This window comes from Triturus cristatus, chromosome 9, assembly GCF_964204655.1.
Source record: "Triturus cristatus chromosome 9, aTriCri1.1, whole genome shotgun sequence".
In the NCBI taxonomy this organism is placed as follows: Eukaryota; Metazoa; Chordata; class Amphibia; order Caudata; family Salamandridae; genus Triturus; species Triturus cristatus.
In genome coordinates, this window is record NC_140592.1 from 1212230441 (window position 1) to 1212374619 (window position 144179).

Sequence of the window (144179 nt, forward strand, 5' to 3'; positions counted from 1 at the left end):
CCCTCAATAATATTCTTGCTCTGGCTACAAAATCCTTATGAAGAATATAAAACACGGGGTATGGGTATCACTGGCCTACACTTCTGAACTGTTTTGCTCATCCTTTCTCGCCTTCGCATTTTTATTATTTGTGTGCATAACAGCCATCTACATCATTAACCCCAAAAGTTCCATCATCACATCAGGAAACAATACCACTTTCTTGGATGCATTCCTTGTATTCTCCCCTTACTTACACACCAAAGCCTACAAAATTACATTTATGGAGGATTTCAGACCTAGGGCCACACCTACTATCAATATTACCAGCAATAGACAAATCTTCAGCTTCAACCAAACGGTATGTGGCCTTCAACATACAGTTGGGCAGACAAGGGCCTCATGTTCACACAAAATTGAAACTTCTGAAACCTGTCGCCAGCTAGCATAACTACATCTCCCCCACCCACAAGACACTTTAGAAAGATCAGCATAGAAGCTGTTCAAGTAAGCCAATGGTGCCACCAAAAATACCTATTCTACACCAACTGACCAGGAAACACTGATCAGTCTCCACCTCAACATATTATTTGCTCAAGATATTCTGCCTCAAACCAAACCCCAAAACTCATGATTGGCCTCAATTCTACTGACAAATGGCTCACTGGATATCCTATTGCCAAAAGAAATGCGTCAACTTGAACGGCAATACCATAGGTCACAGACTGACGAGGAAAACATCTGTTTCAAGAGAGACAGGAAAGGCTACCACCGAGCCATCAAGAGAGCCAAAAAGGTTCACTGCAAAATGAATTCACGAGTCACCTAATCAGACCACAGAAATATTCATCATCTACCAGGAGTACTTTCATGAAAAGGGAGGTGACAAGACTACATGGAGCTTAATCATTCCCCCTTCTCAACCAACAATCTGGATTCCAGCCAGCACGGGGCACAGAAGCTAGATATGATGCGACAGCTGCTTCTCTCCTTGGATGATGACACCAAAACTGCCCTCATCATGTTTGACCTGTCACTCGCTTACGACAACAGAGACTCCACAATCCTGCATGAGACGCTGTAATAGTCAGGAGGCACATGTGGACTCAAGCTTCAATAGTTTAATTCCTTTCTCACAAATCACAAACTAAAATTAGGATCAGTTTATGTGAAACATCAGCATGCCCTGTGTTTTATGGTGCCTTTCTTGCATCGCCTCTTTCAATCCTGCTCCTCAACATTTACGTACACTCGCTGGCTCAGCACCTCTGACAGTGCCAGGTGAGCTTCTAAAAATATGCTGACAGCACACAAATCCATGTCCACTTGCAAAACAAGCCATGTAACCCACTCACCATCACCTCTAGCCTGGACAGCATGTTGTACAGGATGAAAGAAAGCTTCCCCTTTGTTAATGGAGTTGAGATCCTAGTAAACGAAGACTCCAAAAGCATCGCACTAGCATTTGAATGGCCATCGAACCTTGGAACTCCTCCCACCACTTTGCCAAAGTAAGGTATCTTGGGATTAACTTTGATGTCAATGTCTTGTTCCCTCCCCAAGTCAATGCTGTGGCAAGGGGTGAAAATAATCCGTTCGCTGTCCTTCTGAAAATCTTCTCACTCCTCCACATAAACTGAGACGAGCCACTGTCCTGGCGGGCTGCAATGAGATTGTGGGGAGGCAAGAGGGACAATAACAAACTTTCCCTTAAAGCCCTCCACTGGCTGCCTGTGGACACCAGGATGAAACTCAAGGTCTTGTGCATTGTCCATAGCACAAAATGAGGCAAAGACCCTGCATACCAGCTGGAACTGGCAGCTCACTATGCTCCCGCTGGAGCCCTCTGCTCAACGAATGCTCATTCAAGAGGATGAAACACAGAGGAGGTTGGTTCATCTTTAAAGAGCTAAACTCTGGAATATCCTCAGCCCCAACCCGAGATCTGAACTCAACTAAATGCAGTTCAGGAAACTTTTTTAAACTAGACGATCCAGATGTGCTATTAATTGAACTTGTATCACAGATCAAAGAGAGTGATTGAACAATTTCAGACACAGTTAATCACCCGTCCATCTGGACCCTAACTTTCCTAACTCGCCTTACTGCTGTATGAGTCACTCCTCGCTCAAGTGCACTGAAGTCTCCGAATCAAAACATGCAGTGCTTTTAAAACTCATTAATAAATACACAAATATATAAATAGAAATAGTGTATTAAGCCACATTCAGAGTGATACAAGTGCTTGGGTGTGTGGTATAGTATGGTGTGTGTGTGTGAGTACACATGTGCAAGTGTGAACGCATTGCAGTAAGTTGGTATGCGGGATGACATAGTCAATGAAAGTGCAGTCCAGTAGCTTTATGTGTGGGTGCATATGGAATATTAAGTTAGTGTGCTTCTTCAGAAGACCTCTCAGCACATCGACACCGCCAAGCCTGCTTCAATTCTTACTTCCAAACTTTCCCGTAGAATTTCTTGATGTTCAGTCTTTAAAGCGCTTTCTCTGCCAGATCTCGCTGACGTATTGAACTCCCTCGAAGTCACTTCTTATGAAGATGATGTCTTACCACCATCCTTCGTCAAAGCTCTCTTTGGAGATGATCTCTTACCCCAACTTACTATTGGCAATGCCTCCCTCACTCAAGGCATCTTCCTAGAAGCTCTCAAGACAGTCCAGATCCTCCCGCCCCTAAAAGAAACTACACTAGACCCTGATGACCTCTCCAACTACCGGCCCATCACTCACCTACCATGCACTGAAAACGCAGTCTACGTTCAGCTCCAAGACCCCATCAGTGCCAACCATCTCTCACGTCTGGCTTTGGATCATGCCGTAGCATAGAAAACCGCTCCCTCACACATCAAGGATGATGCCTCTTGATCTCAGATGATAAAGGCCCCTGCCTTCTAATATTGCTGGACCTCTCAGCCACCTTCAACACAGTCGCCCATCCTATCCTCATAAGCACCCTGTAGTTCCGAATGGGATTCGCCAGCAATTTAATTCACTAGTTCTCCTCCTAACTTTCCAAACAACAACAGCATCTTCACAAGAGTACTTCCAGGTCACAAATGATCCCTATCACCTGTGGCGTCCCAGAGTCTCTATTCTGTCTCCAGTCATCTTGAACCCTTACATGGACCACTTAGTGCTCTACTCACAGATAGCAACATCAAGATTGGCCAATATGCTGATGATGCACAACTCTGCTTGAAACTCTCCTCTGATCCAGACATCCAACACATCAAAGACTGTCTGTACCTCAGCCAGACCTAGACCCAACCAAGACGACATTCCTGTGTTTAGCCAAGATCAATAAACAAGATACAGTACAAACCTGGCTCCAAGACATGAAGCCTGACTGCTTCAAACCCCTTTTACCAAACGCCAAGTCACTTGGATACCTCCAGGACACCAACCTAATGTCAGCATGATACTACCTCTCTATTCTAATAAAACTCAAACAATTTCTTCCAGAACATGACTTCAGAACTGTTGTTCGAGCCTCTACACTCTTGCATCTGGATGGTGGTAATGCCCTACTTCATGGCCTCCCAGACGCCATACTGGCAGTCCCTTGGGGCACCCTACATGCTGGAGCACATTTCATCAAGGGCCTGAAGAAATATGACCACATCACCCCCATCCTGATGAAACTCCATTGGCTCCCTGTGCCGGCCCACACCATCTTCAAAACCAGCTGCATCCTTTACAAAGCTATCACAGCCAGCATCCCCGCCTATCTTGCAGACAAACTCACCGTCTTTGGTGGATCTCGGCACACTCACAGCCAGGGCACCCATTAGCCTGGAGTCTAGGAAGTGTAAAAAAGAACAGCAGGCCTTTTACATCTCAGGATCTGCAATAACGTCCCCATATCCAGCTGGACCGCCCCAACGCTGCTCCAAATTAGGAAAGAGTTGAAGACTCACCTATTTATAGAACACTACATCAGAATGCATTAACCACCTTCAACCGAGCTTGATCTCCTCTTACTCAGCAACTATAGACTTGTCTTTGACCATGTATAGTGCTCCACTGCCTTTTGGCTAGGTTCACACTACAGAAATACCACCAGAACTGGCCTTTGCTCTATGAGTGCCCTAGGCAGGAAAAATATGCCGCCTTCTCTATTGCTGGTGAATAAAATTAAAAAGAACAATTGATGGACATAATGCAGAACAATGTCATACATTCACCCCAGTATAGAGATCTGGGCCTAAATCCATCGTTTTTTTTGCTCCTCATGCCATTCCAGTTTGGACCCAGCCACATGCAAATCAGTCTTGACCCTGCGCCCAATGGGAACAGTCCAGCCCAAACTGCCAGGCCAGGTCCTCCCTGGACTGGAACCAAGCATCCTAGGACCGGTTTTGGGGTTTCACCCCTCATCAGCCAGGATAGCTTGACTCCAGTGGCATGGAGAGCACGGGAACAAGGTCTGGGTACACCCGTCCCACCCACCCGGGGGGACAAATGCAAAAAGAACAATTGATGGACAGAATGCAGAACAATGTCATACATTTGCCCCAGTGCAGAGATCTGGGCCTAAATCTATTGTTTGTTTGCTCCCCATGCCATTCCAGTATGAACCCAGCCTCATGCAAATCAGTCTTGACCCTGCACACAATGGGAACAATCCAGCCCAAACTGCCAAGCCAGGTCTTCCCTTGACTGGAAACAAGCATCCTAGGACCAGTTTTGGGGTTTCACCCCCCCTCCTCAGCCAGGATAGTTTGACTCCAGTAGCATGGAGAGCATGGGGCCCACGTCTGGGCATACACGTCCCACTCGGTTTGACAAATACAAAAAGAGCAATTGATAGACAGAATGAAGAACAATGTCATACATTTACCCCAGTACAGAGATCTGGGTCTAAATCCATCGTTTTTCTGAAGAACTGGCTTGGCAGTTCGGGCTGGACTGTTCCCATGAGGCACAGAGTCAAGACTGATTTGCATATAGTTGGGTTTGAACTGGAGTGGCGAAGTGAACTAAAGAACGATGGTGGATTCAACCCAGATCTGTGACTGGGGGTGAGTGTCTGAAAAGTTTCAGCTCTCCGTCCGTCATCTCCTTGTGTTTGCGGTGAATCAAATCAGCCAGAAGCCCCTTTTCACAGGTTAGTCCTTGGACGGCTACATCAAGGCAGCCACTTGCATCTGAACCCACATCTCCAGATTACCCGATTCATCCACAACTCAGCTTAGTCAGGCTGAACCCAAGTTGTTTTTTGGGGTGGGGGGTGTTGATGTGTGGCGGCAGGGGTGAGCAGTCGATGGGAGGCCAAGGTAGGGGGCTGATCGGGTTCTAAAAACAGCAACTGCAGCATGTTAAAAACACTTAGAAGCACTATATGCAGGTCGTTATTTTCGCCCTCCGAAGATTGGCGCCCTGGGCCTGGCCCAGCTCGCCCATGCCAAAAGCTGGTCCTGAATACCACATACAGACACAGTGTTTTAGGGGTTTTGAGACTAGCTAGTCGATAAAGGCTCAGCACAGCTGTAGCTGTACATAGAGTCGTCTGGTTTGCATCCACAAAACTGGATTCTAGGTTTGGGGCACAACAGCACTTATAGCAGATGAGGTTATAGTTCAAAACTTAACATGCACAGGTGAAAATCCAGGGCCATGCCCCAGGCCCGGTCGGATTATAGAATGGCAAACAGGTGCGTAGAATGGTGTTGAGGGGCTATCTCCAACCAGTAGAAGCAGTACGCTACACTGAGGGTGTTTCAAGCCCAGGCCTGACCGCCGCCAGCCGCTGGCTCAGTTTAGCTGGTATTTTTGGAGTGAACCTTTCCACAAACGTTTCCTTTCAGTTTGTTTTTACAAAAATAACAGGCCTGTTTTGCGCGCTATTAAAACCAAGCCAAAGATGTGGCATAGCGGCCAAAGCTCCGACATTGGAACTGGTTAGCCAGGTTTGAGTCTTGATTTCGGCTCAAACGCTGTGATTCTGGGCAAATCTCTTTATCTCCCCGTGCCTTACAAAAAATGTATTTTCCCTTATGTAATGTAACTGGTGCTCATGGAAAGGGGGGGCTTTTGGCCCCCCCGCCTGCATGGCGGTGCGGCGACCTCCCCCCGGACTACTCGGTGGTGGGGCGCGTCACTAGTGGGCGCGCCCTACCGCCGATTGGCTGCCTGGATGACCCGGATGTCGTTAATCGACATCCGGGTCGGAAGGGAGGGGGGCGGGCCACTGGGGGGGGGATAAAGCGGTGGGGAGTGCCCAGGTGACCCCCTTGTTCCCTGGACGCTCCCCCACATAGGACGTGCCCCGGCGCTCGGGGCAGTTATCTTTTCTACCTTGTTCTTCTTTTTCAGGAGGCGTGTGGACCGCGGACGTTTCGCCTGCGAGGAGAAGCGGGAGATCGGGATGGCAGTTTTGATTTTCGCGCCTCCACTGCGTTCGACGCTCCGCTCAAGGCAGAATACGGACGGGCTGACGCATCCAGCCTGCTTGTCTCTCGGCGGAGGACGTGGGCAGTAATCGACGCTCCGCTCAAGGGTCCTTGTTGAGCGAGGTTTGGCGCGCACGCTCGACGGCCAGGTGCGAGGCGGACGCACGCTTTGGTTTTGTGCCATCGATCTAAGAGGTGAGGTGTGGGGGGCCTTGGGCGGTGTCGTGCGGCCATCCCAGGCGGCGGGGTTTATTTGGAGAGCGAAGGAACGTGGCACAGCACTCAGTGCTGCAGATTTAGGAACTGGAGTTCCGTGTTCGAGCCCCAGCCTCGTTTTCAACATCATTCGGGAATTATCTGGCATTTATAAAGGAAAACAGGGGGGTTTTACAGCAATAAAAGTGTATTGAGCTCCATTCAATCTGTTTTTTAGCGTTTGGTAAGACGGGAGCAGGTGTGGTTTGGCTGGCGAACCGAGTGAAGATTGTTTTCTAATTAATTAGGCAATTTTGATACTGAATTTCTGATGGGGATCATGGTATTGACACAATATATAAATTGAATTTCCTTGGCTAAGCCGTGTGTGAACGCTCTTTTTTACGTTTTGAGAGAGCCAAGGGAGGTGAAACAGCCAAGGGCAGTAGGGGGGGGGGGGGCATAAAAGAGGGTACGAGTTTGTACAGAGGTTGTCTCACCTCATGCAGTCTGCTGTCGCCAATTATTTGATATCACACTCCCAGGAATTAATACATTTTCTGTTTTAGGCATGTTAGAACTGCATTCCTGCAATTTCACGTGGTAAACTCGGAGTGGTGGACAGCGGTCGTGGTCGCAGGTCGAATTCCGGCTGGGAGTGCGCAGGATTGGAACGGTAAGAGGAGAGCGGGGGGCTCGCATTACATTGCTTCTGGTAGCCGCCGGGTGGGTCTACGTTAGAGTTTACTCACCCCTGACAAACCGGATAAGCCGGGGCGTTGCGGTTACGGTTGCATGGTGCTTACAGCCCCCTGTAGATCCTCCATCTAGTGAAGGTAATAAGCGTACTGACACCTGTATTAGGGTATTAGTGTAGGGCGGTGCACCCAAGTCATGGCGGGGCCAGTAGGTAGTGAAGGTGGGTCCAGGATGGAGGCCATGTTGCAGGCCATGATGCAGGAGATGAATAGCATCAATAAGAGATTGAGTAAAGTGGATGAATTGGAAGCACGCTTGAACGAAAGGTTTACTGACCCCTCAGCGTCTGCAGGCAGGCCCGCGCGGCAGCGGAAGGCACCCTTGTCCAGGGGGGATTTTGTTAGCGCGCCCACGTCATCCAAGGCTAAGAAGCGAAGGCGCAGTGCCCCAGCCCCAGTGGTACCGGTTTCAATCACACCCGTGGTTTATGATTCAGTACCCTTGGTACCTGTCCCGACACCCGTTACATTGGCTCCTGCCATGCCGCCGCCGCCACCTCCTGGGGGGCTTACCCCCCCGCCCATACTACCGATCCCAGTGCCGGGTCTGCCGGTACCGGTCTCTCCATCGCCTATCAGGCCAGCCCCACCGGCTATGCCTCCCGGGGGGGCCGTAGTCCCACCAGATAGCCCAGACTCGGTCCCGCCTGAATTGGCATCTCAGATAGCGGCTTTATTACCTTGGCTAAAAAAGGGGGGGGTTTTACCAGCGTCGTCAGATCATGCAGCTGAAGCAGCACAGTTGGTTGAAAAGATTAAAGCAGCAGCGGCAGCGGATAGAGCAGCGGTTTCCCCTTCTTCTTCACTTACAGGTTCCAGCCCCGCCCAACCAACGGCAGATGGTGGTCAACCGGTCGCGGCGCAGGAAAAGGGTAAGGAGGTGGCACTGCCCCTCTTGGGCGATGGGTCATTGCCCTCTAGGTCTGAGAATTTGGCACAACATGTGTCCCAGGCAACGAAGGAATGCATTTGGGCGGGGAAATATGTTTACATTTTTTCATTACTACTGGATCACAGGGAGATGGACCAGGCAAAGACACTAAAGGAGTGGATGCTTCCAAGTGAGTGGAGGGCACAGTGTGCTAGGTTTAGGGTTGAAGAATCTTTACTCAACTGGGTTAGGGCTTTTGCAGTGTTCACGACCATCATGGCCGAGCGGCCTCCTAATGTGCAGGCGGCATTGGCTTGCTACCAGAGTAGAATCGTGGGGTGGAGCGAGCAGTACCCGGGGGATGCCTGGAAGGAGTATGATGTCAATTTCAGGAAAGCTAGGGAATTTGACGCGTCATTGGCATGGGATAAGGTGGACTCTGTGTCATGGCATAGGCAGTTCTCTGGGAGCTCTGCCCCACTACAGTCTGCCACTGCGGGCAGGGGGTACTTCACCAGACCTCAGCACCCCTTTCGGGCGGCTCAGGGGAGTGAGGTCCCGGGTAGGGGTAGGGGGGGGGGGTTTGAGAGGAAAGGGGTGTGTTGGGACTTTAATAAGCGTACCTGCACGAGGGCCCCGGGCACCTGTAAATTCAGACATGCATGTTCGATCTGCGGGCATCCCTCCCACCCCGAGTCATCTTGCAGGTCCAAGCAGGGCAACCACAGCCAGAGGGGGAGGGGAAAGCCAGTGTAGGGCCGATATTCGGGATATCGTAACCCCTATAGATGTTTTGGCAATGATCCCTTGGTTGAATAGGTACCCGAATCACACAGCGGCCACTCTACTGCAAGAAGGTTTTTCTCACGGTTTTAGGATCCCGGCAGGGGGCTACACAGGTAGCACGCATTGCAGGAACCAACTGTCGGTGCAACATAACCCCGCAGTGGTGGCTGCTAAGATTAGCAAGGAACTGGCCCTGGGTAGAATAGCTGGCCCTTTCCAGGAGGTGCCTGTCTCCGATTTTGTGTGTTCTCCACTAGGGGTGGTACCCAAAAAAGAGAAGGGTGAGTTCAGATTGATCCACAACCTGTCGGCTCCGAGAGGTGCGTCACTGAATGATGCGATTGATGAGGGAATTTGTAGCGTTAAGTACGCATCATTCGACCAGGCAGTGGATTTATTGCGGGCACTGGGGCCAGGGGCATTGATGGCAAAATCAGACATAGAATCCGCCTTTCGCCTCCTCCCTGTTCATCCTCTGGACCATCATCTTTTAGGTTTCACTTTCGATGGCAAGTTTTATATGGACAAATGTATGCCCATGGGCTGTTCGATCTCATGTGCGTACTTTGAGGCGTTTAGCTCATTTTTGGAATGGGTCATGAGGGAGGTGACGGGGCATCGGCAGGTGATGCATTATCTGGACGATTTCCTTTTCTTGGGTGCGGCGGGATCTCAGGAGTGTGCTTGGGCGTTGCAGGAATTTTGCGCGCTCATGCGGGCTTTTGGTGTCCCGCTAGCCCCGGGGAAGACGGTGGGCCCGTCCACCTGTCTGGAATTCCTCGGTATCGAAATTGATTCCGTGGAGGGATGCTTCAGGTTACCCAGGGCTAAGGTAGGTAGCTTCAGAGCAGCCCTACGGCAATGCCTACGCAAAGACAAGGTTACACTGCAACAGCTACAGGAGGTGGTGGGGCAATTGAATTTTGCGCTTCGGGTTATCCCAATGGCACGCCCTTTTTCACGCTCTATTGCCCAAGCAATGAGAGGACTACGGGAGAAACACCACCACACGAGGTTGTCATCTGAGGTTCGCCAGGATATGCTCATTTGGATGGCATTTCTGGAGGATTTTAATGGCAGAGTAGTGTGGCCGGGTCCTCCCTCCACATCGGCGGAATTGGGCCTATGGACGGACGCTGCTGGGAGTACCGGCTTCGGCGCCATTTTGGGTACCAGGTGGGTCGCCCAGCGGTGGCCAGCGGAATGGAGGACACAGGGTCTGACTACCAACATTGGCTTTCTCGAGCTTTTTCCGATATGGGTAGCGTTGATGGTCTGGCCGGAACACTTGCGCAACCAATCCGTGGTGTTCTGGTCGGATAACATGACGGTGGTGGAATGCATAAATCAGCAGGGGGCACGCTGTCCATTCATACTCCGCTTACTGAAGGAGATTGTGTTGCAATGCTTAAAATGGAATGTAATTTTCAGAGCCAAGCATGTCCCTGGCGTCCTCAATAATGCAGCTGACTCCCTTTCTCGCTTTAAAATGCAGGTTTTCAGGGAACACCTTCCGGCGGCAGATCCCCAGCCGGCGCAATTCCCGGCAGTACTCTGGCAGATTGGTGCCCCAGATTACAGGACCTCGTGGTCGCTAGCTTAGCCCCCAGGACCAAGACAGCTTACGAAGGGGCGTTTTTGTCTTATCGGGCTTTCTTGGGGCGGGAATGGGAGGCTAGGTGGGCGCAGGAGGACAGCTTCGCAGCTTACCTAGAATCAATGCACAAGGAAGGGCGCTCAGTTGCGACCGCGACCAGACATAGGGCGGCAATCTCCTTCTTTGCGCAGAGTAGGGGTATGCGGGATCCCACTAACACATTTCTGGTGCGCAAAGCAGTGAGGGGTTGGCGCCGCGTACAGGGTTACCGGGGCGATAGGAGAAGGCCCATTGGATTGGCACGGCTGACGGCTTTATTGGGGGCACTGCAAACGGTTTGTAGCTCCCAGTGGGAGGTTATCTTGTTCAAGGCGGCATTTTCCCTGGCCTTTTATGGGGCTTTGAGGGTTGGGGAGTTAGTTGCTGGGTCAAGAACTGATAAAGTGGGGGGAATACAGTGGGCCGGGGTTGAGATCAGGGAAGACGTTATGCGAATAACAATTCAGAAATCAAAAACCGATCAGGACTCTCGGGGTCACACCATAGTGCTCCATCGGGCGCGGGCCAACCCCTGCTGCCCGGTTTCCCACGTGGAGGCTTTCTGTAGGCAGCGGGAGTGCACGGCGGGGGACACATTGCTGTGTCACGCCGATGGTACACCATTGACTAGGTACCAGTTTAAGCGAGTTTTGGAGCTAACGGTCAGTCGGGCAGGGTTCGATCCAAAGGAATTTGGCACCCATTCGTTTAGGATTGGGGCAGCAACCGAGGCAGTGGCGAGGGGTCTCTCAGTGGAGAGTGTGAAGACACTGGGAAGATGGTCGTCTGAACGTTACAAGAGTTATGTACGAATTGACATGTTGTGACATGATGGTGCTCACGCCCTGTATGTTTCTTTTGTTTACAGTTTCTCAAACCTGTCACGCAGGGGAGGAACTCGTCACCGGGCGACAACGGTCGACATCGGCACAGCACGGAGGACACAAGAAGCTGGTGACTTGGATTGTGGGCCATTCTTATGTTAGGCGCGCGGAACATGTTTTTCTTTCAGGAGACCGTAGGATGAGCGCAGCGCAAAAGGGGTTGGATATCTCATTCTTCGGGAGGGGGGGTTTATGCCTTAGCCAGTTTCGGAGTTTCTTTCAGGGAATCTTAGCTCAGCAGCGGCCCCCCCCGTCAGTGGTGATACTTCACCTGGGGGAGAATGATTTGGCAAAATTGGGGAGGCGCGTGCTCATTGAGGAGATCATTTCCACTGCGGGGTGGGTGGCCAGGGCTTGCCCGGGTTCCACAGTAGTTTGGTCGCAACTTATTCCTCGGTGGCAGTGGCGAGGGGGGGTCTCGGTCAGGGCATTGAATCACTCGGTACGGAGGGTCAACACACAGTTGGACAAATTATTTCGGACCCCCCAGTTGCAGACGATTCCACATGGGTGTATCTGGGGCGAGCATTTTTACTTGAGGGACGGGGTGCACTTGACCGAGGCAGCTAATGTCCTGTGGTCTAATAATGTCTGGGCCTGGTTGGAGGGGTTTTTAAAAAATAGGCGCGCTCCTGGTTTATGTCTGGGTAGAGGGGGAGGCCAGATCGTCGGTTAACAATGCTGGCCCGTGGCGGTAAGGTCATGACCGGTGAGCAACTATTTGAAGGTCTGAGGGGGCGGGCATCATCCTACGGAGGTGCCCGCCCAGGGGGAGGGGCCATTGGCCCCTCCTAGAACTTCAGGGGCAAGGTAACTGGTGCTTCAAAGGGGCGCGGGTTGGGGAGTCACGCTTTCCTTAGGCTGGTAGCCACCCCGCGCGCGCATACTCATGACGTCACCGGATGGCGCAGAGTAAGGGCCCTCCTTTAGTGGGTAAATGAAGTTCACGGCGTGGACCGGGTAATTACCGGGCCCGGCTGCGCATGCGCACACCTGTAGGGGAGGCGCAGCTAGTAGGACCTGACACCGGTTAGCGACCTTGCCATATGGCCCAGAAATGTTAGTATACAAAATTGCAGGGGAGGATGTTAGATTCGGTTAGGAAACAATTTGTATTAGAGTCTTTGTTAAGGATAGACACTCACACCTGTTGACAATTATGTATCTAATGTCCTGCTGAATTTTGTATAACCGTTTATCATGCAAATTTGAAATTTATTGTTTTTGTACTTAATAAATACGGCCGGGGGGTTTCGCGACCCCCCGCCTTCCAAAGATACCACGTCTGGGTGCTGTGTCCGGGGGTGGTGTGGTCATAGGGGGAGGGCGGTAGCCAGTCACTGACCATGTGGAAAGGGGGGGCTTTTGGCCCCCCCGCCTGCATGGCGGTGCGGCGACCTCCCCCCGGACTACTCGGTGGTGGGGCGCGTCACTAGTGGGCGCGCCCTACCGCCGATTGGCTGCCTGGATGACCCGGATGTCGTTAATCGACATCCGGGTCGGAAGGGAGGGGGGCGGGCCACTGGGGGGGGGATAAAGCGGTGGGGAGCGCCCAGGTGACCCCCTTGTTCCCTGGACGCTCCCCCACATAGGACGTGCCCCGGCGCTCGGGGCAGTTAACTTTTCCCCACCCACCATCCCTGGAGTACGTGGTTGATGTGTTGTTAGCCCAACTAGCGGGCATTTGGGCGCGGGTAATTGTCATGAAATGTTAGTTTCTGATGAGGTTGTTCTGTTAGGACTTTTTCTCCCATTGTAGTGATCAATATGGTATTGTGCAGTTATGTTTTGACTATGCTTTTTGTAGCCCTTTTTCTCCCTAGGTAGCGATTAATTTTGATTATGTGTAAACTGTTGCAGTCGTGTTTAGGCCTTTTCTTTCCCTAGTAGCTTTAAGATGTTGTACATGACCTGTGTTTTTAGTCAGTGTAGTTGTCCTTTAGAATTTTCTCCCTTAGGTCGTCGTATTTATTAGGTATGAGGGGCATGCGGTAAGGTCATGACCGGTGAGCAACTATTTGAAGGTCTGAGGGGGCGGGCATCATCCTACGGAGGTGCCCGCCCAGGGGGAGGGGCCATTGGCCCCTCCTAGAACTTCAGGGGCAAGGTAACTGGTGCTTCAAAGGGGCGCGGGTTGGGGAGTCACGCTTTCCTTAGGCTGGTAGCCACCCCGCGCGCGCATACTCATGACGTCACCGGATGGCGCAGAGTAAGGGCCCTCCTTTAGTGGGTAAATGAAGTTCACGGCGTGGACCGGGTAATTACCGGGCCCGGCTGCGCATGCGCACACCTGTAGGGGAGGCGCAGCTAGTAGGACCTGACACCGGTTAGCGACCTTGCCATATGGCCCAGAAATGTTAGTATACAAAATTGCAGCTGTACATAGAGTCGTCTGGTTTGCATCCACAAAACTGGATTCTAGGTTTGGGGCACAACAGCACTTATAGCAGATGAGGTTATAGTTCAAAACTTAACATGCACAGGTGAAAATCCAGGGCCATGCCCCAGGCCCGGTCGGATTATAGAATGGCAAACAGGTGCGTAGAATGGTGTTGAGGGGCTATCTCCAACCAGTAGAAGCAGTACGCTACACTGAGGGTGTTTCAAGCCCAGGCCTGACCGCCGCCAGCCGCTGGCTCAGTTTAGCTGGTATTTTTGGAGTGAACCTTTCCACAAACGTTTCCTTTCAGTTTGTTTTTACAAAAATAACAGGCCTGTTTTGCGCGCTATTAAAACCAAGCCAAAGATGTGGCATAGCGGCCAAAGCTCCGACATTGGAACTGGTTAGCCAGGTTTGAGTCTTGATTTCGGCTCAAACGCTGTGATTCTGGGCAAATCTCTTTATCTCCCCGTGCCTTACAAAAAATGTATTTTCCCTTATGTAATGTAACTGGTGCTCATGTAAAGCGCTCCAATACCTTCTGGTCGAGTTCGCGCTATATAAAAACTGGGGAAAAAAGTGTGCAGTGTGTTTATAAAACACATGTTGTAAAACTTATAGTCATGCAAAGGGACAGTGGAGGGCTGGACAGCCGCCTCCTCTCACCACATAAATTTAGACCTTCTTAATAATTATGAAATCTGCAAAATCGGGGAGGCGAAAATTGCAAAAAAAAAGTTAATGTAGTTATCTAAGTGAGTTCGCGATCTTTATCACTCCTACTCAGTGGAGCATCCCACAGCTGGCTGCTTGCTTCCCCCTCTGTCCATACCATGTTCTTTACATTTTCACTGCTAAGCCTTCCCAGACACCCTAAGCCTGGAATGCCTGCACGAGCCCCGAGCTCTCTGCTGCTGGTATCCCAGGCTGAAACACTCAGGCCCCAGATAAGCGTGCCAGGCACCGCCCTGCTCCAAGCCCTCCCTGTGAACTTTGACCCCGGCACTGGCTCTGCGCCGCTCCTTCCGGGCCCCGCGTCCCCTCCGAGCTTCGCGTGACTGGGGTTCGATCTGACGTCAGCTGGAGGGGTGAGGGCGCCGACGCTTCTTCCCAATTCCCATGTGCGGCTGCTCGACTCCCTCGGGTTTATGACACTTTAAAAATGCCATGCAGCTGCCCATCCACTCTGGCCTCGCTCTCCTCGAAAAGATGTACGAACACAAGCAGGTATATAATGAATCCAAACAGTTAGCGCACGGTAAACTTAGTTCTTGTGTTTGCATTGCGGTAAACATTGAATGCGGAAGTGATCCGAACACTGCATCAACAGGGGCGTGGCTTGATCAGAAAGATGGGGGAGGGTGGGTGGTGATGACCTTCAGTTTCCCCAAAAATCACGCTGGTTAAAATACATTATACCAGAAACAGGGCGGAAGGACTCATGGAGCAGTAGGAAGGGAGAGGAGTGTGAGGGCGGGGTACTTATAACCAGTGGCGGCTGCACTTTAACGGTGGTGGGAAAGCCGGTCGCAGGGAGCATCGGGGGTAAAACAAACAAGCATTGGCATAGCCAATAGGTCTCGCTTTTGGGACCTTATAAGTATTTAGTTATGCAACTGTTGCATGGCTAAACACTTATAAGGTCCCAAAAGCGAGACCTATTGGCTATGCCAATGCTTGTTTTCTTGTTATAACATAGCCATGTTGCTTTACAACATGGCTAAAAAGACATTGGCAAAGCTAATAGATCTCACATAGGCACGACCAATTGGCTTTTCCAATGCTTGTTTTCAGTTTGGAAACTCATTATGTCCCACCTGGATACCTCTCCTCCATCGGATAAAATAAAAAAAAAATGTTTTATTACCCTGGCATCCTGAAAAATTAGTGAAGGATCTCCACTATTTGTCAACAGCCTGATAAACTGCATGTACGTGCGGAGGTTTCCATGGTAGTCTAATAAATAGCGCAACTGTTCTGCTATTTATCTCTTTGCCTAACGAAATAGTTAAATGATTCGAAAATCAATATGGAGTGCTGTAAAATAACTGAAATTTTATTCTTTTAACAAATTTTTTATCTGTATGCACTTTTATGATATTGTTTTTACATATCGAATAAAGTTCATTATCTATCTATCTAATATGGAGTGTCTCTAGTATCAAAAAAGAGGGCAGCGACAGGAAAGCATAGACATGCTTCTGATTTTCCGAGTTCCCTTTACAAACATATGTAGTGGCCTTGGTCAGAATAAATGCTAAATCCTAATCTCATCCAGTAGTGCAGTAATCAGCCAGTAACACTGCAACCCCCTGGGCGCCTCCATGCCAGCAGACTTTGAAAACAATGTAAAATAATAGAGGATGTTTTCAAACTAAAATATACAGGAGCAAGAAAGGTTTAGGGTAGGTGAAAAACTGTGATGTGATTGCATCGGTGCTGGGAGCCACTCCTGCCGCCTCCCATAGTCGGACAACTGCAAAAATCATCCAAGAAAAATTCCACCACGTCTACCCAATGCTATAAACCCAGGTTCATTTTGGGAGGAAGTAAGGTTGGTAGAAAACGATTTAAAAGAACTCACACAAAGCTATTTGTAATTAAGGTCCGGATACACTTGGACAAACAGGAGTCGGGCCCCCAGATGGGAGCTGCAACTATATAGAGCCGTAACTCCTATGCACTACAACTGCCTAAGAGCTTACAGGCTGATTGGGAAAAGATGAATGCTAAAACCATTGCTTAAACAGATACGCGATGGTTTACTAAGTATGAGATACACTCACAGAGAAAGACCACAACAGGCACCCTTGGCGGGAGCTTTAACCCCTTCTGTGCCACGGCCTTTCCCCTTCCTGTGCCGGGCGTTGTATTAGTGGGTGGGGTTCATGACGAGATAGTCTCGTCATGGGCACAGCGCGACCGTTCTCCATGACGAGACTATCTCGTCATGGGCACTGAAGAGGTTAATTATGGGTGTCTTGGTATTAGACCACAATGATTTTCATTACACCATGTTAGTAAAGCATATTCTACAGAATTGCATCGAACTTCGAGAGACCGGGCTGATATCTATTGCGAGACACTTGCCAGAATGATTATGTAGGGATAAGGGTGCTTACCCGCTTAGAGAACTTAACAGTTAGCTTGACAATCAAAAGCACTTTTATCGCCAACTGATTAGGAGAGGGTATCACTGCCCTGAATATCAAAAATATAGCAGTCACTTCAGAAATAGGAGGTTTAACCATCCAAGAATCGAGCCATAACCATTACAATAAAATACAGATATATGTTCTTTCTTTTTCTCTTGAGTGTGTGACAATAGGATGGCCCCCGCTGCCAGACATGTATGACCCCTGAAATAGGACAAGATAGGGTAAGAGAGATAAGTGTGAAAAGTCACAATAATTTTTATGTTTCTCATGCATGCATTTATTTTGGTGATTATCACACGTGTTTAAAGTATACTTCACATTGAGAATTTGGTACAGATTATGGTGGTAATTCAGTAAATTATAATATAGAGATGTTTTATTCTATTGTAATTGCATTTATACAGTGCTTACTACCCCCGATGAAGCATCAAAGTTTATAAGGAAACAGGGAGATGCCAGTGGCGTAACAAAACGTGAGGGGCCACCCCTGCAAGATATGTTGAAGGAGCCCCTCAAACTCACTTCAGTAGGGGCTGAGGGGGGGCCCTAATATGGGTAAGCCTGGGGCACCCTCCGCACCGCGGGGCCTTTGTTACGCCCCTGGGTGATGCCATTGTCCACTAGATAAAGAACTGCAAAATCATTGGTGGATTCTGGGTCACAGTAGCTATATACACGAGGCCCCACATGAGATTTATGTTGGACACTGCCCTTCTGCCTGGCTTTTTATGAACAAATCAAATTTTGTACATACACAAGAAATACAGAAGGACCCTTGCTGGTCAGGTGAAAGCCATGTGCCTCGTTAAAATTGCATGGAAAGCATGATAAAACAGGCAGGGACATATATACTTAGCCCTGAGGAAGGCCCCACACCCAATTTGGATCTTTGTGAGGGCCGAAACATGTCGGCAATAAATATAGGGCGATTGAGAGATTAATGCTCAATCAAAACCCTGTACTGTTTTTTTAATTAACCCACGGTACCCTACTAATAAAGGTAGTTCTGAAAGGGTATACCTTGAGGTTATTTTAAACTCTTTCTCTTCTTCAACTCGATCTCTGCTTTGTCCACATAGATATTTATATAAGAACTACCATTCATGGTTGAGTCCGCCCTGATGGTATTACTGTATCAGGGTGTGGATAGGCGCCGATGAAGCATGCCACTATTTAGTGGGTGATGTGTCTAAACCAAAATCTTGGGATTTCCCAGTAGGGTCTTTATGTATTTTGAACAGAAAGCAAAAGAAAAGAGACAAGGGAAACAGTTATCTTGGTATGTGTATATATAAATTCGGAAGAATGCAACTAGGTGGGTCATCTCTCGCTTCCCCCATATGAAGTAAGAAAACGAATTAAAGCTAAAATGAAAGCACCATCAATTTGCAGCTTTCTTCCTCACCTTTTATTTCCCTTTTAGTTGGTCTCACCCTTCTCTTCCCCTACTCATATTACTTAAGTAAATTGCTCAGAAATATATATTTTGTACTGCTAGGCATGATTTTTCTTACATCATTTGGAGATACAATGTACACTACTAGAATATTGCAAAGGACTTGGACGGGTTAAAAATTAAACCTTTTTACCAGGACCATTTCACTGCTCCCATCACACCCCCTTGCCCCACACAACAAAGTGAAGCAGCCACTGTCCAAATGGTACGTTTTGAAAGGCACTGAAATCGAAGAGTTAATGCAAATAGACAAATGTGCTTCTTGTTAAACAACACACTTCATGTGAAACAGAGATAGTATTCTCTCTATATAAATACAACTGCTGTTTATGTAGAACCTCCATTGTGTGAGGCTTTCAGTAATAACAGCGCCACAAGTAGCTGGCACTTCTAGGCACAGTATCCATAAATGTTGTGTTCAGTGGGCGATAAAGAGGCTGCCTTTTCCTTTGGGTGTCTGGTGGCTAGGACATCCCAGCAGCTAGATAAATGTCAATTTAATGATACCAAAGTGAAAAAGAGGGTTGATACACAGAAAACACTTCTTTCACTAACAATGTGGTAGCCAAATTAGAATACACTGGTTAATGTGCTTCAAAACGTATGCGATATTGCATATCTACATTACGCTGCGAAGGATCACTGCTATTCCCAGACGGCTGCTGCCTGTTAGATGCTGGATGTGTGTGTGTGAGGGGGGAGAGAGGCAAGACTAAACAACAAATGGGAACAAGCGGATGGGGGAAGAAGAAACGTAGATGAGGTCGGATGAAGGGGGATAAAATAGGGACAGGCATGGGTGGGGGCCTTGAAATAGGGGTGAGGGGATGAAGTAACAGATGGGGGTCAATTGTACTTCCCATGCTGATTATATGTATTTTGTGATATCCGTGCTTTACTTTGTAAAACAAGCTATCTTTATGCATGCTTTGGAAAACCTCTGGTATACTGCTGCCTTCTCCTCCACCTGTTCCCAAGCAATGAGTGTTACTAGTTCAAATTACAAATGCGTGAAACATGCAATCCGAGATAGACGCAGCTCTCCGCCCTAGAAGGATTATCCGAAGTTTTTCACACAAAGATAACTGCCACGAGTCAGTTTGTACTTTACAGGCACTGTAAATACTCCAGGACTGATGAAACAAGACAAGCCCGGCGGAGCGTGGCGCGCGCGCTTGGCGGGGGCGGGGGAGCGCATTCCAGACGGGGGAGCGGACCCTTTGAAGTGCGATGCCACACGGATTGCATGGCGGCATGATGCGCGTGATTGTGCGCGTGCTCGCCATGCAATCCGCTTTTCGGAGCACTTTTGGGAGCCCCTTACAAAAGTCTCGCTTTGCGATCGCTTACGCGATAGCAAGGCGAGACCTAAAAATCACTTACCTGTCTGTCAGCCACTGCCTCTCGGTCCTCTTCGCCCACTTCCAGGACTCCAGGTGCAGGAAGTACCCAGGCTTCCAGACTCCACTAGCCAATCACGATGCTGCTGATAGCAGCGTTGTAATTGGTCTGAGCACAGTTGTTCGGCGCTCAGCGAGGGACTGGGAGCCTATGCATGTTCTCCACCCAGGCTGTGCAACACTGCCCCCGGTGGAAAACATGCAAAGTGCGCATGACGGCCGGCCAAACCGTCATGCGCACTTACAGAGTGCCACCACTCCTCCCCCTGCTCCTCTGACACAGCCCAGCACCGCCCAAAACCAGCTGAGCAACAACGGAAATATAAAATGATAATAAATATGTTATTATCATTTTATCTTTCCTTTTTCACACAGCGGTGAGCCAACACTCCTCTGCCTTAGCGGGGGAGCCGCCCCTGCTTATAACCCAATAATTTGTAGAATAACCATTTCTTAAGACCTTTAAAATCAAGACGAGTGATTGTGTGTGTGTTTTTGTCTGCATGTGTATGTAAAATCCGACAAACACCTCACTCTCCCCACTTAAAGCACCGGTACCCAACTATTTACTGTAGAATACATTTATTAGTAGGGTGTAGCACCCCAAACACCCCCAGAAGCTACCCCCCTGTGCATCGATCTCTAAACGTTTGTACAAAAGTCATAAAGCTAAACTATCTTCTGAAAGTAAGGGCAGGTGGACAGTTTATGTCAGCCGAGGTGTGACTAGGGCTGGGTGACATGTTGTTTTTAGCGCGCTGAAGCGAACCCCAGTGTGAATTCTGTTTTAATCAATCCATTTTGTCTTACAATTTTTTTTATGCAGTTAGTAGAATCATTAGATTCAAAGACCCAAGCAGAATGGGTCCAACAGATAGCCTTATTCTGATTGGCTGAAAGGGTTGTTAGTCAATCAGAATAGGTCCCTGGTTTAGCACCATTCTGGTGGTCAGGCAATCTGAATTACTTTGAGACGCCCACAATGTGGCAGTGTAAACACAGAGGGGCTTATTTACAAGCCCCTTACGCCACCGGTGCGTCACTTTTAATATGGGAAAAAGTGACGTAGCGGCGGCACAAGGGGCTTGTAAGTAAGCCCCAGGCTGTTTAGTAGAACAAACTACGCCAGTTTTTCTTTAGTTCATCTAGATCAGTTATTAGGAGCATTTAAAACTCAATTTGTCTCTGAGAGTGAATTTAAAAAAAGTGATTTCCCTTTCTAGTGAAACATTTCGGCTATCTCTAGATGTAAGTCCTACTAGAGCACGCTGGACCACAGAGATTGAAAAAAAAGCGGCACCAAAGAAAACTAGAAAGAGATGGCAGTTCTACAAAATATGGATTCTTTTAGCCTCATTATTTTGTTCACCCAACAAATGTATTTATTACATTATGAGGCAGCAGCACTTTGGGAACCCACACATTCCTTAGGGTAGAACCTCTCATGCCCAATCAGTGATCCACTTTAGCTCGTTTTATACTTTTAAGTCCAGAATAAGCAAACCATTTTAAAATCATGCGTCAAGAAGTCACCACTTCTGTAGATTTAATTGTTTTCAAAATATGAATTCCAGCTTAGAAGTAGGCGATGCTTTTTAAATTGCTTTACTAACAGTTGGACCTTTGCTATTACCTGCTCTGCCTTCCACTCAGAGCAGAAGAACTAGAGCTTTCCTCCTGGCACCTTCCCTGGCTACTAATCTTCACTTCAGTCCTGGCACCCTCTGATCACACCCAGTCTGGGTATCCTGTTTACATGGCAATGTACAGGCTTCCCTGTCACGGATGGCTCTCAAGACCTGACTGTACGAATAAGTCTCCGTGACCGGCATGCGCCTGGGTGCACTATTGGGTGGTTAGCCGCGCTTTATAAATCCCGGTTGATTGATGCTCTATGCCTGTTGAGTTGCATTTCTGTCCTCTCTGTGCTTTTGTAACTCTACCCCCCACCCCTCCTGCATCTCAGAGGATATAGGTCTACGGAATGCCAGGCAATGACGATGCCCATCAACAAGAACGTGTGCAGGGCGGACTGGCCGTAGCAGGCACCGGGCAATCCCCCGGTACGCCGCACGGGTGGGGGCCAGTTTTGGGCCCCTGAGGGCCGTTTTTGCAACATAGCTGCAAAATCAGTCCTGTAACAAAATCGGCCGAAAACCAGCCATGGCAAAGAGCTCGGCGGCACCCCCAACCTCCATGGGGACGGGGGGGGGAGGCGGCCGAACACTTTGCCAGGGCCGGTTTTGGTTCCCAGTCCAGCCCTGAACTTGTGGCACTAGGTGAGTGGGGCACTGTGGGCCAGGGAAGGGGCATGGCCATATGCTTATATGTGGAGGGGAAGTGCAGGATTATTTGTGCTTGAGTGTTTATGTTCTGTTAAGCGCAGCACTCCCACAGTGCACCTACAGTCAGATGTCTTAAATCCTATGAGGTATCATGTCTCCCCGCACCCTTCCAGTCGCCCACAGCCTGCTTTTTTGCTCTCGCCATATGGAGTACAGAGCTTGTTGCTGTCAGATGTAGACAGGCAAGGAGAGACTATCCAGGTTAGTAACCGGGGATACAGTAGATAAAACACTGTTCTTCTTCGAACAGGCAAGGAACCTTGAAAGCCAACCTCACACCTAGACAAGCTCGGATAACAATGAGAGTCCAAAGCGGGGCCTAAGTCTGTGAGGCTCACCAAGGGGTGTGGTGTGTAATCCCTCCCAATCCAAAATCTCATGGTTGTAGAAACACCAATACTTCACCAAAAAAGATGTAGCCCATCGCTCCCCTGCAATACAAACACAACAGAGTACCCTGTCTGCCAAACCGTCCATCTGGCCCAGTGCTTAATTTGAGCATGTGGTTTCCAGTGCTCGGCACCAGCTCTTATTTGTCAATACCGACACTTATGACAGTCTGACACTTGGTGGCGCTGTTTGTCTAATTTATAGATGAGCACAACAATAGTTTTTTATTTATACAATATACATTAGAAATGACTAATTCTGGGTCCAAGCTATTTCTATAGCTTAGGGTCCCTTGAATATTCTGAATTGTCACACTTGTAGGAAGGTGATCGTAAGTAGTTGTGTTGGTACTGTCATTAGCAGCAATGTCAGCGGCAATTGGTGGTGCATGCTACAATGGCCTCCTGAATAAGGCTCTGGTACTCACTTATTTACATATTAAGCATTGGTCAGGCTACCTCATTTATCGGGCCCTGATTGGGTCGGTCAACAGAAAGCGTACTCTGACTGCCCGAAAAAGGGCGGATGGTGTAGTGTGATTTCTTTCACTGATGGACAGTAATAAACAAATGTGGGCGTTCTTAGTTTTTTGTTTTTCAGAAACAGACTGCCACTTTGGAAGTTTTTTCTGAAAAAAACAAATCTTTTGAAAAGTTTGGTGAAAGGTTGTCAATACCAATGGTGACTGATCATCAGACGTTTTATACATTGCAATGAATTGTGGGGTCAGCGGTTGCTTTCAGTGTACAGAGATGACCACTGGGCTGGCGGTCATCTGTAGGTGTGACGTACGGCACTCTGTCAGGGAGGCAGAAGTAATGATGCTCTCTGCCAATTTCATGGGCAGAATACCGTTTTTCAGTTCTAAATAAAGCTGGGTCTTTGGGTTGAAATGACTGTGGGGTTAGCTAAACAATCGTGCCATAATGTCTCAGGACACTGTTGTATAAACTGCGATTGGTACAACCTATGCTAACCCTGTAACAGAATTGCTAATGTGTTCTTGTATGAAAATAAATAAATCACGTTGAAATTAAAAAAGAAATAACTGCTGGTGGCTGGCAGAGAGCTGCTGTTTCTCAAAACAACATTATTTACACAGTTTAGGAATTGTTTGACAACATGATGAGATGAGGAGAGAGCAGTACCAGCTACATCATGTTAGAATCACAGCTATTTGTTGCAAAATGACTAATTCATATTTTTTCGATTATATGGCCGACAGGTTACAAAAGTGGCAAAAATAGGTCTTAATTAAATTCTTTTTTAAACAAAAAATCAAAACGAAACTTTCGCTCCAGGTCTTTGGAGTAAATGAAAGTTTCCAGTTTTTGTCTCTAAGTCTCACTCTACTTTTCTCAACTCTTGGCATGTGAGAGCAGTAGAGAGAACCCATTATGCTCCTTGTGCACACACACCAGGGTAGGACTGACAGAATAATTAATGGAGTATGTACAGCAGGGCAGGGAGACGGCTAATTTAAACACAAATACAAATGAAAGAATAATTTACTAGCACATGTTTGTTCCTTGACGCCTCAGGGCTGTGAGTGTCAACAATGAAAAAACAAAGCACTGGGAAATTAATGTTTGCGGTGACAGGAGGTGGAGACGCTGGCCAGGCCTACAGGAAGACCAGGAGGCTTCACAAGAGGCAGGAACTTTAGGCTTCAAGACATTAGGGCATGGACGTCATTTAAGGGTTGCCAGGGGTTGCAGCCTCGACCCCTGACTTCCCCTGGCACTGCTTTTGCGACCCCTGGACTCAGAGGTGGCACAATCGGTGCCAGGAACACAGGGGCAGCTCCTCCTAATGGACGCTGGTTGAACCTCTTCTCGTCCCTGTTTTTCTGTCAATTTTTATTTACTATACAAATAGTGATTGATAATATTCACTATTAGTGTAATAAAAAATGGAGTACATTAGCTGGAATATGACCCTATCCGGAAGCAAAGTTAAGTAAAAATTGCTGTTAAATGTATATTGTATGCATGCTTGCCGGTGAGTGTGTGTTTATGTGTGCGAGAGTGTGTGAATGTGTTAGTATGTGTAAGCATGCGTGTGTGAGTTAAAGTAAAGGTCATATGGCGTGCGATGTCACTTCCGCTAGCCCTGGCATTTTGGTGAATTGACGTCCATGCATTAGGCCTGTTTCAATGTCACTGTTGCTTCCAAATGTACAGACCTGAAAAGTCAGCCCAGAAACTAGCAAAACACCCTGGGCCTGTTATTTTGCAAGGCAGCTGCAGTCCTCATATCTGAGGTAAGCGCATGCGTAGAGGTGTATAGAGACAGTCAGTCAGGGCTGTGGTTAGGCTCTAAGCGTCACTGCTGGACCCGAGCCATTGAAAGACCCTTCTTCTAAATCACACATTAGATGACGTAAAAAAGTTGCAGTCGTTCTGCGGGCTACTGCTGTGATGTGTATAGACATATAGTTACAGCCTGAGGGGTGGGTACGCAATTGGCAAGGCTTTAAGTCAGATGGGTCCAGCCAGGACTCAGCACTGGAAGTAAAACATATAGACATTGAAGCAGGTTCCTGCTGGGGCCTGCATCCTTCACCCACCAGCCAATAAAACTCATGGAAAAGAACACGCAACTCTTATGTTCACCGGGTTTTCTCTTCAAAGAGCTGGTGTAGCAGCTGAGCCAGTGATTGGACGACGAAGAACTTGAGGATCAATGCATCCTCGGCCAACCACCCCCTTCTGATGGCCCAGACTATACCTCAAGATGTCAGTGGTCAACGGCATCCTTAAACTCAGTTCATTCCTGGACAGCATTCAAACCTACATGCCGGGATATGCCCGCCATCCGTCCGTATCCACCACGAGTGGCTTGAACGCCTTCTTCTCCCTCCTTACATCCTCTGCTGAATCCCTGGACTTTCTCATTGACCCCTGTCTGCCTCTGCCCAGCTTGCGTTACTGCACACTATAAAACCCTCGCTCCCTATGAGCTTCTGATCCGCAGTCCAGGCACTCATCACCCTTCGATGGAGGCAACGCACTGCTCGCGGGTCTCCCAGAGGCCTGAATGGCATAATAATAAATAATTCCAGATTTGAAAATCGCGACTTATCACCTCTAAGGGTATCCAGGCGCTGAGTGCCGTCAGGGAGATTAAGTGAGCTATTGTTCAGAGTCACATGATGCTGAGCTGCTGCAGCGGATTGGACCATGAGCCCCGCGCTACGGAGTCAGCCGCTCTTGCCTCTGCGCCACACCTCTCGCATTGGCGTCAATCGAAGAAAACCTTTGTGCAGCGACTGAACTAATCACGAGTCAAAGGCCGTCCAAGCACATCTCCCCTACTTTGAAAGGTCTGCATCAGGTCTCTCCTCCTGCCAGAGTCCATGTTGTCTTATGTGCGATCTATAAAGTGTTCCACCTAAATACATGTGATCACTATGTCTACTGGCAGAAGCGCTACTAGAAGCCACCTGTTTACCAGATGGAAAATAAAAAAAACTCACAAAGAATGCCCAACAGATTTCTTCTTAATATGGACTAAGAATCGTTTGTTCTGTCATTTGCACAATTCATGGCAGATCTCAAAACCCACCTTGTCCAAATCCTCTTGCTGACATGGATTGTAATCCATGCCTGGCCTTCCCTACCCCACAGAGAGGTGATGTTTCTGGTCCTGTCTGTGCTTGTACATAGTTATTGCCCCTAGTTCTCATTGTAAAGGTACCTCCATCTCTCTCTAGCCTCACACGTTGGCTACAAATCTTGTTACCGTGTAAAGCGGTGCGGTCCACTGTCTCATGCGGCTGAGGTCATACTTTAAAATACCCTCAATAAAATAAAACATAAAACATGATTTCTTGAATTTTGGTGATTTTGTAAGGTGGCTTCAACAACCAGTCTCACATCTTCTTCAGTTCGGGCTGCTCGCCTTCTTTCTCTCGCTTGGCAGGTCAACGTTGCATGAGAAGTTACCTACTCCAGGTCCATTTTGTTCTTTTCTCCATTTTTCTACCATAGCAAACATCTTTGGTTGTAGAGCATTTAATAATAGAACATAACAGAACCCGCTGGCTATGGTCTTCAACTCGCGCATCAAGCTCTGCACACGTTCAGCCGGGCTCATCTCTAGTCCCTCATAGAGAACATTTCTGCAGTTGTGGGGGGTGTCAACTGATATCTCGGGTCTGGGGAGGCAGGAAAGATACAGAGAACCTTACACAGATACCTTACACAGAGAACCTTATACAGAGAACCTTATACAGAGAACCTTATACAGAGAACCTTATATAGAGAACCTTATACAGAGAACCTTATACAGATACCTTATACAGAGAACCTTATACAGAGAACCTTATACAGAGAACCTTATAAAGATACCTTATACAGAGAACCTTATACAGATACCTTATACAGAGAACCTTATACAGAGAACCTTACACAGAGAACCTTATACAGATACCTTATACAGAGAACCTTATACAGATGCCTTATACAGAGAACCTTATACAGAGAACCTTATACAGAGAACCTTATAAAGATACCTTATACAGAGAACCTTATACAGAGAACCTTATACAGATACCTTATACAGAGAACCTTATACAGAGAACCGTATACAGATACCTTATACAGAGAACCTTATACAGAGAACCTTAGACAGATACGTTATACAGGGAACATTTCTGTAGTTGTGGGGGGTGTCAACTGATATCTCGGGTCTGGGGAGGCAAGAAAGATACAGAGAACCTTACACAGATACCTTATACAGAGGATACCTTATACAGAGAACCTTATACAGAGAACCTTATACAGAGAACCTTATATAGAGAACCTTATACAGATACCTTATACAGAGAACCTTATACAGAGAACCTTAGACAGATACCTCATACAGAGAACATTTCTGCAGTTGTGGGGGGTGTCAACTGATATCTCGGGTCTGGGGAGGCAGGAAAGATACAGAGAACCTTACACAGATACCTTACACAGAGAACCTTATACAGAGAACCTTACACATATACCTTACACAAAAAACCTTATACAGAGAACGTTATACAGAGAACCTTATACAGAGAACCTTATACAGATACCTTATACAGAGAACCGTATACAGAGAACCGTATACAGAGAACCTTATACAGAGAACCTTATAAAGATACCTTATACAGAGAACCTTATACAGATACCTTATACAGAGAACCTTATACAGAGAACCTTACACAGAGAACCTTATACAGATACCTTATACAGAGAACCTTATACAGATGCCTTATACAGAGAACCTTATACAGAGAACCTTATAAAGATACCTTATACAGAGAACCTTATACAGCGAACCTTATACAGATACCTTATACAGAGAACCTTATACAGAGAACCGTATACAGATACCTTATACAGAGAACCTTATACAGAGAACCTTAGACAGATACGTTATACAGAGAACATTTCTGTAGTTGTGGGGGGTGTCAACTGATATCTCGGGTCTGGGGAGGCAGGAAAGATACAGAGAACCTTACACAGATACCTTATACAGAGAACCTTATACAGATACCTTCTACAGAGAACCTTATACAGAGAACCTTATATAGAGAACCTTATACAGATACCTTATACAGAGAACCTTATACAGAGAACCTTAGACAGATACCTTATACAGAGAACATTTCTGCAGTTGTGGGGGGTGTCAACTGATATCTCGGGTCTGGGGAGGCAGGAAAGATACAGAGAACCTTACACAGATACCTTATACAGAGAACCTTATACAGATACCTTATACAGAGAACATTTCTACAGTTGTGGGGAATGTCAACAGATATCCCTGGACTGGAGAGGCAGCAGAAATACCCAGAGAGGGCACAGAATGTTGGGTGGAGATCTGCAGGAAATTCATAAAGAGAAACTAATCTGCTCCTGGTCAGTGACTGTGGTTAACTAGGCATTAGCCGCTGATTAACATCATGCACATCTGCCACGGCCCACAGAACAGATGTGGAAGAATAGGAAGGATTCGCGAGCAGTACATGACCACAGAAACCCTGGACTAGGTCTGATAATGTAGTGTTTTCAGTTCCTTTTCACTGTAGCAGATGAAAAACGCAGCTAGTCTATAGGGCCGGATGAACAGTTACAGAAAAGTTCCATCAGTGGCAAAGAGCCGGACGCCACCAGGCGGTAAAACCCGGAAAAATGAATGTGTCCTTGTGTAATGTAACTAGTGCTCATGTAAAGCACTCCAATACCTTTGGGTCAGGTTCGCACTATATAAAAAACTGCAGATAAATAAATAACAATAATCAGTGGCTCCAGAGACCTGCTCAACACGTCACCACACACGCTCTGTATTTGAACATAGTTGTTTGGGTCTGGACGCAATTTACATCTGGACCACTCTGTGCCTACCTACAGTACAAGTGTTTGACCCCACTTTCATTTGCTCCTTCATCCTTACTGACATCAACTACTACTAGCCGGTACTTTCTCATCATTTATGTCCCTGCATTCGCTTTGCACATTCGGCTTCTCTGAATTGTCTCACCCAATCTGTGCCCTTTGCCCTCCATGCCCCCTCGTCTACCCTGTCCTCCCTCACCCACTCTGTGCCATGACACCTGCTCGCCAAGGTCTTAAGGCAAGAGCGTAAGGAGGGTCATGCTCAATGCAATGGTCTGGAAGACCACTGTGGATGCTACAGCCTACAATGATATACGTTACAACAAACAAATGATGGACGGAATGCTGACAATGCATACATTCTCCCCCAGTCAAGAGATCTGGGTTAAATCCATCGTTCTTTTGCCCACTACACCACCCCAGTTTAGACATGGCCATATGCAAATCAGTCTTGACCCTGTGCCTCATGGGAACAGTCCAGCCCGAACTGCCAAGCCATGTCTTCCCTGGACCGGAATCAAGCATCCTAGGACCGGTTTCTGGCTATCAGCCGTCATCAGCCAGGATAGCTTGACTCCAGTGGCGTAGTGAGCACGGGTCCCACGTCTGGGAATACCCATCCCACTTAGGGCGAAAAGCGTTACAACAAACAAAAGATGGACGGAATGCTGACAATGCAGACATTCTCCCCCAGTCAAGAGATCTGGGTTAAATCCATAGTTCTTTTGCCCACTACACCACCCCAGTTTAGACATGGCCATATGCAAATCAGTCTTGACCCTGTGCCTCATGGGAACAGTCCAGCCCAAACTGCCAAGCCATGTCTTCCCTGGACCAGAATCAAGCATCCTAGGACCGGTTTCTGGCTATCAGCCGTCATCAGCCAGGATAGCTTGACTCCAGTGGCGTAGTGAGCACGGGTCCCACGTCTGGGAATACCCATCCCACTTAGGGCGAAAAGCGTTACAACAAACAAATGATGGACGGGATGCTGACAATGCATACATTCTCCCCCAGTCAAGAGATCTGGGTTAAATCCATCGTTCTTTTGAAGAATGTATGCATTGTCAGCATTCCGTCCATCATTTGTTTGTTGTAACGCTTTTCGCCCTAAGTGGGATGGGTATTCCCAGACGTGGGACCCGTGCTCACTACGCCACTGGAGTCAAGCTATCCTGGCTGATGACGGCTGATAGCCAGAAACTGGTCCTAGGATGCTTGATTCCGGTCCAGGGAAGACATGGCATGGCAGTTTGGGCTGGACTGTTCCCATGAGGCACAGGGTCAAGACTGATTTGCATATGGCCATGTCTAAACTGGGGTGGTGTAGTGGGCAAAAGAACGATGGATTTAACCCAGATCTCTTGACTGGGGGAGAATGTCTGCATTGTCAGCATTCCGTCCATCATTTGTTTGTTGTACAGCCTACAATGAGGCATAAATGAAGGCCAGGCCTCCCAAGGAAGGCCACTTTAAGGCTATGCCCTCTTTCCAGTTGTCATTTCCCTCTACATCCATCTGTCCTTATGAAGTGAAAATGACCAGTTACTAGCGAAAGTATCACTTTACAACACATGTGTTTACAATGGCTGCATTTACCACGCATATACCTTTAACATGCAAGTAGAGGCGAGGTTGAGGGTGAGGTAAGGTAAGGTAAGGTAAGATAAGATAGAGACGCAAACCCCACCTTTTCTTTATTGTGGGGGAACCCCTCCCAAACACCCCTTTTTTAAATTACTTTAACCATTACTTTTATGTTCGTGGTAAAGGTATATGCCTGGTAGAGACTGCGATGTAAAGGTGTTTCCCGTTTTTTGCTCCTGTTGGTCCCCACATCTTCTGTTATCCAAGGATGGGCAGCCCTTTCTACAGAGTCAATCCAATTTGTGGCAGTGACACCGCTTTGTGAGCTGGGGCAGTAGAACTCCACTTGCACGGCCACTCTTTCCTATGTTATTTGTGTGGGAGGAAGAGGTCCTTCTGGTGGGAACACCACAATGGAATGCACAAATATGAAAGTAAACCTTACTTCTTTCCTGGGATCTGTTTTGTTTCAGTGACCACTGGCAAGAGAAGACTTTCATCAAACATAACTTTGTCCACGGGCGAATAATGTCAGAAACAGCACAGCTGATGAATCAGCTTGCCGGTTCAGTGCTGGCCTCATACCCCTTGGAATGTCTGCTCCCTCATTGCATCCACACAGGGTTTCCTATCCCTTCTGTTTCGCAACACCTGAAGATACGCTCACCAAGAAGTGCGACACTTGCTTCTCAAGTGATATATGCGCGACAGGTGTAAACATTGCATCATGCACAACGTTTCATACAACTTGCAACTGTTTTAATCCATCACTGATGTCTTTTTGGGGATGTAACTGTGAGGCTAGACAGGGAAGCTTGTGAAGAGGACAACAAACTTGCATATTTAGTGTAAAGTTATTTTGGGGCGCATCCGAATTTAGGTTTCCTCCACATCAGACACTGTGCTCCATTCAGCATCCTGAAAAGTGACTAAGTCTGGGCAGTGAACTCCACTCGCGGAGTTTTCCGCACTCCGCGTTACCCAGAGCTCACAGAGTTCTGAAAAACTCTGATCCGCGGTGCAGAGTTTTTTTCCTCGCTCGCGTTCATCAATGTCAAGTTGGCGATTGCGAGCGTGGAAAATCAACCTCCCAGCGAGATTTCTCAACACGGGTGGTCAGATTTCTCATTGCGAGTGGTCGCGTATGCTTGCGACCGCTCGTGTTGAAAAACTATCCTTTCGCGTTGAGAAAGCTGCCGTATGGAGTAAAAATCTACTAGAGTGGCAGAAAGGAAGTAGCGCCTGCTTACACTGTGCATGGTGCCGTCCGCGATGTTTTAACAGCATTTATCTAATGCACTCTGCCGCTTGCGGAGCTCCTTGTAGCGCGGCAGAGGTTTTTTTTGCACTTCGTGGAGTTCCGCGTAGTGGAACCCTGCAAACTCCGCCCAGGCTTAAAAATTGCACAGTTCATGTCAGTGAGTGTCCTTCTTTCCATATGGTCAGCATAGAACCAATAATGTTGGGCATGATGTGGATAAAAATATGAATTCTCTTTATATGAGTCCCTTTTCACTAGCATTGCATACCAGGAAAGTGGAATGAGGACTCATCTCACCTTTTCAGTCTGCATCTGCCTTCATCTTTTTTTCCATTTGGTGGTCGTTGTTTGCATTCTTACACCAATGGAGTTTCTGGTTCCATTTCTTATGGAAAGTAAGTTCTTTTCTTCCAAAGACCAGCTCCACAAGGGGTTTGCTAGTTTCTCAGGAGACTGTTGGGCCTGAAAGTCTAACTGGGGTATTGGCTTTCATGAACATTTAGTGACTGGCATGGTCTTTGCCTGTAGGGCCATATAATGTCCCACAACACCATCATCTCTGGCTACTGAGGCTGTGACTGAAATGTTGAGAACATGTTAAGTGCAGGCACCAGTACATACGCTGGTGTGAAAAGTGCTCCCGTTACTCCAGAAAATCTTGCAGATTCATTGATGACAATTAAAAGATATTGGCCGGCAGTGATAGGCCCAACAGTTACTTCCTCTGTGGTACCAAGGAGTAGCAGACACATCACCAGGGTCGTAAGTGTATAGTATTTATTAACACTCTGATGCACATGGCAGGAGCAAAGCATTCTCCCATCTCATCTCTTGATGCGAGGAAGCATCTTAACTTCCTGAAAATGGAGTCAAGGACAGAGTGATCAACAAAGACGCTTTACATTACATTGTTGTGGCGCTAGTCGTCAGATGACAACATGTCCTTGTAATCATAAAATATGCACGTTGCGCATTGCATATATTGACATGTCACACCATGGACAAGCAATGCATGTCCTGCCACATCAAGTCAGGATGCACAGTAGTGTGCAGACAAACAATGTGACAACTAGTAAGCTGTGTTGTGTATGAACCGTGAATAAGGTACATCTAACACCATGCTTGAGGGGTGCACCTCAATGACCATCTCCCCTCTGTCCCACTCGGTGGTGAGGTATAACCGTGAGGGTTTCTCGACGCGGGAACAAATATGTGTGCACATGCCCACACCAGAGCGATGTTCTCCTTTCCAACCTGAAGTCTGATTTCTCATGTTTTGTCAGACTTCCGCTAGCTTTGGTGATGACATGTTTCAGTGATTCAGAGCTAGTCTCAACTTGTGTTAGTATGGCCATAGGGCAACTGGACGGGCACTCGCAATGACCTCAAAGTGCAACATGGGCCAATGTAACACATGCTGTTAACTTCTGGAGCCCAGCAAAACTGTCTTTAAATGCTGTGCAAGTGTCAGCATCATTCTCTGACAGCAATAGGATGATGTTACGAGTGCTAGACCCTGATCGGTGCATCAGGAGACCTTTTCTCCTTCATGTGCATAGCAGCGACAAAGATCTCAACCTCTGTCTGCATCTGACCATGCGAGGTCGCAGGTTTTCATATTCACCTGTATCAAAATTTGGCAGCACATACAGTGCCAGGGCATCTGAAAATGCAACAGGACTCGCAGCACTGCCACTCATTAGATCCATCTCTTGCTTGGGAGAGACTACTGTGTAGTCATTGTCGGAAGACGACCTCGCTGCTGGAGGAGCAAACGGGAACTTAGCACTGTGGGGCCTCTATTTTAGAGGATGCTAATGTCAGAAGATCATGTGCAGTTCTTTGGACTGCCTTGTCTCTAGCGTATTGTTTCAACCACTGGCTAACATTAGTAATGTCCAGAGCAAGAGAGCAGCCACGGCACCAATACAGCTGGAGCCTTTTTGAGGAGCTTCCGAACTTGGGACCTGATTCACAGCGGGCCTCCATACTCATGGCGGAGGCCACGCAGTCATGGAGGAGTCTATGCAATCGTGGCGGAGGCCTCGCAGTCATGGGGGAGTCTCCGCACTCGGGCCGATTAAGAATTCTCATGGTGAAGATTCCACCCGAGTACGGAGACTCCCCACCGACTAGCGGGCCTCTGCCATGTATGCGGAGATTCCGCCACGAGGGCGAAACTCCCCTATGACTGCGTAGCTTTCTCAACGAGTGCGGAGGTCCGCTGTGAATCAGGCCCACTGTGTCTTGCTGAAGGGGGTCTACTACAGCACTGTGGGTATGTAAGCAAGCATGTCGTTTTTGTACAGCGCAAACTTAGCTCAAAGGCTGTTTAGGGTTGAAGGCCGAAATACCATCAGAGAGTGAACCTAGGCAGGGGCACTGAGATCTGATGGGGATTCTGCCTTTTCATGTGTCCTTAAAGAGACGTGTCTTCAGATCTTTCCTAAACTGGAGCAGAATTTAGGCGGTCCTGCTGTGTACAGGGATATTGTTTCAGATAGTGGGTGCATCAACGGAGAAGGCTTGTTGCCTAGTTTTTTCTTTCTTTCTTTCATTTCTTCGTCCCAAGTCGGATGGTGTCCTGGCTGCAGCTGGGAAGAGGGCCACTGGAGGTGGTGAGCTTGTAATCCAGATAGGCAGGGTTGCGCAATATGATTGCTTTGTAGCTGATGCAGCTGACCTTGAAGTTGGTGAAGCAAGCGGAGCCCGTGACTTTCCATTAGGTGAGGGTTTATTGACAAACTTCGTCCATTAGTGTGTGGTGCTGTCATTCAGATTTCTCTTCCACACACTCCAGCATGCATCAAGGAGCAATGTGTCAGCCCACTCCAGCAATTGGCTGACTTCACTGGGTGTTATGGCTTCCTTCCCTTTCCCAAGGAGTACACCAACACACAAAGTAGTTCCCTTCAGTGCCAATGAGTACTGTGGCAATATGTGCTTTTCAGAGGCAAAAACAAACTTTTTGACTTTAGCAAATGTTTTTAACTAGATTGATGAGGGCCTGGAAGCGTCCCGAATAATAAAGCTTTGCAAAAACCATGACAAGAATCGCCAAAAGGCTGGGGGCTAGTGCCAAACCTGTTGGACTTGCCAATGCTTATTTAACTATGATACTTATGCGTGGAGTGTCTAGGGCCCTGCAGAAATGTTGGCCCAGCCCTGTAAAAACCTGAGATAGGCCTGAAATGTACTTAAGAACCCATTGTTTCACCACTTCATCACAACTGGCTCTTCTCCTTGTGTCTGGCTAGAACCTGTGAGCTGCAGGTTACACACCAGTCTTCATATGGATGCTGAACCCACAGCTACCTTGCTGTCTAGCTATTGCACTACCCGGATACTTTCACAGCCACCGTTCCCCTGCAGTCGTCTAGCAAAGGACGTTCTGTACTGCACTACACTGCCCACCGATTATCGAGTGTTATTCCACGCCTTTGCATGTGCTCTTTAATGCCTGTTTATGGTACTCCGGGTCCCAAAGAATAGAGTGAAGAAAGATGGCGGCCAACGCTGCCGCCACGAGCACACTATGTGCTAGTAGACAAAACACACACAGGGAAAGCAAAATCATAACTCCAAAGTAATCAGATGGAACCAAAGCCAACAATAAGCCAAGTCTTCTTTCAATCGGATGACAAGTCAGGGCCTGAATGATAACATTCATTTATGTAAAGTGTACATCAAGACGGCAACTCACAGATGGTCCGGGAGCGTGTGCTTCAGGGTCCAGGAGCTTGAGTATGAAGGGGCTCAACTGGGAAAGTTACCTACCCAAATGGGACTAGACTGCAACAAAAATGTTCAAACTAGCATCACACTGCTGGAGGCTGGCATGTCATGAGGCGGACACTAGGACCCTGGAGGAAAGAATCATCCCTGGTCCATAATCAGGACCCTATACATCACTTCCTGCCCAGGCATTGGACAGATAGTGGGGGAGAGGCAGGACATTCTAGTGAAGGGTGAAGCAAAACAGATTGAAGCGTTCCAGAAGGGTTATTAATCTGCACCCAGCGACATACTCCCATGAACAGGAGCAGGTTTGCTACTTTTAGGAATTTACAAACGTACCCAGTAGTGGACTTGGAAAGCTGCAAAAGTCGCATGTTTTCAGGCGTACTGATGTCAAGTAACATTTTTCGACATTACTATTCCTAAAATGCAGTTGGTGCACAGAGTACATTTCCTCACTACGAGAATGCTTTGAAGTTGGAATCTTATTTTATTTTTCTCCACAGAGAAAACATTTTTTATCCCTGGCCTGGAGAAATCCGTTCATCCTCCAAAAATGTTGTGGTATTCCCTTCCCCTTCCAACCATAGATAGAGATTTAAATAACAAAAGGAAAAGCCTGGCACCCATAAATTTGCACATTAACTCAAATATGCTACATTGTTTTACACCAACTAACACCAGAATGACGAAAGATTCCCCCTATTTCAGGAACCCACAAAAAACAAAATCCATTGATCGTTCATTAATAGGTTTATTTATAGTAAGATAGAGGGGAAACCAAGAACTGGCATATGGATATTACACAAATACATTCATACAAAAGATTTTTTTGTGATATGCATAGTGGTTCAGTCCTTGTCGTGAAGGAAACCGATCACAGCCAACGCGCGTTTCGTCACCACTGTGACTTTCTCAAGGCTTCATGGTTAGGCGAATAGATGTCGGAAAGGTCAGCAGCTCTGTAGTCACAAAGACGAATCTTCTTGGAAAGGCATACAGTAGTTAAAAGATGAAGGTTCATGTCCTCCTTCCTATTCAAATCCGAGATACGGAATTTGGACTCTTGACGAATTCTGAAGACATGTACACAGTCACTTGAATGATTCCTTGTCAGGTAGTCAGACAATAATCATATTCGGAATAGTCGTCAATAGTTCAGACATAAGGCTTAGTTCCTTCCTTTCTTATTCCAGTCGTAATCTAGAGATTCGTCCTCCATGAACAGGGTTCTAAAAATGTATAGACAGTAACATCACTGAATCCTTGCAACGTAGTCGGACAGTGTTCCGAAGATTAGGGCACTGTGATAAGACCCTGTATTAACCTTAGAGCGTCTCCATAGCCTACTTCTCCCGGTGAATCTGCCACCAAATAGACACTGTGATAATTAGATAAATTTTGCATACTAGCCCAGTTTTCTGTAAGGTTTTGAAGTGCGATTGTGTATCCACCACTATCTTGTTTTCTCTTTTCATAGATATGGATTTACTCCAGTGCTTTGCTGTAGATTTACTCCAGTGCTCTGCTGTTGATTTACTCCAGTGCTTTGCTGTAGATTTACTCCAGTGCTTTGCTATAGATTTACTCCAGTACTTTGCTATAGATTTACTCCGGTGCTTAGCTCAAGCAAATTCCCAACCTTTTCCAAGGTGGGGAAGGGCCAGAGAGGAGTTGGTGAGCTCCCTTTAACTCACAAGTCAGTGACCATTCATAAACTCTCAAGGCAACATCATGGCCGATCCACACACGTCACACTTCTTGGATTTACTACTACATAATTATATGACCTTCTGGTGTATAATTATGCAGTAATAAATGCTAGATATCATCTCGTGGGATACTAGACAGGCATGCATTTTCAGTTGTAAATCTGCTTTTGTGAACTGGACATGCAATGTCAGTATAGGATAGAAGGGTACAATGTAAATATCAGTGGTAGTCTGTTGGTGACGTGATTTGGTACAGCGGCAGGAGAAAAGGACGCAACAACCATTCTGGGATTTTTAGGCTTCTTATTGCAGAGCTGTGCTGGGAGATAAAACCCGCCCTGGAATAAGTTTTCATTCCGGTCCCCAAATGCACTGAGAGTCCGCCAAAAGATTTGCACCCACTCCAGGATTCCAACAATAAAACCTGAAAAAAATTTGAGGTTTAACAATTGACGACCACACAATTTTCCCAAGGGATATTTATTGGATAAAAAGCCATCTGCTCAGTTAAAAAGAAAAGACTGAAAGCTGGAGCTACCGCTTTCTGACCCTTCATAGATGCAGGATCCCGTGGTCATCTCACACCTCCACCCTACCGCACACCACTTTGTTATTTGGGAAATGTGATATTCACACCATCAGAAGCTCACTGACTAAGATACACCTCTGGGTTTGAAGTTCTTATAGGAGTGTGCCACTGGCGCTGACGAATGCCAGGATTGCCGTATTCCCAGGCTGCCCAGTTTTGATCCCACCCTCTTCCTTCGACCCCTGACACTTCCTGTCTCTTTATCTCAATGTTGCAAGTTCTTTATCATCTCTAATTTTTCTCCCTTGCACTGGTTTCCTATTTTTTCTCCTCCTCCTTCTTTCTCCCTTTGCTAGGTTTCTCTCTCCTGCTCTGGGTCAAAGTCTGATGATAAAAAACAGAAGTCCCAGTCCCCAAAAATGAGTGTGGGTGCCCAACACCTGACCTAACTAAGCACTGCATGAACACAAAACACAAGTGCTTCCATTGTGTCTTGAACAGAGAACAGACAATCACATATACCAAACAACTAAAAGACCCTCCATGTTACATGCGAAGACGGTTTATTCTGTAACTCAGCTGACATCATCCGCAGCCGCTACCTGCCTAGGAATAGGCTTGGATCGGCCATTCTGCCTCTGTGCCATTTTCCGGGTATGCTGCAGGCTTGGGCTGCATTCGGAGCTTGCAGTGCAGCCATAATGCAACTAGGAACTCCCTATAGGACCCCTTTTAGTAGGTGCCTCATGCAGTGTGGAGCTGGTTGGGCCATTTTTGCCAGGGCTGACTTTGATTTTCAGTCTGGCTTTGCTTAGGGACAGGTTTCAGGTGCATTAGATTCACCCAACCTCTCTACGACTGCCAGATGTGTCTGCCTGCAGCATACATATGGCTGAGCCCTCAATCAAGATTCATTCATCCCTCAAGGAAAGAGTGGAGACACACAGCGTATGGTAAATAGGCTGGCTCGAGCAGGGACACCACGACCACTGACGCTCAGGAATTCGGCCCAGCCACACACCTACACCAAAAACAGGGATTCTTGAAAAAACAATCTTTCCAGCTTTTGTCCACCATATGAAATACATCAACAATCACTACCTAGTCCCCTCTCCCCTCGTTACTAGAGATGCCCTCTGCTATACACTGCATAGGCAGTGTATAGGCAGTGCATGGTAGTTCGCCCACACACATGTGACGTGTCTCAGCATACTTACATCATACACTCAGCAGCTATTCTGCAAGGTAGCCTAGTATGTAGAGTTTGGTAGTTTCAGTTTGTATATCGATAGTTGGTGGCGAAGATGATGTGAAAGGCGATGGTGAAAAATAGCATCCGAGGAAGCGCAGCTCATAGTCGTATACTGGCTAGTCAGGGATGTGGGCCCATAACTGGCAATGTATTCAATGCATCAGATCTTGAAAATGAAAAATGGTCAAGAACAGATGGGAAAATTACATAATTCTGACAATACTAATGTTTTATTATGAAATATCCAATCAGGTGCTCTGCAATTCCTTCATTGTAAACACCAGTATGGCCTAACAAGAGGACCCTGGGGACTTTTAACAAATAACACATTTTGTTTCGTACAGCTTACAAATGCAGGTGAAGGATGTGGAAAGAGAAGATCTGTGTTCCGGGTGTAGAACACAGTTGACAAGTAGATAGTATGAGCTCTCAAAATTGATGCCAAGAAATAAGGTCCTATTTGGCTTCCTGTTGGAAATTACCCTCTCTGCAGGGTCACCTCAAACCTTTTGCTTTTTACCCTCCACTTTTTGCTGAATTTGTTTTTGTTGGCCATAGGACCAGTTCCAAAGAACTTGTGCTCTCTCCCTAAAACATGGTTTGATTGGCATATGCCCAATTAGCATATTTAATTTACATGTAAATCCCTTGTAGAGTGGTATACAATATACCCAGGGCCTGTAAATTAAATGCTACCAGTGGGTCTGCAGCATTTATTGTGCAACCTACCTAAGTAGCTCTCTTAAACTTGTCCCAAGCCTGCCATTGCAGCCAGCCTAAATGCACTGTTACACTGCCATGTCGACTTGTCATTTAGAACCCCTTTGCATGCCTTAAACTCCTCTAACATTACATATGTCACCCCTAAAGTAGGCCCTTGGTAGCCTATAGGGCAGGATGCTGTGTAATGAAATGGTAAGACATGTACTCTTAACTTTTACATATCCTGGTAGTGATAAACTCCCAAATATGTTTTCACTACTGTGAGGCCTACCCCTCTCAAAGGATAACATTGGGGATTCCTTATTACATTTAATAAGCTGTAATCAGGGCTGGACTGGGAACAGCAACCAGCCCAGGCAGATTGCTGCTTGACCGGCCCTGGGAGCAAAACCGGCCCCCAGTGACAAAACCGGCCCATATCCCTCCGGCCCAGCGGGGAAACGCCCGGTGCCTTCTTCAGCCAGTCCAGCCCTGGCTGTAATTCGTAATTGAGAGGAGGTGGATCTATCAAGTTTGGTACCTTTGGAATTGTTATGATAAATCCTATTTAATGGCAAAGTCAAATGTATCATTACAATTTTGCAAATGCCACTTTTTGAAAGTTGACATTTTTCTGCTCTTACCCCTGTGTGCCTGCAGCTTGTCTCTGACTGCATATCTGGGTTGGGTGACAGTTGAGCTTTATGTATTCCCCCTAGACAGCCACACACAATGGGAGCTTAGATGTGACTTGATGGGCCATCCTGGCAGGATGGGAGGGAGGAGCTGGACACAGCCTCACACTTACACCTGAATCGACTGTGCCCTGTTGTTAGAAATGGGGTTCTCTAGTTGGCAAGGGCTTACACCTCTGTCAAAGCACGGAACCTTCTTCCTAGTCAGGATAAGGGAGTTAAACTTAACCTACAGTAATACAGCGTAGCACTAAAAAAGGACCAGTTTTAGAAAAATAGCCAATATTTTTTAGATACTGTAAGACAAGACCAAAAATGATAAAACTCCACAATACAGTATCAAAAAATCTACAGTTATCAAAATAAGTTTTAGAGATAGTTCCTTGAGGTCGATAGCTCCATCCGGGGCTATCACGGCGTCATGAACAATAAATCCACACAGTTCTGGCTGGTCGTGGCGTCGCGGACCAACTACGGTATCGGAAAGACCCGCAAACAGTACCTGTCAGAAATGCAGGGCGCGGAGGCCCTTGAAGTCACTCGTGTTGCAAGTCAAGCTCCGTTCTGTTGGAATCAGGAGCGCTGGCGTCAGCAGGCATCAGATGCTGCGGCGCGAAGTGCAGCGGTGCGGTGTGCGGTGCCCCAGGTCGTAGTGCGAGCAGCGGCTCGGTGGCAGCATCAGATGGCGTCGTCGGTAAGACCAGGGTCGCAGTGCGAGATGAAGGCGGTGCTCGTCACGGTACTGGCAGGTCGCGGTGCAAGTAGCGTCGTCGTCGTTGCTGAAGCGCTGTCGTCGGTTGACAAGCGGGAGTCGATGGCGCCGGCGTCAGTAGGCCAAGGCTGCGGTGTTGGATGAGGGCGGTGCGTCGTGTAACTTTACGAGTGGTGCCCTCGAACCACGGTGCAAGCAGCGGCGTTGATTTCGGCAGGAATTGGCGGCATCAGGAAGGCCACGGCATCGCTGTGAAGCGAGGCGGTGCGGAGTGCGGTGCCCACAGGTCACGGTGCGAGCAGCGGCTCGGTGGTGGTGTCAGCAGGCATTGTCGGTGAGACCAGGGTCGCGTTGCGGTCGTGCCCTCTGCGGTGCTGTCAGGACACGGAGTCGACAGTGTCGTCGTAGACATCGTCAAGTTGGTTTTCTTCTGTTTGCAGCTCGAAACACACAGTCCCCAGTGCTGCGGGCAGAAACGCTTGAAGTCTTTGCTAGTCCTGAGACTTTGTGAACAGGGGGCAAGCTCTACCTTAAGCCCTTGGAGAGACTCACAAATTAGGTCGCACAAAGTCCAGTCCAGGCCTTTCATTGACCAAGACAGAAGCAGCCACTGCAGGTCATCCCAGCAAAGCAGTTGTTCCCTCTCACAGCTTCTCCGGCTCGTCTTCTTGGCAGTCTTCTTGATCCAGATGAGTTCTAAAGTTCAGGGTTCTGGGCCCCAGAGTTTTGTATCCAAAAACCCTTTGATCTTTCAGGCAGAGGGTGTCTGCGCACGGCCAGAGCCAGTTCTGCCTCCTCTGGTGTGATTTCCTGGCTGGAGGTGGAGACGGCATTGTCAGAGGTAGACCAGGCCCTTTGAGGTGCAAGGAAATCTCCTCCCTCTTTCCCCATCGCAGCCCTGGTCTATTCAGCCCTTTCCTGACCTACCGAGACTATCTGGAGCCACTCCTGCTTCCTAGCCTTCTGTCATTCAAAACCCAGACAGGCAATCCACATTCCAGCAGAGGCACACGGGATGACTGAGCAAGAAAATACCTACTTTCTAAAAGTGGTATTTTCAAACTCAGAATGTAAAAATCACCTTCACTAAAAGATGTATCTTTAGATTCTGAGTTCAGGCATACTAAACTTCATTTCCTTACCTCCTTCATGTTTATAAGATGCCCCATCTGTCCTACAGGGAATAGGTAGCCTTGCAATAGTGAAGAACAAAATTGGCTGTAATTCACTATCAGGACATGCCACACGCATGTCCTGCCTTCCACCTACACTGCACCCTGCCCACAGGGGTACCTTGGGCCTACCTTAGGGGTGCCTGACATGTAAGAAAAGGGAAGGTTTAGAGACTGGCCAGTGTGTGCACGGGCCAAGTCGACATGGCAGTGCAGACTCCACAATGACAGGTCTGAGTTATCTTTTCCGGGCTACTCACGTGGGTGGTACAATCAGTGCTGCAGGCCCACGGGTAGCATTTGATCCACAGGCCCTGGCACACTCGGTGCACATTACTAGGGACTGACACGTAAATCAAACATACAATCATGGAAACATCAATTCATAACATACTTTCTCACAGGAGCACCCGCACTTTACCACTCATCAGCAGTGCGAAAAGTGCACAGAAACGCTACGCCAGCAAAAACAAAACCGGGAGGCCAATGAGCAAAAACTCAGGGGAAGCACGCCAAAAGATGCCAAGTCTAACACTTGTCCTCACACAAAGGGCTGCATACCCCCTGTAGTGAGTCTGGAGCCAGAGCAAGGAGGGAGGCGCCATTGGATATAAGAACTGGACCTCAAACACCACCACTTCATTACACTTCTGGACCTATGCTTACTCTGCCAGGAAGAGAGACTGCTGTTCTGCTGAAGGACTTTCACTCTGCTGGACTGCTGTTCTGTAAAAACTGCATTCATGCTGTGCTGACCTGCTGCTCTCCTTGCCTGGGGAAGAAGAACTGGACCTGCAACCCCCATCTTGAATCCAAGACCCCAGAGTGACTCAAAGGGCTAGTCTGATGGTCTCCTGATCTGAGCCTCAGGGACATAACAGGCTCTCCAGAGCTCCTGGCCCCATCTTCAATGAGCTCCTGACACACAAGAGGCTCCTCGCAGGCCCTGGACCCTTGGAAGTGGTTCTTGGGTCCTTAAATCAAGCTTCTGGGCTCTTTGTGAAAGCGAATGGGCTCATTCCCTCCCGAACCGCACCGCTCGCACAAAGGATCAGCATGCTGCAAGTTAATCTATTCACACAGCAAGTATCTCAGTTCCTGTAGGGCGCCGGCTCTGTATATACTGTACCAAACTGAGGTATGGTGTGCACAGAGCCCAAAAGTAGATAGCACCTTACTCTCTATTTGTGGTAGTGTGGGCGAGCAGAGGGTAGTGTTAAGCATTTGTTGTACACACTCAATGAGCAAATGATATCACACACTCAAAGACTGAACTCAGACCAATTTGTTTGTATAAAAAATATTATTACGTTACTTTATTTCTAGAACCAAGCCAAGCCTGGTGCAGTAAAGTGAAATAATACTCTGCAAAATCTTATGCAGTGATTTACAGTTGAATGCCGGTTCAAATGCAGTTGCTTGAATTACAGGTAAGTCAACAGTTCAAAATTACTTTTTAGTTACTTTACAGATTATGGTGCATGTTACTTATTGGATTCGTTTTTACGTTGTTTTTGCTAATCAGTGTGATATGCCTAGATATCACACCGAAACATTTCAAAGACAAAAGCTAAGTAGTTCAGTTTTTACACATACACGGTTTTTCAACGTTTCATACAAACCAACTACACACTTAGAAGAATTTTCAAGGAAAAGCAGTCAATGCAATCCTATGGGAGGAAATTAAGTTAACGGTTGGCAGGTAAGTATTTGTTTCTGGGAGTTGGTATTCTGGGGTTAGAACCAGGGTTCCCCGAGGTTCGAGGGTGCACTCTCAGAACACCTCAGCAGCACTACGGCGGTCGGGTGCAGTGCTGAGGCCCAATGTTATCCAGTGGAGGATAGTGGCTGCTCACGAGCAGGCCACAAGGTTGTGGGAGCAAAGCTCCTGGTGTTAGGCTCAGGGCAAAGGGGGATCCAAGTTAGCACACAAGGTGCACCCGCAGCGGCACAGGGGCAGCTGGGTGCAGGGTGCTGTTTTGGCACCAGGTGCCCTGTTGTTTTCAATGGGAGTTGCTGGTTTTGGATTTTGGCTGCAGGCTCGGTCCAGGAAGACTTCCGAGAGGAACCAACAGCTGGACGGTAAGGTAATTGTTTATTTGTACATGATTAATTAAAATCTTTACAAATATCGTATAACATTGAGAAAATGAAAATAAAAGAGAAAAATTGTTTAAAAGTCATTAATGCATTACTTTAAAAAAGATTATTTAAGATCAGTTGGAAAAGGTTTTTTAGTTGTCATCAAGTCTCTTTAGTCTTTTTCCTGTTAGATCAAAAAACTTTGCAACCTGGCAGTTCAGTTTGGTATATTTCAGGTTAAACACAGTTTTACAGCTTGTCTACAAGTCTGTGTGCCATACTGCTTGAAGAATGGACATAGTAGGTGCCGCCTTAAATCATTCAGTTTGGTGCAAATGCAGATTACATGGACAATTTCCTCCTTGCCGCTTTTGCACAGTCGGCACTGCTCTAAGGAGTTCTTCCTCTCCCAAGGTGGCAGATGTGGGAGTATAGGAATTACTCCAAGACGTAGTTTCAGGAACCTTTCTTTAATTTTTATTTTCATGCCAGTGCTAAGGTATACTTGTGGTTGTACTGGCCCATAGTCACCCAGCGTTGTCCAGCCATGCGCTCTTTTCGCTAGATCATTCTTGTCTTCAATTGCTGAAATGATTCGCGCTGATTTTTTTGCGATTTTTTTTAAAGAAAGGTGGTCTGTTGGAGTTTCCCATAAGTCAGTCAGGCGCAAGGCTTGAAGAGATTCGAGTAGATAGTCTCTGGCCAGAGATTTTTGATGTCGAAGTAGCTCCCCCCATACATTGGAGCTTAAGGTGCCAGTCTCAGCAGTGCGAATCTTGTGCCAAGTCCCTACGTACGCACACCGCCTTCCTATTGTCTGTTTGATTATACCAAATTCCAACCGAATCTGGGCAGGAGAAACATATTTGGGGAGATTGAAAATGGCCATGTATGCTTTGGCCATAACTGTGTCCAATAGGACGGCGTCCTTCCCATATAGAGATTCGCTCCCGTAAGTGATGGTCGGCTGTAATTTTGCGCGTAGTATTTGAAGGAGAGGTTGAAATGTTAGGTCGGGAAGTTTGGCCTTTAGTGATTTGATGGCCAGGTGGATTGTAGTCGCCTTCCCTCGTAGGGATTCAAGTTGTGGCTTAGACGTGGTTTTTGCGTCCAAGGTTACTCCCAGATATTTATAAGTAGTTACCAGATCTATTTTCTCTCCGTTCAGATACCAACGAACTTCCCTTTTTTTCCTGTGTTTCACAGCCATGGCCTTGGTCTTTTTAAAGTTTATTTGAAGGGCGTTTCTTTCAGAAAAGGTATATGCAACGTTCAGGAGATGTTGAAGGCCCATTGGGGTTCGACTTATTAACACTAAGTCGTCTGCATATAATAAGTTGGAAAGGGTAATTGACCCCAGTTTAGGCGCATGGTTGGATGATTTATCTAGTTCCCCCGGTAGGTCAGCTAGAAAAAGATTGAATAAGAAGGGAGCCAGTACACACCCTTGTTTTAATCCTTTCGTTGTCTTGATATGTTTCGAAAGGTGTGTTCCTGTTAGAAGTTTAATTTTGATCCATGTATTGGAATAAAGTAGTATTAGAACGTCTAAAAGATGTTTCGGTATTCCCCAATGACTTCATTTTTGCCAAAGTTTGTTGTGATCTATATGATCGAATGCGGCTGTGTAGTCGATGAACGTCAGATATAAGGGTGACTTGGTCTCTTTGGTTTGTCCCATCAACAGGGACAATGCCATGATGTTGGTTGTGGTACCTTGGCCTCTGCAGAATCCTGTTTGAGTGATCGGGATAATGGATTTTTCAGCTGCCCATGTTGTTAACTCTTCCAGAATTATGCCTGCAAAGTATTTAGCCTTTACATCTAATAATGCAATTAGCCGGTAATTGTTTGGATGCTTCTTACTGCTGTGCTTATAAATCGGGCTAATTACTGACCCATGCCAGGACTCCGGAAGTATCTGGGTGTAAATTCGAGTATTGAATAGGGATGCCAATGAATTACTCCAGAATTCCACATCTTCCTTGTACAACATGGGAGGAATGCCGTTTGGGCCCGGTGCTCCCGGACGGGTAAGTTGGAGGGCTCGGGGATGTAGGTGCACCTCTGGTTCTCTTCTCCAGGGTGCAGGGAGGCTGAATGCAGGGGTGACTTTTGAGATGAGGTTTCACCTTACCAGGCCACTCGCGTTTGGGGGGGTCTCCGTGCAGAGGCTGCAGGTGATGTCGGGAATCCTGGAGGGTTCAACCCACAGTGGACTCGGACTCCAGAGTGCTGTGGGACCTTGCTGGGATCAGTGGCCACTCGAACTCGGGCCGTAGTCGACGGGTGCAGTGGTGGTTCCAGGAGTCAGGTTTCCTCTGTCCTTAGCAGGCTCATAATCTGTCTTGGGAGTTTCTTTTGAACAGAACTGCTGTTCACAGGAGATCCGGTCTTTGTTGAAGGCAGTCAGTCCTCCCAGGGTTCTGGAGGTCGGTGGCTGCAGGCACGGCAACTTTTGGTTCAGGATCTCTGGATACTGCAGACGGGCCGGTAGGGCTGGGCCCGAGTCAGTTCTTCTCTGCAGTCTCCTCTGCTGGGCGTCTTTTATCATCCTTCTTCATTGAAGGTTGCAGGAATCTGTCTTCTTGGTTCAAGGCTGCCCCCTAAATACTGTATTTAGGGGGTGTTTTAGGGGTCTCGAGCTAAGTAGTCAATGGGCTACTGACTTTAGGGAGACAACAACCTTGGTGTGCTCACTCCACGTGGGGGAGTGGGCACAATCCCTAATCCTGATTGGAGCATGCCTGCTATCTGCAAGATGGTGGGCACTGAAGAGTGGGCTTCATCTCGCCTCTCCCACCTGAGGGGTGGGGTTGGCAGAGGTGGGCACACCTTCTGGGCTGCTGCTCTAATTTTTCCAGCCTGTCTTCCCACCGAAAAGGAGTGGAGACAGGAGGGGGGCCTGCTCCGAATAGAGGCTGGGGGTTGCATTACAAAGGTGGCAGGGCCTTTGAAGCTCCCCTGCCACAGATGGCTCTTCCTGGCCTGGGGGAGGTGTGAACACCTCCACCCAGGAAAGGCCTTGTTTCTGGGATCAGGAAGCGAAGACTCCCACCGCAGGGATCCAGAAACATGTCTTATGGTCGCAGGCTGGTGTGTACCAGTCAGGGAACCCACCAGAGGCTGATCGTTTTTCAGGGGTCACCTCTAAGATGCCCTCTGAGTGCATTGTTCATTAAATCCCACACTGGCATTAGTGTGGGTTGAATGTGCTGAGAAGTTTGATACCAAACTTCCCAGTTTTCAGTAAAGCCATTATGGTGCTGTGGAGTTCGTAATGACAAACTCTCAGCACCATATACACTTAACGGCATTACAATGTCTAAGAATTGGTCTAGACACTGTAGGGGTACAGGGCTCATGCACTACTGGTATAGTGCACCCAGCTAGAGGGGTGGCTGACCTATGCCAGGGCAGTGGGTTGTAGGCATGGCACACAGGGATGTGTGCAATGTCGACTCTTCACTTTGTTGTGCACCAAAACATACAGCCTGCACTGGCAGTGTGTGTGTGTGTAAATGTACAGGGCTTCAAAGGGCGGCACAATAAGTGCTGCAGCCCTTAGAGCTTTGCCTGGTCACAGTGCCCATGGTACCTTTTACAAGGGACTGACATGTGGCAAGAGAGGTGCGAATTGGAGGTATAAGGTACAGTTTCAGTAAAGAGCACAGACCCTGGGAACCTGACTGGCAGGGACCCAGAGCACATCAAGTCGAAGTGCATCAGTTTTCTGGCAAAAAGTGGGGGGGGTTACTGCAACAGAAACCCAGCTTCCTACAGCTCCCAATCGTGAGGTTCTAGCTGGTCCGTCCAGGATGCATGGCGGCTCTTTTCACTCCGCAGATCACCGCCAGCGATGCTCAACTTGCTCTCGCCCAACTTCTTTCCCGCGAACAAGACTTTTGCCACTATTCTTAAGAAGGTAAAACTTCAGCTGGACTCATCTGAGACTGTATCAGAGCTATGCTCCATCGCTGTTGACTCAAACTTTTGGATTTGAGCCGGTCTAGCGTGGCCAGATATCCCCGGTTGACGCTTTATGGTTTTAGGCAATATATTTCAGTCCATTCTTTAAAATTCATCACTCCGTTTCTACATATTGGATTTTTGTCTTTTTGGTCTTGTTTTGTTCATTAAAGTGAGCTCTATTTTTCTAACCTGGTGTTGGATATTGTTGTGTGGTCTTTAAACTGTTTTGCTGTTTGAAGTGTTGCACAAATTCTTTACACATTGCCTTTAAAGTTAAGCCCAACTGCGCTGTGCCAAGCTACCAGAGGGTGAGCACAGGTTAATTTAGGGTGTTTTTGTGACATACCCTGAGTAGGATTGTGGTTACTACTTGACCAGTCAATCAGGAACCCCAATTTCTAGCATTTCCTTTACTAGGATAGTGTTCTCCAGCGTCCACCTCCTTCATCTCGTGCTGTTTCCAAGTCTAAGGAAACATTCCTTGGAGCAGAGCCCCTGCCACCACCTCCACCGACACAACACTTGTGCCCTTGTATCAAAGTATGGTGCAAGCCCCTTTCACCCTCTTCAGTGCAACGCTAGTTTTTTTGTAAAGGCAACAGAAGGCAGAAAAACCCAATGGAGGTCTCCCCATCAACGACACTGTCAGGTCCATCACATACAAATGCTTCAGAAAATGAAAGCAGACCAGAGCCGGGTGGATTCACCAGTGCTGAGATTACCTTTGTGATGATTCCTGCCACAGAGGTGGAAACCACGTTGGAGAGGGAAACACTCACTGCCGTGGTGGCTCAGAATGTGGGTGACCTTCCTTGGCCACGCTTTGAAGAATTCAATTCTGCTGTTTTAGAGGCCGATTTCAAAGACACTGAAGTTCCTGGTGGGGCCAGTAATAAAGTAACTAGGTCCGCGGAGGATCGGAAACCCACTACATTGCCCCCCCCCCAGGGTTCCAGATAACACTGTGGAGGGGGGGGGGTGCTTTGGGTCCCACCAGTGATCCCTGCGAACTCTGCCACACCAGACCCCTCACCCACAGCATTTAAATCTTAGTGTTTGTGCCTTTTGGGCATCAGACCTAAGGAAGCCGGAAACAAGGACCTCATAAAGAGGTTCTTGCAATTTAAATCAGCAGTTTCTATAAATTCTCGAGAGACCTCTTCACACCTCGTTCCTCCGCACCGTGCTTCTCCGTAGATACCCCCAACACGCCCATCCTCCACTGGGTTTAATACTCAATATAAGGAGATATTGGCAACATCACTGCCTATCACCAGTGGAAAAACTTTTCAGAATATGAGCAAAAAAGGGCATAACAGGGTGATGGACTCTTTTGTGTTTCGAAAACAAATTAAAAAAAATATTTAAATGGGTCGCTTATGTACCTCTTGCAATCACTAATGTTTTTCGTAAAAAAACTTTCGCCCAAAAATTCATTTAAAAAAAAAAACTGTAAGAAAAATTAAAATGACATTCAATTTTGTCACAAAAATACACAGTATTGTTTAGTGGTCTGTGCTTAATTGGATGCATTTTCGTAAGAAGTAATAAATCAATTTTAAAAGCAAGATGGCCTTCAAAAAATACAAAGAGAACTAAAAGCGGCTTAAAATAAGTGCCTGGCCAGTGTTCATGAGTTAGTGTAAGTAGGGAAATGGGCCCCAAGGTCACTGTTTAAACTATGAAATACGGAAATAATCGGGTTCAGTGTCCCCTCGGGCCTACGGGCTCCGGTGCCACTGCACCTACAGCACCCATTGGAGTAGCTTATTCCCCTAGCGGCTGGTGCACTCCACATATCTGTGATAGTGCGTCGTCAGCTGTTTCTGGAGGAGGGAGGAAGCAGGGTGACAACAGAAACAATACGTAACACATTTGTCATTACTAATTAATATAAAGTCAGTTCAGAGTTCCAGCTGAGGCAGGCAGAAAAGGGAAGGCGAGCCCAACCCACGCCTGCTCACTTCCTGGCAGGCCTCCCCATGATCTATGCACTGTGGTACGTGCCTGCCAGACGATACTGTGTTAAGACCGTGTACTGTCACGCGATACAGTGTTACAAGTCTGCACTGCAGACGATATAACGTGACAACTCCCGGAATGCCCAGGGCCTCTAAGAGGATCAGGAAGCGATTACAGAGGTCACGATACTAATGTTTCAAATTCTATCCCCAAACAAACAGTAACAGAACAGAGGAGTGTTGGGTAAACAGCCACACCTGCTCCTGGGGCGAGAATACTTGATACAGCGCCCACATCCAACTGGAGAGGACCGGCGCCTACAGGTAGGCACTGCCCACACTGCAGGGCGCTGCTGTGCCAGCCAGCACCCTGGTAGAATGTGTGTGCACTCTCCTCGTGGCGCAATGGGGCCGGCGTGGGAAGAAGGGAACCCCGTCTGCACGGGGCTCAGCCGAACACGCTGGCACAGGCCTCTTCGTGGCACACACCTCGCAGTCAAGTGACTAAAGGTGAGCATTACCCAGTGCGGGCACGTGGGTGGCTCACGATGCAAGCCAGGTGTTCCTGTAACATTAACCTCCACCTCTTTAGCAGGCGCCTTGTGTAACCGGAGCCTACGGGAGGCTTCGTCGCCAATGATATACATCAGGACCTGGGGGCGGGGTCATCGGATTACACAGGAAGAGGCGTCACAGGTCAACTGTTGTTGATATCGCTGCAGCACCATGCTATCTATTCCCCTACACAATGTCGCACTTTTCGTTTGTTGTCATAAACAATTTAATCTTATGACTGAATTGTCAAAAGGCATCAGCCTGCTCTACCCCCGCCTACATTTGTTTCCTAAACAGCGATCGGTCAGGTCTGCGACTAGAAACAAGGATATGCTGGTGAATCTTGCTAGCTAACATGCCCACCTGGTAATAGGATCCGAGCCGTACTGTTGTGTAGATCCTATAAACCTATAGAGGATCTGCGCGTTTAGACAACATAAACTGTGGGATTGGTGTCCAGACTGATTCCAGACACCCCTACCTGGTATGTTCGCCTGTATACCAGCTAGCTCACAGTGCCACTAGAAACTCCTCTTACCAAGGAGAGAAAAGTTCCTGGCAACTATCGAACATGACAACTCCGTCCCATCAGAGATCGTGGACACAGTTAAGTACTTTTTGCTCAGTCACTCGTGCTCACTTTGTCTAAGACAGATACACAGAATAAACGGTAGGGACGTTTTCAATAAGTATTTATTGAACCAGCGTCGTTCTAGTGTAAACTAGGTGTGCTGCAACAACCATAAGACAGAAACAGATATAAACTATATTAAGCACCAACAGAGTAAATGGATGTTAGATTTCTAACAGTGATAAAACAATGAATATATGCAAGCATATAAATACATGACAATAGTAATGAGTACTCCTACAATGCAACCCTAACTAGAGGTATCTAAGTGTATCTGGCATGTATGTAGGTGTAGAGCCAAGAATCCCCCTAGGCTGAAGCCCACCCCATTACAGAAGTGAAAGACTGTGGGACCCCGTCTTGGTCTCGAGATGGACACCCCGCGAGGGATACCAGACCACTGTGAGCTGGAGTGTCTGTGTGCAGGAACCTCAGCGTCTCGCATCAGTGTGCCAGCATGGACGTCTTTCTCCTCTGCCTGCCTTGGCAAAGATATGGTGTCTATATACCCAAAAGGTACCCTCAGGGGATTCTACCTTGCTGTGTCATGTCGGCCGAGGATGACGGAAGGGACGGCCCTTAGTCATAGTAATTATGCAGAAGATGGTAGTCCTGCTGTGATTCTGAGAATCCTCATGCATAAATAATGAGGCTAGTTTTTGGGGAAAACCACATGACATCTTATGCAGTGCTTAACTAGGTAAAAGGTTAATACCAAAACCCGTAATGCAGTGTAATGGTATGGTAAATGTAGGTGAAGTGTCAGGAGACTACTCAGGCTTATACTGGGGTACCCTATGAAACATAACAGTTCCCACCCCTGAGGGGCACATTCAGGAGACAGTCACCCAGCCACCAGGTTCACCCCCTGCTCTCTCTACCCCTACACCCATGGATCCACATTCACCCTTCTGTAGCACACTCGCTGCCCATCCCTCCAACATCATACCTCACTGTCCCAGTGGCGGCTCCTCCATTGGGGCGTCGCCCCACTGCTTTCTCGCAGTGCGAGAAGCAGAAACATAAAATGGTAACACTACCATTTTATGTTTCTGCTTCTCACGCTGCGAGAAAGCAGAAGAGCCTGGTTGGGGGCGGGCGGTCCTGCTCGAGGGCAAGGGGGAGTGGCTTGCCCAATGTTATGGGCCCTGACCCACCCGCCTGTTTTGCCGGCAGCGACTGCTGAAGTGTTGATAATTTTGTTTGAGTAAAATGTAAATAGTGTAAGCTCTAACCTGTGCAACAAAGAACATGGTAGTTGTGAGCACAAGTGTGTAAATACACTTGTATAGTGCACTGCACGGCTGAGGCCATAGCCGCCATCATGTGGTTCTGCGCCGCTGTTTTTCTGTGAGATCGTGTTTGTGTTCCTGTTAGCACTGCAGAGATTATGTTCCTGGAATCTTTGGCCCTAATACATAACTGGTGCTTATACAAAGTGCTCCAATGAACTTGAGCCGAGTTCACGCTATATAAACCTGCAAACAGGAATCTGAAATTCTGCCATCTCTTTGAACACCTTTTGCCATGCATTCTTTTCGGTGCTTTACCAGGCCGAAAGAGAATGGTGCATGGGCGCCAAGGCACTGCTTCTCCCATTGTTTTATTAAAGGAAGGGATGTGCGACTATGTGCAATGCAGGGCTGATAGTTTAGGTCCAGGCCTGCTGTACGTTAGGACTTGGCGCACAGAGTTGCGGCCATTTCACAGCATCCATAATTCTTCAGTGGGTCCTGAGTGATAAATAATATTAGCCCAAGTAATTTTAGTTTGTGTCTTAAAGTGTTCTGTTGTGGTGCAGGTTTATTTCTTCCTTCAGCTTCAAGAGCTAAGTGAATAGTGCACTGTGAACACTGCCACCTTCATCACATAATATCTAGAAATTAATGGCTCCTTCAACTGGCATCGCTGGCCTTACCCTGCCTTCAGGTTCATCGGATCAGGCCCCCAAACTTAGGGGGTCATTACGATGGTGTTCGGGCTTTCGACCGACCGCCATTGTTGCGGTAGTGGGGCGGCCGCCTATGAGGTGGCCTACCCTCCAACCGCATTACGATGCGACCGCCACCGCTGCAGTCGCAGGCCCTATTTTTTGCCCGCCGCTATACAAAAGAAGAGGCACTTGCATATCCTTGCACTACGTGGCAGGCACCATGCGGTGCCTGCCACATGGTGCAGGAGTATGTAGGGGGGTCACCATAGGTGCCCCACAGTGCCCTTGCCCCAGGGATTGTGGGGGGCCCGCTAGGGGCCCCCAAATCTGTTTCCACCAGCCGTTTTGTGGCAGGTTGACCGCTGCAGAACGACTGGCGGAAAGGGATATTATAATTAGGGCTCCCGGTTTTATGGTATTTATATTTTTGTCATTTCTGTCTGTATTTATCCATATTTATTTTTTCCTAATTTTACATGTATTTATTCATATTTATTTTTTGTTTTGTGAAAAAATTAAGCTGAAATGTGTATATTTCTGCATTTATTTAACCAGTTAATGTGCACTTGTGCCTGAACGCCTCACAGGTTTCAATGATATATACACACTCAGATGGTAAAATATGCACTTGTAAGAAAGTATGTACATTTTAGTATCAAGTTTGTGCAAATCTGCTATTTAAAACTCTTTACTAAAATCCATATATATTTTTAATCCCCTAGCCTGTCAATCTACACAGCTATTGGCCTGGCAGTCATGATTGACAGCATTGAGAACCACTCAGAAACAACCCAATTTCCGTTTTTATCCACATTTAAAAATAAATACAGACAGGAAAAAATAGTTTTCTGTCTGTATTTATCTGTAAAAATCAGTAAAAACGGAAAATAGGGAACCTTAATTATAATCCATACTGCCGTGCCTTGCTGGCACCGCTGCAATGCTGGCCTTCTGGGGAAGTCCGACAGACGGTTGGAGAAAGACCGCCTGTCGGAACCGTGGCGGTCGGTTTCTCCGACCGCCACCTGTCCGCCCGCCAGTTATCTGGCGGGTGGAAAATCTAATTCCAAAGGCGGTGGGCCGACCACCGACAGGCCGTCGGTGGCGGCCCCCCACTATCGTAATGAGGCACTTAGTCAGGAAGCCCTTCCTTCCTACAGCCATCCAGCTTCCGGATCCTGAAGACAAATTAGCAGATTTTTTTTACCGTCATTAAAATCTGAGGGAACACAAACTACAAATCAGCGGCGCATTCATGAGTGTACATCTGAGCCCTAATAATGAGCTGATAAGCTAAGAAGACAGCTGCTGTTCTTGCACGTAAAGCCTGTACACCTGTGCTTGTACCTGTCACCTCAAGGGACTGCCCATGTGCCTGTGCCAGGCTTGTGTAATGTATGTACCTGGTGCTCATGTAAAATGCTCCAATGCCCTTGGGCCGGGTTCGCGCTATAGAAAACTGCAAAACAATAATCTCAACGTCTGCTGTCTCCTTTGGACTTCAGCCATGCACTATTTTAGATGCTCAACCAGTCCGGAAGAAAATGGGGAAGGGGCACCGCCAAGGCACTGCTTCACCTTTTACCTTATCTTTTATAATGGCCCACCCTCACTTACTTGCATTATGTACTGATTCCTCCTGGTTCTGTTTTATTCCTCAAATCTCTTTAAAAACGAAACCAGGACACAAAAGCATCACACTGCCCAGTATACAGAATCGTTCTTAAAAAAAAAAACTGTTAGCTTCTACAATGCTTTACTTGTCGCGCTGTACAATTTGCACCCTCCAGTTTGTGTTCAACATATTTAATGCAGCAACATATGGGGCAGTTCTCAAGTTTAAATATTTAAGGACTATATATTAAAATCGCCTCATTAACGACCTTGCTTCTCACCATATACTTTATGAAAATTTGCTTTAACAGTGCACCATTTTGCACTACTTTTTCTCAATCTTTTCTCAGGGATGGGGAATGAACCTCCAGTAATGTCCTAAAGGGCTTTAATCCGCACTCGACATTTAAAGTGCTGAACCACTGAAGATGAGTGATTTCAAATTATAGCATGAATGGAGGCCGTGTTTAATTTAAACCCCTGGAGGGCTTTTCTATTGGCTTAACTTTTAGAGACACATTTTCTTTAGGATTCTTTCCAGTGAATTGGCTAAAATGGCATAAGTGATGTTGGCATTGACCTTTCACTATAGAAAATCATTTTCGTTTTGCCCAACCAGAATTCAATGGATCTCTTTTGCCATCTAATTTTTAAAGTATTTGCAATGTACGGCGTTACCAATGGTGTGAGCCTTGATGACTTCATCAACCAATACAGTAAAGAAGCAGAGGTGTGTTACCGGTAGAAAACACTTAGAGGGCCTGTTTCCATTGGTTGTGTGCTTGACTTGAGGTTCATTTTGCAAGCAGACCAGTTAGAGTATTTTGATTTTTTTTTATATGTTTCTAATGTTTTCTTCATACTTGTGCTTTAAAATGCTATATTTGGATCCCATTTTTGCGACAATTAGCAGTAAATATGTGGTGTAAAAGCCATCATTTGAATCCATTTTTTTTGCAAAATGTTCTTGCGGGGGGAACCACCCCCGAACCCTCCTTTTTCAGTTCTGGCTCGCTTACTTTGCACCTTATACTAGGTTTCAATTTTTCACCTCACCACTTTCAAAATTCACCAGCTGCCACTGCACTTTCCCCCTTTCGATGTAAGGCCTAACGTCGGTCCACCAAAACATGGATAGTTAAAGCACCCATCCGCCAAATGATGTCACAATACGTCGGAAAACCCAAGCTGACATAACTAAACAAAGAAACATTCTAGAATGCTTACTTTGGGGACTGTCTCATTCAGAAGTGAGCCAGGAAAATTGTTTTAAAACTGGCTTTCATAAAATAATGATTCAGATAAATTACGTTTGCCCTTTTACAGACTTCGCTGATAACTTCGTATTAACTCTTTGCCCAGTCCCCGCTCACGTTTGAAACCTTTGACAAGAATTTGGGCCAAGTACTTAAGCTGTTTCCTGAGAACCCAGAAACCGGAGCTTTAATTTCGGCGCTGCTACCTGATGCACTATGTGATCCGGTGCAACTTTTTTTTTCATCTCCATGCACTGCTGGTTCACTGCCACCGGTATTAAGCACTGTGGTGCAACGCACACAATAGTTTCACATTCTGGGTGAATAAACACCATTGATTATGACACAAATGTTTCAAAATATCAATAAACGATAAATACAAAGTTGTTTGTTAAGTATTGATGAATACATATTTTTTTTTTTAAAGGTAATTAAGTTGTATATGTGAGAAGCAGGCAACATAAAACCTACAAAGCAGCATCATAAGTGCCTGTTGTCTCGGTTCTGTTGTGTGCCTCGCATCATCACATTGTCGAAGTATTAACGGCAGCAAATGGACACGCCGGAAGTGTGAGATAATGTGAAAGCGGAGCCCCTTTCAGAGATTCACCCGCCCCTTTTCGTCCAACATAAAAACAGAATGGCAGTGACCAATTGATGCTCATTTGCGCGGCCTTAGCTGTTCCAGATTTATATATTTATTTTATAAAGCAGTGAAATATTTCATATAGTACCGACTCGGCCGAGAGGCATTTGAGCGCTTCTTCACGTGAGAGCAGGGTGTACTCTTAGGCAGGGTCACTGGAGCTATGCAGCCGGGAAGGACTAAGGAATGTGGCACATTTTGAAGCAGTATTGCTTAAAAGGTTTGTCTTTTTTTACACATTTAGACACACGGTAGGGTAAAGGCTTCACTTCCTTAATATCTGTAACAACAAAAAAGCAACCAGGAACTGAAAGGTGACCTACCTGTGTGTGAAGAACGGCTGCCACTGCACGCAACACGAACACACGGGGCAGACTTTTTTGTTGCTGTAACTTTTGATTAGGTCTCTCGTTTTTATGGTATATAATTTTTTTACATCCACGTTTGTATTTATCCATATTTATTTTTTGCTAATTTCATCCGTATTTATCCTTATTAGGTTTCGCCTGGCGTTAGCAGCGCCCATGCGTTGCTCTCGCCATGCGAGGGCCTTTTGGAATCAATACACTTTCGGAAGGAACTTTAAGCCCCGCCCTTGTTTTCAATTGGCTCGCGTCATCGTTTATGTTAAACGCTGGCGTGTGATTGAAAACCGGGCTTTGGGGTTACTGCCTTGTCCACTTTTAGGACGGCCCATCTGGTCAGGCCGACGCCATCTTGGATTCCTGTGATGTAGGAGGCCATGCTCCTAGCTTGTTTAGTGGTGCTGTTGCGGACAGTCCAGTGTGCCGGACAGAGTCTCTCTTTCCTGCTACTACTGCCTGAGAACTGCGGACCACAGCATATTTAGAGTCTGGCAGATGTAGGGCATCCACTTACAAATGGGCTCTTTTTTATAGTGTGTGTGTGTGTGTGTGTGTGTGTGTGTGTGTGTAAATGTATATGTCAAACGCTTAGTGGTGGGTGCCCTGCTTCTGCCAAACTCTAACCTTTCTGTGTCGTCCTAGATTAAACATCTGTTACTGACTTGAATTCCATCCGCCAGGTTTGCCCATTGCAGCTAGCGCCCAGTACAGCGCTCCTTTGTAAGGAGCTAGATTCGCGCTTTGGAGGTACAGAGTCACACTTACACACAGAAGTATTACCCTAATATGAAGGTTTATTAATGTCCAAAGACAGACCTGCACAGCAGCAGCTCACTCACTTCACATAATACTTGGAACATCTTTTGACAGAGATCAGCACGGGAGTCTGTGTGTAGTTCCTGCTGAGCTGCCTCTGTCTAGACCCAGCAGGCTGCTGCCCTTTGCCCTCTGCGGCCCCTTCGGAATCAGACAAGGGTATGCTGTATGCACCTGGGTCCCGAGGGTGTGCCCTGAAATGTTTGTATTATGTCGCTTGCAAAGCTCTTAAAATGCCTCTTAAATTGATCTCTTAAAATGCCTCTTAAATTTATCAGACAACACTCCGTCACTAAAAAGGTTTAATGGTGTGTTGTGGGGGAGAGAAGAGGGTTGGTGACGAGGGGTTGAATTGACCCCGAGACCAGGGAGGGGCGGGTGTCCCGGCTTATATAAACAGGGTGTCCGGTGTAAGTGCGAGGTGAGACGGACAAAGAGACATCTCCTTGTGAGTACCCTGTGTGGGAGATTGCGCTTGGCTTTACCAACTATCTCAGACAGTAAGAGAGTTTACTAGAGAAGTTGTTCGAATTGATACCTGTTGTTTTTGCGATGATGCAGACTCTTTGTGTACACTAGCACTTTTACACCCGCACACACACATATGCATGGACAGACACACACATCACATCCATACACATCAGACTTAAAAACCAGGCAAACACCTAAACAAACACACACACAAACACACACACACAAAACATACAGTTCAGACACACACGCACATATACACACAACACATCCGTACACTTTAGACACCCACACATACACACACAACACATCCATACACATCAGACGCATAAACCTTAGGCAAATACCAAAGCACACACACAAATCACATCCACACACATCAGACACACAGATACACACAGCAGATTCATGCACATCAGACACATACACATTAGGCAATCACCAGTCATTACATTGGGACTGCACTGAGTGCCTGAGGTGGGGATCCAGGTAACAAGCATTGAACGTCATCTGTAAGAGCTCAAAGCAAAGGTCCTGGACTCTCTGCAGCCGCAGCCCAGCAGTCGCCTATATTTATCAGTATGTGCCGCTGAGTGCTCGTTTGATCTTGGGACGTCGACTGTGGTCGAGTGTCTTGTGTGCATGTCCACCAGATCAGAACTGCATCTCTTACGATCAGTGGTGCTGAATCGATTTTAAGGGTGGGGGATGCTGCCAACAATGTTGCGGCAATTAGCACATAGGCACCATGAACAATCCAAGCGTTTCATAAAGGACAAGTCCATTCAGGAGACTGGTCAAGGTGTGGTACGGAGCAAGGGGCGCATTATGAAGAATAGGTTATTAAAAGCATCATGTCATATAGCACACTTTCATTTACAGACATCATGTATCCATTGATAAGGCTGCAAACGTTGCACTGATGCAGTTTTACTGATAGAACTATATAGCTCATATACAATAATGTGTAAAAATCAACCAATGTTTATCTTTTACTCATCCCAAGTAAAGGATCTTCATTTGTTTTGATCCTATTAAATATTTGTTTCCATCACACTTCAGGAGTGCTTTCCTAACTGCTGATGTTTCAAAAATGTGTACAATTGATTTACAGGTATTTACATTTTGTTGCGTAAAAAAAAACCAAGCATTTGCAATGCAATAGGTCTCACATTTACGCGAGTTTAAGCTGTTGGCATTTTAGATGACAAAGGCTTTTTATTTATGTTTAAAAAACAAAAACAAAAATAAAAGACATTGTCATTTGCAATGTTAATAGCTCAAACTCGCGTAAATGCGAGACCTATTGCATTGCAAATGCTTGTTTATTTTGGGTGTAGTGAAAAAATGTAGCTGTATCTAGTATATTTCTACATTTATTTCACCGATAAATGTGCACTCATGCTCGAATGAATGCCTGACAGGTTTCAATGGTATGAACACTCACCGATGATAAATCAATGTACTTATATGAAAACTTGCACATTTTAGTATCAACAATTTGCATATCTGGCCTCTTTATTAAACTGCTTTTATTTTTTTAGCCCCCTTACCTGTCATGCCCCACCGCTATTGACCTAGCAATTATGGCTGATAGCATTTAGAATCACAAAAAAAACAACGCTATTTCAGTTTTCATCTACATTTATAAATAAATAGAAACAGGAAAATACATTTTTTCTGTCTGCATTTATCTGTAAAAATCAGTTAAAACAGAACAGGCAGTCTTACTTTTGATCCATGCGAGTTAGAAACAATTTTAATTTCAATCTGCAAATTATGTATTAAGTAATGGATTATGTTGCATGTGCGGGAAATTCCTAATTACGTAGAAAAGCAGCAGCAGCCACTGAATCACATAATTCCACTGTCCCTGCTAAGCGGATAACAAACCCAGTAACACATAAGCAATAGATAACTTACGGCTGTGACATCACAGGCGTTCGCTGAAGGGAAGTGGTGCAAGGACACTTCATTCATTAGTCTCTTCTCGAAGTTGCTCTTCCGCCACAGCAGACCCGGGGGCATCAGTGCAAAGGCTGCCTCCACTCTTTTCCCAATCACTGCATACTACAACACAGGGAAACCAACTGCCCTTTTTGCCACACATCAACTGGGCCAACCTCCACAGACCAGAGTGGAATGCTGTGGTATTACCTCCCTAAAGTATGCAAAAAAAGTGATGGATGGAATGCTTGAATTAATCTCAACCACTGGTAACTACTCTGGGCCGCATACCAATCCACTGTTATTTTGCACACCATGCTACCTCAGTTTGGACCCAGCTATATGTAAATCAGTCTTGACCCTGCTCCAATAGGAACAGGCCAGCCCGTACTGACAAACCAGGTCCTCCCTGAACCATAAACAAGCATCCTGGGACCGGATTTGTACTAGTTATACGCTCATCAGTCGGGTACAGCTTGGTTGCAGTGGCACAGTGTGCAGGGGCCCCACATCTGTGCATACCCGTCCCACTTAGGGTGACACATTAAAGTATACAAAAAAGTATTACCTCCCATCAGCTCGCTGTCCACCCTCCCTCAAAGGTATCTTCCACCTCAGCATTCTTAGTGACAGTCGTGCTATGTGGCCTGGTCTTACCCCTCCCGGCTAGGCAGGCGAACAAGCGCAATACTTTGAGCCAGGTGCTGATCGCTTTCAGAAGAAGGAAACAGTGGCAGTGCATGCAGAGCATTGTCGCTGCTTGTAGAAAGATTATGTGTCTTCAAAAGACTACTACGAAAGGCATTTGAGAGTAATTCAGGAAACTGCATTTCTTATGAGACCACAGAACTCTCATGATATTTGCAAATGGCTGCGACAATTTTGATGTTAGATTATATGTTCCTCGTGCATCAGAGAATCTTTGCTAACTAATCGAGATACATTGTTCCTGCCGCTAGGACCTCATTACTAAAACTCGTGGAAAGCCTTGGAGATTGTTTTTTAACTTGTTGAAGCACATTTGAAGCCCAAGCTAAAGCCAGGGATGTTTTCTTAAGAATCAAATCGCATTGTAGAAACAACTTCCGTTGTTAAAGCACTGTCTCGGAGCTAAGGAACGCCTATTTCATTTGCACATTATTGGCTAATCTATGTAAGAGACAGGAAGGACTCCCATCTCTTTAAAGAAAATCCTATTTGATAGTCTCTTCATGCTCCATATATTGTGTTAGGGTAGTGATGTGGGAACAGAAAAATAGCAATTACAACAAGCTTTGGAAATGCAATAGGTCTCACATTTGCTTAAGTTAGAGCTATTGGCATTGTAAATGGCGTTGTAAATGACTGTCTTTTATCCATGTGCTATGGAGTGTGTGTGGTGTGTAGTGAAGTTCCCGGTTTCAGATTAACTTGTAGAGCTGTGCAGTGTTTGAAATAATAGTTCTTTTTGAAGAGTTCTTCCAACAAAAGTGTGTTACTGTCCCAGACCGGTCTGCTGGTCTGCTGGCCTCAGGCTCCCAGTGATTCTCGGCTAATCTGTTTAATACTTGCTCACACTGCCAAGATGTGCCAGGATTTTTTTTAAGCCCCTAACAAGTTTGTTCTTATATGTAAAAAGTGGGTGTATACATAAACTCACTTATGCAATGCTTTGCTTATTTTATTATTTACTTGTGTTGACCCTTGCCCATCGGGTAAACCCCCTGCCTTTTATAAAAGAACTGTACCCCTAATAACCACTAGAGGACGTTTTGAGTGCAGCCCTCACCAACAGGAATCAACCTGGACTGGTAGTCAAAACAACTCAATAGTTATTGCATTCTCACAAACATGGATGGCATCGCTCAGCACTTTCAATAAATTCAAATTAGTTCACAAAATCTGGTATATCCACGTTTAGGGACAGCGGATTCAACAGTTTTTAGATACTATGTATGAATTTATGGAATATTGATGAGGCATGATAATTTCCCTTCAAATGCCCATAACATTCAATGTACACATTTCACCTCACATTTCCATGGCTCTTTATTGGTTTACACATGCCACGCTGTAATCGCATGCTTTGTATCTTAAGGCAGTCATGCGTAGTTCCAGTTTCGAGTACAGTGTCTGAGATACTGGGGAAGAGGTTTGTTATCCGAGTACCAACTAAATATTGAAACATAACATTAGGGCACTGTGGCCAGACAGCATTCCTGAGCGCCAAGGACAACTTTGACGGATTAATGTGGGGAGGGGTGTAAAGGGGAGGAATTAAAACAGGAGTTGCTATGGTCTAGCAGCCAACCCTCCCCAACAGAGGCAAGGAATGCGTGGACATCGGACCAGTCGGGCTTTGTGCCTGGTAGGGCTACGTCCCATAACCTACGAACGCTATTTGCAGTCCTTAACAATGTCTCACCTGATTTACCGCTTGCGGCAGTCTTCCTTGACGCCACTAAGGCGTTTGACTCGGTAGAATGGGACTACGTCTTTGGAGTGATGTGGCGCATGGGATTCCCACCCCTGTTCCTATCATGGATCCGGTTATTGTATACTCTGCCGGTAGCCAAAATAGTGATCAATGGACATACATCGCCTCCCATATCGATCACAAGGGGAACTAGGCAGGGGTGTCCGCTCTCTCCGCTGCTCTTCGCAATAGTTACGGAGCCGGTGGCGGCAAGGTTGAGGCAACACCACCGAGAACGAGCGTTGAGATGCAACCTACGGCAGATCCTGATCTCGCTGTATGCAGATGATATCACGTTGTATATTCGGAACCCACAGGAAAACCTGAATCCAATTCTGAGAGAATTTATTGTATTCGGGAAGATATCTGGCATCGGCATCAATTGGGGCAAACCGTGCGTGTTCCCGCTGACATCGGCGACTCATAGATTCGCGCTCGACTACCCCCTGGAGTGGTGCGAAGAAGAACTGCGCTATCTCGGGGTGCGAGTGACTAGGGACAGAGACGAATTAATGCGGCTGAATTACGGCACTGCGATAGGGCGGATAGCGGACTGTGTGACACGATGGATCACCCTGCGCTGTCAATGGCGGGGTGGGTGTCACTGATTAAAATGGTGATTCTGCCCCAGTTACTATACCTTTTCCTCAACATTCCCTTTTACCCGGGGAAACATTTTTTTTGGACACTCAGGTCGGAGCTGACGCGGTTGGTTTGGGGCGGCCGGCAACCACGATTGCACTGGCACATCCTGACGAGACCATATTCGCGGGGAGGGTTTGGGATACCAGATTTTGAGCTGTATTACCTTAGTGCGCAGGCTCATTATGCTTGGTACTGGGTGAAGCAGCCCAGGTACATGCCGCAGGTAGCGGCGGCGCACTGGTTGGCTCACCCGATACCTTTGGATGGTGCGATTTTAACACCTATGACACCCAGAGATAAGAGCCCTACAACAGTCACCTGTACGATTAATGCTTGGCGCAGGATTGGGCTCCTCATGGGCACCCCCATGCAGTATGCGTCCACTTTACCACTTACGTATCATCCGAATATGCCTCTGTTGCAAGAGACGCTGTTTCATCGGTTCAGAGAGCGAGCTCATATAGTGACGTGGGGGGGATCTATATACGGGGGGAAGTTCCGCTCAGCTGAGCAGATGCTACAAGGTATACAGCAGACCCCAATGGATAGATTTCTTTATGTTAGGCTGAGAGAAGGTATACGTACACTCACACCGGATTTCCCGGAAGAGCCACGGACGTTAGCCCCGATGCAAGTGATGCTTAAGTGCACTTTGGCCGCACGACTTGTCTCTCTAATCTACAGAACGGTCCACACGCAAAGGGAATACGCGGACCCAAGCTCCAGAGCAAGATGGGAACAGGAACTGGGGATGACAATCCCAGACGACCAGTGGGAATTTTGCTGCCAGCAAACTGAGAGAGTAATAGCCAGCAGTAGACTCCGCATGATACACTATAAATACTTACACAGATTATTCTACACACCGGCTAGGTTGCACCGATTCCACCTGCGTGATACAGACTGCTGCGACAGGTGTAGGGTGCCTGCGGCGGATTTTATGCATCTGGCTTGAGAGTGCCCCGAGGTACATCAATACTGGAAGCAGGTGTTTGAGGCAGTGTCCCATATGACGCATACACCTGTGGAACCCGCGCCCCTGACGGCACTGCTAGGGTTTGTTAAACCGATTCAGACAACACACCGGAAATATGTCGCTGTTACGCTCTTGATGGCAAAGAGGAGGGTGGCCTGCAGGTGGAGAAGGGGGCGGGCCCCGAAGTTTAAGGATTGGATTGCTGAACAGGTGACTTGCCAGGAGCAAGCTATGCTATATTCGGAGCTCTTGCCTAGAGCCTCTAGGCCTCGAAATATATGGGCACCGCTAACATGCTATTTACTCGAGCACCCGCTAGAAGGCACGGCTCTGTAGTGCGAGAGAAATACACACTGAGGAAGAGGTGGGAGGGAGGGATAAGGGAATAGGCTGCACAAGCTATGCAATTTGTCAATAACTGTGGGCTGACTTGGAGGGAGATTGCAGGGCGATAGCTTTGGGAGAGGATTCATAACAGGTCTATCATCTGATGGAATGTGAGACTGCCAAGGGGAGGGGCTGCGGGAGGGGGGATCACATGCGATGGCGAACTCTCTGAATTTAACATCAGCTGGCTTTGAAGTATGACAGACACCAAGAACAATGTAATGCTTTGATGTAGAACTGTAAACTTTATATACATAATTATATTGGGGATGCTACCTGAGAAATATATGCCACGATTGATGTTGATGTTATGGTTTGAAAATCTAATAAAAAGAAGTTTAAAAAAAAAAAGGAATGCGTGGACATATTAGCGTAGACCCGCCATGCAGTATCTTACCATGATGGAATGTTCCAGCAAGATAAGGAACAGAGATAATGGCCAGGCAGCTAACAAAGCATCAAACTCCACCCCCACCCCCTGCTTTCCAAGCAACCCTCCCCTAGTTATGTGACGGTCACCTGGGTTTAGAAAGGCTACCACCTAATGTGGCATTAAATATAACATGTTTTCGGGGCACCCATCCCTTTGGGTATCACTTTTCTGCTTTTGCTATATAATACACGAAAGGTATGAAAAAGTGGTCTTATCTAATAAAAGGTATAGCTGGCGGAAGAGGTGGGGTCTTGAGAGGGAGAGTAACATACGTGTCTTCAAATGAAAACATGCACAGAACATTGCCTTTTGATGAGGATCTAGAGATGAAAGGGGGCGTCCCCTTGAACACATTGTGTCAATCTGTCACTTTAGCTCGACGTTTCTACTGTGATTTTGGATCACGGTCCGCTTCCCATAACTCCCTCACTCGCATATGGATGCCCATATATAATTTCAAGTATCAGTTTAGAGCAAACCACAAACTAAATTGTTTCCACTCTTACTTATGGCAAAAATACGTGTGACGCACTTGTCGTCCCCTCACGGAAAGGTGAAATAAATAACATATCACATTATTCAGGGACAGAAGCGTTCTATAGCTTGGTAAACTTACAGAGATGTGTGTATGATGTGGGAGGAAGTTAGACAGCTAGGGATCCTCTGGTAAACAGTCAGTTACACTGAAAAAAATAACAATTTTTCACCTAAACAGCAGCCATGACTAAAAACCCCTTGACTCGGTAACACGAGGATCAGCAGCCATGCCTTGCCCTGGGATGCCATGTTAGGTGTAGCGCCCTCCACCAGTAGCGTAGCAAGGATGCCATGGGCCCGGGTGCAAGCAATTAAACTTGCCACTTTGGCTGTTGTTTGGATAATTAATACAGCAACTATCGGGGCCCAGTGCCCCCCTCGGGGCTTTGTACCCCTTTGCCACTGCGCCTGCTATATCAATTATAGAAGCTACATCCCTGCCCTCCACGCACCTCTCAGGTGTGACGAAGCACTTCTCTGGCCTGGAAAGGCGGAGTGCAGTTTGAGGAGGCAGCACCTCAGAAGCAGGGTGTTATGTATGCGCTGGATGGATAGCTCAGCTAAGCGGGTGAAAGGTTGTCGGCATTAGGACTCAAAGGCTGATGTGTGTGTGTGTCAGAAAACAAGGAGCAAAACTAATAGGGGGAAGAGAGGTATGAAAAGAAAGGTCTGTGTATCTTGGGCAAGGAGCGCGAGCTACCCACACAATCATCGCAGATGACTCCAGAAATGGTAAAGCAATGGACGTGCATGGCCAGGCTTGTGACTGCACGCTGGTGGGAGGGAGTGATAATGCAGTAACAGCTCACCAGCCAAAGTGCTTGGAGTCGGCTCACTCTGCCTACAGCATTATGCTTTCTTGTTTAAGCATAGCTAGTTACGTAAAACCATACACAAGATACCGGGCACTACAGACCCCTTCCAAAATGATTGCCTAGGTTAACTATATATGTCAGTGCCACTGTAAATATATCACCAGTTACATGTGCTCCGAGGCGGGGGGTGGGGGGCTGAAGCGAGGAGAGGCTCCCATAGCGGCCATTACGAGTGTGCAAGCCACAAAAAAAAAAAGAAGGGTGAATCCACAGCGTGCGAGGAAGCCCCCCTGGCCTCAGACAAAAAAAAAACCAGAGCGTGGTGTCCCTGAAGTGGACGCCGTGAAAATATAAATAAATAAAGTGAGCGCGGTGTCCCTAACGGGTGCCACGCTCATTAAAGTAATTAAAAAAATACAACTTGGAGCATCACGCTTTGCAGCCGGAATGACAAAAAGAAAGTGCTCCCCCACTAATTAAAGTAGACAGTATCATGCCGCAAGTAAAGGGTCCAGTCCGGGTGGGCAGGGCCAAAAGGAGACAGGGTGGTAACAAGGAGGGACTAAAGAGCCTCCTTCACAATAGAAAGCCAGCGTTTAGCCTGAACTATGACGCAAGCCAAGGGAAAGAAGGGGCGGGGCTTCAAGTCCCCTTCTGAAATCGTATTGATGACAATAAGCCTCACAGTGCGAGTAGCGCATGCACGCTGCAACGCCAGGAGAGACCTAAAATGGCCTTGATTAAACAGATGTTATTTATGTTTCAGTTTCAGGAATGTCAAAGCTCTACTAGAATACACAGACTGTGAGAAATAGCGATATTGGAAAGATACATCATTTGGTATAGGAGGTGTCGTTGTACGCTGCAATACATTGATATTACCAAGGAGACGTAGATGCTCAGAAGAGGAACAAGTGGGGGTGTTGATATCCGGGGCCTCCATTTTCTCTCTAGCTCCTTCCATTTCCCCTGGTTCTACTGCTAGCCAACACATGCCAATTGTCTATGGTTAGCCGTGGATTTGGAGAAATGCAGAAAAGTTTTAATCACTCCTGTTAGATTTGGAATTCAAGTTAGTTTTTTCCGACAGATTGTCTAGTTCATTTTATGATATATCCTGATTGATAGATCCCAGTACTACTTACAGCAAGAGCTACGTTTTTTAAGGTCTACGAATAAGACCTCACAGTAAAACAAGAGATGATAGGGGTCATACAAAGTAAAAACAGAAAGACACCAATCTAGTGTCATTACACACAGAATATAAAAGCACAGATCCTTGGGCTTTAGTACCTCTGTTATGAGTTTCTAAGTTCTACTCACAGGCCTATCCGCTAGTAACCTCTAGCACCTGCATAGAGATGTACGTGCAATCCAAAGATGGTTGCATTATTTCTTTATCAGTATCAAATGCATTTCCTATGCAAACAGAAGACATTTCCAGATCATCAAATTAAGTACTCTTCGTTTTGTTATATTTGAGTGGAAATGCTGATAATTGGAGATTTCTGTTAGAAGAGAGAAATGATCCATTACTGTATAATTTTTCTGCCTTCTGTGAGTAAATGCAAAGTTTTTGGCCGGACCCAGACAATCATATATCCTGGATAGTGAATTGTTAAGTTTATAACAAGGCCACCAAGATTTCACGAATTATATTACAACCATTAGTCCAGTGGCATAGCAAGGGGGTGGGAGGGGGAAAGAGGGTGGTTGCCTGGGCATCGCGAGTTTTGGGGGCGGCGACCTTCCTCCCGCTCTTACTTGTGGCCGTCGAGGGCCGGCGAGCGCAGGAATTGCCAGCAACCCCACCTCCGCTCTGTAAAAGCAGTTACAAAAGGTTTAGCTACGCCACTGCATTGATCGTGTCATTTTTTAGATTGGTTTGCTTGAACAGCAAAGAACATCATTATTCACAAGCTGGCAAAAGTGGTAACTTGTAGGAAGCTGGCTCTGTATATACTATCCATCAACAATAAGGAGCTTAGGGGTAAATGGGCAGGTCGCCCCCCACTCATCAACTAGTTACAAAAGAGGACCTGCTCATGGATGTATCAAGTGAAAAACTTTCATCAGTAGCCCTTCCACATTCAAAACACCTTTGTTTCATATAATCATAAGGCGTCCATCTTTTATGCCGTCCACAGATAGTGTCCGGTATCACTCAAATCTTTAAAAAACCTTTTTGTGTCTGTATGAAGTGCCTCCCCCACTTTCCCTCTACCTGTTGTGTATAAGAAGGAAAGACCGCGTGCAAACAATATCTAATGAAAAAGGATGGCAGTGCCTCACGGAAGTAACACCATGGAGGATACGCAGACAGGTTCTCGCCTGCTACCTCACGTTCTCATCATTATCAACTGCCACCCAGAAAATAATATCAAAAACAATGCTATCCGTGGCTATAGGCTGACGAGATTTACACACCCGCAGCTATCGGGCAGCCAGTAACAGAGTGGACGAGTACACTCTTATACAACAGATACCCACCAGTTAGAGGGGTAAAGGTATGCAAAAGGCGAGCGACCACGTAGTGCAGATAAAAAGCAAACTGGTAGAGGGAAAGTGGGGGAGGCACTTCATACAGACACAAAAAGGTTTTTTAAAGATCTGAGTGATACCGGACCCTATCTATGGACGGCATAAAAGATGGCCACCTTATGATTATTTGAAACAAAGGTGTTCTGTATATACTATACCAAAAAGAGGTCTAGTGTGCACAGAGTACAGGGAGTCCCCAAAGGTAGGTAGAGGATAAAGTAGATAATACCTTACTCAATTTAGTGGTAGCTGGGCTGAGCAGCAAGGCTTATCAGAGGGTAGTGTGAATGCATTTGTTGTACATACTCATACAAGACAGAGGGTGGTGTGAATGCATTTGTTGTACATACTCATACAAGACAGGAACACACAGTCAATTAATGACTCCAGGCCAATGTTTTCTAATTTTTTTATTTTAGTTACTGTTATTTTAGGAACCAAGTTGAACTCAGTTACAAGGTAAGTAGACTTTTCATTTATGCAATACTTTCAAGTTATTACTGGCAAAAGGTTTGTATAGAATCAATACAGTAGTTTACACGTGCATGTAATACTTTTTAGTACAGAAAAAGATACTTTGTATTCAGGGTCAACATTTAGTGCAATACAGTGAGAGACCAATGCAATCCAACGGGTGGAAAGACAGGTGAGTAACTTACAGGTAAATAAACGGTTTTCAGATTCAGTCTCCTGGGCGGGCAAGAGCCGGACCAAGGTAGGTACTGCACCACCAGTGGCACTGGGGCGACCAGGTGAAGAGGTCACTGTTATCCTATAGAGGCTGGGGGCACCTTGAAGAGGCACTGGTTGCAGGTAGGTACCTGCGCTTCAGAGACACAGGCCCTGGGGGTTGAGATCAGCCTTGGAGAGTCGACCAAATAGCACTGAGACTGTACCACCAGCGGCACATGTGCGGCCGGTGGCAGAGTGCAAAGGAGGAGTCAAGTGCCCTGTAGAAACCAGTGGAGATCCTCTGTTGAAGGACACAGCTGCAGGCTTGAACCAGAGGGATGGCTGAAGGAATCCCACAACTGTAGAGGTAAGTTGGATAGTTGGGGGTGGGATGCCGGTACACTGTTGGTTTGGGCACTTCTAGGCCTTGGGGCTGCGGGGGCATGGGTGTCTTAAGGCATTGGGTTTCTCTCACCGTTTCCGGTCACAGTTATGGGGACCCTTCAGGTTGAGGCTGCAGGAATCATGGGGAAGCTCTGGAGAAGTTGTCCTATGCTGGATCCCAGGCCAGGATCGCCAGGGCCAGGATCGCCAGGGAGACATCACTTGGTCGGTGGGCCACCTGGACTCGGGCCGTGGGTGATGGGTGCAGAGTGGTATGGGGTTTGCGGATCCGCCTGGATCTGGAGTCCTAGGGTTAGGTTCTTGCTGGACAAATTCGGTGTCCACTGGAGAAAAGTCTTTGTTGAAGATAACAGAGGTCCCCAGGGTTCTTGTAGGTTGCTGTCTGCGGGCCACACCGGTTTCTTGGAGCAGGGTTGCTGGAGGAGGAGACAGGCCACTAGGGCTGGGGCCAAGACAGTCGTCGTCTCCACCGCTGCACAGCTCTTTGGTCCTTCTTCTTTGTAGGTCATTGAATCTGTGGAACAATGCTCAGAGAAACCCATAAATACAAAATTTAAGGGTGTTGCTGAGGTCGGGGCAGTAGCCAATGGCTACTGCCCCCACACCGTTTGGGGGAGAAGGGCACATCCCTGTTCCTATTTGGCCTAATTCTCCAAACCAAGATGCGAATTTTCAAGAGAGGGTTTAACCTCGGCTCCTGGCCACCCTAGGAGTGTGCCAGGCCAAGGTGGATACTCCTACTCTGCTTACTAATTTTCCCACCTGTCCCGCTGCCAAAAGTGGGACTAGGACAGGGGGCGGGCATCTCCTCTAGTCGGAGCTGTCCAAATCAGCATAACACACAGTGAGAGCCTTTGAGGCTCACCGCTAAGTGTATCTGTTCCTGCTAGGGGGGAAGTGAGAAGCAACAGAGCAGGCTTTGTTTGTGACCTCCAAGAGCACAAAGGCTCTCACCGCAAGAGGTCAGAAACCTGTCTGGTGGCGACTGGCAGGGACCATTCCGCCAATACACTAGAAGTCAGTCGTTTTTAAGGGGGCATCTCTAAGACGCCCTCTGAATGCATTTTATAATAAATCCAACACTGGCATCAGTGTGGGTTTATTATGCCGTGAAGTTTGATACCAAACTTCTCAGTCTTCAGTAAAGCCATTATGGAGCTGTGGAGTTCGTATTGACAAACTCCCAGCCAATGTACTCAAAATGGCTTCACTACCCTTACAGTATCCAAGAATGGACTCAGACACTGTAGGGGCATACTGCTCATGCAGCTATGACCTCACCTGTGGTATCGTGCACCCTGCCTTAGGGCTGTAAGGCCTGCCAGAGGGGTGATTTACCTATGCCACAGGCAGTAGTGGGTAGGCATGGCACCCAGGGAGGTGAAATGAAAATAGCAATCACACTCCTAGTGCATCCTGTGTTTTAGTTAAGTCGTTCCGGCTTTCCTAATAGTAAGGGTGCCAGAGGATATCACCTCCTGATCCTGAGGTGTATAGTATCAATGTGGGGAAGATGTTCTCCAACGTGGAAAACCACACCGGTCTGGCACTCCGCTGTTAAGTTGAAAATAATAAATCCTTAGATCAAGGTGTTGGCCAAATTCATTATGTATTCTTATTTACTTTTTCATTGGCTTAATCTTCTTGTTACATGAACTGTAATGTTAGCTTCACATTACTTAGTGCGAACATCTGCACTTAATTTTCACAGCAGACCCTGATGCATTTCGGGTCATGCCCTTCCTCAGGGGGTGTATCTAAAATGAAAAGAGAATACGACTCTTTGTGACAATCTAAGATGTGGATGTCGTCTATTGCATGCATAAACATTAGTGTGGGTCGAGAATAGTGGTTCTACATCCCTGCAGGTGATAGTAAGAGATTCCAGGTGGAATATACGTGTGTTTCAATATTCAATTTCCAGTGAAGTATGTACTAAAATAATGGTTGCCATAATTATTATCGTGTGACAGATATTCAAACTAAGTGAACCTTATTGCAGTAAATGAGAAGAGCAAAGAGCGGGTGCACTCTGATTGAAAGCAATGTTAAAACTGTGGCACCGTTACGGAAAAGAAACATGCTGCTTAAAATTCCCATGTGAGTGAAAATAACTTTAACCTGCCGTGTAGGAGCCGACTGTAATAAAGTACGCGACTCGGTATGTAACGAAAAAGAGGAGCGTAAAGGCCAATGCTTAAAATTGCTAATTACCAACGTGTTCATGCGTGAAAAAGATTCAAATGGAAAGTGAATCCCATGCACAATGCAAAGAAATAGCAGCTCGGCGTACCTTTCGTACTTTAAAGAAGAGAACAGGGGAAGGGGTGTACTATAGGGCTTGTCACTCAGCATATCACATGGGGTCGACGGAGACTCTTACAAAATTAGTTACCTACTGGTACTATACCCCAGAGCGCCTTCATTTAATAGATCCCACTCAAGGAGCGACGTGCCAGAGCGGTTGTGGAGCTGTGGGTACTCTAGTACACTTGCTATGAGAATGCGTACATCTTTAGTCATACTGGAACCAGGTCCTGGACGAAGTGGATAAACACTCCGACACAGAAATACCACGGTTCCCGGCGTATGTTCTCCTGGGCCTTCCGAATTCCTTGACCTACCCGCTAAGATCCCGTAGAGTCCGCTTGATGGCGACTGCGCTAGGCTCTGCAATACAAAACATACTTACACACTGGCGCACCCCCCACATACCAACTTTTACAGGCTGGCTATACAGCCTGTGGCATGTCTCTGGAATTGTGAAATTGACTTTGACGATGGCAGGGAAGAGATCCATGTACTCTGAACTATGGCAGCCTTTCCTGTCTATTCTAGCTTCTGAACTTAGCGAGGTCATATGTCCTCGGTATCTTCGACTGTTGCGCCTTTCCGCCCCACAGCAGATTGAACAGGAACATATGGGCTCTACTGAGGAGACCCAAGTAACAGTTTAGAGCTTTCATTTGGTGGACAAGGGACTGGGGTGGGGGGCGGAGGGGGGTAGGGGGTTTAATAAGGTTCCTTTTTTGGTTCTGTATGCAATGTCTCATGATATGTTGATATGCCGTTGATGAGCATTAGGTGGCCAGTCAGGCCATATGTTAAGAAAGTGACTCTAGCAAACAGCGGTTGGAGTCTTGCTGAACCTTTTTGTATGTTGAAAATTCAATAAAGAGATCTAAACCATAAAGAAGAGAACAGAGTGTGGGATGCTGTTTTCCAAATGGCGGCAAACAGTCATAGACCTGATAGACTCCGGAAATAAAGCTAGTAACCCACGTGATACTAGAAATAAAAGACGTGCCGGAAAGTAGCTCGCAATGTAAAATTTTAAAGAAACAGTGACACGCTGAGAGGTAGTGACGGAAAGAACTGAGAAAAGAATGGTGCTCTATTATAACAAACGTGCCGATATTGTATTTCCACTAAACAAGAGCTACAAAATGTGCTGGCAGAAATTCTGAGGTTATTTTTCAAATTAGAAACTTTGGATCTGTCAATAACAATAAAGCTGTTGCACAAAAATGTTTAAATTAAAGAAACTGTCAGGTTGTTCCTCTGGATGTGGAAGACGTGAATCATAACATTCTCAAAGATGGGTTATGAGTCACTACGCTGCGTGTACATACCATCAAACATTTGTTCAAAACCACTAAATTCCAATCATACATTGAGATCCTTCACAGTAAAATAATGTTCAAATTTGTAGAGAATAATAAAGTTGTTGCACACACTATTTAAATACCATGAAAGAAACTAGAGTTAACCCCTACACATCTGTACAAAATGAGCCATATGGATTACAATGCTACTTATAGATGCGCACAAACAACTATAAAAAACAACTAAATTCCAAACGTTCATTAAGGCCCTTGGGGTTAGCAGAATTCAATCGGTGTATCCAGTAAATTTCATGTTGAAGTAGATGTTTCTTATTGTCTCTTCCTTCAACAATGGGTATTTGATCCAGTATCAGAAATCTGAGCTGGCTGATATTATGGTTCTGTTTATGAAAATGTACAGCTACAGTAGGTTACAGATTTTTGGTTCTTATGTTGCTTTTGTGTTTGGTCAGACGCGTTTTGATTTTTCGTTCAGTTATTCCTATATACGGAAGGCCACTTCAATAGGTAAACCACGTTACTGGTATCACATGTAGCTGTCACTCTCAAATTAAATGGTGTGTTTTGTATAGGATGCATCATGGTTGTGCCTCTTGTGAAGCTGTTGCAATTGCTGCAGTTCAGACAAGGCATTGTTCCTTTGAACGTTATTCCTTAGTCACTTTTTTTGTGGAGTAGTTGTTTAAGATTGTTGGTGCGTTGATAAGCAAACATTGGAAAGTTTCGAAAAGGTGTGCCATGTCGACTCTTTTAGTTTAGTCACACCACACCAAATAGCCTGCAATGGCAGTGTGTATGTGTTTGTTGTGGAGCCCCTTAGGGTGGCACAATACATGCTGCATCCCTAAGGGACCCTCTCTAGTCTCAAGGCCCTTGGTACCACTGGTACATTTTACAAGGGACTTATATGTGGCCCAGAGATATGCCAATTGTGAGAACAATGGGACAGTTTTGGGAAAGAACACAGGTGCTGGGGCCTGGTTAGCAGGGTCCCAGCACACATTCAGTCAAGTTAGCATTAGATATCTGGCAAAAAGTTAAGGGGTAACAATGCAAAAATGGGCACTTTCCTACACAATTCCACCCATGTTTGCAGAACTTAGAATGTTAGTAATGGATTTAGGTCATTGCTTAGCTAAACCCAGTTTGCAGAAAACTGAACCAAAGACTACAGGGGTTGGCAGTTGCCAGCAGTGGCGGCTCCTCCGCTAAGGCGGAGGAGCGTCACCCCATTGCTTTTAAGCAGTGTAAATAAAGGAAAAATAAAATTATAATAACTCGATGTTATCATTTTTTTTTGCCTGCTGTGGCAGCTTTGTGGGTGGGGCGGGCTGCTGTACTGACTGAGGAGCAGGGGGAAGAGTGGTAGGCACTCTGTGAGTGCGCATGAATGTTTAGCCGGCCGTCTTGGGGCCACCAAACAGTCATGCGCACTTTGCATGTTCTCCACCCAGGCTATATTACTGCCTGGGTAGAGAACATACCCAGGCTCCCAGCCCCAGACTGAGCCCTGAACCATGGAGCTCAGACCAATCACAACACTGCATTGCAGCGCTGTGATTGGCTAAAGGGAGCCTGGGTGCTTCCTGTTCCGGACGGAGTCGAGGGATGACGAGGAGAGACGCTGTGAGGAGGCAAGTGTAATTGTCTTTTTCTTTACCCCTCACCTCTGCCCCCTCCACACCCCTCATCCGTGCAGCCACCACTGGCTGCCAGCGAGTTAGATAAAGAACCTGGCCCTGGCCCGACGGAAAACTCCCTGTCACAATGCACTAACCTGGAAATCAGGATCTGGAAGAAGCAATGGCAATATCCACATTTTGCCAAAACCACAGCCAACTCCACAATAGTATTGTGGAGTTATCCAATAGCGTAGGTGGAGTGGGACAAGAGAGCGAAACAGAGACACTGGATATTGTGACACATCTGGTTAAACATTAAATATTGCCTGCGATATACCTCCTGAAACTCTCTGCATTTCCACGCTCTATTATAATTTGAAACTCTGTTTTTTTTAGCTGAAATAAAATTAAGGTTCAACATAGTAAATAAATAACAACCAGGATTTAAATGAGCTTCTTTACCAACAAGAGCTACCTTAAATTTTAGGAAATACCATTTTGTGCTTGGTTTGCAGTCAGGGTGACAAGGGGATAATTGTAACGTGAAAGCGTTCCTGGTCATATATGCATTCACTATCTTTGATATCAGGGTACAAGACAATACTTTTGTGCTAATATACTTTGATGTTTAAAATAGTTCACAGAAGTGAATCCTTTTGGTGGAAATAGAGTTCATAGTCATGTGCACGACTCTTGTGAAACAAACGGACAAGTTGCTTACCTTAAGTAACGCCTTGTCTGATAGAGACAGTACCTAGCAGCTAGCCACAGATTCCTTTCCTTTGAATTTCCCAGAAGTCAGACTGGACCCGGAAGATTTTTCTTCAAGCAATACCCCTGTGTGCCTGTAGGTGGTGTTGGTTGGCTCTGTGTGAAGTCTACGGCGTTCACCCCAGAAGTGACATCTGCGTCACCAATATAACGCGCCACTTCAGCGCATTGACGTCAGTTATTGTTCATGTCTTTCCACACCAGAAACGCGGAGCCATGGAGAGTACTGACATTGTTGTGTTTAAAAACTGGGGCCCTGAAAGGTAACAACCTTAACCCTAGAAACTGGTCCACAGTGGGAGGAGGATGGGTGGGTCAGTAGGGAATCTGCTTATAGATCATGTCTCTACCAGATAAGGCATTACCAAAGGTAAGTTACTCTAGCTGCAGATTCCTTATATTTGAATAGATACCCAAGCAATACCACCCCCGGCAGAGGGGCTGAAAAATGTTTAAGACTAGAAAGTCCTGCAGGACCGAATGGGCAAAATGGCCCTCCCTGCAAATCTGACCGTCCAGGCAGAAATGCTTGGTAAACATGTGTAGGAATGTCCACGTTGCTGCCTGACAGATCTCCAGGACTGGTACTCCACATGCTAACGTAACCGTAGCAGCCTTAGATCTGGTGGAATGACCTCTTAAGCCTTCAGGAGGCGGCTTCTTTGCCAGAGCATAGCAAATTTTGATGCAGAGAACGACCCATCATGAGATGGTCCTTTTCTGCCCCACCCTTCTTCGCTCCAAAATACCCTGCGAAGAGTTCAGGGGCGGCTCCTCCATCACGGTGGAGGAGCGTCGCCTCACTGCTTTCTCGCAGTGCGAGAAGCAGTAAACATAAAATGGTACGAATACCATTTTACGTTACTGCTTCTCACACTGCGAGAAAGCAGAAGGGTTTGGTTGGTGGCAGGCTGGTGGGCGGTCCTGCAACAGGGCAGGGGAGGAGTGGCTAGCCCAATGTTGCGGGCCCTGACTGTTTGGTTGGCCCTCCCCACCAATCACAACGCTGCCATTGCCAGGAGCTGAGACGGTGCAGGACTGGGAAGGTAAGTTTTTTAAATTTATTTTTTATTAAATTCAACCCCCCCACCCTTGCGCGACCCCCCACCCCACCCACGAGTCATGCCGGCCGTGACTGGAAGAGTTGGTCGTCCACCCAGAGCTTTTTTGTGTGTTCAAGGTAAAACAACAGCGCTTTTATTTGGGTTCCAAATGGTGGAATCACTCATCTTCTTTAGAGGGATACGGAGGAGCATATAAAGTAGGCAAGGTGACAAATTGTCTCACCTGGAATGGTGTTACCACTTTCGAGAGGAAAGAGGCCCTAGTGCAAACCGCCAATTCCTCAAGAAATATAGTCAGAAAGGGAGGTTTGGACAATAGAGCCTGCAGCTCGCTCATGCTCCTAGCCAAGGTGATTGCCACTAAAAAGGCTGTTTTTTATTGTGATTGTGAGCAGCTGGAGGGGGTAATTATACAGTGGCTCGAAAGGAGCACACATAAGGAAGTTGAGAACCAAATTAAGGTCCCACTGAGGCATAATGAATGGGGAACTTGGAAATATATGTAAAAGGCCTTTGAGGAATCGATGTACAATGGGTGAGTTAAATAAAGATGTTGGTCTGGCAGCCTCTAGAAAGCAGACAAATACCCTTTCAGGGTGCCCACAGCAGAGCCCTGCTCCTCAAGGGTCAAAATAAACAATAAAACATCAGCAAGGGAAGCAAAGCAAGGGTCGATAGACTTCTTTGTACAATATATTACACATTTCTTCCACAGGCGTATACCGTCTTAGTGGAGGGGTGCCTGTTTGCCAGAATAACATAACAAACTTCAGGAGGAAGGTCAAAAGATGTCAACTGCTGCCGCTCAATCTCCACACAAGAAGGCGTAGAGTTGACAGGTTCGGGTGGAGGACCCTCCCCTGCTGCTGCAACATAAGATCCTTTCCGAAGGGGCAGCTTGATCGGAGGATCGATACTCATTTGCAGAAGCTCGGGATACCAGACTCTCTGTGCCCAGTTCAGAGCCACAAGGGTGAGTTGGGCCTGGTCGTTCCTGATCTTCTTGAGAAATCTGGGCAGGATTGGTATGGGTGGAAAGGCGTACAGGAGGCCTGAACTCCACTCGAGATAAAAAGAGTCTTTGAGCGAGAACCGCTGTGGAAACTCCAGTGTGCAAAACGGCTGACATTGCATGTTCTCTGCAGAGGCGAACAGATCTAAGCAAGGCTCTCCCCACTTCTGAAAGGGACCTTGCACCACCTCCGGATGGAGACACCACTCCTGATCCGCTAGGCATCGATGGCTGAGTTTGTTCTCTCTGGTATTTCAGAGAACCTGCCAGGTATTGAACCACCAGGGATATGCCCTGCTGTTCCAGCCATGTCCAGAGATGCAGGGCCTTTTGACAAAGATTGCACGACCCGACTCCGCCCCGTTTGTTACAGTACCACATAGCAGTGGTGTTGTCCGTGAACACTTGAACTGGCCATCCTTTGATGGAGGGTAGAATGTCTTTCAATGCCAAGCGCTTTGCTCGGGGCTCCAGCATGTTAATGGGGAGTCCAGATTTCACCAGAGATCAGAGTCCTCGATCTCCACCTCTCCCAGGTGGTCACCCCATTCCAGAAGTAAAGCATCTGTCACAACTGTGGGATCTGGTTGAGGAAGGGAGAGGGGTCTGTCTCTGACCCAATCGTGATTCGTCAGCCACCAATGCAGGTCTCCTCAGAGATCTGGACCATGTCAGAGAGATTGTCCTGATGCTGCGCCCACTGGAACTTCAGGTCCCACTGCAGAGACTGCATATGCCAACTGTCATGTGTCACTAGCAGGATGCAGAAGACCATGAGGCTAGCAGACTCAAGGCCATTGTCACCAAAATCCAGGATAGAGGCTGAAACATCGGTATCATAGCCTGAATAGCCTGGACTTGCCGCTCGGGAGGATAGGTCCAAAACTGCACTGTGTCCAGAACAGCACCGATAAAAGGGCGCAACTGGGGGGAAGACCTGTTGGGCCCGTCGGTGCAGTAATCGGCATCGGTCGACACAGTACTGGCTCTGGGTCATCGGGGATGAGAATAGGGCTGATGTTGCCAGAGGAAACCGGCGTTGGGCCAGATCCATTGCCGGATCCAGTGGGAGACATGGGTGTTGGGGCCGGAACCACCGATGTTCAAACCTGATTTAGCCCCCACTGATCGGTGGGGTCCAAAGGGGCGCTGGAGTAGTCAGGGCGCTCAAAAACTAGGCACATGGCCCCATAAAATTCTTTAAATTGAGGAGGGGTCGCTTCGGCTCCCTGAAAAGTGGGGAGGGAGGAGCCAACCCTGGCGCAGGTTCCGGAGAACGAGGCCTTGAATGCTGAGGCTCCCCTGTCGCATCAGCCGACAGACGGGGAGAAGTCTTGCACACTTTGACTTCTTGTGTCTCTTACCTCAATATCCCGAAGATCGTGGTTGGGATGAAGAGGACTTGGGACTCCTGAAGCGAGCCTAGGACCTTTCTCTTGACTGGGACTGTGACCTCCGAGGAGACCAGCGTGGCGTTGCCTGCTAGGCCACAAGCAGCTTTTGGGATCGCTCCCTCAAAGCCTTCAGAGCCTTGGCCCTGCAGTCAGAGCACGACTTTAAGTCGTGGTTGTGCTCCAGACATCACAATCAAACCAAATGCGGGACCCTTCACTGACCTGGCGCGGTGATAGGCGCTGTACGGTTTGAAACCTAAAACCTTCCTAGACATGATCTTCCTACACACAATAGAAAAAAGGGGTCTTCAAAAAATTCTGTCAAAAAGTAAAAGTGGATAGCTCTCTTAACTGATCGGTACTTGACTGGTGCGGAAAGAAAAGAACTGACGCCAGCAAGCCGAGGTGGTGCCTATACAGGTCACTTTCGGCCTGGATGACGCCATCATGCGGAGCGGACCGACGTGCAGAGGTATTGCTCGAAGAAAAATCTTCCATATCCAGTCTGACCCTTGGGAAATTCAAAGGTTAGGAATCTGCGTCTAGATGTCTCTATCCAGTGTTAAAGAGTTTGCAATCCATGTGGCTGACTTCTTTTTTTTTTATTTTTATTTATTTTTTTAAATATTTTTATTGTTCATCATCAGAAAAATAAAGTATAAACAATTAATTGCTTTGACATATATATCTGATACAACAGAAATCCTTCAATTACAGCTTGATCACTTAAATTTAACAACATGATGCAATACATAATTTAATTATAATTACTTGAAAGAAGACAAAATTAATAAATCTGAGAGAGAGAAAAAAAAGGAAGAAACCCAGTAAGCATCACCCTTTAGATTAACCATCTAGTTTAAGTTTCCATTTTTCAACTGGGGCCCATACCCGTTTCCCAAGCTGTCTTGCATTCGCTCCTTTTTTTTCATATAAAGATTTCTCTAAGGTGTAAATAGCTAATAATTTTGAGAGCCATTGTTGAAACGAAGGGGGATTAGAGTCTTTCCATACCGTTGCGATACAAAGCCGGCTCAGCGTCATAGCAATAAACAAAAATTCTTGATGGGGTATCTCCTGTCCCTCCTTTGCCACTCCAAGAACCATAATCTCATTAGTTAATTTAATTGAAATCTCCAATTCATCTTTAAAGAAGTTTTCCATAGCTAGTTTAAAGGGATCTAAATTAGGGCATGCTGCAAACATATGGATCGTGTCTGCCTCCAAACTCTGACATCTTGGGCAGAAGATCCCAATAGTACCACCCCAACGAGCTATTCTATGTGGTGTATAATATAATTCATGTAAAGTCTTAAAGTATTGTGCTTGCAGGTTTGCAACCTTCAGGATAGAATTTCCAAGCCGAAGTGATTTTTCGCCCTCATTCCCGGCTAAATCTAGTTTAGTTCTCCATTTATCAAATACTTTTCCTCTATCATCCTCATTATACTCGCACAATGCACCATAGAGTTGAGAGATTGAACATCCCTCATCATCTTGAACAATTTCCATCAGATCTACCCTAGCATACTTACAGTTACCTGCCTGTTTCCTCTGCAATACTGATCTTATCTGTAAGTATTTAAAAAAATCTCTCCGATCCAAGTTATATAGCTGTTGCGCCCTCTCAAATGAAATTAACCCTGACTGATCCGTGATATCGCCGATTGTACTAACCCCAAGATTATCCCAGCGCCTCATCACTTGATCATGGAATACTTCTGGGAGGAGTTCATTCATATATAAAGGGGTATAGAAGTTCATTCTCCCTAATTTAATTTTCTTCCGAATCATTGACCAAACCGATATGACCGCCCCCAACAGCTTAAATTTTGTTCTTTTATAGTAGTTTAGTTCCTTGAATGTGAGAAGTCCCTTATTAGAGTCCAAAACCAAGAGCTCATATATATCCGGAATGCCAACCCTACCCCTCCAGATGTCTTTCGTATTTCTGCCGAGAAGTCCTTTACAATACTGAAGGACTGACGCAAAATAATATGCCTTAAAGTCAGGTACTGCAAGGCCCCCCCGGTCTTTAGAGAGTGCCAACCTCTTTATGGCTCTACGAGTTCTGCCCTTAGCCCATATAAAGCGATTACAAATCCCCTCTATTTCCTTAAACCAATTGTTAGAATATGATAAAGGAATTGTACGGAATAAATATAGAATTTTAGGCAAAAACACCATCTTTATAACATTGCAGCGACCGATGACTGTTAAACGTAAATTGTCCATCCTATTTAAGTCTAATTTTGCCTTTTTGATTACTGGGGTCAGATTTTCCTCCACAACCTTAGATAGGTCAGATGTTATAGTAACTCCCAAATAGACCGCGGACTCTACAACTCTCTCATCGTTAATCGGAGCAAATTGATTTACAACTATTTGTGTTTTTCCTTGATTTAATTTATACCCTGATAGAGGTCCATATTTTTTTGCCTCATTCTCGATTTCCCCTATCGCTATTATTGGTATTGATGATGTAATTGCTAAATCATCTGCGTATCCCAATATTTTAGTCTCATATCCATTCAGCACTATTGGACAAATGTTTTTATTTTTTTCTCTGTGTCTAATAAATGAGTCTATATAACAGGCGAATAGTAGAGGGGAACAGGGGCATCCTTGCCTAGTTCCACGCTCGATTTTTATTGCCTCGCTCAGCTCCCCTCCCACTCTCAGACTGATGCTCGGGCTTCTATAAAGGGCTTTTAATGCTCCTACACATAATTTCCCAAAATTATGTTTATACATTGTTGCCCAGAGAAAGTCCCACGAGACCCTATCGAAAGCTTTTTCAGCGTCCAGCAATATTAAGGACATAGGGTCTCGTGAGACATTAGTACCATCCAACAGCGCAAAGACCCTTGTGATGTGATCGGCAGTGCCCCTCCCTGGTATAAACCCGTGCTGCCAGGGTGAGACTATCTTACCAATTACCAAGCTCAGCCTGTTAGCCAAGATTTTAGAATAGGCCTTAGTGTCACTATTCATTAAGCTAATTGGTCTATATGACCCAGGATCCGTAGGGCATTTATTCTTTTTTAGAAACACTACCATTAAAGCTTCTCCCCAAGACTCCGGAGGTGCAGCACCATTCTGTATTAAAACCATGAGTCGATTAATGTCTGCTTCTAAGATTAAATAGAATTTTTTATAGAATTCTAACGGTATAAAATCGGGTCCCACTGCTTTTCCTGATGGGAGATCCTTAAAAGCTCTTTGTACTTCTTCTGGGGTAAAGTTGATCTCGAGGGAGTTATTATCCTCCTCTGTGAGCTTATCTAGGGAGGCAGAGTTTAAATATTCGTCAATTTTTGCTAGATCTGGATCCCCATTATTCTGACTGTATAATTTCTTATAATAATTCTGAAATACAGCACAGATTTCCTTTGGTGTTTTTACTATTGTCCCTGCCTCCGTAGTCATTTCTGTTATCTGCCCCTGAGTGGCCGCCTGCCGGGTTCTAATCGCTAGGATTCGTCCTACCTGTTCGCTATATTCGTGCTGCTCTTCCCTCCTGGCCAAATATTTACCAGCTGCCTTTTCAGCATATACTTCACCCACTGCTGCTTTAGCCAAGGCTAGTTTTTGCATTGCTTTTGTCACATCCTCTTTCTTTCTTAAACTTCTTACCAGTTCTTCCTCTAGCTTTGCTACTAGATTTATCTTTTTCTCTAAGGTTTCTTTTTCCCGCTTACTCCGTCTAAGAGAGTAACTTAAGGTTTCCCCCCTAATACCTGCCTTCATAGTATCCCATACTATTTGCGGTGATGCTGTGCCCCTATTGTTTTCCAGAAATTCTTTTAGCCAAATTTCCATGTAAGTAACATAATTTACATCCAGTAGCAAAGCTCTTTCAAAGGTCCAGCTAGTTATACTGTTCTGTGAGTATGGTATAGAGATCTCCATGGAGAGCGAGTTGTGATCTGACATCAATCTAGGCATTTTTTTAATTTTCACCATCGGTATCATCGAGGGGGAAATCAAAAAATAATCTAGCCGGGCTAGAGTTTTATGGGGGGCAGAATAGTATGTGCAGCCTCCCCCTCCGTTTATATGTTCCCAGATATCGATCAACCCATTGTCCTGCATGAGCTGTATTAGCGCTCTATGGGTTTTCTTCTTTTTACCAATAAATCTTGCAGGATTGTCTTTCCACAACCCATTGAGGCCATTTATATTTAAATCGCCACATAGTATTATGGGGAGAGGCCAATTAGGTAGTTGAGAATTTATATGAATAAAAGTTTCAGGGTCATCAACTGTTGGTGCATAGATAGAGCATAGAGTAAAATTAAAATTTTGAATTTGGCACTCCGCTAAAACCCAGCGACCATGTCTATCTACCTGTTGTTTTTTGAATGTAATCTTTTTTCCACGTGCTAATATTGCAACCCCGCGTGTTCTAGTGCCCTGAGTCGTACAAGTCAGTACTTTATACCCTAGTTGTTCCAATAAATATTTTTGCGATATCTCTATGTGCGTCTCCTGAACACAGATTAAATCAGCTTGCAGTGTTCTGAAATATTCTTTCAAATCCCTTCTTTTTCTTGCATCATTTAAACCACATACATTAATTGTGACTATGCGCATCATTTTTCTTTTTTTTCCCTCCATTTCTGTTCCCTTTCTTTCTCTGATGATGATTTTACCCCCCCTTTTCTCCCCCGGAGACCCACCCACCCCTCCCCCTCCCTTACCACCCCTTGAAGCATCCCCCCTTGAGGCATCCTGGATCCAATCGGGTCCAGGTGTGGGCGTCGATTGATCACGGCGCCTCAGTGCACCTGCCCCTCCAGCCCTGCGTGTATTTTTTTTCCTTTTTTTTTTTTTCCTCTTGATCATTTACCGGCATTCTTCTTGACAGTCTCTGAGATTTCTTTAAGATATTGTTCGGCCTGTATTTCGCTCGTAAAGCTGCGGGTTCAACCCCTAAAAATTATCTTCAATCTGGCAGGGTTCTGTAGGAAAACCTTTGCGCCAATTTGCTCAAAAGGGGAAAAAAGCTGCCTCAGCCTCCACCTCCTTTCAACAGTCGCATGAGCAAAATCTGGTCGAACAAAAAATATAGTGCCATTGTATTCTCTCTTGCTTGTAGGGCGCGCTAAGTCATAGATAGATTCTCGGAGTAAAAAATTTCCAAAGAACACCAGCATTGCCCTTGGAAATTTAGATTGGTTCTGTGTTTTCCTGGATTGAGTAAGGGGGAACCGATGGGCTCGTTGGACTTCTCTCTCCAGTTCCCAGTTTTTCAATTCAGGGAGGGCTGATTTAAGAAGTCTAATTACATACCCCCTTGGGTCATTGTCTTCAACGCCCTCAGGAAGCCCTAAAAATCGCAAGTTATTTCTTCTTGATCTGTTCTCCTGATCCTCAACCTTTGTCAGTAAGTCCTGTATAATGCCTTCTTGCTTCTTTTCTTGCCTTTGTAGATAAACAACATCATTCTCCAGGTGGTCAATTTGTGTTTCAACTGACACCATTCTTTCAGAAATCTCTAGACATGTGCTGCCCACCTTATTTACAGCACCTTGTAACTTTTGGATACCTAAATGATTTCTTTGAGTATCCGTTTTAACATCTTTATGAAGTTTCCTAATTGAGCTTAATATATCTCTCAGAGATGGCTCGTCTGTGTCTGCTGCTACATCATATTCAGTGATGACCCCAGTTGAGTCCACACCTTTTTCTTGGGCCGCTATTTTTCCCTTTGATTTTTGGGGTTTTGCGGTTTTCCGAGGATTACTAGGTTCAGGATCGCTTCCTTGATCGATCGTTTCTTCGTAGGTAGACTTATTTAGTCTTTTATTCCTTATTTTTCTTGTTTCAAGTTTTTTCCTTGGCGTACTTCCTTGCCCAGGATCGCTCGATTTCCTTATACCCGAACAGCTGGATATATCTTGAGTTGAGACACCTTGATCTTGGTCTTGGCCTTTGTTAATTTCGCTTGTGTCGCTGGAAGTCGAAATACCAGTTTCATAAATATCTGCGTCAGATTCTTCTGAATGTGATGGTAAGTATAAAGCTGTTTCCGGTGAAGGCCCTATGTCTGAGGGGGAATTCAGAATTCCATGAGTGTTCATCCCCAGAGTATGTTTTTGATTTCCTCCATTCTGTATCGTTGATTCTTGGACTGTTAGTACACTGCTTGACCCTTTGGGTAGTGGGCTAAAGATATTCCGTATGCTTGGCTGCAAAGTAGTTGACTGCCCTGTCAAAGTCGCTTTTGCATTTGCTTTCAGATCTTTAATGGCTTGTAACCGTTTTGCTTTTTTCATCAATAGTTCCATCTCTTCTGTATCTTCAATATCCTTCTCCTTTTCCTTATATTGCTCCTTGCTTTTTTCTTTCTTTTTCTCTAATTCTGCAGTATTGGCTGCATATTTATAGCCTTTAGGTTTTTCATAGTCCCCCTGTTGCTCTCTGCAGCTCATCATTAATAATTTATCCTTATCTATCTCTTTCTCTTTATTCTTCTCTTTCTCTGGGCCTCTCTTGTTGCCTTTCTCCTTCTTCTCCTTTGCCTTCTCCTTTGCCTTGTCCTTTTCTCTATCTTTTCCTTTGTCTTTATCCCTGTCTTGTACTTGGTCTTTGTTTTTGACTTCTTTGGCTTTAGTTCCTCTAGTCTCTCGTCGTTGCTGCATTGGCTGCAATGGCTGCGTTTGCTTAAATATGTAAACATTCATATTCATATTAGCATATTATCTGCCTCTAATGCATCTTGAATTTTATCATTAGGCTCAGCTTCGACTTCAAGTTCCTCTGCCCCTTGGGCGCTCTTGCCCCCCGGGGTGTTCAATCGCACCATAGATAGGTCATGCACCACATTTTGATCCCGTAACTCCCTTAGTTCATTCCCCACTTTCTCTGTGGCGGTGTCATTCATTTTCCCTACCTCAGTCCCTGTCTCTTCTCGCCTTGTAGCGTGCCCGGTCTTCTCGGACTTCTCGCTCTCCTTGCTTGCAATATTCTGAGCTGATTGCAGAGTGGTTGATACCTGCCCTGGATATGTCAGGTTGAATACGGCTGACTCACTCCGGATGCACAGTGTAATATGCCGCTCCTGTATTTTGTCGTTACCATTACACATAGGCATAGGCATAGGCTTGATTCTGCTTGTAGTGCCCTCGAGATTTTGATTAGTCTGTTTTGTCCATTTCGTTTGTGCCCGCCACCTAATGCCTTGTACACGCTTAATAGTCTCCTTAATCCCGACTGCTGGCCTCGTGGCACATAACACGGCAATTTTGGTGTCCCTCCCCACCGTCCGCTTCTGTCCGAACACCCTTAGGCACCTAATGCTCTGCACCTGGATTTTCCACTGAGGCCCCCCTATCATTGTAGGTTGTATCTCTTTAAAAGTAGTGGCCGTTTTTTTAGCATCCCACCAGTTAAAAGCTCCGTGGAAATCTCTAGACAGGTGATTGACCGTGGAAACGAGGCTGAGAGCAGAGCCTCCCTTTCCCAGCAGACTCTGAACCACTTGAGCCAAGCAGCGAAGTCAAACGGGGGTGAGCAGAGAGCTTGGCTTTTAACTTCAGCGTCTGTGTTTTAATTGTAAGTTACGAGCTGTAACAGATTGTTTATGACACATTTAAGTATTGTTCAAGCTCTCTGTGTCAGGCTGTGAACTTTAAAGAACTAATAGTCTTTTCTTTATCGTCTTTTGCTGCACGTTGCACAATACTCTCAAAACGGAGTAAGAAGCAACCTCTCTCCTCGTTTCTCATTTATTTGCCGCTTTGCATAGTGACAGAGCAAGAAGCATTATACAATATCCCCTGAGCATCGCCGTAAAAATAAAAAAATAAAAAGCCTGCCACCAAACTTCAGCAAACACCGACGAACGCTGCACTATGCCCCCGCTCCTCACCAGTTAATCCATATCCAATTTCATGCCTGAGTCCGAGTCCTGAACTGTACATCGGGTAGCGGGCGGGCGGCTGACAGGTGATCAGAGAATCGGATATGCTTCCGTCCGTTGTGCACCAAGGAAAATGTCCATCTCGGGGAAGAAAAAGTTTAGGATGGATTTAAGCTTCAATTTTCATATATCAAGATCCAGATCCAGAGATTTATTTGCTCTATAATCGGCCGGCATATTCTCGCTCACATCACGCAGGGCTGCAGGAGTGCGCTCAGTCAGCGTCCGTTCACGCTGCCGCCATCATGCCTCCTCTCATAGGTTTGAACCATGAAGGTGGCTGACTTCTTGTGAAACAAACAAAGTGCATGTTCGTTCCTTGTGAGATACTTCTCTGCTTCCAAGATGTCTTTTGTCAACTTCACTTAATAGGTGATAGGATTCCAACAACAACAACATTGTGTACCACGATTGCCTTGCAAGGACACTATGGACCACAAGGCACTTATACTCTGTGCTTCAAGACGGCCGCCACATTCGGAACGTCTTATGAGAGTACTTTTGGCTCCTGTGACGTAGGTTCTCCTTGTATTTTCTCATGTGTTTCATGAAAAGTGTCCTTCTGAGCTGGGCGGCTTCCATTCAGACAAAACCCACATCCTGTACATTTCCATCCATTTTCAGTACTGGAAACACACGCCCACGATATATAAACTCAATCGCTGTGCATGTTTTTGCAGAGAATCTATAACATTTGTATTGTTTTTAAGACCAGTAAGAAGTCAGCAGCTAATATTTTACACTCATTTACCCTTATGCATTCATAGCTAATCAAAAGGCCTAGGCATTGTATTGCCTAAGGTGCTAAACCATAATCCTATTTCGAAGATTTGCTAAACTAATTGGGTACCAACGGCTTTCACAACTATGGCTACAACCTGGGTATCCCCGTCACTCGGACTGGATCGGAACTACGAAATACTTCAATGGAAATAAATGCCCTTCCTCTAAACTCTCTAATAGAGAGGTGGGACTGAAGAGATCTATCTAGAGTTAAGGTCTTACCTGGGAAAACTGGGAGTCGAATCATGGCATACTTAGGCATTTTCTTTGCAAGAACTGTGGGCAGAGTGACAGTAATTTGTCAATAAAGCAGTAATTTGAGGATATGGAAAAGCAGTATACATCTTTTCTTATTTTTAAATGATCCTCTACACCAATGTGCCAGACAATTGCTGTAGTGTGAGGTAGACATGAAAGGATTCCCTACTACTACCAATATATATTTTTTTTAAACAACCAGAATTGCACAGACGTGGGTGAGCCTGCAAACCCAGATATATACGATTCCACAGGTTAAGCCACCCTTTGGTAAAGGGTTGGACTTTTACAGCACTTTTTCTGAATCTTGGATTTACTAGAGGCTGCGGATGCATATTCCAATACATATTGAACCTGTTCAGTATTTTCATGATGTAAAGTACAGCCCTCGAGAAGTCATTTGTGTTCTCATCTGGAAGCGAATGCAGGCATTTCAGGAAAAAAAATCATGTGTGGGATCAATTATCTGGGCACGTTCTCAAGGCGTTGCTGTTTTTGGCGAATAAACACAGGCAGACAATTGTACAGCATTCGATCTTCTCTTGTTGCTGTGAAATACTAAACATCTGGATGACACACTGGAGTTCAAATCAGGGCAGGGGCACAATTTTAAATTTTAGTCAAAAAACAAACACGGCAGAAGAAACTAGGGGTTGATATTCTTTCACAACCCTTCTGAGAAGTCTGTTTTATTTTTGTGTGACTTGGTTTTCAACCAACTGTTTGAAATGTACAAGATGAGTTACAGCTGTACTCGCCCCAGAGAGACTTGGATTCATAACTGCATTGGAAAAATGGACGGCTGCATCTCAAATGTAACTGATGTTGCTAACCCTCTTTCTGTACACGGCTCTCATGCTTTGCATCCAACTAAGGACCACCGACTGCCATCTTCCATATTTTGGTCACCTAAAAGCAGAAGACCAGGACATCTCTTTCAAAACTGTCAACATATTTAGAACTCACACTGCAGGTTCAGACTACTGCATCAATGGGTGCCACTGACACAACTTCCCCCCATAAAACACTTGATAAAGTTAGACCACACTAGTTAACACAATCCTTAAGATGTTTAGGTATAGACTTATTTTTACTCTTTGCCCCATTGGTACAGAAACATTGTTCCACCTTGAGAGTCCAAGGGTGGATTTCCAACCATGATGGGATTATTCTGCAGCTGAACACAGGCCTTGTAAAATCGCTGCCCTGGTCATGGTGCATGAACACTACCAGGTACAATTTGCCAGGAGGCAAACAATGCCGCTGTTCTTTTCTAAAGACCGATCTAGAGGATAATGAAAGTTCTACTGAACCTATGCACATCCCACGAGTGGCATTGCACAGCGTGCATTATGAAGACTCAGCACTATCTGAACGGAAGGCTGAATATTTGAGGCAATATCTTGAGATGGTAATATTCCATCTCACATTGACGTAATGCTTCCCCTTTACATGAAACATTGAGCATGTTAACTAAGGCCAAAGATGAATTAAAACATGTTATTCATATCCTAAGCTGAATATGCTATTTTCTGATGTCAGATACAGAGACCAGGCTCGTCACCTGGAAAGTTTACCTTCTGCCATAGAAACTTTCATGGAGAAAAAGTGGTCATCCATGAGTCATCGGCGGGGCAAGTTGCAAGCTGGATCTGAAGTGGGGCTCGATGACGGTTGGTTGCTGAAGAGCAGTGTCCCGGTGTGGTAGTCGACGAAGGTGGGAATGTTTAGAGCACGTGAAGTCCAAAGAATGTGCCCAGGAAAGCCTTAACATTGACGGGTTGCTGCTTTGAGTCGGACCTAATGAAGCCCTCTATGTTCAGACTTGAAAACGTTTCTGGAAGTCAGGTTTCCTTCAGCCGGGCAAACCTGCAAGCTGAGGCTGACCAGCAATTCAATGTGTGCAGCTTCTACAGCAATGCCAATCTTTGTTGGTTCTCCAGCCACTAAGTTAGCAAAAAGTTTCAAAATCCCTGCTTTTGAAGTATGGGCAAAAGGAATACATTTCAACAACCAGCCAAGGGTCCAGGACCTGGGTGCACCACTTGGGAGTTAAGGCTCACTACAACAGAAGCCAGCAGCAGTGTCCAGGGCAGGTTCAGTAGGTACTGGTCAGTTGCAGGGAGAGAGGCCTACAGAAGCTTGTTGTATCTCTGCAGCCAACTGACCCTCAGGGTCCTGGGTTCAAGACAAGCAGGTCCAGTCTTGTTCAGGTTCTTCAGACGGCAGGGCAGTCCTCCTTCTCGTTCTCCACAGGTCCAGGAGTGTTCTGAGGAGGATATTGGGGGTGCCCTAGTGTGGGGGGGGGGTGGACTCCTGGCCACTGGCTAACCAGTGGGTAAAAGTTCCCTCTTTTGTAGCACTTCTTGTGTGTTTTACTGTATGCCAGTGGTTCGAAACTTTTGACTCCTGAGGACCACCTCTGGATCACTACTGGAAGCCGGGGACCCCCAAGCAATTTCTATGTTATAAATTTCGAAAATTACAACAGTAATTTGCAAAAATACACAAAGAAGTAGTACATACCAAGCAAATACTCAAATTCCTGAAGCTTTTATTATTTTATATTGAAAAAATATGCAAAAATCTAAACATTTCAATGGGAAGGATGGTGCTGCATCTTGGCGACTAACTTTTAAATGTTTGGTTTTATTTCGGAAATTTGATTCCTCAGGTCTGATTGTACATGCTCCAAACTATTTCTGCATTTATTTTTTAGATACATAAGATCTGAGAAAGCTTTTTCACATAAATATGTGGTGGGGAAAGGAAGTAAAACCTTAAGTGCTTTGTACGATAATTCAGGATAATCTGTTCGTACTTGCAGTCAAAAATTTGCCAGTGGAGGAGCCAAGATGGCGACCGGGACGGCAGCGTAGACTCCCGGCTCCGTGAACCTCCGTATCCCGCACGGATATCCTGCATTAGATCCTCAGCCTGCGCTATGCGCCCGTGTTTGTGAATGAGAGCGGCAACCGATCGAGTGACTCCGAAGTTTCTGGCGGCTGTACCGCCGGAGAAACGGGTATTTGCAATTTGCGGCCTGTGCGGCCCTGGAGCCGGGACCTTGAGTGGACATCTTGGCCGGGTGGCAGTTTCACAACAGCGGCCTTTGGTGACTGGGTGGAGTCGGACTGCCGGATCGGTGCGACTATCGGCCTACATTTCGCCGTGGTCGCTTCCTACCATTAAGCGGAGCGGAACAAGTGCATGCCCGGGGTGGCAGTTCCACGACTCTCCGGTGATTGCCTCCGCCTTCGACGGTGAGCTGCCCGAACGCCGCCCGTAACTCGCCCTGATTCCTGCGGGCTGCTCCCGGATTTTCGCGGGCGCTGGTCCGTGGTGGGGACGACTGTTGCCCGTGACTACATAACGGATACATTTTTGGTCTGTCTCCGGAACCCTGTTTGCCAGCGACATGGACCTTGATGCGCTTGCCCCTGGGTCCCGGTCCCAATACGGGTTGGACCTACCCGGCGGCCATCTTGTCACAATGAAGTCTACCATCCTGTCCACCAGGTCACAGCAGGATCGGGAGTGTGCGACTCCGGGGAGCGTAGCGGAGCGATCGCAGAGAGCTGTGCTGGGGTACCGGGACCTTCTCGAGGCTCTCGGTGCCCTTCATTCCACCTTGCTTCATGGCGTTTGGGTATTGGGGAGTAGGCTTGATGGTGTGGCATCAGCGTTGGGACAGTTGCGGCCTGCCTGTCCTCCGATACACAGGGACTTCCTGCACTGCACTCAGGACGACAACGTCGGGGCCACCCCTGTGCCTAGTGACCAGCTGGAAACTCCGGACAGTCTACTATTGTGTGATCGGCCGGCTGTGGATCTGATCTGTCCCGGAGGTATTGGACCTGAGTGGGGGGGGGGGTGGCCTTGTCCGGTGGGCGGCCTCCGGCGACCCTGGGAAAACTCAAGCAACGGTTGTCTACTCTGGCTGATTCCGCCTTCCTGGACCTTGTGTGCAGTGCAGATCCTGGGGCAGCACTGGGAAAGACGTTCCTCCATAATGCTGACTGGGTTGGTACTCAGAGACTTCCACCCCACCGGGGTGCGTCGCTTCCTGGTCGTTTTTGGACGCTCCTTTACCATGTAGCGTTGGACATGGCGCCGGGTCGAGGGGTATGCATGGGCGGATTTGCCAAGAGTGGCCAAGGATAAGAATGCTCTTTCAGTGGTGGTCGGCTAATAGGCGGGCGGGCTCGGGGTTGCGTGCTCTCATGGTATAACTGTCGGTATAGTAGGTGCAAAATGCTCCCCATCTTTCCTTGACATGGTCGATTTTGTGTTGTTTACTGTTTGCTTTGGGGGAAACATAATGTGCGGGAGGGAGACGCCGGGGGCATGTTTTGAAGGCCCTCCTCCAGTTTATTAATACTCTCTCTACCCCCCCTTCTGGTGGGGTTCTTTTCTTACTCCTTTTTCCCTGTTTCTTCTATATTTCGGGTCTGGTTCCAGGGCGACAGGCACACTGCTGGGGGGGGGGGGCCGTACTCATCTGCAGAGGTGCAGGGTGGGGGGTTGAGGGAGGGGATTCTTTTAGTCTTTAATCTCCTTTTTCCATGGCCTCCTTTTTCTTCTCTGATTCTTCTTGTTTTCTCTTTTCTGGGATCAGCGTGGTACATCTCCTTTGTTGTGAATCGTTGCCTTTTCATGTGTGCCACAATTTCCGGGGTGTTCTCTGGGCTTTAGGGCAGGGGACTGCAGGCGCAGCTGGGCATGATATTCTTCCCTATCCTGAATTTCCTGTGTCTGCGCCATTGATTCAATAGATTGCTGTTTATTGCTTACGTTTATCATTCTGCCTGCCTCTTATCGCTGTTGGGAAATTGTTTGGCACCTGATCCTTCTGTTTTTTTCCATTATAAAATGAAAACCCTTTTTATCCTGGTGTCTTACATGCGCTCTTCACAGGCCAGACTATATTAGCATGAAGATTCTGCTCCCCGAGGTGCTGCCTGTGTTAACATTTGATCTCTGTTGTTCTGACTGCTTAGCGGCCGGCCCCGGGGGGTTGTAGGCCCATACTTGTTATTGATTGAAATGTCAATAAAGGTTTTTCAAAAAAAAAATTAAAAAAAAATTTGCCAGTGACTTTTCCTTGAATTGAAGCTAAGTGCACTATCTGTAGAGATTTCAATCAAACCATTTTCTTTAGATGCGTTCAGCCCCGTTAAATTGTCTATATCTACATTTAAAGGATCTTTATTCCAGTTTTTGCTACTGGAATGTACTGACGAAAACTGCACCGCATATCTTGGAGATGCCGGATAAAAATTTCCAAGACTTCGTTTGATAATTCATCATCAGCAGATTCCAAGAATGTCTTCAGGTTTTGAAAAGAATCAAAATTTCTTTGTGTTAAGCGACGAGCCCACAAATCAAACTTTTTTTTATCATTGCCTCAATCTCGTCTTCGACATTGAAAACTGTGATACCTACTCCTTGCATACTCAAATTGAGTGCATTTAAATGAGTGATCACGTCTGTCATATACACCAGCATGGCTAACCAAGTATAGTCATGTAAGCGCTCATCAAGTGCAAATGGAGATTCCAGTTCAGTGAAGAATACTCTGATTTCATCTCTTAATTCAAAAAGCCGAGACTAATCTCTACCACGAGACAGCCATCGGACATCTGTATGCAGCAAAAGCTGATGATGAGCACTATCCATGGAATGACAAAGCTGCTCAAAAAGCCTTGAATTTGGTGACCTAGCTTTGATAAAATTCACAATTTTGACTGACTCATTCAAGACCTTTTTGAATTCCTCTGGCATCTTCTTAGTGGCTAATGATTCACGATGAATGCAACAATGATGCCATGCAACTGAAGGGTTAATTTCCCTTATTCGTGCTACAAGTCCAGTTAGTCTCCCAGACATGGCACGTGCCCCAGCTGTGCTGATTCCTATGCATTTGGACCACTGAACTCCATTTGATGTCAGAAAGTCATTGAAACTGCTGAAGACCTCTGCAGCAGTGGTATGTCTCAAATAGCGGCAGAACAGTAAATCTTCAATAATGTTCCCCTCAAACTCGTATCTAACATAACACAGGAGATGAGATTTATTTGCTATGTCTGTACTTTCATCTACTTGTAGGCGCTATAATGCTGACTTTTACAAACTCTTTAAATCAACTGTTCTTTTATGTTATTTGAAATGTTGTCAATTCTTTTTTTTACAGTGTTGTTAGATAATGGCACCAAATTTAAATCTTTTGCTGCTTTTTCTCCAACCATTGCACTCACCACGGCTTTAGCAGCAGGTACGAATAGTTCTTCAGCAATTGTATGAGGTTTTCCAGTTTTTGCTGTGAGCATGGACACTTCATATGAAGCTTTCAGAGCATTTTCATTAACAGATCCTGTCGCAGTTTTTTTATTATTCTTCTACTTTTTAGGAGCTCTTGCTCTTTATTCTTGAAGAATTCTGTGGATTTGGTAGCATGTTCTTTATGCTTAGTTTCCAAGTGTCTTTGTAATTTAGAAGGTTTCATGGCCTCATTTGACAAAATTTCATAGCATAGCACGCATTGTGGTTGCTGTTCATGTTCTGAACCTGAACATGTGAAACCCAATGATAAATATTCACCATCGTACTTGCGAACCTTCCTTATCTTTTCACTTAACTCCCTTTGTTTTGAGCATGATGGTCCATCATTGATGTCTTCAGTGGATTTTCGCTTGAGGTTAAGCCAGCGATCCATCGTCGTTATGTTTTTTTTAGGATACCCACAGCTGACAAGTCTATTGAATCACATTCGGTTATGGAATCATTTTCTAGCAAAGCTATTTGGAAAAGCACGTAGTAGACCTTCACTACTTCACCTACTACAGGCTGCCCTCGTCAGATGTTTCCAGACTACATGTGCTTTGAAGTTGAGAGATGAAGCAGCGCCTGTAAGAAGATTTTAACACTGTATCAGCACTGCTTTCTAGGAAAAGACAGAGGACACTAGCAAATCATATGCATGGATATGGCAATTTTATGTATGCGGCTTCAAGATAATTCCATTTGCTCAGTTTAATTTAACATCGCTCATTCATTGTGGAAGCAGTCCATTGTTGATTGCATAGAGAGGTTCGCAAGATAGTATGGGAAAATATGCGCAGGGTTTGAGTTAAGCGAGAACACTTTAGAAAGTCATTTTGTCTGCTACACACTGGCCGTAACTGCGTTGAGGTTGAGATTAAATTACAACCAGGATGTCACAGACGTTTCCTATGTGGCTTGCTGGCAGCCATGGCACATGGCATGAGCAGCTGATGTGACACAGAGAATAGTTAAATGCAATCAAATACATGCCAACATTTTAGAAGAGGAAAGTGTATTTTTTTAAAAAATATACTTGGGAGAAAGCATTTCCTCCATTTACATCTATTGAAGAAGAGGCAATTTCAGGTGGAAGACAGCCTGAATCGGGTCTATTGGAATGTATGAATACAGTGTGTATTTAGCAGTACAAGGCTTCTGCTCTCAGCTATAACAAGCACAAGGAGATGATGGACGGAGTGCTGAAACTTTTCGGACACTCACCCCAGTCACAGATCTGGGTTGAATCCATCATCGTTCTTTAGCTCACTTCGCCACCCCAGTTTGGACCCATTTACATGTGGCTGGGTCCAAACTGGAATGGCATGGTGAGCAAAACAAAGATGGATTTAGGCCCAGATATCTGTACTGGGAAGAATGTATGACATTGTTCTGCATTCTGTCCATCGATTGTTGTTTTGCGCTGTTGTCTTTCACTTCCATGAGGCTGATAACATAAATAACAAGCATTGGCATAGCCAATAGGTCTCGCCTTTGGGACCTTATAAGTGTTTAGCCATGCAACAGTTGCATAACTAAATACTTATAAGGTCCCAAGAGCGAGACCTATTGGCTATGACAAGCGGCCATGTGGCCGCGAAAGTGATCGCGATCAAACATCAAAGCGGCCGCAAAAGTGAAAGTAATCACGGTCAAGCGCGGCGCGCGTGCCCGCGCACATGCACTGTAGCTCTAGGCTGGCCTGGTAGAACTTTTTGGAGCCCTCTCAATAAGTCTCGCCAGACCAGAGCATGCGCTGGGTCAGGGGAGACCTAAAAAGGAAACACTTTTTAAATGTGTGCACGCGCATATTTCTTCAAGGCAGGGTTGTGGGTCCTGCAGGGGGGAAGTACTCAGTTTATGATGTGACATTGTGATGACAATCACGCTGCACCTGCTTCGGGTAAATACAGTTTTCAGAATGGGGATTACATCATTACACGCATTGATTGCATAATGTGCCATGAATAAACCATTTTAAAATAAATTCAATAATTTGGACTACACTTGCGGCCACACTTTTCATGGAACCAACCCTGACATAATGTCACTGCCACCAGCACACAAGCTGAACACTCCTCACACACGAGAAGAATCATAAAAAGACTGCTGCTAATTCATAGCTGCCAAGGTTTCAGATTTCTATGTGTGACATTGCCATAAATATAGTGTAATTATAAGTGACATTTCAGCGACTATGAGTGACACTTGCACACGAGCAAAATAAAGCAATGAAGAGGAGGAAAACATAAATATCAGAAATTACACCAATTTGAGCAACAAGACAGGCTAAGTTAACTGCTTCAGAGCACAAGAAACAATTGTCAAACAACTCATTTATCAGACTGTAGCCAAAATTACGCAAAATAAATCAAGCAGTCTGGAAGACGTTCATAATTTATTATAATCAGACAGTGCTTAATTTGTAAAATATTAAGTGCCAGGGCTGTGACCAGGAGGCCACTGGAGCTTGCAGCAACCATCGCCCCTGCCATTGCTGCCAAAACAACTACTAACCATCTCTCTCGCAGGTAAATGCGACAGTGCAGATTATTCCAGGTCCCCAAAGCTAAAGGAATGGCTGGGGAGGCAGGTATTAGTAATTTTTCAATGTATATTGTTTTCCTAAACAGCTGTTATAATGCTCATCTCTAAATGACATGAGCAGCGCCACCTTGTGGCTGACTGCCCTAAGTGTGTTGTTGACAATTAGGTGCCGGTGCCGAGCACCGGTAACCAATTAAGTGCCGGTGCTCACCACCGGAAAGCTCCGGCTCAAATTAAGCACTGTAATCAGATGAGTGACTCGCAGGCTCACTCGATTGACGCCAACCACATGAGCTGTAAGCAGTGCTGCATTAGAAAGCGGAGCGTGGGAGGCACTCTTTCACAGCTAGGCTGATAGCATGGTCTCACTGACCTGACACTTCAGAACACTTTCTTTTGAGGAAGGCGACCAGCAAGCGACCAGCAAGCTCTGCGGTAAAGATTATGCTCAGTCCTGATGGCACACACGCTGTGATGCCTTTTTGGATTAGGATTTGCACATTTACTATTACTTCAAAAAAGGTACTGGCACAGGCCTTTACTTTCACCCACATCTAGACCACATTAATTGCCAACATTTTTCTGTCATGTTTTACTTTTCCAGCCAGAATAGCATTTTAACGCATATTACATTTTCATGCTAGTCATTTCACTTGTAACACTGAAACACTGAGCTGCCTTGCGCCTGCAAATTTACTATGTCTCAAATTAGATCATGATCATCTCTGCAGTGCGTGCGGTGCGCTCCGCGCTGTGACTGAGAGGGACATCTGATGAAAGCAAGTAACGGTGGGCCGCACTTCTTAGTTTGCCCGCAGCATCCTAATTCCCCTGGCCTACGCTTGTATAGCGTAAAATAAATTAAAACACTCACATGCTCATCGGGTGAAGTGCACTACTGCTGGCCCGAGGTGCCGAAATGCTGTTTAGCCTTGAAACAGGAGGCACAGCAGTACTCTGTATTCAGGGCAGACAGTGGAGACAGGACATTGACGGCAAAATGCTCTGGGGCTGGCCGCAAACGCGAGGGAACACGCACTGCCGTGCAAGTGCGCGCGGCTATAAAATAAGACAATCACCCTTCAGCTTGCACCTAAAGCTGAATAGTGATTGGCCAGATTTTGTTGTGGTCCTGCCGCCCCAGCGCTGTCATTCACAGGGCTTGTAGCGCATGGGGGCTTCAGTTTTTATGACGGAAGGCACTCCAGTCCGGCAGACCCCCTGGGAATGTGTCACAGACCCCTGGGGGTCTGCGGACCACAGTTTGGGAAATGCTGCTATATGCGATTCATAGTACTCCACTTTCTCTAAAACCAACATGGCCGAACCCTTCTTCCTCCCTGTGTGGTTACGGAACTAGGCAAACCCTCCCGTGTGGTCACTCTAAAGCAGTTCTGGGGCAGCTTCACCTCCCACCTACCACTGGGTTTGGAGCCAAGCTGGCTAGCAAGACAAAAGGGAGGCAGGCCTAAGTGTGAGCAACATCTGCCAGTGACAAGGTAGGCATCCTCTGAAGCTCAGGAAGGGGCTGGGCAAAATCCACCAGGCCACCCTGCTCATGTAAGAAAACACCTCTCCACAGGGGACCCATCAGCAGTCCGGAGAAGCTGCATACTGGCAGAAAGACCAGTTTGGCTTAGGCATTACAATGACAAATTTCAAACAAAAAGTGTAATTTCTAAAATAGTAATATAAAATCTGATGTATAAGTGGTAACTTAGTGTAACCCAGAACTTTCCTATGGGAGAGCCATCCTTGCCACAGTGAAAAATGAATTTGAATGTTTTTCATTCTCAGGACATGTAAAACATTAAACATACATGTACTATTTTTTAAATACCATATACCCCGTCCTATCAGCATTTGGGGCCTAGCTTAGGACTGACTTAATATTGAAAAGGAAGGGTAAGGCCTGGCAAAATGTTTATTTTACTGGGTCGAAATGGGAGCTTAAAACTGTATACCCAAGCTGTAGGGGCAGGCCTGGAGGCATGTTGGATAGTGCTACTTTACTGGATGGCCAATGAGCCACTTTTACCATGTTTAGAGGGAGATCAATAACACTTTCCGCTTGTTAGCAGGAGCAAATTGCAGAGTCCTATGGCCAACAAAAACTGGGTTAGCAACAGAAGACAAAAATCTTGGGGAATGCGATACACAAGATTGTTCCCCTTCTATGGCACTTGATAGGTGAGGCTTTTCTACAGAACCATGATCTCTTTGCTCCCCAAGCCTGGCAGGAATCCGCGGAGTTTGGGTGTTCCAATTATAGGCCCATTAGGCTTATAAATGGGAACATGAAAATTAGGGTAAAACTCCTTGCAAATAGTCTAAAACCAACTAATCCTTGTCTAATACACCCTGCTCAAGTTGGATTTCTGATAATGTCACCCGGTAACCACCTTCGAACCCTATCTGCCAGGGTTGATAGAGATAACACGTTTTTGGGGTCTTTAGATGATAAAAAGGCCTCTGATTATGTTAAGTTGTGCTACCTGTTCTGCACAATGTACAGGCTTGGGCTGGGATAGGACTTCATTGCATAGGTCTGGTGGGTGTACAGCAGGCTCACAGCTGTGGTGAATTGTGGAGTTATATCCCCACCCTTCTAGGCAGTGAAAGGCACCAGTCATGGTTACTACCTCCATCCCTCTTATTCTTAGCCACTAGCTGTGGAAGTTTGTCAAAACTGGAGCTTTCATGGTGTACACGCACTGTGGATGACCTAAAAGCATTCCTATAGACTTCGATATCTTAATGACACTGTTGGACTGCAAGCCTTGACAGCAGCACTCTTAAGTCTGATAACCTTTTCCCAATTTTCTAGGTGCAGGATTGATTGATCCATGTGCGAGGCATTATCACTGACCAGGTGGATGTGGTCTCATTGAGGGAGATACGTTTGAAATGTGGATGGATGGAGGCATTGCAAAAATAGATGATGGATTGTTTGGGGGGCTTTGAAATCATTTGACAAGTTCAAGCTGGAGTTTCTTCTCCCTGAATCACAAGTCCTGCAATACCGTCAACGGTAATCACAAAACAACAAATTTCAAGCAGGAGGGTCCTAGGGAAGTTTAGAGACCTGCAAAGGATTGTATCCCCAAATATTATCAGACAGAAAACAAGTACAGAATCCTTGGGTTTATTGTGAGGAGAATGTTGAACAATACAAATTTGATAAGCCACAGACTATAACACACAGACCGAACTGTGGGAAATTCTCTGGTGAGTGCACTGGCATAACAAAAGATTAAGGGGCCCCTCTGCAGTGTACACGGAGGGGCCCTTGCTCCGGATTCAATAGGAGCGCTCAGGCCTTAGTACTGTGCTGAGGGGGCCACATCCAGCTCAGGCCCCCTGCACCGCGGGGGCCTGTGTTACGCCCCTGGGTGAGTGAGGGATTTCGTCCTAAAAAGGGAATTTCATACCGTCAACGGTGTCAGTCTTAAACAAGTGTTGGGTCTCTCTCTGCATTGTTTATCCATCCTTCAATACCTACAGGTATGGGGAGTGATCAGTGGCATATCGGTAAGTCAATTGTAAATTTGTATTTATTATTCCTGTTTCAGACCAACAAAAAACATCCTTCGGCAATGGTAGGAGAATTGGCTTTCGGTCCAGATCTCAAATGAAGAATAGGATGCTGTCCTTGAAAACCATGACTAGAGCTCAGGAACTCGGATGAAGTTTAAGGAATTGCACCAATTCTGTTGACCCCTGGCCAGACTAAAATGTCAATCTGCACAATAGCTCAGCTTGCTGGATTTGAAATTCTCAGGGGATTGACATAGTCCACATTCCCTGGGAATGCCCCTGGTCTCACAACTAGGACAAAATCGGGATGATATGAAATGTAGCTTAGATACCGATGTAACCCCTGAATGTAAAATTGTCATTGTTGCATGACCTTTCTGATCTTCCTGACCTTGCATTTCATGCCAACAGGTGGTTCTCAATGGCCTTGGAAATTGTGAAAATAGGTATTTCGAGACACTGGAGGAGGACGACAATACCACACTATGAGATCCGGCTGAGAGACATGCTTTACAATGACCTCATATCAAAGAATAAATAATAGATTAAATGATTGTATGTCAAAGTTTGCTAAGGTGTGGGGTAGATTCCTTGAGTCTTATACACTCATGTCACTTAGTTGGAGCCCAGCTGTGTGTTACATGTCTTTTGGTGTCAGACTTTTGGTAAACTGCAGTGTGACACTTAGAGTGCTAACCAGGGGTGATTGGTGGTATTTATTTATGGGACAAATTATCACCTTGCAAGTGAAGTACTCCCTATACGCAAATGCTTATACAACTTTCCAAAAGACTACTAACCCTGGAATGTCTTTTTTTGCTTTGAGCCAGCCTTCAAGTACAATTTTTTTTTCATCTTCCAACATCTTGCCATCCTTCATGACTTTCTTCCAGCATTCTTCACTCACACATTGCTCTGACATGCATGCATTATAAGTCAACTGTTAGCACAAAGTTTTTTCAATTAAGATGTACACTTTGCACAATTTCGTTTGAAGAAATAATATATGCATGAAGGAGCCTTCATAAATCAACATTCATTTCTTTCTCAGATACGTCGTCTTCCTCAACTGGAGAATCAGATTCTGGGGAAAAGAGTGGAAACCAAAATAGGCAAGGACGGAACCAATGACAGCAACAGCAGCCTTTTTTAGGGAGAGGCCAACAATGAACCAGAGCGCGTACAAGATTCGTCAACCAGCCATGGGAAATGAGGACGCGACGTCAATATTACAAAACCTAAAAGCGTCACCTATTTTTAATTTGTCAAATAGACAGCTTTCGCAGGTCAAGAAGTGTCCTACCTAAAGGACTCTCATTTGTTCCAACTAGAGCAACCGATTTTGCCAAATTGAAGACAGAAACTATGGAGTTTTGCCGCAAACTGAAACTTAGGGCATTCTTTCTTCAAAACGAATATCAAGGGAACCCAGAAACAACTGGATTGCGGAACAAATCTGAATTTTTCCCTCCAATGAATAAAGTACCAAAATAAATCCTGTGTTTTGAACAGACAGTGATATCAGCAATCAGTACTATGGAGAAAAGAAACACGTTTGTTAAACACAATCTATCCAAGGAAGAACGAAATGCTATAAGAAACCCGCAAAATGATCACTCAATAATAATAAAGCCCGCGGATAAGGGCGGAGCAATAATGATTTGGTCCCCTTCAGAATATCAAAAAGAAGCTCTAAGACAGATCCAAAATACTGATCAATACAGAAAACTGACATGTGATCCAACAAGAGTAATCCAAGGTGAAATTTTGACACTTGTTGAATTTGGAGTTGAATGTGGATTTGAAGGCAAAAAATAATCAAAATTTCTTACTAAGGAACATCCTCGCATTCCAGTGCTTTATTTGCTCCCAAAAATTCACAAAGATGAGAAACACCCTCTGGGACGCCCAATCGTTTCGGGCTGTGATTCGGTCTTAAAACCGGTTGCTAAATATGTTGACTTTTTTCTAAAGCCTTTTCTTGAGCAAGTTCCATCATATCTAAGGAACACTATGCATTTTCTGAATGGAATTGAGAACACTGTCTTTACAGAGGCATCACAGCTACTAGTTACATTTGATGCTGTGTCTCTGTACACAGAAATACCTCAGGAAGATGGATTGGAGGCAATGGAGCCTTTTCTTAAATTAAGACCTAAACCAGAGCAAGTGGCAACTAGCTTTATTCTAGATCTAGCAAAAATCTGTCTGAATGAGAAATGAATTCAAGTTTGGCGATGATTTTTATGCCCAAGTAAAAGGTACGGCCATGGGTTGTCCTTTTGCTCCTGAATTTGCAGTGCTATATATGGCTAAATAAGAAGAAAGATTAGTTTTTAATAATAACCTATTTTTGCAACAAATTTCAAAATGGATGAGATATATCGATGATATATTTTTTATTTGGACTGGAAAATAGGAGATGCTATTGAGGTTTCACGAATGACTGAATGATCGTACACCTGATATCAATCCATCACAACGACAAGTGTATCACATTCCTGGATGTTGAAATTTATGCTTCAGGCGGTAATTTGAAAACAACTTTATTCACATTAACTACAGACAGGAATAAGGCGTTACATTTCAAGAACCACCATCCATGGAGTTTAAAAGAGAGCCTCCCATACGGCCAATTTTTGAGAATTCAAAGAAATTGTACAGATAAATTCCAACTACATGCAAATAATCTTATTTGCAAATTGAAAGATCGTTGATACCCTAAAAGGCTCCTAAAAAGATCAATGAAAAGGGCAGTGTGGATACCACGGGAGGAGGTATTAAAGAAAAAAAATAAGGCCTAATTAGACCAAATGGTCTGTGTATCCACTTTCTGTACCAAATCGAACGAATTTAAGAAAATTATTATTCAGAACTGGCATTTAATCTCGAATTGGGATAATTCTTTCAAAAAACGCTGTTCGCCTAAAAAAAGAGAACAGCCTTAGAAACCAACTTGTCCAAGCCTCTTAACCGAAAAAAACGTCTAGAGCGAATGTGAGGGACTATTTGCAGTTACCCCCCATTCAGGGTCATCGGAAATGTGGCACTTGCATTTGTTGTAGTCAAACGATGGAAGGCAATTTGTTTTCACATGGTTTCACACACTGGAAACATGACACTTTCACAAATTGCAAGACCAAAAATGTGATATATGGCATACTCTGCCCATGTGAAAAACGTGTACATCGGTAAGACGAATCAAGAGGAACGCCAACGGATTTGTCAACACAAGTACAGAATTCGTAAACAAATAGTTACAGCACCTCTTGTAGCCCATTGGCTGGATAAAAAACATCAGGAAATTGATTTAAGATGGACTGTAATTTCCTCCATAGAAGCAGGCGATCGTGGAGGTGATTTGGAACGTAAACTGAGCCAACGAGAAGCATTTCTCATTGTTAAATTCAATTTGGCCCAAAAGGGGCTTAATGAACTAACTGAAGTGCAGAATTTGTAAACGTTGTTCTATAGCACTGTGCGCCAGGTCATGCACGGGTTCACTTCTGCCACAATCAATTCCTGAAGTAAAATTTGAGAACGGTTCCCATGTGTGGTTGCCAGACAAAAAGCAGGGATGCATTATAAGTCAACCGTTAGCACAAAGTATTTTCAATTAAGAAGTACACCTTGCACATTTTCATTTGAAGAAATAATATATGCATGAAGGAACCTTCATAAATCAACATTTGCCTTGTATGGCCCAATATGTCGCAGATATTGCTTGATCACAAATCTGCAGACATCGTGTGAAATAAAATATTTATTATGTGAAAAATGCAGAGTTGGCAAATATACACCAATAATTATTGATTATGAATATGTGTGACTTTGGTCCCATTTCGACTTTGGACGATAATGCCCGCAGGAAGCCTTCACGTTTAAACACACACAAATAACACCGCTTTTTAATCCACAAATGACAGCGTGACTATATTCATTTTCAAGCTTCATATTAAGTTAACAGAACAACAATAAGAACGGGAGCTGTATGTTACCATGTTTGGTAGGAGCTTATTTAAAGATAAAAAGAAGTGATGATGTGGAATGGTTCGTGTTTGTATGAAATTGAAGGAGTCCATAAAGTTTCAATAATCCAATCTAAAAAAAGAAACTATACGGAAAAAAGGGAGCTGGAAGGAATCATACGTAAACCGGAAATAATATTGCGGTTGGAACGTTGGTGAAATTCAGATCACCGTACAGGAAGATTGAGGATTTCTTGGAAGGTACGTTTAAATCGCTTCAATTCACGAAGGAACTCTTAGAGTCGTATCATGAAGAGAGATAACGATGGGAATTTCAACCCTGTGTATTTATACTTCGGCTGAAAATGCACGGTAGTTGATTATTAGAAGGGCGGTCACGGAGGAATTCATCCTTTACTGCGGTGGGGCTTAAAAACATTAGCCCCAAACGAAAGAATCAAGCAATGACATTAGCACTAATAGAGCCATCTGCAACCATGTTTTAAATACCGTTACTGGGGAAGCTTCATTCTTGGATGTGATAGAACACCTGTGGGGTTCTTATGTAAAATCGCACCTGCGTGGTCCTTATGGAAAAATCGCACTGTGAAGACAGATAATGCCAATGTGCAACGCGATCGCACTAGCTGCTCGGCTGGAAAACACCGTATGTGCTTATTAGGAGGACGGTCATGGAGGATTCCATCCGGCACTGCGGAAGGATCCAATTAGACTCAAAAGCACTAGTTATATAAGAACTGGTCTAGCAAAGACACGGATACGAGTGGAGCCACATGCAAGTTTTTTTAGGAGTTGAAGGTTTGCTGACTCTTTTATGTCATATTTGTGAGAAGTTGACCTGGTCCACTAGTTAAAATGGGCACCTTGCACCAGTCCAAACAACCCTTATCGATGATTAGGATAAAGACAACCTTTATTGAAAGCTATCCTAGTGGTAGCTTTGGAGAGCAGCCTTCAGGCTAAATCTCGAAGGAATGTAAAGCAGCTTGGTTTACCAGATTATAACCTCCTGAATGACCAAATGAAAGGAGAACCACACAAGGAATATATAACGTATATGTATTTATTACAAAACACTCTCTACTAACCTCTTTATGAGATTAGAGAACGAGGCACACAATATTAAAGCTCTAGAACGACAGTAAATAGCACAATATACAGTGGGCCCCAGGGGGAGATCAAACCATATACTAAGAAAGTGGTATAACAACCACGACCTGACTAGACACAGTGCCTAGAGCACGTAGAATTGCTGGGACCCCAAGGAACCACCCAAAGTAGTGACACAGGGGACCCACAGAGGACAGGAGCAGCGTGAGAACACAGACGCGAGCTCCGTACAACTCTATGGGAAAGTCGCGGTTGGAATTTTAAAGATTAAGGACACTTAGGAGAGGACTTCAAGCAAACCCTTTGGAACATAGAAGGTTCTCAGGCCAGCACCCTTGAGAGTACCGAGGTACCCGTGTTACCTATCCCAGAGGAGCCGGGTGCATAGGGGTCAAGTGGTGTCAGAAACGCTCGTTGATTTCAATGGCATGATGCGAAGAAGTGCTGCTGCCGGGAAGACGAAAAGTGTCCGGTGTGATACAAGCCTGGATCAGAGCTGAGAAGGACCTGAAAGCAGAGGGGACAGAGTCTGGGTCACTTCACAGTGACCAGGGGCACGATAGACGAATTCCCACCGATGTCGGGTGTTTCAGGTGAGAAGAGGTGAAGCTTGACTCTGCAGCCACGGGGACCAGGAGACGCCGACCAAAGTCCGGAGGTGAGCTGTCCCACGAAGGATGTCGAGTGCTGTGGGGGGGGGGGGGTCGGTGTCCGGATTGAACACCAACAAGCATTGGCAACTGCAACCCAAGCGAGCTGAGGAAAGATGATTCGGTGAGGACCAGCAAGGTCCTGGAGACTCTCCAAGCTATGGAGAGTCAGGGCACGTCTGGAGCAACCAGGAAAGCCCACAGAAAGTCAAAGTTACCTTCACAGGGACCCACAGGTCAACAGACCAGGGATCGTGAAGGGACCTCGAGCTGAATCACAAAATACCAGCCCACGGAACACTCGTGAAGTATAGGCTGGAAATCTTCAGTGGAAATACTGCTCGGGCCAGGGCTACAAGTAGCCCAAAGCACAGCCTCAGGGGTCGCCGAAAAGCATATGCTGCTGCAAATATACACGGTGCTCATGGGGTTCGGGTTGCACGGTCCCCATGAGGGATATGGGCCTCAGAACTGCTGAGAGCACAGATTAACCTCAGAGACCTCGGGAACCCACCTCCTGTGTTGCAGAAATCTTCGGAGTCCTCAGGAGCTTCGGAGATGAAAACCCGTCAGATGCGTTTCAGGTGCCTGGCTTGCAGGGGAGTAACTCCTTTACTCTAAGGGAGATTCTTCAGTCATCCAGCGTTGTGCAGATCGTCAAAGTACTTGGTTTCTGTAGCGGAGTTTAGTCCAGGTAAAATCAGGGGTTCCTACTTTATATCCAAGGAAGGGGTGGAACAAGCTTTGGGGGCCCACCTATGGGAGGGTCAGGACAGAGGGGTGGCTACACCCATGTAATGTGTCCAGTTTCGCACCAGACCAGGAGCAAAGGGTTCCTGCAACCGGTTTGAGCTGGACTATGCACAGGGACACCAAATGTACCCCCAGTGCAGACATTAAAGCACTCTCAGAGTGCACCCACCCAGCCCCAATACACTAAAGCCTGTCAGTAAACCTATTGTAAAGCCTTTCCCTGCCGGAGTTTCATCCAGCAGCAGGAGGGCAGACTCGTGTCTGTGGCTGGCAGCATCCATTTTGTGATGCCAGGTTCTGTAAAGCTGGTACCGTGTGTACCAGTGTTGTCATATTTCTCCCTCTAGGAGGGTGGAATCATACCTCCCACGCCAGTTACTGGTGTGGAGGTATGATTCCAAGGTGTTTGACACCAAACACGACATGTTTCCATGCAGCCGTTTTAAAGTTAGCCTTTACTGCGAGGTTATAATGCACTTAAGTATATATGGTTGGCTGTATCACAAACAACCCCGAAATATAGGTTCCCAAAGGCTGCAGAGGGGCTCTGCTCATGCAGGTGCACCATCTCACATAAAAACCAGCACCCTGCCTTCAGGATTGATGAGGCCTGCCATAGGGGTGACTAACAGGTTTATATGTGCAGTGATATGGAGTAGATATAGTGAACCTATATCTAAGTAAGGGGTGCATGCACCACCTTACAGAGGCTGCTATAGCAGACCTGTGGTGTCATTTTGAATGGTCTCCCAGGGGTGGGATAACACATGCTGCAGCCCCTGAGAGGCCTCTGGGGTACCTATGCCCTGGGTACATAATATGACATATACTAGGGACTGATATGGGTACCCTAGAATCCAATCTGGAGTGTACCTAAAGTACAAGCAATACCAATTTGGGGAGAAAGCAGATAGTCTGACTGGGATCCTGCTAATCAGGATCCCAGTCACACTAAGTCAAAAACCAGCAAAACACCAGGAAAAAAGTGGGGGTAACCATGCAGTCAGATTCCTCCTTCCTACAAAATTCAACCATGTTTTATATACCGTTACTGGGGAAGATTTAATTCTTGGATGTAATGGAACACCTGTGTGGTCCTTATAGAAACTCGCACGTGAAGACAGATAATGCCAATGTGCAACGCGATCGCACTAGCTGCTCAGCTGGAAAATACGGTATGTGCTTATTAGGAGGACGGTCATGGAGGATTCCATCCGGCACTGCGGAAGGATGCAATTAGACTCAAAAGCACTAGTTATACAAGAACTGGTCTAGCAAAGACACGGATACGAGTGGCTCCACATGCAAGTATTTTTAGGAGTTGATGGTTAGCCGACTCTTTTATGCCAAATTCAACTATGAAACTGTGCAATCCGTTGGAAGTTCTTTCACAATAGTCACTATAACTGAGAAATGTGGGTTGACTGGTTGAGATAAATGCATTAACTGGAGCTCTTTTACCAACAGAGACACTTTGGCGAATATATTTCAAACAAAGAAAATGTGAGCACGAGCGGACTGTGCATTACATACACGTAAGAATTTTTGACTATCCTTTATGATATAATTTATTGCTTGTGTTTGGACAGTTTGTGCACTGACAGGATCGTACAGTAATGGTGGAATTTCGGATATTGTTTTTCTTTTGAAGGTTGAATTCGGCTGCCTGATTCACCGGCTGGTGATTAAGGAGATTCAAGTTGAATTTACATAGATTGAGGTAACGAGAGCGAGTGAGTTGGGAGTGATTCTAGTGATAGTATGAAAAGGTGGATATGACAACATACCCTTTGTTTTTTAGCTTGGTGTTCGACGTCCTGAGGAGAACCCGATAATTTCAGTGGGTTCGAAACGCGTCGACTGATCTTATTTTTGACCAAATAGGTGCCCACTAGGATGAGATGACCACTTATTACTTACCAGATCTGTGGTGTAGATATTACTAAAGTAAAACGTGAGCATAGTAGGTCCACCATTTGGCATCAGTCCTCTGAATTATAAGTAAAATCATTATATGTAAGAACAATGATCAGAGGTAGTGTTTATGTACAAAAGCAAGGTCTACAAAACCTATTGGAACCATAGCTACACATGTACTGTATTTATTTATAATTGTATAGTGAACTGCATTGTATATTTGTCACATTTGGGTGTCCTTGTTTGTTAAATGTTGTGGTGTCTTCAGTGTATGTTCAACATTGTAATTGTATATACTGTAAATTCAAAAAAGAAATTCAAAACAAAAGTATTAAAATGATGAAAAACATTTGAAAGACAAATAAAAAAGGAATATTTCAGACCAGATAGTTTTGATCGTCTGGTTTCAGGTATAAATGTGATGTGTGAATGATTGGCGTTTTTTTTGTTCGTTCTCACACAAATTATGGCATTATTGACTACTGCTATAATGGAAACCTCTAGAACAATGATGACCTTCAAACGTTTAGTGCCCCTCCCCCACCACCGGTGTAAATAAATGCCTCGGAGGAACCCAAAATGACATAATTTCTCATAACTATTTCATAAAACTGACAGCCCTGGACACATTTAGCAATTCAAACATTGCAGTTCTATGTCCAGTTTACCATTTAGAAATACAATACAGGACTGCCAACATAGGGGCAGCCTAGCCTCGTTAAAGGTGTAAAAGTATCCACAGTGTGACCCTTTATCCGCAATGGGGTGACGTTAAAGTTAAATTGGAGCATGCCCCCTCTCCCATTAGACACCTATGTGCATGATGACGTGACTGAACTAACAGACATTACTAATGGCTCAACACATAATACCACACTGCCACTCTGTTCTTTTTTTTCATTACAAACACAGCACTGTCTTAAGCATAATGTTTGTCTCTGTTCTGGGGGGGGGGTCATTATAAATGCTCCTCTTTGCTAGCACCTGGAGGCTCCCCCGAGATCAATTCAGACTTACAACATCCAACTTGTCTTTCTCACCTGAGAAGTGATCCGCTCTTTAGTTTTCTTTTCCTTTTATGTACCCGAGTTGGAAGATGCTTTCCCAGTTCCTTTTGCAGACAACAAAAATACCAATTGTTTGTGATAAGTTCTAATAATGAACGACCTATCTCACAAAGGCTTTCATAGGTGCACTAGGGACCATCTACACACCACAGCTTCCCCCTCGGTTGCTGAATATCTCTGTTTTGCTTGTCTCCGGACACTTAATGGAAAATTCATTTTTGTCCAATGCCCTTGTTCTTGTCAGTTGATGCCACACTCAAATCAGTCTAAACACACAAATAAGGCCTGAGGAGGTTTAGAGACCAGCAGAGTTCCACTCCCCTCTAACACAATCACAAAGCACAGCCCTGGGTCTAGAACTCAAACTGAGTGCGGGGAGTCCCTTTGAAAGGACGGTTTCCCTCACCCACCCGTAGGTTACATGCTTCATCATAGGGTAACCTCCTCGCACCGCGAACCTAGTAACACTGCGGGCTACAACCCCCCTCAGTGACACTGTGACCACACTTTTATTATACCTTGAAAATGGTGTAAAAGAAAGCACACCCACAACCCTTTGTAGGTTTCCTAAACTCTCACTCAAGCTGATCATTTAACAACAACGTGGCTCTTGTTTTCATCAAAATTCTGTCCGTAAAGAAAATCCTTCTGCAAAAATGTGAATAATATTCACACAGCCCCGGCTGTTCCTTCAACATTTCAACACTGTGGTGAGTGTATTAACTATCACCTATAGCAGAAATTACTTTGTATTTGTTTCCTTCACTGATAAATTTGAGTCCTAAGTAACATACTAATTTTGCAAGATTACGTTTCTTCATTTGTAATGTCTTCCTTTCTTCCTACAAAACAGATGTCAGGTGTCAGCAAAACCAACAGCATCCTCTTGAGCAGCCAGCCTCTCTCACTGTTAACACATAAATGAGTTGTTGGAAGGCAGTGGCAGCTGACAACAGTCCAAAATGCATACACAGACATCTGAAAGTTCAGTTATATGTAATGAACATGCGGAATTGTTGGTAGCGAGGTGTCAATACCACTTAGTGATTAGCCATCCAATGATACTGGGTTGATAAAATAGACCACTGCTGATAGCTGAACCAGTGTAGGTCAGCCCACAACCACAAATTACCCATCGTCTTGCAGACAATCACTACGGGGGGGATGCTACTCATCCACGGGCTGTTTCTACTGCATCTTCATCACACATTTCTTTCATCATTCTGAAACGGTCTCTCTCTGCACTCACTGGCACAAGACTTAGTTTATTCATGAGATATAGACCCGTTTTTTAATCTCATTTTGTGTGATAATATTCTCAAGATTTCTGAGTTCCACGTGGAACACGTTCTTAAACTTATGAAGCAGAGACAACACTCTATCATTCTTGACGAATATATGATTTTACATCGCAATCAAGTAGCGCGCATTGCATTACCACGCAAATTTTACATCGCAAGTGGCATTACCACGCAGCCTTTGACTTCGGAGCATTCTACCACGCATTCAATATGTTACCACTTCCCTTCGTTTTTACATTTTCTTGTTTTTTGGGGGGGTGGAGACCCCCCCAGCCCCCTTTTTTTACCGCATGCATTTTTTTAAATTTCATTTATATTCAATATTCACCTGCACGCCTTGCACCAGTAGCCTTTACTTCCACCAACCACTGAAACAAGCGTGAAAACACACCTAAGACTGTAAAAATCAAAAAAGGACTACTCAAATGACGTACGCGCAGGACGTAGGAACATAGAAGACGATGAAGATGGATGAAGATACTTGCATGGTTGAATGAGAACGCGTGGTGAAGACATTTACGTGGTAAGTGTACCGTGGTAAACGTACCTCGTTGTAAAACCTTCGTGGTAAAGGATGTTTCCTATTCTTGACACCGTAATTGTCATTCACTAGTGTTTTATTGAGAGACTTTAACAATTAAAAGTAGGTGGAGTCTCCAAGTAAAGAGGGGAATTGGACAGTGAATATGTCCAGAGTTACTGATTGCTGTTTTAATTCCTCAATCCTCAGGGGGCATCAGGGTCCCACCTGTAATCTCAGTGCTAATGCTCCCTTGCGAATGACTGATTCCCCAGATATCAGAAACTCAGTGAGAGGTGATGGAGTTAACAGAGGTGAAATCAGGAAACTCGTAATGAGGCTCAAATGGAGGAAATTGGAATTTCAGTGCAGGCTTCAAATTTCCCTCCTAGGTTAGCCTGATGTCTCCAACCCAATACATGTCGAACTTTTTTGGACACATACGCGTTTCCCAATATTTTCCCGTCTGTAAACTGAATTGAAATAAATTCTAGGGTCTGGAGTTTGGCCACAGACAAGATGGCCCTTTCTTAAATGGCTCTTTGATGCCGGCTGACAACAGGTGCACAGACTGCGTACTGGACCATCGGATATACCACGGAGCTGCAGATTCAGGAGAGGGAAACTGAGTAGCCAAAATCCAGCCCCTACTGAAAACGAATGTAGTCCATAAAACCTATGAACAGAACAGTTTCACATATGGCAGCTTCTTTTCTCAGACTGTGTCACAGCTGTGACCTTGCGACAGGACCCTACCAAAACCTGCGTCAGAGAGCGGGACAGACACTAACTCACAAGAACGAGCGAATGAACTTATGTATATTGATTGTCGTCTGATTGCAAAACCAGGGAATGCACACCAGTGCAACCACTATGATAGGCCTGCCGAGCTTGGAACCAGTGTGCGCCCACTGATGACACAGACAATATGGCGAAAGGTATATCCACACCAGTGAAAAACTGTTTGACAAAAGGGAGGTGTAGGCGATCTCTGAGGTTAATTTATTATTTTTGAGTAAGCAACGGGCATGCACCAGTACATCTTCTCTGCCATGCCTCCTCTGTGGCCACTGAAATCACACACAGTTTTTCAAACAATGTATTCAAGTGCAGCTGGTTTATTTCAAAGGGGTCCTGAACAGGGTGTAGAGATAATAATGTAAATGCCAGACGATCTGTGAGATGTGATCAAGAGGGGCCTATTCAAAAACTGTAAACGTGTCCTGCCGAAGACCATGATTAGCTTCTGTTATCAAATCAAGTGCATTTCTAGCAACACAAAAAGGTGGTTTGTACACCGAAAAACTGTCACCAACATTAAGGCTTCAAACTGCAGGGACCACCTACTGAAGGAGTAGTAGAGTGGTACTATAATGAATGTAGTACCCTACTGTAGCTGCATGCAGTATTTGGCAAATTAAACTCTGTAGCTCCTACTTCCCTGCCAAAAGCCACACCCATGATGGCATAAAGCTGGGCAATTCTTATATAGATTCCTACAAGGTGGATCTTGAAGCCTTTGTAAGGAATACATTAATCCGGCAGATGATCACCAGTCAAATCAACAAGACAACTGAGAGTTCCACAACTGGCGAGTGGTGTTAAACAACCACGGTACTCACAGACTACCGACACAGAGTATCACGCAGGAGGCAATATGAAAGAAATAACTGTGGTAGGGCCCAAGACGAGCAGTGTTGACTCTGGAATACCAGAACTCACTAAGGAATGACAGGGTGTCCTACCAAAACAAACTCACTGTATCGAAAAACAGGATTGAAAAACACAGAAGACCGATTGAACAGGATTACAGACTGGGGTCAGGAAGTGTGGGTCTCGCGACAAAAGGCCGTTGATTTGAAAGACTGTTCACAAGATAATATCCCTTTCTTTTGAATACCACAGAAATCTGAAAAGGACCACGTGAGTGGGTTCTTAGCAACACTTTTACCTCAATTACTTAAAATAGTATTTATAAAACCATTAGAAAGCCACAGAGTGCATATCATAGCCTGTTTCCTGAGACATGGAATAGCCCAAGTCATCCAAGCAGCAGAATTTTTCGTTAGAGACCAATATAAAAATGAATGCACTTCTAGCTCTATACCCTCACCTTTGTAAGTGTAATATTAAATATGGCCACCTGGAACATTCAACGATGTGGACCACTGTGGAAGCAAATCCTCAGACTATGCGGAAACAGAAGACCTAGAACGATTTTTGGAGAGCTAGATGCAACAGATATGGACAACACGATATCATGACCAGTGGCCACTCAGCAGTCAATCAGATCAAGAATGAATAAACTGTTTAATGGAAACTATGGTGGGAGACAGAGATACATCCAGATCACAACTGAAACACAGAAGGTGAAGGGAAACTGGATATTGAGATGCACACTAGGGCTATTTTTTTAGCACCAATGTCCACTCCACCTTTACTATACTCTTCGTACTATCTCTACTCTAATCAGTAAGAAGAAATTAAGTGACCTATCATTCCTCCTCCGCAGGCATATTTCCTGAAACCTGTTTTAGCAATACTTTACTCCTCCATTTCTCATTGAATAACTTAGTAAATGAAGAACCTGAGTCAGATAGGAGCTCCAGAGATTTTACTATTACAATCATATAACATTCAAGCGCAGAGTAAGGACTTCCATCTAATCCCATAGTTTGTAAATATCATCTATCCCTTTGTTGCCCTCCTTAACGCTCAATACCATGATAGAACTGATTTACCATAGCACTCTTTACTGGACACACTTCATAAACTTTTCTCCTACCACTCTGGCATATAATCATGAAGTGTCCAACCTTGTAACAGTTAATACATTCTCTGCGCTGCTGTGAAGTTTTTGCCTTTAGCTATATGCGTTTTAGCACCACACTTGAACACTTCACCAGCCCATATGCTCTCAAAAGCATGTTCTCATTCACTTGCATTTCGCTACACAAACCTCAACAGGACCGTGTGATACTTGGATGGGTCTAATTGAGCTCTTTTAGCAAAGCCTATAGTGTCTCCGAGACTTGTGTTTCTGTCCCTAAGTAACTTTTTTGTATCTTCTTGTTTGCACAGCGCACTACTTCTAATTCTGTATGGTCTACAGTCGACTAAAATTTTTACTGCTCCGCCAAGATTCTGAAGGCTTCTACCTGAGCTTCAGAAGGCTCTAGAGGATGCAAGGTGATGTGTATCACATTTACACCATTTCATCACAAGGCAAGGTTCATCAGTAAAATATAAGTTGAGGCAATCTAGTGTCTAAATCTTCACTGTGGTCTCCAGCCTCTGTACAAACTGCTGACTAACCACACTTTGCCATTCTCCCTTCTCCAAGTCTTGTACACCGTGGAACAGGAATTTCAACAGTACAGACCATTGATGTAGATCTGTTTACATTGAACTCTGTTGCTTTTGTATCCTTCTCAAGTGCTCATATCTCAAGTATGGCTCTGCTGTTATAATAGGGTTGCTTAGTGAAAAAACTACATTTGTGTATGCGATTGTGCATATAACATGATGTACACACATCTGAAGACTTGATAAAGCCCTAGGCACATATACCTATAGATTAAAATGAAAGAGCAAGAGGCAGTAGATGACTAAAAACTGCTGCACCCACACTGTTATTTCCCAAATTCGTTGGAAGAGATGTATATCTTACTGTGTGCACTCCCTGTAGACACCCTCTGCCCAAAAAGCGCCACCCTAATATAAGAAAAAACTAGTGAACAGAGGTGCACCATATTTGTAATTTTTGTACAAACTAAAAATATATCCACAAAAATGTCCAACATTCGTAAGAAATCTTCTCTTCATTAATGCTACTTTTATGCACAGCAAAAAATACAGCCAACACATTTAGTCCAAATAAAAATGGACATCTTCAGGGCTGTAACATGATAAATATATACTATATGCAAATCAAAAACACGTACAAAGATGTAAAATATACCAGATGACAAGGACATTACATAATGACATACTAACAAAAACCGCCTTAAAAACACATTTGTACGACCGCATAAAAGAAATGTGTAACAATGATATAGCATGTTAATCTTACCATATAAATAACATTACATATACAAATGTTGAGTAGACACAAGACAAGAAAAACATTAATTTTAAAACCAACCAAAGATCCCATGAAGTGTGAGTCTTATAGACCAATTTCTCTGTTGAATAGCGACTACAAAATATTTACGTAAATACTTGCCACAAGGTTACAGTGTACTAGTTAACATCATTCATGAGAATCAAAAGGGTTTCATGAAACACAGACAGCTTCATGACTTAACGCATGATTTGATTAGTGCAATTGATATAGCTATTACAATCAGATCGCCCGTCATAATGATCGATGCTGCTAAAGCATTTGATAGGGTCAGTTGGCCTTATCTGTACGGAGTCATCGAACAAAACGGGCTAGGTAGCAACTTTCTTAAAGCTATAAGATCAATATACGACGCACCAACTGCGAGGTTAGTGGTAAATGGGTCCCCTTCACCTAAGATTATGATAGGTCGTGGTACTAGACAGGGGTGCCCATTGTCACCACTACTTTTTAATTTATATATAGAGCCTCTCGCTAAGACAATCTGGTCAGAACAGGGGATCCTCCCCTTCAGATATCTGGACTGGGTTAAAAAAGAAGCATTATATGCTGACGATCTTTTAATCTACACATCTAAGTGGGAGGCATCATTACCTCTTATAATGGGAATATCTGCAGCTTTTCGGGAAAATCTCTGGTTATTTAGTAAACGAGGATAAAACGGAGACTATGACGTGGAATAGTTTAGCGGATATCTCACTAGAAAAGCCAGAGATCAGATACCTTGGTGTAAAAATTATTAAGGACTGGGATAAGATGGCTTTCATTAATTTCAAAAGAATTTATTTAGAGTCCAAGAAGTAGATGCATTTACCCCGATCGATTTTGGGTAGAGCAAACTTGGTTAAGATGATGATCCTAAGTTTAATTTTATCTTCAATACTTTACCATTACATTTTAAGACTAATTGGTTTAGGAAGTTGCAAGGGGACCTGAGCAGTTTTATACAGAAAAATAAAGCGGTTTAAATAGCCTTGAAAAAACTGTGTAAAAAGAAAATGGATGGAGGGATAGGACTACCAGACTTCCAACTGTACCACTGGTCTTTATTTCTAAATAATTATTAGACATCTTTTAATGGACAATACGCAAAGAATACCCCCTCATGTAAGGGTGTTGAGAGAGAATCTTCTGGATGAAGGAAACTTGTTTTTATTTAAATACGGCCACCCCCAATTCTTTTTAAAAAAATCAACTTCAAAGTTTTACTAGCAGCCTGTAAATTATGGGTTCAAGTCAAGCAGATCTTGGGAGTACCTTTTTATAGCTGTAATGCCCCGATTTTGGAATTCACCAGGGACCCAATCTATGTCTTCTAGTATTCCCGTTGTAGTTTCCCATTTTGATTTGGGGAGTCTCAAGTTGTTAGGCATGTAGTTAATTAGGGTTTTATATGTCCATGATACAGCTTTACGTGTTAGTTCCTCCTGCAACAACTTACCCTCTAGGGGCGCATATTCAGGAATGTCAGTAGTATCTAGCCCTTCCGCCCTCCATGCATGTTTCGGTTACATATATTTGTATCTTTGGGTGTTGCTTAATTGATTCTCTGACTGGAGCATCGCAAATGAAATGAGGGTACCATCTCTTAGGATGTTGCCGAGTTTGGAGATCCGATCATGTCCCATTGCTGAAAGCTCTGGTAGTCTCATGCCTTCCCAGAGTGGGGTTTCCCTCGTGTGTCTTTTGTCTCACCGCATTTGTCACTCAGCTCCCTTCCAGGCCTCAACTGATATCTGGGTGGCGGGGAGCAGTCTTCGAATTCCCTCACCCCCATATAGATAGTGGTGATAGGTGCAGCTCTGGAATTGTAATATGCTCATATATCCAGTAGAGCAATACCCCCATTGAATTGGTTGCGCTGCAGTGTCTGTAGTGCAACTCTAGGGTGGCCCCTCTCCCATACTAGTGCTCGAAGTTCCTGATAGATTGTTACAAAGACCGTCTCTGGCAGCTTGCAGTATCTTTTTTGTGGTATAAAGAGCAGTTTGGGGAGCGTGTTTATTTTATACATTGTGGCTCTACCCATTAGCGTCAGAGGCAATCGCCTCCACCTCCCCGCCGCTTTGCGGGATTCCGTGAGGACCCTCTTAATGTTGTGGCTGAGATTTGCTTCGTCATCAGTTGTTATGTATAGACCCAAGTAGCGGAAACCTTCTTGAACTACCCTAAGATGTCCCGTAGGGTCTCGGAAGTCAAGGGTCCCCCCACAGAGTAGAGGCTTGATTTGTCCCAGTTTATATTGTATCCCTCATGGGTCTCATACTCTCGGAATATCTGCAGGTTCAGGGGGAGTATCTGGTTCGGATTGGTGACATACAGGAGTATGTCATCCACGTATAGTGATATCCTTTCGTCACTGAGCTGCCCCAAGTCATCCCTGTATTCACTCACACCTGGGTGCTTCTGAATTAAGCATGCCAGTGGTTCCAGCACCAGCGCGAACAGTAAAGGGGACAGGGGGCAGCCCTGTCTGGTGCCTCTTTTGATTGGGAAGTCTGTAGACAGCGCTCCGTTAACCCACACCCTGGCTCTTGGATTAGTATATAACAATTCTACCCACTACCGGAATACAGAGCTGAACCCGAATTTTATCAGGGCTTGCCTCATATAGGGCTAGTGGACAGAGTCAAAGGCTTTTTCGGTATCTAGTGAAAGGAACACGTGGGGCAGATCTACTTTTTACTGTGGAGAGCCCATTCGCTAAGCGCCGGAGATTTTACGGCGTGGAACGCTTGGGCATAAAACTGGATTGGTCGCCATGGACCAATGTGAGAATTACCGATAGAACTCGTGTGGCTAGTATTAAGGCCAGAATTTTTGTCTCTAGGTTGAGTAGCGATATGGGTGGATACAATCCACAGTCGGTGGCAGGTTTCCCAGGTTTATGGATCACTACAACTGTAGTACTGTAGAGATCAGGTGGGAATGTTCGGCTTTCCTTGGCCGTTTGATACATGTTTAGGAGGTGAGGGCCTAAGAGACTGGCATTGCGTTTGAACAGTTCCGCCAGGAGACCGTTTGGTCCCGGCGCTTTCCCTGACTTCAATTTGCTGATGGCATCCATTACTTCTTGGAGGGAGAGGTCACCTTCAAGGGAGTTGCACTTTGTTTTCTAGGGCCTCCCAAGCTTCCTCTCTTTTCTAGCGTGCTAGTATGTTTTTTGCTCTATCTCGTAGCCCTGCCTTGGAGGACTTCCATTGGGTAACTGCTGAGGACACACAGCCCTCATTTTCACTTGAGTACCTCTCGGATTCCACATGGATCTCATCTGCTACTACCTCATCTTGTAGATCGCAGGCTGCCAACCTCCATTTCTGTCGGCGTCTGTGTGTTCTCTTACCCATCATCAACCAAAGGGGTGAGTGATCAGATATGCACCTTGCCAGGTATTCTACTCTTTCCACATCTGTTACCTCTCCTGCTGATGCGAAGATGTAGTCCAGCCTGGAGAAGACTCTATGGGCTCCTGAGAAGAAGACCCTTTCAAGCAGGTGGTGTTGGCGCCAGAGATCAGTTAGACCCAGAGTGTGTAGGAATTCGACTAGTGGGTGGGTGTGCGTCTGCCCTTACCAACTTGTGAGCGGTCTGCTTGTGGGTGTACCACATTGTTAAAGTCACCCCCAATAATATGTGTGGAGGAGTCCGACTTCAGTAGTATCCAGCTACTTTCTCTACTGCCTGGTTTTGCAGTTGTGGGGGGGCATAGACACTGCTCAGGGTTAATTCTCTCCTGCCTCATGTCCCCTGCACCGCAAAAAAGATACCGTTCGGGTCCGTCTAAGTCCTAGTGGTGTGGAAGGGGGGTGTTTTCTTTATTAATATAGCGACTCCCCGTGATCCCGATGTGAACCCCGCCTGCGCTAGTGTAGTGTTGGCCCCCTTCCCTGGAAAGCACAGTGAGTGACAATCTGGTGTGTCTTTTGGAGGAGGGTAATGTCGGTCTTAAGTCTCTTTAGATACCTGGTCACCAACCCCCTCTTGACCTTGCTCCCTGGTCCGTTGGCATTCCACGTCAGGACAGAGTATTCTCTCTCACCCATTTTTCTTAGCGAGAAATTCTCCCCCCCTTCGCTGACACTGGTGAATATCGTATCAGGATTGGTCGCTTCTGTCTCCTTCTATGACCTAGGTTTCCCTCCAGTTGGCTGCTATCTAGGGAGAACAATAACATTGAATTCCTCTATTCCCTTCTAACCCATAAGACCTCCTCCTTCCCCACACTCTCCCACCTCCCACGCCCAATTCCCCCATTGGTCAACTGTGACAACTATTGGTGTAGCCAAGGTCTGAGAGGTCTGTAGTCCCACTACCCCCTCAATTCAATTCTTAACCAACTAGGTGCTTATTGTCTAACAAGTGTTGTTGCCCAACTGGGCTTGACGTAGCAATGTCTTTTGGTTGTCTTACTTACCCAATTAGGTCTTCAGCTCTGGCTGGCTCTTGGGTCCTCATCATCGTCACCATTCTTGGATGATTGTTGTTGCGCTGCCTCTTGGTCATTGGCTACAGGGCTTGACACTTCCATGTGATGGATATTTAGGAAGAGTGGGTGGTCGAAGTCCACATCTGCTATGTATTCCTTGTTTGATTGATCAGTGAGGATTTATTCGTGTTCTCGGAGAGGTTTCTTATTTGTTTTGGTGCGTATTAAGTCTTCCTCTGAATCTGAAAGCTGGACTGTGTCTCGTGGGTGCGGGTCAGTGTGGAATTGAGTCCCTCCCCCGACACGCGCGTCCCCATGAGCGGTCTGCTCCTCTTTCCGCTCTGTCGCTTGGAATCTGATCTCTTAGAGGTATCTTTTACTGAAGTCTCTGTTGGGTCCAGCCCCCACCTCTGGGGGGGTGGGGCTTTCTACAATCCAGGGTCCACACCTCTTCTAGCGTCTGGAAGAAGTGGGAGGTACCTAGAAAGATCACCTTTAGTTCGGCCAGAAAGAGCAGCATGTACTGGATTTGGAGGGTTCTCAGTTTCGTTTTACCCGAGTCAAATGTGTGTCTTTGTTTCTGTATCTCTCTGAAGTAGTCTGAGAATAGCATTAGTGTGTCTGATTTCCCCCTTTCTCCTCAGCTCTCGAAGTATGAGGTTGCAGACTTGGTAATCGAGGAATCGCGCAATCAAGGCCCACGGGGAGACCCCCGGCAGCAGGCGTATGTTAGGCATTCTGTGGGCTCGTTTATTTATGAAACAGGGTGAAAACTGCGCTGCCGGGAGGGAGTCTCTGTACCATGTAATTAAGAAAGACCCTGGATCTGTACCTTCTGGGAATCCCATGAAGCGCAGGTTGTTCCTGTGGGCCCTATTTGCGGCGTCCACCTTCCAAGCAACTTCTTTCAAGGCGGCTATTAAGCCAGAGACTTCTTTGCCTAGGCCGCGGGTTGAGTCCTCCACCTCAGAGATACAGCCCTCTGCATGGGTCACTCTCTCAGAGACATTTTGGATGTCTTGGCGCAAGAGGGTCACATCCGATCGGATCTCGGCCATCTTCCCTTCTAAGGCTTCTCTGGACGCTTGGAGGATGACCGCATTGTCTGGTAGAGTGTCAGCTTCCCCCTTTGTCTCAGGGGGTGGAGGGATCACTTTGGCGTATTTGTCCATCTTCCCCTGCTTGGACGGTCTGGGGTCTTTGTCCCTGGTCATCGTGTTTCCTTCAATTGATGGCTCACTGAGGGCGGGATTCCACAGTAGTCCGGGCTCTCACCACACTGGTGTCCTGGTCTCGGGCGGCTCCTTGGTCTGTTTATACTCTGCCGTTGGCGATATTTAGTCCCAGGGTCCACATGGGGGTCGGTTCACCTATGTTAACTGGAACCTTTCACGTGGGCACCTGGGGCCGCCGTGGGTATTTCACCGAGTATCTGGTAGTGTCTTCGTGCACTGTTGGGGTCCTGTTTTTCTTTCTCTCCCCTACCCTCCCCTCCTCCAATCTTCCGGCCTCGCCTAAGCGTGTCCCAGTTCGATCCTCCAAAATGGGACTTCCCTAACTCTACTGCCCCATCTCAGCTCGTCGCTGCGTCTCAAGGGGGGGGGGGCGAGGGGGATTATGGATCTCTCTGCTCCCCACTCTGCAGGGCCCTCCGCTACTCCGTGTCCTGTAGGATCACCGCATGTCGCACAGTCCCTCTTCACATGTATTTGATCCGATTCCCCCCCTTGAGACTTGGTTTGCTTTACAGCCTTTTGTTTCCCGCACGGGTAGTCTATACAGTCTCACATCACTGCAAAAAACATATTGCGAGTAGCTGGTGACGGTACAGAAGCGGAAAAATATAGAATATAAAGAACGTATGAATCAGACAGGCAGCTTGATGTGTAGCATTTAAGAAACAGGCAGTGTGGACGAGCTATATGGAAAGTAAAAACCAGTCAGCATGGATGACCCGTTGTGAGCCAAAGAACAGAAAGGGGTAATCCATACCCCTTTGTTGCAGCCAGAAGTAAAATGTAGACTGAAAGTCTATCCCCTAAGTAGAAAAGAGGAGGCCTCAGTTCTAATAAACTTACTTCAAGCTGGTGGGTAGGAGCTGAAATACTCATACCGTTTTCCTAGAACCAGGAGGAGTACTTCGTCTCCCGCCCACTGGCACCAATTGAAGTAAGTTTATTAGGACCCAGATCTCTCCTCTTTATGACTTAGCGGATAGTCTTCCAGTCTACATTTTACTTCTTAAGGGATACGGTGGAGCCTGGCAGCAACTGAGGGTTTTGGATTATCCCTTTCAATTCTTTGGCTCCCAAAGGGTCATATGTGGGGCCGGTTTTTAATTTCCATATAGCACGTCCACACTGCCCAGTTTTTAATTACTACACAGCATGTTGACCGTCTTATTCATACGTTCTTTCTATTCTATAACCCCAATGGCTACTCGCAATATGTTACTTAAAGTTATGTAAGACTGTATATATGCCATGATCAACCAGCCTGTTTTTTAGTTGGGCGTTCACTCTTCTCTCCCGTCACGTGGCATACGGCCCAACTTTATCTATTTGTATAATAAGATGCTGGAAGACTTGCTCTCATGTGTAATGTTGGGGGTACCACCTGGTTATGAATAACACACAATTATGTGGTAATACATAATACAGTGTGCTCCAGTGCTATTATGCCTATGCCCTTAAACTAACTTAGGGTTTCCAATCTCAGTGGGATGCACATTCTTTTGTGTCTCCAAACAGGGCTGTCATCTCTATTGTTGCAAGTGGTGTGAATTGTTCTACTTACATCCATAGGTGCTTCAAGTGGGCTGGACATGCCCTTTTCCTTATACCTACTTTGAACATAGGACACACCTGTACATAGAATTATTACATGGATGAAAAGCTACTTATCACATGACCCCTTTATTCCTTTTGGGTACATATGACAAGAGAACCAACCTTCCATATACTCCAACCCCCTCTCATCAAATAACCATTCCCTGAATCTCCGTTCTATCTTAGAGTGTGAAGGAATAAGGTTGACTTTGCACTTAGCTCTGCATTTTGTCTTCCTCCTCAGATGGCTCATTTCAGGAATTACCACACTTGCTGTTTATGGCTAATATGGATGAATTAAATATAATTCCATCAAGTTGGACTTTCCAACAGAAATTCACTCTACATTTGTGGGCTGAATCTAGTTTTGCGTTCTTGCCTCCTTTCTCCTTTGGGTTTTTTCCACTCATTCTGCACATGTCTAAATGTCATGACTGGTCGGAAATCCCACCTGTTTCTTTTCCTATTGCCGAATCTCTTTGTCATCAGCAGACACAATTGCATGGTGATACCAAGGGTGGATGGAAGGATATTTGCCTTGAGAAAACACACCATACTGAACTTTGTTGTACAAATTGTACTCCATATAAAGTGTGTTTATTGCTTAACAGCACAATGGTTTACCATTATGCGTTACTCACTGATGTAGTAAGAACATTGTACTATCGATATAGGCAGAGGAATTATGCCCAGCAGTCCTTGTTCTCTTAAGTATGTCAAGATTCTCACTCATTTTAATGACTGAATCACTTTAATCTACAATGTGTGTTTTTAAAACCCATCACTCTGCGTTTTTTCTTGTCTTGTGTCTACTCAACACTTGTATATGTAATGTTATTTCTATGGTGCGCATGGTTAACATGTTAGGTCATTGTCGCACATTTCTTATATGCTGTCGTACAAATGTTTTTTTAAGGTGGTTTTTGTTAGAGGTGTGGTTGTGGAAGAGGTGTGGCGCAGCAGCCAGGGCGACTGACTCTGGAACACGGGGGCGCACGCTTCGATCCCCGGCTCCAGTGTCCGATTAGCCCAGCATCATGTGACTCTGGGCAATAGCTCACTTAATCTTCCCAACGGCCCCCAGCGCCTTGACACCTTCGGGTAATTGTTCACGCTTTACAAATACTGGGCATTTACGCTAGTATGTCATTATGAAGTGTCCTTGTCATCTGATATGTTTTGCTTCTTTGTACTGTTCGTGTTTATCGATTTACATATTGTATATATTTATCATGTGGCAGCTCTGAAGAAGTCCATTTTCATTAGGACAAAACCCGTTGGCTGTTTTTTTTTATGCTGGGCATATAAGAAGCATTAATAGTGAGAAGATTTATTATGGACTTTGGGAAATTTTGTGGATATTTTCAATTTGTACAAACATTGCAAATGTGGTGCACCTCTGGTCTTTATGTTTGCACATATACCTATGGCGAAACACTTATAGGCTACATCTCTGCTCTTTTCACACAAAGTCGTTTAGAACCATGTATTAAGAAATACGTCAAATAAACATAACAACATTTTCAAATGGATCCACTTGACCCCCATTGACAATCCTGAAGGATGACCCTGAGATGGTGTCCTGTCACCAGCTGTGAGCCCCAGCACCACTGACCATGATGCAATATCTGGCCCGAAAGACCGCATACAACCAGAGACATCACATTCTTACTGGAGCTCATCCCCATGACCAGTGCAGCATGGAAGAACGGATTCCTACAATTGCATCCAAGCCAGCAGCTGTTAAGAGCTCACACTAATCATGAAGGCAGACTGACAATGTGAGGCGGTTATACCACAGGTTGTCAACTGTGCGGCAACAACTGTAACATCGTCTCTTCCTTTTGAGTCCTCAGCCACCAATGACAACGCCTGACACACATGAAGAGGACACCTGAGACAGTAAGATTCTCATTAATCAGAGAACCTTGTAGTCCACAAACAAGGGTTGCACATGGCAACAGATTGCATATGATTGTTAGTATATCTCCAATTACCTGATCATAAGCCTCCTGCTGTGTATATCACAGACTTGGAATAATCACCATATGATGCAGGAGTAGTTTAAATACCATAAAACATTTACTGAGCATATTAGCCTAATGATAATAATCTTATATAGTTTATTAAAAATGAGTATAAGACTACATAGACATTATATTTATTGTCAGTGATAAATGTGCTGTCTGATTTTTACTTTCTGCCCCACTCCATACCCCGAGAATAAGCCTAATCACCTCGCTTTGCGACAAAAGTCAAATCTTAAAGAAGGGGTACTTAGCAATTAAGTGACTTTGAAGTATCTGTTTCATATGTTTCCATCAACAGCAATACTGGTCACAAAAATTGCCTAACTGTCCTTTAATCACACTGGCCCCAAAGAACTGCCCTGATACTTGTGGCAAGCAATAATGGTTCATGACAAGCTCACAGGAAGCACAGTATATCGAGAAATAAGTCATCTATTGTTAAGTGCTTGGTAAAGATTACGGAGAACTAGTGATTTAGTAAAGCTGAGTTGGAGGCTGTGTCTGCATTTGACTCAAGAGCAGCATGTACAGCCATTGATGATGTAGGAAACAGATCTCGGCTATTCCACTGAATGTGTTCCTGTGTGGCCATCTGAAAGGGATACATATCTCCTGTTGCAGGGATTCTGCTCATGCACAGAACTATGTGCAGGAAACCAGGACCTCAGTGAATTACGGTGTACCAAAAACTCACCTCAGTACCCAGAACCCCTATCCGACCAGCATCAGTGTCTCATTCGCTCTTCATACCATATAGAAGCTACCAATGATTAGACAAACCAGAACATGCGACTTCGAGTACTCTCAGGAATGGTGGGAATCAGAAATACCTGTTCGTTATTATTCTCATATCAGTCCACAACAAGAGTATTCAGAGACACAGTAAAGTTTAAAAAATTTATTTTATAAACTACATGTCCTAAGGTGCAGTACTTTGGCTAACATAAGCAGACAAATGATTAAAATTAAAACCATCAGTATTGTTACAATACCATAGAAAATGAAGGGAGAAATCATACTACAAATGATAGTGGAATACAACCACCCTCCTTTCGTTAGTAAGCTAGTATTATTAGACTAATAGAAGGTCTCTAGGTTTGAATGGGGAACCCCATACCGTAAAGATCAGCTTAGGTGAATCACATCACAGGATCAGCTTTGCTCTGCGCCTGGAAAAGTTATTCTCCAGAATGTGTCTAATGCATGCAAACTGCAATATTAAAAGCTCTCGACTTTCAGATATTTGCAGCTGTGTGCGTGTTATGTCTAGAGCGTGGGCCGATCAATCTGAACTCAAAAACATACATTGTTTGGTGGCTCAGACTGTTTCTGCACACAATGTTCAGACCAAGGTCGCAGTGCACTACACCCTCCCTTGATCGGACCACGAACAAATAGGGATACAATGAAGGAACGTAGAGTTCAAGTTCGACAGAAACAGAACTAAGTGTCAGTATTGTAAGCTATATAAAAGCGAATGAGTGAATGTTCGAAGAAAAAGACGAAACAAAAAAGAAACGCGTAAAAAATGATGGAAAAGGAGGGGGAAAAAAATGTGTAGTTCGTATACGGATAGTTGGATGACATCCAAGTTAATCCATCAACGTGTAAGCACAGTAAATAGCGACAGCCTCCAAGAGGAAGTCATTAGAATGTTCTGCATGGGTTTCCGCCATCCAATCTAATAAGGTAAACGAACATACATGCTCCTCGATAACTGGCGCCTCTAGCACAATCAGAGGACAACTGGCGTGTTATTCCAGCCAAGAAGTCATACGCTGCCGTACCGATGTCCCAATTCCCTAGGACTCCATGTGCCGCTCCACAGGCCATAATCCTGATACCAGAACAGTCCAACTCATGAGCCACTAAGGGACTCATCAGTCGATCATAATCCGGGGCAGGAGACACCGAGTTCGACAAGCACAAATACAGAGCCCATTCGATAGGACAATCTAGGCAGTGAAAAACAGGTTGCACGCACGTAAAGTAGGAAAACCGGAAGGACAATCAATAGAGTATGCTTAAGTGGCAATGTTCCATAACATTCAAGCATCCGGTAACGAAGATGGAGCAGCCGTGACAGGCTGTCGTGTGACACAAATTGTGCAGCCATTGCGCAGCAAGCAGACCAACAACAGCACACCAGCCGTGAGGGCGAGAATCAACGGGAGCCCGCCAAAGACGCTGGAAAAAAATAGAATGAAAAAATGCCGGTGTCACACCAAAAATAGTTTGGAAAGATGTCAAGAGGCTGGAGCCGACAATTTTGAAAAAATGCGTCAAGCCTGTTGTTGATGAGGCATTAAATATAGTTTGAATCAGGGCACCGAAATGAAGTGGGAGATCAGTATTTAAAAGCACATGCACCTCGGTGCGGGTGTTTGCTACGTGAAGGACAAACGTTTCACGGGATGAAGTCAGAGCGACTTCTTTTTGAGACAATAGAGCCCTTATTCTGCTCATCTTGTTGAACTCTACTTTCAAGGTTGGAATGGAAGGCCAGATGGATACATCCAGCCGCTCATGCGGGGGCGGGAAAAGGACATTTTTACAGCAGACTACTCTTTGTGATACAGTCACAATGTAGGGAATTCCCACTAGCATCCCACAGCAAGCCTCGTTATTTAAAAGCAAATAACTAACGTTAGCTAGCAACGTGAAAGAGGGTGTAATAGCTGGCACTGGAATCCCTTTCAGGACGCATGCTAAATTTGGTGCCTGAACATTGCACGCACCATGTAATTGGATGGGTCTACAGACTACCGAGTGATCAGGTGTGGAAGAGCATTCCTCACCTTTCAAATAAACTTCTTTACCTTCTCTCATGCACCTGTATGTAAATGGGAGTGACCAAACTTCATGCAGGAAAGCCGTACCCAACGGTTCATATCTGCCTAGGGCATAATGTTTCACGCACAAACTGAACTTAAACAGAGGGAATGGCAATGTGATTAACCCGTGGATAAGCCACACAGCGGTGTTCAATTCGGCCACAGAGAAAGGCAAAGGTTCTAACTTTTCAATATGCAGTAATGAGTATGTTGCATCTTTCATGGACATGAATTGTTATTTCGCAGTCAGATTAAAGGGAAGGAATAAAGACGATGTATTCATGTAGTCCTAGGGAACTTTCCCAGCCTTCAACGTTTGCAAAGTCCATGCAAACTGCATTATAGAACGCAATTGATTTTGGACCATGATATAAAACAGACATATCATTCTGCACAATATCAACAACAGATGAACAATATTATCTAATGTGTAAATTCTAGAAGAAAGGGTGTTAATGCTATTATCGATAACAGATAGTACTTTTTCCAAATTGCCTTGATCAATGGCTCTCAACCTGGAAGACGCTTCCATTTGCGATAATTTCCAAACTTCGTTATAAACAGCATACACCCATCTCTTGGACCTACCACCTACAGGACCTTTAACAAAATCATTCAAATCTATTTTGTCATGTAATTTAGATAAATAAAGTTTAACAGATGCCAAGGTGGAATGTTGCAGCCAAAATTGGCTTAACTTCCCCACAGAGTAGGTAGTAACAGAATGAGAAGATTCAAAGTGTGGGTCTACGCGAACTTGCGTATACCCAGGTTTCAGACCCAGAAAACGATGTTGACAGGAATCGGAGCTTGTCTGCCATGTTAACCATCCTTCCGGATCTAATTTGGAAATATTGAAAGATGTATTAGTAATGTATGACTGCAACGCATCAAGGGACAGATCTGCATGATTATCCCAATTAGGATAAGCACCCAGATCAGGAACAGAGGGGGAATTCAGCTTTTTAGAAGTAGCCAATCCAAAGCAGGTGGATTGAAAAATAGTAGAATTCAAAAACAACATATAGTTTGGGATGAGGCAGGCACGATGCAGAGCTTCTGTTCACCGTATCAGTCACGTCTTAGAACCCCAAACAGATTTAAGATCAATAGTAGCTTTCCACAGGTCATAACACCCGATAGCCAGTTCATCCATAAAGGATTTGGAATACAATAATTTAGTGTGTGTCAGCCTAACCTTCGAGGCAGACTCAGCTGCCAATTTAAAATAAAAGGTGGCAGGTTTTGAGACACTAAAATTAGTAAAATATGCAAATTTGTTCACCAAGGTGTTGGAGCTGCCTTGCATTGGCATCGGACAATATTCCCATTGTGTATAATTTACAAAATTTCGAAATGTATTGGCTTTATGTAGGAAATGATTGCCATAATGTTGATAGCAAAACAGTTCCCCATAATTAGCAATGTCTAAATACAAATCTTCAGCGTCAAAGGCAGCATAATATTTTAAATCAGAAAACAGTGCCTCTATGGCCTGAACGTCCCAATCATCAGAGCGGATGTTTTGTTTCACAACATCACCCATAGAAACACGAAGAACATTCGGAACATTAATAACCTCAGTGGGTCCATGAATTTGAAATTTAACAGCATCCCACACAATCCCATCTAACACAGGCCAGGCAGTAATATTCACAAAAGTCTGGTCCCTCTTCATGATGTGTGATGAGGAGTGGGGGGCCAAAGTTCCATCAATTAGTCTAATTGTAGATCTTTCCCTCAGGTAGTGTCCATTTACAAGACGAAAAAATACCACCACAAAGCCAATGGACATAAACAAAAAAATACATATGAGCACCAGCCAAATGTAAGTCCAAGGGGGAATTAAAAAATGTCTCTTAAACCAAACCGCAAAAATTGAAATTTTCGATGGAGCATTGAAAGTCATAGAGTTAGTGTCAAACGAGAAACGTGACTGGTTAACGGCGGTTGATTGTAAAACAGGCAATGATACATCTGTGGGATAAGCATACTCAGTATCTTCAGTTGGACCACCAGCCGGTGGTGTTAACAAAGGATTAGTAACTGTATGCATCTCGATGGCAACATCAGGCATGGTGGTAGAAGCCGGAGCCAAAACAGAATTTCTCAGCATCGCAGGGCAAGAGACCGCTGGAGTCATACTAAGAAGAATCGGCCACTCGCTGTAGTTTGACATTGTCAATGGACATGTACCGGTTATCCTTGTGACCAGGAAGTGGAGGTAAAATGACTGTTCTTGTACCCTGCATGCCAAGCACTGGAACCGGTGCACGATAAGAGGGGCCAAACTCCTTCTTGTTCTCCACCTTCTCACGGACCAGGTGACCAACTCGAGGTAGCCAGCCGACTACCGGAATCTGAAGCGCAGCATCAGATGTGGAGGGCAAGTGTTCCATTGCAAGACTGTCTCTGGTCTCTTGTAGATTCTGTAATACAGCACAGCGATCATCTACGTCAAAGGGAGCGGCTGACGCCGCTATGTCTAGACCATCAAGGTCCGGGACAAACATTTTTATGCCAAAGAGCATCATGTATGGGGTCCGCCACCCAGAGACCTTCTAGGGAGAATATTAAGTGCACGTTGTACGTTATACAGATGGGCTAACCAATTCCTGCCAGTGCCTAAAACCCTAGCTGTCAAGGATTGCTTTAAGTCACGGTTCATTCGCTCCACAACACTGTTACCCTCAGGCCGGTATGGAGAAGAAAATTTGACTTGGACCCCCAAAGATCTCATGGCTTCTCTGTACGCCTTAGAGGCGAAAGCAGGGCCCTGGTCAGAATGAAAGGTACCACACGCAAAAATTCCCACAAAGACACGCAAATCCCTGATGACAGTACGAGCATCAGCACTCCTTTGTGGCCATATCCAAAGAAAACGTGTGCATGAATCCACTGCAACTAAGATATACTTGTACGCAGTATCAGAGGAGAAAGGACCGCAGTGATCTAGAAAAACACACCCAAGTGGTTTATTAGATATGTACATCTGAGTTTGTGGTGGGCGCGCAGCAGTCGAAGGTTTAATCTGCTGACAAATGTCACAATCAAGAACATACGTGCGAGTCTGTTTATTCAACCCGCGCCACCAGTAACGCTGTTGTAACAGAGTAACAGTACCTAAAACGCCGGCATGGGCAGAGGCCATACCTTCGTGAGCCGCTGTTATAAAGGAAGGTCTGCAGTCCGCGTTGGAAATCAATCTGTCACCAACGTCGTTAATTCTCACATAGGGAACTTCTGAATTGCATTTATTTCTTTTTTTAATAAAACAATATATTGTCTTATCACAATGGAAAGGGGCCAAGCACACAGACACAATTCAGTAAATGGATGTATGATAGTACATCGCAAACCATTACAACGCGTGCTTTTAGCACGCAGTTTCCACATCGCAAAGACTTTTACTTCGCACGATTTTCCTCCGCATGGCGTTTCAACGCTAATGTTGTTTACCCTATAGCACAATCCATTAGGACGCATACAGAAATATCGCACGTTATTACAACGCGTAATGTGTTATCTTTTTGGCTCGTAAACTGTGCTTTAAAGAGCTTCATACAGTTTACCACACTTGCCAAGGTTTTCGCACAAGTTCATATGGCTCGGAGCCAAAATCTACCCCAATTTCGTAACCCCCTTACCAGGATTCAAAGCCACAACCTACATGTTACGTGCAGACTTTTGCAGAGTTCTGCGCCAACTTTAAACTGGATTAAAAAGTGCAAATAACAACTTCCGCTTCCTGCAACATCCAGAACTATAAACTTGCTGCCCGGTCCCTGCTGTAAGTCAAGCGCGGACATTGGAATCTGCTCGCCTCCAAGCACGCCCCCGACGCTCTTTCACGGCTGCGGGGTGCCCAAGCTACCGCCTCATTTTAGGAGATTGACCGCACGCGCGGCACCCTGCAGCACATTACCGGTGTGGCAGTCATTTACACTGGCCTTTATTAAATTGTTGCATTCCAGCGCTAGCGCCGCTGCTGCAGTACCGGGGACTTCATTTGTGTATCCACGAATAAAGCAGATTAGACCACCTAATTTGCTTTTCTACTGCAGAATTAATAGTGTCTGCCATCGCGATCCACCGCGTGCCTCCAATATGAATAAAACACTGCACAGGCTATAAATCACCCATCGGCCGCACGTTTAAAGTGATTATTCGTTCCTCACCCGGAGGAGATGAAAACATTATCCCACGTGCCCGCGGAGAGGGGCGTCCGCGCCGCTGGAATGAAATATTCACGTCACCGCCTTCCAAGCATATTTAGAATATTTGACGCCGTCTTTTGGTGATGGTCGACCTGGTTCTGCCACACCCCTCACCTGGAAGTTTGCAATCCTTGGGCCATATTTAGGAGCCAACCGCCTGTATATGCTCTGTGTTTTTGTTTAAGTGCTGCATTTCCTCGTCCCTCTTTCGTCCACCTCCCCAGCTTATAAATGACCTGTGCACGCATGTGCAACATCGCACCTGCTGATGCTAAACAATATTGGCACAAAACTAGTGGGATTGCATTTACATCCAAAAGGCGAGACCTATTGGCTATGCCAATGCTTGTATTTTTTTGCTACACTGTTTTTACAGTGTGTTATGTTTAGAAAGGATGATTACCTTTTTATTTTCATTTTTGTGTTAGCTAGTTTGCGTTCCTTGGCTGCATTCAGATTCCTCCTTCAGGACGTTGTTTCCTTCCTCTCCACCTTGGTCTTGTTTGGGTCAGAGTTGTTTTTCCTCCTACTTGCCCCTCCTTCCTCTCTCAGATGCTTTCAGCTTCTTATTCCTGCATGCAAAGTCTGTCTTAGCACAAGCCTGTCTGGGCCCTTCCAGAGTTGGGTGGTTGCAGGATTCTGAGGAACACAGCTATGGGTTGGATGGTTACAGAATGCCTGGAACCTTGTAGTGAAAACATCTGAGCTCTTGTGGCACGGGCAAACAAGCACACCTGGGGTAACATATTTTGAACCCTTAGCATAGGCCCTTGCGGTGCTCTCAAAAAGAAAATTGAGAAACATAGCTTCCTGCTGGACAGTGAAGGCGCAATGTAATGCTGTCGCACCTTGCTTCATTTAGGCTTTTTTAGATAAAGATGAAAAATAAATACATAACCCCCCCCCCCCCCCCCCAAACCTCTGTAGTATACAAAACAATGTTACCATTAAGGCGAGCTCCAACTTACACAAAACATGAGAAGCGCATTTCAGCACAGGCATATTATTATTCTCAAAATATGGGTCTTCTGTTTTTTGCCCTCTTGAAACTAGAAGACTGTATTATATGCACACCGCACTTTCCGCACACACATCATTTTCCATTTGCGTCTTATGATAAATTGCAGGAGCGCGCGGTAGCCGCCATTAACGCTCCATCTGCTGCACTCCAACACTAATGCGGCGCACATCTGTCTCCAGCCATGTACAACAGCACATTGTGACTGACTTTCGATGTACGGAGGTCTTAATGAGTGAAATATCTACGCATCTATTGAACTCGCATTAATGCATACACTTGCACACGCACTCTTCACTATCACAGTGGTGCCCCCAGTTTTAACGGTGGCCCCTTCTGTGCCAACTATAGAAATTAATTTTTAGATTTTAAGCAACATTACTCCTCTTACCGCGATTGCCCGACCCTGGGAATTGAACTCTTTTCATAAATGTTCTCTGTGTAATACATTTTTTTTATAACACTCCAGTGCTGTGATGCCATATACTAAACATGCTATAGATGTGCAACACAGCATTCCGTGTGTGTATTATATGTGCCGTATGTGTGGTAGATCACTGAAGGCCAGTGCTATTGAAGGGGAAAAATGACCAAAAGCCAAACTTATCTTTGCAGGGCACAGTGAGCAGTGAGGCCGTGGGTTCAATCCCAGGCAGCACGCCAGCAGATGGCCCTTTTTTTTTTATTGAATAATGATTTGGATGAGGCATTCGTGTTGTCTTTAATGAGTCCACACAGGGCCAATCACCTGAAGTTCATCTTCGCTGTCTTTTAGCCCAGGGACACACAACTCACCCAGTTCCTCGCGGTATTCCCTCTATCTGCTAACACTCCCAAAAAGCAGTAAAAGAGAAACCGAAGAGAGGAGGGACATTCTAGGGATAGGTTGGCTTAACACATCAAGAGAAGGAGGAACCACAAATAAACCACAAGAAAGGAATGGATAAGCTTCTCACAGTCTAAGCTCATTGGATAATAACTAAATAAAGGAGACTCTGATAGTTCATTTCAGTGATCAAACCTTCTAGTCTAAACCATATGAAGCACTCAAATTCCATGCACTAAGTTCTCATGAAAACATAAAAGCATGCGCGAAGTAAATGTGCATGCGATCTAAAAACATCATGTGTTTCCCGTTGCACTTGCTTGCGTTGTAAACGTTACCGAAGTAAATGTGCACGCGATCTAAAAACCTGCGGTGTTAAGCCTCCCGCGATGTAAAAGCCGTGTTGTGATGGCAGCGCGTGAATACAGAGTCGTTGTAATGGGTGTTTCCCCAGTAAATGTACGCAGACATGTATGGAACACTAGTTGATCTTCAGAAGTGCACTGATTAATACCAGCGTAGCTCCTCTTACATCATATTTTTCGATTATTAAATAGCTATGTGCGTCAGCGGTACCTGCCTACCCGGCAATGCTTTTTTCCCCTTCAAAAAATGGCCTTCTGTTTGATTTCCATGTTCTTAACCTCCCAGTGGAATTTCTTCTCATACACTGGTTGTTCTAAAAAAGGCTTGCACATCATCACAACCTGCAGTTCCTCCCAAAACTCCCCACTCTTGTAGAAACCTGTCAAAGGCTAACCACTCAGATGCTGTCCATTTAGTTGGCAATGTGTGCTGGTGCAGGTGCATATACAGACCATTAAAAGAAAATGTGGTTACACTCAGAGTTTAATGGGATGAAATTTGGATTGGAACTTGTACAAATATACATAACTGCATGGTCCAACTTTCTGTGAAGGGGGCAGGAGGAAGGTAAAAACAGTAAAAAGACAATGATCACATAACTGGTGTTTCTAGCCTCTTAATTTAAAAGCGGTCTTTTCATGTGGTAGAAACAAACATTGTATTCATGCTTAAACTCATAATAAAAAGGAAAAACAAGCATTGGCATAGCCAATAGATCTCGCCTTTGGGACCTTATACATTTTTAGCCATGCAACAGTTGATGCTATTGCACCAAGGATATTGTGCTGCATAACTAAATACTTATAAGGTCCCAAAAGCGAGACCTATTGGCTATGCCAATGCTTGTTAACTTTTATTTTTTGAAACCTAGCTTTTGGCACTGCTGTCCGCATTCAAGCTCATTCGGCATGGTTTTCTGCTTCTGCCACATTGCATTCTCCTTTGGTTAAATTCAGTGAGAGAAATGGTTTTTGGCATTTCCCCAAACTGCAGTTTTAACACTGCTCTGAAACCACTGAAAGGACTGGCGTTATTGTTTGGATGTTTTCAGATGTCTTCTCTTTCTATAGGTTTCTTTTCAAGATTTAGCCTGTTGCAATTTATGCACGTTACACATCGAGAGTTACATTAGCACTTGGATATCACTTGTTGCACCACTGCTCACTCGGTGTGATTCGTGCAATATCAAGACAAGACTGTTAACGTACGAATCTAGCTCACAAATGTGCACTTGCTTAATTAAAAAATGCCTAAACACGACAGCAGTCATCATTAAATTCCTTCTCAAATTAACGCCCCACCCACTAACATTTTCTACTCTCTTGGACAGATAATGAATGTCAATGTTCAGTTTCTGTGAATAGTATACAACCCAGTGTGCTTTCCTGTAGCTACAAACATCTTACCAATCAAGATAGCTGGACTCATTTTTTGAATTGCTTTAATGCCTAGTGTGCCTACTCAATTAAATTCATCCTATGGAGATCCTAAGTGATCCCACAAGGCACTTATTAAACAAAAATGCTTTTCCAATGTGGCCAAATGTTCATGTATCAGGTAAGACGTTGAGTCAAAACTAGCAAATATAAATCTGATCTGCATCTTACTGAAAGAATGTGAGGTCACAGATTTTGCAGACCGTATGAAAAAGTAGACAAAAAGAAAACCAGAGGGAATCAAAAACAGCTGAGGTGAAAGGATTTGCCCAAAATCCCATAATAGGGTGTAGAGCAGAATCCAGGATTAGTACTCAGGTCATCCAAAACTACAGTTGCCACTTAATCACAAGACCACATCTCCCAACATGTAGTGACTAGCAGTGCCAGTCAGCCACAATCACTTTCTTGATCTGTCACTAAACATGCCCTAGCCCTTCCACATGGCCCAGCCCTTCCACATGGGCCAGTAAGCCCCTGACTAAGAGTCTAGATACCAGTATTTGGAAGCCAGTGGGACACTAGTGAGGAAGTTACTTTGGTTTTAGTTGGTTCCACCATGCAGCTCTCTAGTTTCATATGAAAACACCAGGCAGGGCCTGGGAAGTACTCATATCACACAACCAATGAGTTACAGGATTGGTATATACTCCAATTCATAATACCTTCTGTTACACTATCAATTTTCTCTCCCTGTTTTTTGTGTAACTGATGTATTTGTTCTATTGTTCAAGACATTTTTGATAAATCCAGAAATTGCAAGAACTACCTAGAGGTAACAAAGCTGGCATTACATGTGTTCCCTTCTCCCTAGGATGCAGAGTGTTCGTGCTGATACAGAAGCTTAGCCCCTCCACAAACATTCAGCAAACTGGGCACCTCCAAATTCATCCATGCTGAGGAACCATCAAGATAACATCAGACTGAAACGAACTAGCTCAGTTAACATCTTTAGAGTAGTTCGGGTAGAGACGGTTGCCATTATTCCTAATTTCGAAATCCCATAAATCTAAGTTGTTTATGAACGGTCTACATCTTTTTCAAGTAATAGCCTTGACACAAAAGAGAGAACAATAGAAGGTAGAGAATGAGAAGTTAAGAGTGAAAGAGACAGAGGTAAGGAAAGAAACAGAAGAGAAAGAAATACAAACAAGCATTGGCCGCGCGGCCGTGAAAGTGACACTGCCGCGCAGCCTGTGAAAGTGATCGCGATCAAAGACAGATGGCGGCTGCGCGTGTGAACGCAAGCGCTAGGCCACCAAAAGCCTGTGGCAGCCCTTTGAAAACCCACACACTAAATTTCTCGCAGAGCAGCGCATGCGCTAGCTCAGCGAGACCCAACAATGACAACTGACTTACTTCCATCCAAGAACAGTAGCTGGGCATCCATATTCTATTTATCGTATGCCAATTTATGTTGATGGAGCAGCATAGTTACATCATATGTTGCATATACCTCCTTATATGTCTGCACAATGTGGACCAGCCAAGTGATTTCATTTCATAACAGTTTATTTACAAGGAAAGGTTGAATTCAACTGAGACACTGCAGGACAGGAACGCATCAACAACAACACGCACAACAGCAAAGAGCTCTTCAACATTGTGAAAGAACTCGCCAACCCTAGCTCCAGCTCCAACAACATCCCGCCGTCGCAAGACCTCTGCGACTCCCTAGCCACCTTCTTCCATCACAAGATTGCAGACATCCACAACAGCTTCAACACCCAAACCCCCCCCCCCCGACAGACGCCGACACTTCAGACTCACAGCCTCCCCAAGCACACCGGCCTCCTGCTCTCCTGGCACCACGTCAACGACGACGCCACCATCAAAATCATGAACACCATCCATTCCGGCTCACCATCCGACCCCTGCCCCCACCACATCTTCAACAAAGCGAGCTCCATCATCGCACCCCAACTCCGGAAGATCATCAACAGCTCCTTCGAGACCGCCACCTGGAAACAAGCCGAGATTAACACCCTACTCAAGAAACCCGAGGCGGACCCAAAGGACATCAAGAACTTTCGGCCCATCTCCCTGCTCCCGGCAAAAGTCATCGAGAAGACTGTCAACAGACAACTGACCCACTTCCTAGAGGAGAACAACATCCTGGACTCGTCCCAATCCGGGTTCCGCAGCAACCACAGCACTGAAACCGCCCTCATCACCGCCACAGACGACAAAAGGACCCTGCTGGACAGCGGTGAAACCGCTGCGCTTATCCTCCTGGACCTCTCGGCCGCCTTCGACACCGTCTGCCACCACACCCTACGCACACGCCTCCACAACGCAGGGATCCGCGACAAAACCCTGGACTGGATCACCTCCTTCCTCACCGGCAGAACCCAGAGTGTCCGCCTCACCCCATTCTGATCCGAAGCCACCAAGATCACCTGCGGCGTACCCTAAGGATCATCCATCAGCCGGACCCTTTTTAACGTCTACATGGCACCGTTAGCCAACATAGTCTGATCGCACGACCTCAAAATCGTCTTGTCCGCCGACGACACCCAGCTGATCCTCTCCCTCACCAAGGACCCCGCCACCTCCAAAACCAACCTCCACGAAGGAATGAAGGCCGTCGCAGAATGGATGAAGACCAGTCGGCTGAAACTGAACTCTGACAAGACGGAGGTACTCATCCGCGGCTCCACCCCCTCCGCCTGGGATGACTCCTGGTGGCCATCCACGCTGGGAGCTGCACCGACACCCAGCAACCATGCACGTAACCTGGGATTCATCCTGGACTCAACAATATCTATCACCTAGCAAGTCAACGCTGTCTCCTCCTACGGCTTCAACACCCTCTGCATGCTTCGCAAGATCTACAAATGGATCCCCACCAGAACCAGAAGGACGGTCACCCAAACCCTCGTCAGCAGCAGGTTGGACTACGGCAACGCCCTCTACGCGGGAACCACAGCCAAACTCCAGAAAAGACTCCAACACATACAGAACGCCTCCGCACGCCTGATCCTCGACATTCCCCGCCACAGCCACATCACTGACCACCTGAGAGACCTGCACTGGCTCCCCGTCAACAAGAGGATCACCTTCAAGCTCCTCACCCAGGCTCACAAAGCACTCCATAACGTCAGACCAGCATACCTCAACAAACGACTCGCCTTCTACTCCCCGAACCTCCAGCTTCGCTCCACTGACCTCGCCCTTGCCACTGTCCCACACATCCACCGAACGACCACCGGTGGCAGATCATTCTCCCACCTCGCCGCCAAGACATGGAACAACCTCCCCACCCACCTGCGACAGACCCAGGACCTTCTGAAGACTTCTCAAGACCTGGCTGTTCGATCAGTAGCAGCACTCCCCCCCCCCTCCCCTCTCCCCACCCCCTTTTAAGCGCCTTGAGACCCTCGCAGGTGAGTCGTGCGCTCTATAAATGCTTGATTGATTGTCAAAGCCATGTCGCTAAATGACATCCGCCAGGAGATGCATGTAAAGATTGAATAAGGTAGGACTCAAACAAGAGCCCCGTGGCACCCACTGTAGCAGTGGCAAAACTTTGGATTTAAACGGCTCATGAAGGAATGGAAGAGTGAAAGTAGTTTGTTATTTGACATTAATATAAGTGGCAGAGAACCAAAATGCGTGACTACGGACGTCGTGCAGTCTCTGTGCAACCAGCGGGACAAGAGCCCTGATTAAACGACAAACCTGCAAACCACGAGACTGCTGGCCACCCTACTTCTGCTGTCCCCCAGCTTCAGTTTGACAAAAAAAGCTGACTAAATCTCCGACAACGACCACGGCCTGTGCCTTGTCCCCGCTGCCCGAGAGCTATCCCAACCCTCAGGCTACTCTTGTACAACCTATGTAACGCATACACACCTACACTGAAAATAATACCGGCACGCATACTGCTGGTGAATCACTTCCGGGCGCTATCTCCCGGAACAACAGGAGCGTACTTTTCCGGGGCTGACAAGCTGTGTTTTCCGGGGTGGGTCGTATTTTTCCTCTTAACCAATCACTGAGTGCAGGGGGCGGTGCGGCAACTAAGCCCCGCCCAGTGCCTGCCCTTTACCTGTCAATCACACTGAACTGGCGTTCCGATTGCCTCTCCCTGCTTTCGTTTATTAAAGTCGAGTCCTTCCATCTATAGAAGTCGGTTGGAGTCGAAAGCAAAGCTGAGGTAAATATGTTTTAAGGTCTTATGTCTGGTGGTGGAGGAGGAAGTCCCGCGTCTGGCGGCTTCAGCCGGTGGTGGAGTGTAGGCGGCTCCAGTGTGTCGCAATGAAGCGTTGTGGTCTCACCTGGGGCGGTGTCTGTGTATCACCTGGGAGGCCTCTGGGGGTGTCACCTAGGTGGAACTATCGGTGGTGGTAGCCGGAGTTAACTGAGACGTTCCCGGGAGGCGTCTGCGGTAAAACGCATAGACTATCACGCAGGTGCCTGGGTGTCACCTGTGTGCATTGTGCAATCACCTGGGGGACCTTTCGTGTGTTACCTGATGCACTTTGGACCTTATATATGGGAAAATACAGTCTCGCCCGAGAACCCTGTAGGCGTCACAGGGGGGTCGAAGGGTCGGTATCCCCAGAGAGGCAGCTGATGTGTGCTCTGGGATCTTACTTGAGCTCATTGTTGAGATCACTGGGGTAGGCAGCAGGGCATCACCTGGCAAGCTCTGGCCTATCTTTGGAGAGGCACAGGGGGTTATTCGGGGTACCTTTATTTTACCAAGGCATACGTTGCTCTGGATGTAGCCTGGAGGCATTGTGCCACCTGTAGACATGTTAAGGTATGGTATCACACTATTGTACTTTGTGTTGTACTTGGTTCGGTTGTGGAGTATATTCGGGACAGTGACTTGTCTTGGATGGCATATGAGGGTTTTTTTTTTGGGGTGGGGTTGAAGCACCTGACAAGCCTTGCAGCTACTCGGGAGGTTTAATTGGAGTGGCACATGAGGAGCGTTGTTTCCAGATACAAGGTCCAAGTCTCATCACATCACCTGGCAGCCAAAGCCCTATTCGTTTTTTTGTATGTGGAGAGTTACTGGAGGTTAGGACCTTCCATACTTAAGTATTTGTGGGATTGTGAAAGACCATTATTCTCAGACCCTTACTAGACAAGACCAGTCCATCCATATAGCGTATTCTCGATCTAAAAAACATTGTATAATATGTGACTTGAGGGATAAAACTGATAGCCGGCAAATGAGGAGCGCTACCTGTGGGCTTTTGTAGTGTAGTTGCGGAGGCTTGTAGTTTAGCGTTTTAGGGGTGTGTACTGTAGAATGTAATGGGAAATGCCGCATGAAAATGATTGCGTGTCACTTGAACAACATTTGGTATGAAGTATGAGTAGCACAGAAAGTGTATGTAGATAACCACAAGAGGGACGTTCAGGGCATTATATGGTAGAGACGACACATCTAGGGACTAGTTGGGGGGGTGGGTGGAATACTGCATGATGAAGCTTTTTCAATGTCTATTGGATTAACTGTTGGAGCAGCAAATGGGTGTCACTTCGATTGCACATATTGTCTGGGGTGTCTAGTGGGTATGTCACTTCGGAGGGGCAAATGGGGTTTCCAAGTAGACATTGCTTTTGTGCTGTGGATAGTAAGAGCGATACCCACACATGGAATGTTGTCATAGGTAGCCCAGTAAGTGAGATGTCATTTGAGAGAGTGTTTTTTTAGGTCTGACTTGACAGCTGAGCTGTGATCGACTTATTGCTACAAATTCTTTAAAATGTGTATAGTGTGGCCTTTGGCTTTGTCCTGACGAGTATTTCTCTCACACCTTATGATTTTGGCTGTTTGGTGTATCAGTCTGCCTACTAGGAAATGTTGCCATTGGAATGTATGAGGAAGTATTTTATATCTGCAACTTACATTTCTCCCATCACCCTGTTTCTTGCATGACATTTATCTCCTCCATTTCTCTAAAGAAAGCAGTGCTTTCTGCAGATGTTTCTTAGCATTGCCAGTGGTAGAGGCTGTAATTTGATAAACATCATTTGAGTACGCCTATGTCTATAGGTGTTGGCACATTAAAGACAGACATATTGCAGGTGCCTATGCGTGTTTGCCTAATGGGTAGCTAGGAGGCTAACGCATCGGGATTGTGGTGCGAGGAACATATAGTGAAGTGGTGCCTGAAGGGTGGAGTCAGTGGATATACTGACTGGACTTGAATCAGGAACAGGTTTGCTCTTGCAATAGATTTGGCTGAGGGGGCTAGTTTTGGGTTTGTTGTTAAGGAGGGCGTGGTTTGTAGAGTATTGCGGGTGGGAGAGGGGTATGGGTCGACACAAGACCTTCACCCTACTTCAGATTTATGGAGTCTGATCTCTGTTCAAGTTTTATGTTGTGGACATTTGTATAGCAGGCACTTTACCATTTGACGTCTACCATTTTGATTCCAGCAGTTCAGTTGGCTTCAGTTTGTGATCGTGTTACTTGTATTATGTTCTGATTGTGTTGCCCTCACTTCTAGAGAAAAAGTATTTCCTTTCACAGTTCTAAAATAGATTGCTGTATTTTTCCCACTATACATTCAAATAATGATTTTGTTCTCTTCTCATTAAAAAAGTGAAAAATGGATACTCTTCCCACACCATTTGCCTTTTTCGGGGGGGGGGGGGGTGAAGTTAGGTCACCTATTAATCAAAATAAGCATCTTACAGCCCCCCACTGCCAACCTTGGGGGGGGTGGGGGGGGGGCCTTTGCACAATTTCATTCAGTGTTCCTCCCATGCACGGCATCATTTTAAGAATTCGAGTGGAAGGATCATCGGATTCCTTGTGGTCTTTGACAGATTAGGTGATGGATGCAGCCTTATGGCCTGAGGAGATGCTTGGTATTTTTTTCTTTTTTATTAAATGTTTTTTCCTCACTAACCTGTTGTGCCCTGTCTATTTCGTGGCTTTTCACCCCCACGGCATACGGGATGCAATATTTGTGGTTACACTTATTTCTATTGGTTTTTATTTCATTTGTATTGTATTTAATCCGTTCAATGCAACATGGCCTCCTATCTTATCGTAGACACTTTATTTTTAATGAATAAAATAACCGTTTCAAGTTTATCATAGAAGTCTTTTTAATTAAAAACTAAGTGTGTGAACTTCCTTAAGAAATATTTCTCATGTTTACATCCGTGTTACCTATAGTTCATATGGCTGTACTGTGTCTGATTGAGGCTGGCCCTGCCCTTTTTGCAGGTGTATTTTTACGTTTTGATACAATGGTGCCTATGCACATGCCATATCATTTCTTTGTCGATAAAGTAAGTAAGCACTTATTTAGCAGAGTTGAGTTCCTGTGCCATGCAGCCAGTTGTATTGGCAGTGACTCTTCATTTCCCGATGGTCCAAGTCGCCTTATCTCCACTTATAAGTGGATAGTTCTGGAGTAAAAGGTTTATTTGACACCTG

At 45.6% G+C, this 144179-nt stretch overlaps 1 protein-coding gene and 1 long non-coding RNA gene across 9 annotated transcripts in view; both read left to right on the plus strand.

The window, feature by feature from the left end:
• The first annotated feature begins 14993 nt into the window (after window positions 1-14993).
• LOC146799640 (uncharacterized) lies at window positions 14994-110057 on the plus strand. Its single transcript, XR_014969300.1, has 4 exons — window positions 14994-15127; window positions 109324-109391; window positions 109508-109576; window positions 109658-110057. It is a non-coding gene; the product is annotated as an uncharacterized LOC146799640 (long non-coding RNA).
• A 30730-nt stretch (window positions 110058-140787) lies between these two features.
• The window catches only part of NUMB (NUMB endocytic adaptor protein), a 421644-nt gene continuing 418252 nt past the window's right edge, over window positions 140788-144179 (plus strand). For 5 of the 8 annotated variants that reach the window (XM_085627239.1, XM_085627247.1, XM_085627246.1 and 2 more), the window contains exon 1: window positions 140788-140924. The gene's annotated coding sequence lies outside the window, so the exon portion shown is untranslated. Of the gene's footprint in view, window positions 140925-141152; window positions 141534-144179 lie in introns of those variants that run through there. The other 3 variants (XM_085627244.1, XM_085627243.1, XM_085627241.1) reach the window with 3 other exon arrangements.